This window comes from Alnus glutinosa, chromosome 9 (genome assembly GCF_958979055.1).
Source record: "Alnus glutinosa chromosome 9, dhAlnGlut1.1, whole genome shotgun sequence".
NCBI lineage: Eukaryota > Viridiplantae > Streptophyta > Magnoliopsida > Fagales > Betulaceae > Alnus > Alnus glutinosa.
The window spans coordinates 6,759,159-6,903,337 of NC_084894.1; the positions used below are offsets into that span (position 1 = coordinate 6,759,159).

Consider the following 144,179-nt stretch of genomic DNA (forward strand, 5'->3'; position numbering starts at 1 on the left):
GCATGTAACTCCCCGCTTTTTACAAGAAAAAAGAAAAAAGAAAAAAGAAAAGTATGTAATCCAGTCCTTGGAGAGATGCAGCGCTATAAATAAACAATTTTTCATACTCCATAGAAAGTGTAAGGATAGGTGCAAATACTGGACAATGATCCTCTCAATTTGAAATGGAGAGGATTCTCTCAAGTTAGTATATTTTTAGGGGCATAGTTGTCCTTTAACATTTTCATGGAATGTGAAAAGACAACTATGCCCCTAAAAATCCACTAACTGGAGAGGATCCAAGTGCGCCTTTGCTTGAGTTCTTGGAAACTTGGATGACAAAAAAAATGGCCTTTTGAGCCTTTTTGTTAGAGCTGTTTTAACAAAATGGCTCTAATTGGAGCTGTTTAAAAAAAAAAAAAAGCTTTAATTTGAGTCGTTTTAACAAAAATGACACTATCTAGAGCCGTTTTCCAATTATATTTTAAGCCATTTGAGCTAAAACGGCTCTAATTGGGGGTCATTTTAGCTAAAACGGCTTCAATTAAAGCCGTTTTAACGAAAATGGCTCTAGTTATAGCCATTTTAACGAAAACAGTTCTAATTATAGCAGTTTTTATTAAAACGGCTCCAATTATATTTTGAGACATTTTAGAGCCGTTTTTAGCTAAAATGGCTCTAATTAAACCCGTTCTAACGAAAACGGCTCTAATTATAGAAATTTTCCTCTCTCTCTCTTTTTTTTTTTTTTTTTAAAAAAAAAAACTCCATTTAAATAACTCTAACCTTATATGCTATAAATAACATTAATTAATATATATAGTACTAATTTTATTTTATATATATATATATATATATATATATATATATATATATATATATATATATATATAAAATAAAATTAGTACTATATATATTAATTAATGTTATTTATAGCATATAAGGTTAGAGTTATTATAAATGGAGTCGTTTTATTTTTTAAAACTTGGCACAGTGAAAGTTCGATCTAACATGCGATTGATTTGAATCATAAGTGCTAATCCGATCAATCATGATAGGATCATAGGATCGATAGAAGATCTTGTCGGTCCAAGTGTATTACTTTGATGGATCGAACATCCAATCAATCATAGTGCAGTAGTCTGATCGATCGTAATAGAGTTCAATCAATCAAACTTGACACAATGAAAGTTCGATCTAACGTGCAATTAATCTTAAGTACTAGTCCAATCGATCATGATAGGATTATATGATCGATAGAAGATCTAATCAATCCAAGTGTATTACTATGATGGATCGAACATCAAATCAATCCTAGTGCATTAGTCTGATCGATCATGGTAGAGTTCAATCAATCAAACTTGACACGGTGAAAGTTCAATCTAACGTGCAATTGATCCTAAGTACTAGTCCGATCGATCATGATAGGATCATAGGATCGATAGAAGATCTGATTGGTCGATGTGTACTACTTTGATGGATCGAACATCTAATCAATCCTAGTGCATTAGTCTGATCGATCATGATAGAGTTCAATCAATCAAACTTGACACGGTGAAAGTTCGATCTAACGTGCGATTGATCCTAAGTACTAGTCCGATCGATCATGATAGGATCATAGGATCGATAGAAGATCTGATCGGTCGATGTGTACTACTTTGATGGATCGAACATCTAATCAATCCTAGTGCATTAGTTGATCGATCATGATAGAGTTCGATCATCAAACCTGACACGGTGAAAGTCCGATCTAACGTGCGATTGATCCTAAGTACTAGTCCGATTGATCATAATAGGATCATAGGATCGATAAAAGATCTGATCAATCCAAGTGTATTACTTTGATGGATTAAACATCCAATCAATCCTAGTGCATTAGTCTGATCGATTGTGATAGGGTTCGATTAATCGAACTTGACACAGTGAAATTTCGATCTAACGTGCGATTGATCCTAAGTACTAGTCCGATCGATCATGATAGGATCATAGGATTGATAGAAGATCTGGTTGATCCAAGTGTATTACTTTGATGGATCGAACATCCAATCAATCCTACTGCATTAGTTTGATCGATCGTGATAGAGTTCGATCAATCAAACTTGACACGGTGAAAGTTTGATCTAATGTCATGCGATTGATCCTAAGTACTAGTTCGATTGATCATGATAGGATCATAGGATCGATAAAAGATCTGATTGATCCAAGTGTATTATTACTCAGATGGATCGAACATCCAATCAATTCTAGTGCATTAGTTTGATCAATGGTGATAGGGTTCAATCAATCAAACTTAACACAGTAAAAGTTTGATTTAACGTGCAATTGATCCTAAGTACTAGTCTGATCGATCACGATAGGATCATAGGATCGATAAAATATCTGATCGATCAAAGTGTATTACTCTGATGGATCGAACATCAAATCAATTATAGTGCATTAATCTAATCGATCGTGATAGGGTTCGATCAATCAAACTTGATATAGTGAAAGTTCGATCTAATGTGCGATTGATCATAAGTAATAGTTTGATTGATCATGACAAAATCATTGGATCGATAAAAGATCTGATCAATGCAAATTATTATTCAAATCGATCAATCATCCGATCAAATCTATTGCATTAGTTTGATTAATCATGATAGAGTTCGATTGAACGTCCGATCGGTCCTAATGTAGTAGTTTGATCGATCATGATAGAATAATATAATCGATAGATCATTCGATCGATCTTAGTACATTAGTCCAAACAATCATGATAGAGTTCCATCAATCAAACTTGACATAGTGAAAGTTCAATCTAATGTGTGATCAATTATAAATACTAGTCCGATCGATCATGATATGATCATAGGATCGATAGAATCATCCAATCGATCCTGGTATATTACTTTCATTGATTATAGTGCATTAGTCTAATCGATCGTGATACGATTAAATGATTGATCAAACTTGACATAATTGAAGGTTTGATCGAATATCTAATTCATCGTAGTGCATCGGTCCGATCTATTGTGATACGAATGTTCGATCAATCAAACTTGACACAGTTATCGGTTTGATCAAACGTGTGATAGATCATGATAGGATTATAGGATCGATAGAATTATCCAATCGATCCTAGTGTATTACTCCAATCTATCCTAGTGCATTACTCCGATCGATCCTAGTGCATTAATCTAATCGGTCGTAATACAATTAAATGATCGATTAAACTTGATACAATTGAAGGTTTGATTGAATATCTAATTGATCATAGTGTATCGGTCCGATCTATTGTGATACGAGTTCGATCAATCAAACTTGGCACAGTTATCGGTTCGATCTAACATGTGATTGATCCTAGTGTAGTAGACCAATCGATCATGATAGAATTCGATCAATCTAGCTTGACATAATGAATGTTCGATTTAACATGTGATTGATTCTAAGTACTAGTCCAATCGATCATGATCGGATCATAAGATCGATTTAATCATCCAATCGATCCCTAACCTTATATATATATATATAACACTAATTAATACATAAAAGCCAAGATCTATATCTTTTATTGAAATAAAAATATGAACTCATTTTAAAAAAATAAATATTAGATTTAATCATTTTAGAAAATCACTCTTTTTGTAATTTTTTTTTTTAAAAAAAAAAGATTAACAGATTTTTTGAGCCAAAAAGACTCCAACTGGAGTCGTTTTCTCCCAAAACGACTCCGGTTTTTTTGGGTTAGGGGTCCCGCGCTCCTTGTCCCGCGCAAGCGCCCCCTGTTTTTTTGTCAAAAATTTTCAAAGTTTTTCCCCTACCTCTTTTCTCTTTTTCTTTTTCTTTCTTCATCCTTTTCTATTTCTTCTTCCTACTTTCCTTTTTGTTCGTTGCAGAGATCGGGAGAGGGAGATCAAAGAGGGAGGGGGAGATCCAGGGAGTGGGAGAAGTTTCTGGTGGGTTGGCTGCTGCTGGAAGGACGCCTGGTCACGACTGACGCTAGAGAGGCGTTTTTCTGGAGCCCAAACAGTGGGTATCCGATTTTTAGGTAAGTAGCTTCTTAGATTTTGATTTCCGGTCGATGGGTACTGGAGCAATTGTTTGGTTCTATGGTCAGCTTTCGAATCTCCCTACAATTTTCAGCAAAGATATGAAGAAAAATTCGGATTTTGCATAAAGAATGTGTGAGTAATTTGATGGGTTTTTACAGTAGTTAGATTAGATGCTTTTGTCGTACATGTTTCGTTCTGACTCATGATTTTCTTCTTTCAAGAATCTCAATTGAAATGGTGCATTTCATTTTACAGGGAAGTCGGATTTCTTGACTAATTGTATTAAGAAGACAAATGGTATGATACTTTGCTCAATTTCATAATGGATTTACCTTATTTGCAGAAATGTTTCACCCATGGGCAACGGTACTTTAGAACTTTTTGTTAGGACTTGTATATCCAGAACATCTCTATCCTAACGAACAAGGGGCATTATTAGGAAAATAGAAAAAAGGGTGAAATTATTAATTACTATCAGGGTCTACGCAACAGATGTGTTGATGATTCCTAAAGTCATTATCATTTACTTGTATCAACTTGCTATTTTCTTTCCAGGAACTCAAGGGTGTGCTTCTTAATTTTCCGCTCTTTTTTGGCTTTAAAAGTAGGATTTTTCTTTGAGTGCGCTTATCCCGTAGAGTGATTTGATTGTTTTGCTTAGCCTCCGAGTAGATGCTCTTTTCCTTAGCTGCTGCTGTCTCATATTATTCAGATATCTTAACGTAATATAGCATCGAAGTATCTTTTGGAACAAGAGATTTTGTATGCTGGTTCAACTTAAATCATCAATAGTCATGCAAGTGAGCTAGAGTTTTTACATTTGTATCATATACCTAATTTAATTTCATGCAGCAATTCTTTTTATTTTTAAATTATAGGATGGCTTGAAGATGGGGAAGTCACTAGGAAATACACTTGTAAGCAGCTGTTGTAATGTGGAACATGAGACCAGTGATACTTGTCTCATGTATTGTTTCATTGAAGGATCAATTTGATGATCCTGGTTATGTTCATTATGATTTAGAAGAGTTTGGTAACAGAATTAGGCAGCATTTGAACCAATTGTCTGGGAAGATAAACTTTGTTGTTATCATTTAGTTGATGGTTCTTGAGGCAATTATTAACTGCTAATTTTTTATTTTTATTTTTTATTCATATATATTTTTATTTTTTAAATCTGCCATGTTGGTTTGGTTGAATTTCTCATGTTTCACATTTACTAAATTCTTTTTTCTGCTTAATGATTTTTCTGCAGGCGGCTTGAAAAATCCAATAGTTTGCATGTTTATGATTGTTTGGCCTGTTTGAATCCTAGCTGGGAGGAAGTTATTGAATTCTGCATTCACCAATCCTACATAGATTTTTTTTTTTCATCTGTAAACAGCTTATTGCTTTACTAAATTGATATGATCAGTTGTGAATTTGGAAAGATGAATTCTGCATGGTTTGACTTGGTTAGTATTCTAGAATCTGATTCAGACGATGACTTTAGTAGTACACATGAAGGTAATAAATCCACATTCATCAGAACAAAGTGATTTATTTTCCATTACGATTATATACTCTTATTTGTGACTTTGTTATTAGTCTTTTTGGCTGCCAGATTTTTTCCCCTCGGTAATGCAACACAATTGCTCTAGTATGAAAGTGCAACCGAATGGTGTTGTTGATTTTCTAATGGACATCATAGTGCTTAGTTGTGTACTTTTTTTTTTTGGTTGATTTTTTTTTTTCGTGGATTTGGATAGTTTTGTTGCTTCAATTTCTTTGCAATTTGGATTTTTTTTTTGGATAATTTTTTTTTTTTTTTTTTGTTCTTGTATCACTTGCAATTTGTCTATTGGTATGAGTTGATTTTTAGTCCTGGTAATTTTTCTAGGTTGATCACGTGTGTTTGAATGGTTATGTGTTCTAGTTCTCACATATATGTACTATTGAGTGACTCATTAGCAGCGACCATTGAGTCGCTGTCATTAGCAGCGACCCCATTGAGTCGCTGCTATTGATCATTAACGTCCGACTTTTAATGACCACCCCATTAGCGGCCACATGTCGCCGCTATTGATCAATAGTGGCGACAAAGTACTCATTTTGTCGCCGCTAATAAGCTTATTTTTTGGTGTTCTTCATACTATGGCCTCCAAATGGATTTTGAAGGAACTCAAGGGTAAATACAGAAATAATCTCTGGTGAGGTTCAACTGGCCCAAGCCGAGTGTGTATGGACACCTCAGCTTTTGTTTGTTTGTTTCTTTTTTTTTTTTTTTTTTTATTATTATTTTGAGCCATTTTAGGGTCCTTAAAACGAATTCAATTAGTTGGAGCCGTTTTGGACAAAACGGCTCCAACCTGCTCTGTCGAAGAACAGGATATATGTCTTTAGCTCCTCTATAAGTTCCTGAAAACCAAAAATATATTCACCAATTTACTATATTTTACAGCATATTAAACAGAACAGTGCAAAATGCATTCCAGTTTAATGAGCGTAAGAAAAAGAAATGCCCTTATAGCAATGATTCCATTGAAGATCAAAGTATAAATATCCAGGTAAATCCAATACCTAATAGTCTTACATCTTAACGTAATAGAAGGCAAAATGGAAGCTTGATTTTGATCATCTTTATTTATGGTATTAGCTATCAGCCATATAACCTCTTCATTGAAATAAAGACTTCATATATTGCAGTTAATTATCAAGAAAACAAGTAGGGCATTTTGATGTTTGGTGCAATGGTAAAAGTCTTGGGCTGTCAAGCGCAAGTGTAATAGCAAAGCTCAGGGCCATATTCAGATCTCCCCCAAGGATCCTACTTTGACAGAAGCAAGACTAGGTAATAGCCTTCTTTATATTATTTGCATCTGAACATACTTTACTACAATATATATTTAATGTGCATACATTAATGCTACATGGGCCATATTCACCACAGAATGGATGAGGTGGGAGTTCTCCCAGAGATCAACATAAATATTTAAAAAGTAAAATGGAACAAATCAGTGATTATAAGATCCCACTAAACAAATGGTAAGAAATGATAGTTTTTTACAAACATAAGACAATCAAAGAACAAAAACAAGGAGATAATTTGAGCAACCAGCGCACCGCTGTATGCTCTGTTTTCTCATTTGCGCTTAACGTCTTCACTGAAAACAAAAACCAAAAGGCAACACAAATACAAAATACACTTAGTATATACATATATTCTCTAACAAGAATGACTTTTTGCTGCATCTTCCTGACCAATCCCTCCCTCCATGTTTTTTCATTTAAGTTTATACGAGTCGAGCCGAGACTAAATTTATACAAGCTTGAATTTTTTGTTCAAGCTCTGTTAGTTTAATAAAAGAACCAATCCTGAGTAATGTTTACGAGTAGCTCTGCTCGCTTATAGCCCTAACTCTGATTGAGATAAATTAGGTGCTCTAATGAAGGAGGCCTTGTAATGGGCTTACATGTACATGTTGGATCAGCATGGACTGCGTCACTGCACAGTGGCACACGAAGGAAGGAAGGTTTCGGTTAGCAGAGGAGTGATTCTTTCAGCTTCTAGAAGAGTCCACCTCACCTATGTTATTTTACTGCAATAGCCTTTTACAGTTCTGTGTGTATAACAGATCAGGGTGCGTCTAGAAGCATCTTTCTATCCGGAATTTCAATTGTTTGTTAGTCGTTTTATAGAGAGGGAAAATCTGGAATTCGGTTAGAATCTATTCTAACCGAATTGCCTATTTAAGAGAATGGAAGGGTTGGTAGAGAATAGACTGAGAATTATTTGTAATTGACTGTTTGGAGAGATTGGGCCTCTCCAAGAGCCCTCCACTAATATTTCGTACTATTCAGCTCCTTTTCGACTTGCCATTTCCATTTTCCTGTATTCCTCTAGAAATTACCTTTACATGCATGTGGATATCATATTAACGCAATTGGTCATCATGTTATCTTGGAAGGGGCGAATGGATCAGTTACTATGCCAATGGATAGTCTTCATGTTATCTTGGAAGGGGCTGGAAATGCTGAGTCTTCTAAGACTGCTCAGAATAGGGATAAAGGTAGCATTGGGGAAAATGGTGCGGATAGCAATAAAAGGGGATTCTCTCCTACTTCTTTTCTTTTATGAAGATACTCATTTGGAATATAAGGGGTTTGAATAACCCTTCTAACATAAGAAAATTAGGCAGTATGTTAGGAGTTTCAAGATTTCTTTACTCTGCATTATTGAAACCAGAGTAAAGATTGAGAAGGCTGAAAAAATTAAAGAGAGAATTGTTCCGGGGTGGGGGTGGGGGTTCCATAATAATTATGGGAGTCATCGTTTAGGGAGGATTTGGGTGTGTTGGGATAAGGATTGTTTGGAAGTGAAGGTGGTGAGGAGTTCACATGATCAGATTATCACTTGTGATGTTAAGTCTGATAATGTGAAGTTTAGTTAATATTGGTGAGTTTCAAAGCTTTGGTCCCAAACCCTTTTAAGTCCTTTGGGTTTTGGGCAGAGCATGATTTGTTTTTGTCTTGGGTTGAAGAAGGTTGGAGTTGTATTGTGGATGGTATTCCTATTTTTCGGGTTTGCAAGAAACTTAAAGCTGTGAAGAAAAATTTTGAAAGCTAAAAATATTGAGATTTTTGGTGGTATTAAGCAGAGAGATTTACAAGCAAAGGCTAGGCTTGATTGTGCTCAAAGGGAGGTATTGCTGCAACATGGGAAGGCTGCCTGTGTGAAACGTGAGCATTAATGTCTTCGTGAATACTTGTCTCTTAACAAGGCAGAGGAAGCTTGGTGACCAAAACAACTCTTATTTTCATAGGGTTGTTAAGGTCAAGAATTCTAAGAACCTAATTTCTCACCTATGGGATGGGCAAGGAAGACGTGTGGATGATGTCCAGCAAATTAATGATGTGGCTATTGAATTCTAGAGGAAGCTGCTTGGGACTACTTGTCATGTGTTTGATTTTTTTCGAAGCTGATATAGTTGAGCAGCTATTGAAGAAGACTTTGTTTGCAAGCAGAATCTTGGAGATGCAAAAGGAAGTGACGGCTGATGAGATCAAGCAGACTATTTTCTCTATGAAGAGCAATAAGGCACCTGGCCCGGATGGATTCTCTGCAGGTTTTAACAAATCTGCTTGGCCTAATGTTGGGTAAGGATATTGTTGATGCTGTTAAAGCCCTTTTTTTTTCTTCAAGGAAGATGCTTAGAGAGGTGAATGCAGAATGCTACGATTATCATATTGGTGCCTAAGAAGCTCTCTCCTGCTGCTATGACTGACTGACTTCATACGGATATCTTCTTTTAATGTCATTTATAAATGCATTACCAAGATTCCTAAAAAAAGGTTATTAAATCAATTGAGAAGTTGTTTAATAGGTTTTTGTGGAATGGTAATGTGGATGGCCTGGCTAGGGCTAAAGTTGCTTGGGCAGAGATTTGTATTCCTAAAGATGAGGGTGGGTTGGGTATTAAGAGGCTCGAGGAGTGGAATATTGTGGCTGTCCCGAAGCATATTTGGTCTCCTTTCACTCGGGCTGCCTTTCTTTGGGTTGCTTGGGTGAGGATTAATCTTCTTAAAGGGAGGAGTTTTTGGCAACTGAAAATTCCTCAAGATTGCTCTTGGTGTTGGAAAAGATTACACAAATTGAGGTCTGTCGCAAGACAGTTTCTGAAATTTAGAGTGGGGGATGGTTGTAATATTCATTTGGTTCCCTTTCACTATCAAAAAACATGGTTGCAATATATATATATATATATATATATATATTTTCTTTGGTTGGCTGCTAGAAATAGCTTATCAACAACAGGCCAACAGAGGATAGATTGAGTTGGGGATACTTGGGTGAAACCAAATGTGTTTTCTGCAGGAATTATACCGAAAGTCTTGATCACCGCTTCTTTGAGTGCTTCTTTGAGTGCGGCTTGAGTAAGAGGGTTTGGAAATCTCTTACGGAAAAATGTCATATCTCTGAAATCACTTTTCTGTGGTCAGATGTGGTATGCTTACGACATTGGAAGTTTAGAAGTCTTCAGGCTACTGTTTGCAAGCTTGAAGACTGTTCTCAGCATCACCTTACTAAAAACAAACAAATAACCCATACCTATATGCTTTCTCCTACCTGGTGATAATTCAAAACTTCGTTAAGCTCCCTACGATTTGATATGAAAAATAACCTTGCTAAATTACTGTTTACCCAAAAGGCTTATTTTTTTTTTTTGAGACAAATGGTAATTTAACATTGTATCGTAGCCAAAGGTTCTGAGTTCAAACTTTGACTTCATCAATTCACCCCATTTAAATTTAACATTTCACGTATTGGGTCTCACCTATTAAAGGAAAGTTTGAGTCCACACGTGAGGGAGAATGTTAAAATATTTATTAAAGAACAGAAATTTCTTAGAAACCAGTTTGTAAGTGACATGTGTCTTTTAAACATGAGAGAATTACATTTTATTTTTTATTTTTTATTAATGCTATTAAAAAAACTTGTGATAAACACATGCTTTAAAATAACATGTGCTTTTTACATGTCAATAGATACATGTCGCTTTTATATGTAGATTGTAAAATATTGACTCATCATTTAAACATATTCTTCCAGTATAAATCACTATTTTGACAATCTTAGACCGTGAACCATATGGCACAAGCAGAAGCATGAGTAACACATAATAGAAAAGAAATAAATGCATAAGGGACTATGATGACAAGAGTTTTTTTAACATAATCCAATTTTCTCCGTTAATTATTTTTGGAAGTTCTAACATCTACATAGCTGAAGAGTGGATTGGCATGTTGGCAATAATTTTTTAATTTTTTTCAATATATGTACCACCCCGGTCACACTATGCAATGAAAAAGTATATATATATATATATATATATATATATATATATATATATATATATTTTTTTTTTTTCTCAAGTAGTATGCAACAAAAATATATATATATATATATATATAAATCTTATAGAACCATATATGATAGGGCTTTCCGGTAACAAGCTTTCAAAAAGAGGCCTAATTAAGCAACAAAGGAATGGCATCTTAAGACTCACCAAAGAGTGCCAGAACACCGCCAAATACTTCTTTTCTACTTTATTCACAATATATTTCCTTCAATCGGGCCTTGGACCGCCATATCGTTCAAAGGAGAAAAAAGATTCTCATAACTTTCTAAATCCAAACCACGTGGAGAAATGCTGTTCAGAACTTGGTATAACTCTGAAGCATCATGGTGACGTACTACTCGTGCCCCACACTCCTTCACCTCTACATTTAGGCTCCCTGTTGTAATTGAAGCCTCAAGGTTGCTCCATCTTTCCAAACTATTTCTCCCTCTACTCCTGAACCACTTAGCTGGTATATATACCCAAAATCCACTTGGCCCAACAGAAGGGACTCCACGGGCACAAAGGACTAAGGGTTTTCCAAGATCAACTTTGTTGGCTTGAAATTGACAAAGAAAGTAGGGAAAATGAGGATTACCACCCTCAAATATTCTAGAATTAGAATTCCCATGCTCATGGACCTTTTGTTTTCTTTTTTTTCTTGGGTAAGTGTCAGGCTCACAAAATTGATAAACGAATAAAAAGAGCATACCCCTTCCACTCATTTGAGCCCAAATCTGTGAGCATACCCCTTCCACTCATTTGAGCCCAAATCTGTATGCATTTGAATTGTTCCAAACGAATTAGTACTTTTATCATTGAACCACTCTGGGATACCTGATCCCACTAGTGTAGTAGGGCCACATGCTACCTCAGTATAAAAACGTTGAGTCTGTAAAATAAAGACCAAAAAGAGAAAGATGTTAAGTTGTTATGAAACAATATAACTTATATTTTGTATTTTACAAAAGAGACTCACAATAATATCGCTCTCGGTCCATAAAGGACTTCGTGGATGCAGATGTAGGATCTTGCAGGGTTTGCCATCATAATCAATATAAGCGACCACAAAAGAGCAATCATTTGAAGTCCACAGGTCCTTTTGGTTATAGAACAACTTCAGCGATGGGCAATTTCTTAGAAACAAGCCTGCTAATCCCAATGGAAGCTTCGGCAATACTTGAAGCCAAATACAATCTTCCAACTTAAGAAAATAAAGATGAGAAAGTTGACCCACACTATCTGATATTCTTGTAAATTTATTCCCGCTAAGTTTTAAAGAATAAAGTGAGGATAAGCAACTAAGATCATTTGGAATCGCTCCATCCAATAGGTTGCAATAACTCAAATCTAGGGTCATAAGACTGGAAAGTTGCCAGGCGCTATCTGGTATCCTCGTAAATTTGTTCCCGCTTAGGTCTAAAGAATAAAGTGAGGATAAGCAACTAAAATCACTAGGAATTGCTCCATCTGATAGATTGCAATAACTCAAATCTAGTTCTCTTAAAGAGCTTAAACCTGAGAAGGAATTAGGCATCAAAAGACTAATGAGATCTGATCCACTTCGAGCTGCACGAAAGTACTCTAGACATTTCATACCACTAATCATGTTCTTTGGGATTTTCTCTAGTCTTGAGCAATCAGATATATTAAGACATACAAGGGACGACAAACTCTTAAATGATAATAGTAACTTTTTTATGGCAGTCCCACCCAAATAAAGTTCATGCAAAGATGTCATATTACTCACACTATTTGGAAACTTGTTGAGTCTTGAACAACCAAAAAGATTAAGAAATTCAAGAGATTCCAAGTTGATCTCTTCTGGAAGTCCCTTAAGACATTTGCAACCTTGTAGATTCAACCGTCTAAGTTGTCTTAGAAATCCAATGGACAGGTGGACCTTAGACAATCTTGTACAACGTACAAGCTTTAGTTTCTCAAGATTTGGGACTCCGCTCAAGTCAGGTGTCTCAATCAAAATTTGAGAGTGACTCAGGTCAATGAATTTCATTTTTGTAAAAACTCTGTTATAGTCACCAATACTAGTTAGATAAAATAGATAAAATGAAGAAGAGTAAAAGGAAGAAGAATAAGAACAAGAACGAGAAGAAAATACATTTGCATATGCCAAAATATTACCTTCCTTCTATCAAATGGTTGTTTGATGCAGCTGTAAGGCATTATGAGCTCAACAAGATTGTCTGATTGGAAACTGGTTGGCAAAGATTCAAAAGGATACCCCCACCATTCCATAACACATAACTCATTGCTTAGGATGAAATTCGAAAGATCTCCATGCCATTCCACAGTGCGTAAATTATCACAAGCTTTAGAATGCCATGTTACAATATCAACGTCGTTGCTAATCTCAAGCATTAATATTTTCAACTTTTGCATCTTTGAGAAGGCTTCAACATTTAGTCGCTCCTGTTTCCGTAAAGGTAATTTTAAGATGATGCCTTTAACAGCATCAGTTCCCTAGTAACCAAGAAAAATAAAATTAGTATGGTGGAAAATAATCAATATATAAAAATTAAAATTAAAAAATTGTACATGTTTGCGTCTAGACTACTCAACTTACAGTATCATTTTTCAATACACGAATGACATCCTTATCATGGCACAGTCTACTGCGTCTTCCAGGTTCCTCAGACTCATCATGAACTATTTTTTGACCCATTTTTCGTAACAAATCACGCATCCATAATCTTCCCCATGAGATGTTTATAAGAGATTTGTCCGCAAGAACTTCGATATTGATGTTCGGATAGTAACCAAAACTTTCTAGTTTGTGTGTGATGTTATCTATATTTGCTCCATTGAAGAAACATGCAATATCTAAAAACAATTTTTGCTGCAAATCGTCCAATCCATCAAAACTTATTTTAAGTTTATCCAAGATTTCTGAGTTAGGATTTTCTTTTAATAGATCCCTGGCACTTATCCAAAAATCCATTCTTCTACCAAATAAGAAGGAACCAAAAACTTCAAGAGCTAAAGGAAGACCTTCAGCATAATTCACAACATCCTTAGACAATTGCACGTAATTTTCTTCAGGATAGGGTTTCTTGAAGGCTTTCCAACTAAAGAGTTGTAAAGCTTCAGCATCATTCAACACCTTAACCTCATAGGTATTATCCACAAATCTGTTCAACAAATGACGATCTCTGCTTGTTATAATGATTCTACTCCCTTGACCAAACCAATCATGGCTTTTTGCTATTGCTTCTAGTTGGTCTTCTCCATCCACATCGTCAAGAACAATAAAAACCTTTTTCTTACGTACTCTGTTCGCTATCACTCTGATTGCGTCATAGCTATTCCATATTTTTATTTTTCTTTCCATAAGGATCTTAGAAATAAGTTGTTTTTGTAGATAAACTAGAGCATCACTAGTTCTGCTTTCTTCTCTAATACCAGCAATAAAGCAACTAGCTTCAATTTGATGAGAAACTCTTTCATAGATGGCTTTTGACAGAGTTGTCTTCCCAATTCCACCCATCCCATAAATTCCTAAAAAGCGAACATCATCCAATCTTATACTAAGTAAGGTTTTTATTTCCTCCACACGGGATTCTATTCCAACAAAATCCTTGGAAACATTGGAGAAGTTACGACTCAATCCGCTAAGTATCCTTCTACTAATATCTTCGACAACTATTGATTCGTACCTGTAATAAAGATAGATCTGCTATAGCCATATAAATATATATATATATATATATATATATATATAGAGAGAGAGAGAGAGAGAGAGAGAGAGAGAGAGAGAGAGAGAGAAAATGCTTAATCATGTACAATGTTTAGCTTCATTCAGCACCATATATATTTAAGGTTTGATTTGCTACTTGCTAGGTTCATCATGCGGTCTAATAAAAAAACCATGTTTTTTCACTTGACTATAAAAAAACCATGTGTATATATTTTTTTTTTGATAAGTAAAATTTATTGAAAAGGCGCAAAACCATGTGTATATATTTTACTAGGTCCTTTAATTATTTGTATGCTTCTTGCAAGTATTCCCTTTTTTATTGTCATTTTTTTTTTTTCCATTATCTTCACAATAAGATAAAGATATCACAAATAAACCAATTAAATATATTTACTACATAATGCTGATTTTGTCCATCAAAGCAATTATGCACGAAATGTAAATATGTGAGAGAATTAATGATAGAGGCTAAAAAAATTATTCATTGTCAACAGGTATAAGGATTGGTATAACGGTCATGGTTGTTGATGGTTAAATAGAAATGGCTAGCATTTTAATCCAAAATTTATGGATTTCAACTCAATCCCCCAAATATTGTTTATTAGTAAGATGTTATTTTTTTTACCATGTCACAGTTTTGATGTGATTCTTGATTTGTTATGAGCACTATATAATTTTTTTTTTTTTTTTTTTTTTTTTTTTTTTTTTAAATTTCTTTATTAAGATAATTTATTTTAGCTACATCATATATCTAAATCGTGTGTATATATATATATATATATTTTATAACTTCTTCGGGTCATCGTTGTTTGTGGTACTTTTTTCTACAAAATCTCAGTTTTTATGATGATGCCAATATATGGTTTAGCTAGACCCCAAAAAATAAATAAATAAATAAAATGAAATGAAATGAAAAAAGGAAAAGAAAGATGCTTCTGTATACAAAAATACAAAAACTGAAAGTTGCAGTCATTCTGTTTGACTAGGAATGTAAATTATAAAATTTATCATGTTAATCCATGGGAGAGTTGGCCAAGTTTTAGTGTAGCAAATTTAGAACAAATTTTGATTATTTTGAATAAATTTCCAACTTATCCATGTTCACACTGAAAGAAAAAAAGAAGTGTGATGTTACCTGTCATGTACATGCCATCTGGAGATATTGCCCACTTCTCTCAAAGCAGCTCTCCACTTTTGTATCGTATCAATGTCAACTTTGAGATCTTTTTCATAGTTAGCAAAAGCTTCTGCAAAAGTCTCCGTCTGGTTTCGTACGTGGGAAGGATCCACATGGTAGAAAATGGGCAAAACTATGAGTCCCGTGTTTCTCATGCATTCGATGATCTGGGCAAGTGTGACGACCCGTTTTTTTTTTTTTTTTTTTTATACAAACATAAAACGAGTCATCGCAGTGGCACGACTACGTGTCGCTCAGCCAACATATGGCACATGCCCCATAACATGTACCTGATAATCAGAGTATAACATACATCTATCTATGCAGCGGAAACATAAATCTGAATAGCGGAAATTACAACTTATACATCTATCACAAGTTAATTACAACAAAGAGCCATTTAATATCTATCTGTTTGAGTCTTATTAACACTATAACAATAATGGCTTAACAAAGAATAAGTGACACAAACGTCACAAGCCATACCAAACCTATAAAATAGTGGACAACCCGTGGTCCGACCATTACAACTGTCGCGGCGAGCTTCAGTCATAATATCCCAAGCACACTGCTATCGACCCATCGACTATACTGAAGTACCTGCGGCCAAAGAAACATCATCTACACGGTTGTGGTGGTATCCACATCCGCATAGGTGAAATAGTGAGTTCACCGCCTTAGTATACCTCATACTAAGACCTCAGTGGTATAAGACTAACTGAGTTTTCACAAAGAACCAACCTTTATATTATTTTAGTCGTGCGAGTACTATATTAGCCACAATTTACCAACAGCTAATGCAGCAAACACCGACTATTCAGAAATCATTTAAAACATACTATATAGCTGTGAAAACATGTAGAAGTTCCAGACATCCCTCCTTGGAAGTTTCTACATATAGACCCATCTATAATAATACTTTTCACCGGTCGCTTGGACATATGTGCACACGATCACTCCATCACAGATATCACGTATACACATAAGTCTTCAGCAAAGAACATGGCATCTTACTTTTCCGTACTAGGATAACATCCTTCAACAAAACACTCGCAACACCATCTCTAATCGTATTCCAGCTTCGTGCCTTGACGTCAGTAGATCATGAGAGCACTAGAGTTAAACTCAATCATGCTAACACATCTTTCCTGAAGAACAAGAACAGTCAACCTTCCTACTCATAGACATGCCATTACTCGCACCTGGGTAGTCATGTATCCATGTACTTTCAAGTTCAATGTATGCTATTAACACATGACTATCCGATAGAAATATACATAAGCGCTTTTCATTTAAAGACACTTATGCATACCAACACGTCTAGTAAAATCTACTCATAACATAAAAACCTCTCTCACAAAACAATGCTATATATGCTATGCATGAACTGGGGCTGATACTGTTATGCTGCTGATACTGATACTGCTGATACTGATACTGTTGTGCTGCTGATATACTGATACTGCTGGTATGTATGCTCTATACTACATGCTCAATGTTCCGTGCTTGACCAGTATATATTTCCTACTGTGTCACGCTGAAATTATGCAGTTGTTAAATCACGTCCTCTCAAAACAAAACAAATCCAGCATTTTACCCAACACTTTGAAATCATTCAAAACTTAGTTTCTTTATCAAATCTACGCAGTTTCAACATTACATGTTCTCAAACAATTTGCATAATTTAAATCTCAACCGCAAAACATACTCAAACATTTTAAATCAATTAACACCTTTCCCTCATGCATCAATTCTTAAACATCATTGATAATATTTGAACATAATCGAAACTAAACAAATCATCTCAAAGCATATACATTTCATCATATGGTTGGTTCGGTTTCATAAACAATATATATTTTTATCAATCCAATACATATAAAAATATATATTTTCTCAGTGAGTGGAATACCCACCTTGGCTGCATTAGACTCCAACTCGAACACTCCTTGGACTCTAGTCACTTGGACTCTACATTGGAGAACCAATTAAAGTCTCCAATCCGAACATGATCCTGCAAACATTGGTAGCATTAGACTATGCTATTGAATCACATACTCAATGACATCCTAACTACCCGCGTGCTCACACGTCACATCACTCGCTTCTAAAGCTAGCTAGGTATCCTAAACTACTATTAGGCTAATCATTGGTTATAGGTTCTTATTATATCTTGCTTATTAATTAGGAGATGTATTTACTATTTTATTTGCCTACCTATTATTTATTACATCACATTACCATTGTGAATCCATTAATGGTTTGTTGCTTATTTACTAAGTTAACAATATATATATTTAACATATATATATATATATACCTTCAACATTTAAACCTAATCCAATAATACACTAAAACACTTAGTGTACATGGATAGATGGATTAGCTACTTAGTCACCCCATATTGGATTCATATTAATTTATGTGTTCCTATAAGCTTGTTAGATTATATTAGATTAGGTCGAGGCACAAACATAGTTTTTCTATAAAATTACCTAAACACATACATTCGCAACTTTAGCTTCTATCCCTTGTTGGTCGTTTAACAAAGGACCTATATGCATTAACTTAAACTCTTCTCTAACAACTATCATATCCAAGCAAAACACCCCCTTCAACATCACTATAGAAATCAAATGACTAAAAACACAAGCAATTAGCCCAATCGGTTTCCATCCAAAGGATTCCTAACCAAACACTTATGCAATTAGCACCATCATAACATAAAATCCACAACCTTATCCAACATATCATCAAAATCCTCATTTACATATCAAGACCAATTCTCATCAACTTACATGAAGACTAGAATTGTATTACACAATCTAACATAATTCCTTAAGATAAATTGCCACCAAGAGCTAAAGCTTCATCAAGGGAACACAGCTTAACTAGAAATCAAACTCATCCATGAAATCCAACAACAAAGACACACCCATCAAAGCTTCAACTCCCTTCCATAAGCATAATACTCAATTTACAATTCCCAAATCTAGATTTGAATTACCATCAAAATACCCTTCCATATCACCAAAAATTCCAAAACTTTCCCAATCCAAATAACTCAAACATTAATGGAAAATCAAAGGACTAAAATAACATTAATAAATACTATTAGAGCCAAGATCCATAGCACCTAGTTCCAACTTCAATTAACATCAACGCCTAAAATATTTAACATTATAAGCATATCATGGAATATATATATATTAGCTCTCCTCAACTAACTACACATCAAAACCCATACCAAATATCAATTCCACTATATTCTTACAATTCATCACACCATCATAATCACTACAAATCCCATCAAAACTCATCAATTGTTCTCCCTATAATCTTATAACAATAATCGTCCTCTAACCACCTAGAAAACCATTAAACCATTAATATTCCATATTCAACACTTTAAAGGAATACAACTAAAAACCACTCTAATTCATCAACAATTTATAGCAAAACATTAACTACAATTCAACACCAATAATCAACATTAAAATTCTAATTCAAAATCCAATATTAACCAAGCTCAAATCCACAACACTCAATTCAATACCTATAGCCATTGCCGACACAACCATAGAAAACCCCCCAAAAATTATCAAACCCTAATTCCATAATAATCAAACCAACCCACAAAAATTATAGAATATACACCTTGGGGATTTTCCTCAATAAATCCGCCGGAAAACGCCACTGGAAGTCGCCGGAAATTCACCGGAAAAACCAGCTTCACGCCGTCGGGTTCTAGGTTGCTCGGGTCACTGGGTCGCGGGTCTGAGCTCACGGTTTGCGGGTCTAGGCTACGGGTCTTCTAAGCTCACGGGTCTTCGCCGGAAACTGCTAAAGGGACAGCCGGATTTCAGCCCTGGCCGCCGATCATGGAGGATCGGGTTCAACGGGTTCTCGGGTCTCACGGGTTAGATGGGTTTCAACGCACGGGTTCGCCAGAAATTGGGTCTGGGTTCCGCCGGAAATCACTCTGCCACGCCGGAAATCGCGTCCTCCAGCTCCGCCGACGTCCCCTGCGACTCACCATGGTTGGCCGGAAAACCGGACCTCACGGAGGTCAGGTCTTCCTCACGGCATCTCTCTCTCGGTCTCATCTCTCTGTCTCTCCACTCTCTCAATCCCACGATCTCTCCCTCATTCTCTCACTGTCTCTCAACTCACTCATTCGGTGAAGAGAAAAGAAAGAAGAAGAAATGAAGAACAGAGAAGATGGCAGAAGAATAGAAGAAGAAAGAAGAAAGAAGAAGAATAAAGGGGGGGGGGGGGGGGGGGTAGTGCGTGAACCAAGGGAGAAGGGAAAATTACTAAAATGCCACTCACCTATATATATGTATATTTACTTATTTATTTTCTTTTACTTTTCTATTTATTAATTGCAACATTTCCTATTTAATTTTTTCTTGGTCTTTACAGCAAGTTCAATGAGGCACCATATAGAGGAAACGTAGTTTTCAGAGATGACGACGATCGCGTACGTGGATTCTTGTATTGCTTTTAAGAGCTCATCAGAAACATACTTTCCTCTCACGAGCTTTTCATCGTCTCTAAACACGAGAATGCCTTTCTGTTTTAAAGCAGCATGTAGATGATCTGTAAAACTCTTGCGGGTGTCTTCGCCGTAGAAACTGAGGAAAGCATCGAATCTCCATTGAGGTGTTGAAGAAGAAGATGAAGAGGCTCTATAAGTGCTTGTGGACGCCATCGGAGAGTTACAAGCTTGTTTAACTAATTTGCAGATTTTGAGAAAAGGATTTGGGTCTTGTTATATGCAAGGCTTTCCGCGTTGTGAAAAAAGCGCGCGGTCAACATGAGGAAACTTGCAGGTCACTACAACACGCCATTTGTTTTTGAAAATTGTTGACAAAAACCTCATAATAAGCTCATGGTTTTTGACTCTCATCAATGTCCAGCTCAGTCATTGACTCGTTCCTCCCTTTAGCATTTGACTTATATTGCAATTGTCTGGCTTAAGAAATATACCGCGTTATTGGTGGTCCTATTTGAGAGTAATGTTTATTTTGATGAGTTTTAATTGTGCTTGATTAAATTTAATGGAAAATCAAAATTTCTTCAGATTTAATTCAAAAAATTAAGATTTTAAGTTTGCCTCTGGTTTCAAATTGATTCTTTCGTTAATCTACGGTTCAATTAATTAATAATATGCCACGTCAAACTAATTGATTGATACCATGCGACTCTCGTTTGACACATCATGAGTTAACTATACATATCACATGGTACATTTATTTTAAATCACAAATATACAATTAATTTTTTTTTTTTTTAAAAAAAAAATATATAGAAGAGATGCCTTAACTGATGAGGTGAGGCTACTCCTCACATAGAGGACCCCCCACCCTTTGGTGAGGAGAGGCTGCCCCTCACAGGAAAGGGACCGTCATCCTTCATATGGCGAAGAGCAGCCCTCTTACCTGTTAGGAGTGGTCGACCATATCGGGATTTTTTTTTTTTTTTTTTTTAATTTTTTATTTAGGCTATATTTATAAGTAAATGTGTTTCGTGATGTATACGGTTGACACATAATGTGTCAAATAAGAATCATGTAACATTAATTAATTGGTCTAATCTAACATGATACTTTGTTAATTAATTAGATGATAAATGATATATTTAAAATCAGAAGAAAACCTAAGAACGTACTTAAGTCTTGCAATTAAAAATTAAAAATTGAGAGCCTAAATTGAAATAGTGCGAAAACTTAAAAAGAATAAATTTGATACAAAAAGATTTATCATTATTCTTCAATTTGCGGTGTATGTATTGAACGCTTTTGAACGTACCACCAGTTCTACCTACTACACGCCTATCACAAAGAGGGAAACAAGAACCTCCTTAATTTTCTCCAGTTAATGACTTAAGTATTTATACTAAAATCTTTGGGATCCAATTCTCTCTCTCTCTCCCTGGAAAACAATAAAGAAAAAAGACTATATTGATCTTTAATTCATTGATTTAAGATAATTGCATATCATTTGGAAATCCAGGAATTGTTAAAATTCATGATGTACGTGTTCAAGTAACAAATTACAATTATGTTAACATACTTTATATATAGATCTTCAATTCATTCTCAAAGACATGCAAGATCATTCCATCCACTATAGATATGAAAATTAAACTAATTTATTAAATAAAGCATCTAAAAGGAATTAACTATAAATATTCTCAAAGTATTATATAATTTTCTTGATAATTAGAGACTAGAAAATATCAACCACAACTCAATCTAAATTGATGATTGGGGTTGGCAACTGACAACCTAAGAGGCTTTACTTAAATTTCAGATACTTTATAATTTTAAACTATTTAATTTATTAAATATAACTTCTGAATTTAAATAATTATTTAAAATCAAATAATTAAAATTTTATTAATTACGTCAATATTCATAATTTTTACTAACTTAACATTGTTGGAGAAAATACAACAGGAATAAATAAATAACATTTATGAATTCTAGAAGATGTGATTTTGTTACTTTTGTAGTAAATTGATTTAGTGCCCCGCCAATCAGACGCAGGGCAGTTTCTTAGCATTTGCCTGGAAAGGCATTTGGGTTGTTTAAAATAAATTGCACCAACCAATCCCGTGCGTTTTTTAATTGTCTCATATTTCTTTTATATATGTATAAAATGTCTCAGATAGCATCTAAGCCCAAAGTAAAGGTCTATTTTATCCAGTCCCTTAGTTCTCTCTCGTGACCAGTTTTTTGCAATTGTTATGCTTAATTATATTATGTATTAAAAATGTAATATAATTAAACAAATCCCACGATTTTAAAAAGTATCGCAGATGGTACTTGCATGTGGATATCTTATATAAGCTCACGTTAAATCAAAATATTATCATTGTCTTAAATATAAGAAAACTTCAAATACTTTGGATTCTTCGGAACTTTGTCAGCAACGAAACAGAAAGAACACGAATCAACAAAGAGGAAAAATACCAACACAAACCCATGTCACCATAAACACCAAAACATGAACAAAATCACCGAATATCAAAATTAAGCCTAAAATCAAATACACAAAGAGAGAGAGAGAGAGAGAGAGAGAGAGAGAGGGTAAAATTGGAAACGCACCACCAGAAGTCTTCTACAGTGTTGAAGGTGTAGTACTGTTTGCAGCCATCGCTTCCTCGCTCGCCTTTCTTGTGCTTTGCTTCTTCTTTTCTTTAATTATCGCATTGCCCTATCCTTTGGGATGGAAAAGGGGACTCCGATAACGTCAACTTTTTCTTGTCTTTCTCTGAGTGCCGGTTAAGAAGTTGTTTCCCATTTAACTTTTGCTAATAGGGCCATTGACCAAGAGACTAACGTCTCCGAATAATTTATAATCACATCCCAAATCTAAAAAAGATTTCCAACCACTTTCTAAATCCAAACCACTTGGAGAAATGCTATTGAGAACTTGGTAGAACTCTGAAGCATCATGCTTATGTACTACACGCGCCCTACACTTCTTTACCTCTACATTCAAGCAGCTGCCTGTTGTAATTGAAGCCACAAGGTTGCAGCATTCACCATCCAAATGATTTCTCGCTCTTCTCTTGAAGAACCACCTAGGTCGTATATACACCCAAAATCCACTTGGCTCAACAGAAGGGACTCTATGGTCAAAAAGGACTAAGGGTTCTCCAATATCAACTTCATTGGCTTGAAATTGACAAACAAAGTAAGGAAAATTAGGATTGCCGCCATCAAATATTCTAGAATTAGAATTCCCATGCTCATGGACCTTTTGTTTTTTTCTGTTTCTGTCAGGCTCATGAAACTCATAAACAATAAAAAGAGCATACCCCTTCCACCCATATGAGCCCAAATCTATATGCATTTGAATTGTTCCAAACGAATTAGTGCTTTTATCGTTGAACCACTCTGGGATTCCTGATCCTAGCAGCGCAGGGCCACATGCTACCTTAGTAACAAAATATGGAATCCATAAGATATAGACCAAATATATATATATATATATATATATAAACAATATTATAACTTAATTTTGTGCATTAAAAAAGAGATGAGTAAGAGACTCACTGGCTTCTCAATCCATAAAGAACTTCTCTCAATCCATAAAGGACTTCGTGGATGCAGATATAGGATCATCCTGGGTTTGCCATCATAATCAATATAAGTGGCCACAAAAGAGCAATCAGTGCTCCTTAATATTTCATTTGAAGTCCACATGTCCATTTGGTTATAAAACGTCTCCAGCGATGGGCAATTTCTTATACTCAAGTGTCTTAATCTGAATGGAAGCTTAGGCAATACTTGAAGCCAACTACAATCTTCCAAGTAAAGTTCCTGAAGATGAGAAAGTTGAGCCACACTATCTGGTATTCCCGTAAATTTGTTCCCGCTTAGATTTAAAGAATAAAGCGAGGATAAGCAACTAAGATCATTGGGAATCGCTCCATCAAATAGGTTGCAATAACTTAGATTTAAATCACCAAGTGAGGATAAGTAGTTAAGATCATTGGGGATCGCTCCATCCAACATGTTGCAGTGACTCAGATCTAGCGTTACAAGATTAGAAAGCTGCCAGATGTCTGGTATCTTCGTAAATTTGTTTCCACACAAATCTAATTCAATAAGTGAGGATAAGCAGCAAAGATCTTTGGGGATCGCTCCATCTAATAGATTGCAATTACTAAAATCTAGCCATATTAAAGAGCTTAAAGCTGAGAATGAACTAGGCATCAAAAGACTAATGAGATCTGAGCCACTTCCAGCTACACAAAATTCCTCTAAACATTCCATACCATTGATTAGATTCTTTGGGATTTTCTCTAGTCTTGAGCAATGTGATATATTGAGACTTACAAGAGACGTCAAACTCTTAAATGATAATGGTAACTCTTTTATGGCAGTCCCATCCAAATGAAGATATTGCAAAGATGTCATATTATCCACAAAATCAGGAAACTTGTTGAGTCTTGAACAACCAGAAAGGTTGAGATATTTAAGAGATTCCAATATGATCTCGTCTGCAAGTCTCTCAAGACTTTTGCAATCTCGTAGATCCAACCGTTTAAGCTGTCTTAGAAATCCAATGGATGTGTGGACCTTAGACAAACTGGTACAATGTTTAAGGTCTAGTATCTCAAGATTTGGGATTTGGCTTAAGTCTGGTGTCTCGATCAAGTTTTGAGAGTAACTCAACCTAATGCGTTTCAATTTGTCAAAACTCTGTTATAGAAGACAAATAAATAGTTAGATAAAACATATAAAATGAAGAAGAGTAAAAGGAAGAAGAAAATATACATTTGCATAAGCCAAAATCTTACCTTCCTTCCATCCCACAGTTTTTTGATGCAACTGTGAGGCATAATGAGCTCAACAAGATTGTCTGGTTGGAAATTGATCGGCAAGGATTCAAAAGGATATTTCCACATACTCATAACAACTAACTCATTGCTTAACATGAAATTTGAAGGATCTCCATACCATTCCAGAGTGCCAAGAGCATAAGAAAGGCCTTCTCTATAATGATGGCTTCTAATCTCAAGAATTTTCAATTTTTTCATCTTTGAGAAGGCTTCAATATTTAGTTGCTCCTGTTCCTTTAAAGGTAATTCTAGGACAATGCCTTTGACCGCATCAGTTCCCTAGTATCCAAGAAAAGTGAAATTAGTGTGGTGGAAATGTTTGACAAATACTTAAAAGAATTGGTATCGATCAAAACATACTTCTCTATGTTTATGTCTAGACTAATACACTTACCGTATTGTTTTTCAATACGTGAAGGACTTCCTTGCAATGCCACAATCTACTGCGTCCACCAGGCTCCTTAGATTCATCATCCACAATTTTTTGACCCATTTTTCGTAACAAATCATGCATCCATAATCTTCTCTGTGAGATTGTTAAAAGAGATTTGTCCACAAGAACATCGATATCGTTGTCCGGATAGTAACCAATACTCTCTAGTATATGTCTGATGCTATCTCTATGTTTTCCATTGAAGAAACATGCAATATCTAAAAACAATTTTTTCTCCAAATCCTCCAATCCATCAAAACTTATTTTAAGTTTATCCAAGATTTTTTCATTTGGCTTTTCTTTTAGTCTATTCCTGGCACTTATCCAAAAATCCATTCTTCTATCATATAAGAAGGAACCAAAAACTTCAAGAGCTAAAGGAAGGCCTTGAGCGTAGCTTACAACATCCTTAGACAATTGCACATAATTTTCTTTGGGATAGGGTTTCTTGAAGGCTTTCCAACTAAAGAGCTGTAAAGCTTCAGCAACATTCAGCACCTCAACCTCATAGGTATCATCCACATATCTATTAAGCAAATGGCGATCTCTGCTTGTTATAATGATTCTACTCCCTTCACCAAACCAACCATGGCTCCCTGCTAGTGCTTCTAGATGGTCTTCTTCATCCACATCATCAAGAACAATCAAAACCTTTTTATTACGTAGTCTGGTCTCTATCACTCTGCTTACCCTATGGTCATTCCATATATTCATTTCCCTTTCTGCTAGGATATCAAAAGTAAGTTGTTTTTTAAAATCAACTAGACCATGATTACTTTTGGTTCCTTCTCTAATACCAGTCATAAAGCAACTAGCTTCAAATTGATGAGAAATTGTATCATAAATGGCTTTTGATAGAGTTGTCTTGCCAATTCCACCCATCCCACAAATTCCTAAAAATCTAACATCATCCAATCCTTTACTAAGTAAGGTCATCATTTCCTCAACACGGGATTCTATTCCAACAAAATTCTTGGAAACATTTGACAAGTTATGACTCAATCCACAAAGTATCCTTCTACTAATTTCTTCGACAACTATTGATTCGTGCCTGTAATAAAGATTGGTTAGCGATAGCCATATATAGTGAGAGAAACAAAACGCTTAATCATGTACAATGTTTAGCTTTATTCAGCACCATATATATTTAAGGTTTAATTTGATTTGCTAGGTTCATCATGCGGTCTAATAAAAAAACCATGTTTTTTTTTTACCTAACTATAAAAGTTCAATGGTTTGATAGCGTATATATTTTACTAGGTCCTTTAATTATTTGTATGCTTCTTGCATGTATTCTCTTTTTTTATAGTCTTTTTTTTTTTAATCTTCACGTACAATAAGAGAAAGATATCAGAAATACACCAATTAAATATATTTACTACATAATGCTATTTTTTTTTAATCAAAGTAATTATGCACGAGATTAATGTACATTTGTGAGAGAGAATGATAGAGGCTAAAAAAATTATTCATTAATTGTCAACAGGTGTAAGGATTGGTATGGTGTATGGGTCATGGTTGTTGATGGTTAAGTAGAAATGGCTAGCATTTTAATCCACAATTTATGGATTTCTACTACGGTCCCCTAAATATTATTATTTATTAGTAAGATGTAGATTTGTGACCATGTCACAGTTTTTATGTGATTCTTTATTTGTTATGAGTACTATACAAAGTTTTTGTTATAAATTTCTTTATTATGATAATTTATTTTAGCTACATGCCTACATATATCTAAATCATTTTTTTTTTTAATAACTTCTTCAGACTAGTCATCGTTGCTTGTGGTACTTTTTCTACAAACTGAGTTTTTATGATGATGATGATGCCAATATATATATATATATATATATAGACCCAAAAGAAAAAGCAAAACAAAAAAGGAACAAAAAAGAAAAAGAAAGACGCTTCTGTCACTACAAAAATACACAATGAAAGAATTAGACAAGAATAGTAATCTTACGTATCATGTACATGCCATCCAGAAATTTTACCCACTTTTCTTAAAGCAGCTCTCCACTTTTGCATCATCTTAATGTCAACTTTGGGATCTTTTTCATGGCTAGCAAAAGCTTCTGCAAAACTCCCCGTCTGTTTTCCTACGTGGGAAGGATCCACATGATAGAAAATGGGCAAAACTGTGAGTCTCGTACGGGTATCTTTCATGCATTTGACAATGCGGGCAAGTTCAATGAGGCACCATTTAGAAAAAGCGTAATTTTCAGAGATGACGACGATCGCGTACATGGATTCTTGAATTGCTTTTAAAAGCTCATCAGGAATATATTTTCCTCTCTCGAGTTTTTCATCGTCTCTAAACACGATAATACCTTTCTTTGTTAAAACAGCATGTAAATGATCTGTAAAATTATTGCGGGTGTCTTTGCCGTAGAAACTAAGAAAAGCTTCGTATCTCCATTGAGGTGTTGAAGAAGAAGATGAAGAGGCTCTCTGAGTGCTTAGGGACGCCATCGATCGGAGAGTTACAAGCTTGTTTAACTAATTTAATTTGCAGATTTCGAGAAAAGGCTTGACCATTTTCCCTAACAAGCCTTTGGCTGTTGTTATATGCAAAGGCTTTCCGGGTTGGAAACATGCGGTCAACATGAGGAGACTTGTGCAATACGCGTTTTGACCACTACACTGTCGCCATCTTTTCTGGCACAAAGAGTCAGTCAATATTTCATATTTTCATACTTTGAAATGAAAAAGTCCATGAAGAATATTGAAGCATGAAGCGATATATGATCATTGCATCCACCATGGTCCACAGATACGAAAATTAAACTAATTTATTAAATAAAGCATCTAAAATTAAAGAATTAACTATATATAAATATTCTCAAAGTATTATATAATTTTCTTGATAATTAGAGACTAAAAAATATTAACTACAACTCAATCTAAATTGATGATTGGGGTTTGCAATGATCGAGTAATTCTAAATGTCAATTTTGTGTCTATTCAAAAATAGGTAGCTTTTAAAATCATAATTATTTGATTAAAATTTAATAGTGATTAATCCCACGTCTTATTGTGATTTTAAAAGCCACCTTATATTTGGATGGACACAAAATAGAATACATCTAGCATTACTCGTTGGCAATTGACAACTTAAGAGGCTTTACTTAAATTTAAGATACTTTACAATTTTAAACTATTTTATTAAATATATATAACTTCTAAATTTTAATAATTATTTGAAAATCAAATAATTAAAAAATTTATTAATTATATCAGTATTCATCATTTTTACTAACTTAACATTGTTGGAGAAAGAAAATACAACATGAATAAATAAATAATAAATGTGAATTCTAGAAGACGTGATTTTGTAGTAAATTGACTTTAGTGCCCCGCCAATGAGTACGCAGGCAGGGCAGCTTCTTGGCATTTGCCTGGAAGGGCATTTTAGTTGTTTAAAATAAATTGCATTTACCAACCAATCCAGTGCGTTTTTTTAGTTGTTATCATTTAAGTTGATGGTTCTTGAGGCAATTATTAACTGCTAATTTTTTATTTTATATATATATATATATTTTTAAAATCTGCCATGTTGGTTTGGTTGAATTTCTCATGTTTCTCATTTACTAAATTCTTTTTTCTACTTAATGATTTTCTACAGACGGCTTGAAAAATCCAATAGTTTGCATGTTTATGATTGTCTGGCCTGTTTGAATCCTAACTGGGAGGAAGTTATTGAATTCTGCATTCACCTATCCTACATACATTTTTCTTTTCATCTGTAAACAGCTTATTGCTTTACTAAATTGATATGATCAGTTGTGAATTTGGAAAGATGAATTCTGCATGGTTTGACTCGGTTAGTATTCTAGAATCTGATTCAGATGATGACTTTAGTAGTATACATGACGGCGATAAATCTACATTCATCAGAACAAAGTGATTTATTTTTCATTACGATTATATACTCTTATTTGTGACTTTGTTATTGGTCTTTTTGGCTGCCAGATTTTTTCCCCTCAGTAGGTAATGCAACACAATTGCTCCAGTATGAAAGTGCAACCGAATGGTGTTGTTGATTTTCTAATGGACATCATAGTGCTTGGTTGTGTACATTTTTTTTTGGTTGATTTTTTTGTTTGTGGATTTGGATAGTTTTGTTGCTTCAATTTCTCTGCAATTTGGATTTTTTTTTTTGGATAATTTTAATTATTTTAATTTTGTTCTTGTATCACTTGCAATTTGTCTATTGGTATGAGTTGATTTTTAGTCCTGGTAATTTTTCTAGGTTCATCATGTGTGTTTGAATGGTTATGTGTTCTAGTTCTCGCATATATGTACTCGAGTGACTCATTAGCGGTGACCCATTGAGTCACCGCTATTGATCATTAGCGTTCGACTTTTAGTGACCATCCTATTAGCGGCCACATGTCGCTGCTATTGATCAATAGTGGCGACAAAGTACTCATTAGCGGCGACATTTTGTTGCCGCTAATAAGCTTATTTTTTATAGTGGTGTTCTTCAGACTATGGCGTCCAAATGGATCTTGAAGGAGTTCAAGGGTTTACAAAAATAATCTCTGGTGAGGTTCGTCTCGCCCAAGCCGAGTGTGTACGCACATCTCGATTAGTTTCCCAATGTCGCCGCTAATAAGCTTATTTTTTGTAGTGGTGTTCTTCAGACTATGGCGTCCAAACGGATCTTGAAGGAGTTCAAGGGTTTACAGAAATAATCTCCGGTGAGGTTCGTCTCGCCCAAGCCGAGTGTGTACGCACACCTCGATTAGTTCCCCCCCCCCCCCCCCCCCCCCCCCCCCCTTTTTATTTTGAGCTATTTTAGGGTCCTTCAAACCAATTCCATTAGTTGGAGCCGTTTTGGTTTAAAACGGCTCAAATCGTTAGAGTGGTTTTGGTTTAAAACGGCTCAAATAGATTAGAGTCGTTTTGGTTAAAACGGCTCAAGACGAGATTTACCAACCCTATGGTTTTTTTTTAAAAAAAAAAGGCTCAAACTGTTTTGAATCGTTTTTAGACCTTAAAACAGCTAAAAAAGCTTTTTTTTTTTTTTTTTTTTTCGTAGTGTTGCTTCGCATTTGTCACTCCAGGTAAATCAGACATTCTTCTTCTTCAATGCAGTCAAAAGGCCTGAAAGTTTAGAGAAACCTTCAACGAATCTTCTATAATAACTGGCCTGTCCTAAGAAACTCTGAATCTCTCGTATATTTGTCGGCCGCTCCCAATTCATTACTGCTTCAATCTGACTTGGGTCAATGGCTATACTGTCTTTTGAGATTACGTGGCCAAGAAATGAAACTTTCTCCAGCCAAAACTCATACTTCTTGAGTTTGGCGTAAAGCTTCTTCTCCCTTAGAATTCCTAGCACTGTTTTCAAGTGCTCTCCATGGTCTTGGTGATTGGTGGAATAAACTAATATATCATCTATAAACACAACCACGAACCAATCAAGGTACATGTGAAATACCCGGTTCATCAAGTCCATGAATACAGATGGTGCGTTAGTTACTCCAAATGGCATAACCAAAATTCATAATGGCCATATTGTGTACGTATCGCCGTCTTTTGGATGTCTTCTTCCTTCACCTTGAGTTGATGATATCCCGATTGAAGATCAATCTTAAAGAAAACCGTAGCTTCTTTAAGTTGGTCGAAGAGGTCGTCAATTCTTAGCAATGGATATTTGTTTTTAATTGTCACCCGATTCAGCTCACGATGGTCAATACATAGACGCATTGAACCATCATTCTTCTTTACAAATAACACTGCCACTCCCCAAGGTGAGACACTAGGGCAAATAAAACCCCGATCTAAAAGCTCCTGAAGTTGCTCCTGAAGTTCCTTTAATTTCGATGGTGCCATCCGGTAAGGCGCTTTGTGAATTGGTTGATTACTTGGTATTGAATCGATGGTGAACTCAATCTCTCGATCGGGGGGTAGTCCTTACGAGATTTCGGTGAAGACGTCGAGGTAGTCACATACTATGGGTATATCTTTCAGCTTTTTCTCCACTTCGGATTTGGCCTTCACATAAGCTAGGAATGTCGGTGCGCCTTCTCGAATGCTCCTTGCTTGAATTGCTGAAAGAAGGGGTGGTGTAGCTTGTATTCAGGATCCACCAAACTTCAATTCCACATCACTAGGGGGTCAGAAAACTTCTTTTTTTTCTACAATCAATACTTACATAAAATTTTGACAACTAATCCATTCCTAGAATGATGTCAAAACCAAGCATTTGGAATACTGCTAGGTTTGTTGGTAAGACTCTTCCTTCTATAATGAGTAGGCAGTCTTCTATAAATTTTCGACTTGTCACTACATCTCCAACAGGTGTTGCCACACTTATGTTTTGTTTTAAGGGTTGAGTGATCATACTACAAAGTTTAATATTATTATTATTATTTGTCTTTTGCCTTTGCTTTTATAGGTTGAGGGAATTAGATGATCTTAACATAAAGTGAAGTTAAAAAAGATCTTTGATAAATTAAATGGTTCTATTCTTCTTTTATTTTAATTTTATATCATGGATAATGTTTCTTTTATTTACAAATAATTTTTGTTATAAATGTTTGATAGAAATATGCATTTGAATATATAAAAAACTGTAAAAAAAATAGAAGAATAAACAAATTAACTGAAACTCAATACAAATTATATAAATTTGATACTAGCAATATAATATTGAATTTCAAAAGCTATAAAAACATAATATAAAAATTAAATTAAAATAAATTATATTTATATTTATATAAAAAAGGACTCATTTAAAATTATCTTCTTAAGCTTCAAAATATATAGAGCCGGCCCTTCCTAATGCCCCTAACAACAAATTATTTTGGTCCGTGACCCCTACCCATAAGAGTTTTCGTTCCTAAAAGGACCAAAAAAAAAAAAAAAATGACAATAATTACTCTAGTATTTCTCATTTAATAATGCAATTAATGCCATAATTTGCAGATTTTGAGAATAGGCTTCAGTTTCTTAACGAGGCTTTGGCTATTGTTATATGGATACGATATATAAATATCAGTCTTTTACTTATATATTTGCCTAATGCCTAATGATAAATTTTAGATTTGCCTAATGCTAATTTATTTATTATGTTTTGTTGTGAAGATGGCTGTACGAGAACTTGTTTTCGAGGTGCATTTTGGTGGTCATGTAGATAGGCGGCTTATGAATTCATATGTGGGGGGGGATGTTGATGTGTTCAAGGAAGTCGCTGCGGAGGATAAGATGTCATATTCAGTGGTTGAAAATATTGCTAAAACTTATTGATATAAATCAGGGGATTTATTGTACTACTTACTGCCGGGTAGTACTATTCGAAATGGTTTGACATTAATTACATCAAACCATGATGTAATTGAAATGGTTAAACTCCACCAAGGTCTGCCAATTGTGGAGTTGTACATTGTTTCATTTGATGAGCTAGCACCCGACAGTGAGTATGAATACGATGATGATGATGTTGATGATGGGGTGTATTCTAGGATCGAGAGAGATGATCCGTATTGGGATGAGGTGTGAAGACCAAGAAAAATTAATAGGAATTTAGCGTTTAATAAATTGTATTTATTAAATGGTGAGACTAATAATTATTTTAGGTGTTGATATTTATATTGCCAAAATAAAATGCCTAAGATAGAATAATAGGAATATAAATTGTAGTATCATAGTGGGTCCTAGTTGAGTGAGTAATTAATTATATTAACAAAGGTGTGGTTTAAATTATGTAGGGCCAAATGTTAATTTTTAAATGATAGAGTTTTTATAAAATGGGATTCTATTGTAATTTATATAAATGGGGGAATTTAAAATAAGAAAATCCCACCCACTGCCACGTGTTGGCTTGTGGTTGGATGAGAGAAGATAATTCTCTCCCTCACTTTTCAGCCACACACTCACTCACGCCGCTCTCCTCTTCTTCCTTTCCTTTTTCCTTTTTTCTTTCTCTTTTCTTCTCCTTTCTTCTCCTTTCTCACGCACCCACCAGCCTCCCTCTTCCTTTCTTTCTTCTACCCATTTCTCCTACTTCTTCTGTGCACCAGCCCATGAGAGATTGTGAGGGAAAGAGAGACTGAGAGACCGAGAGCGAGCCGGGAGCCGAAACCCGCGACCCGTCGTGCAGTGCACAGAGCCGACGAATGGCGGTTCCAATGGCGACTCCGGCGAACCAAAGCCGAAATCCGACGATTTGATGGTGATTTCCGACGATCCCATGGCGAAACCCATAACCCGAGCGACTCGATCCACGAAGACCCGTTGAACCCGAGAGAGAGACCCGTGACCCGAACGACCCAAAGACCCGATTCTCTATGGGCGTTTTCTGGCGGCTCAGTGAGGGATTTCCGGCAATTTTGGGATGATTTCCGGCATCTAGGCAGTGGATCCTTCCTTCTTGATTTCCGGTAGATTTTCTGTAATTTCTTGTTAATTTGTAGTTGTTATTTTGTTGATTATGTGTTGATTAAAGAGTGAATTAGTTTTGATGGTTTTTAGATGTGCCCCTAGTTTGCAGTGTTTTGATTGTTAGGCTAGGTGATGGAATGTTTTGGAGAAGTATGGGCTGAATATAGGTTTGTGATTCTTGATAATTTTGGGTGGAACCCGTGAGGTGTAGGGCTCAAAAGTGTCCTGTTTTAGGGGTTTATTAAAGTTAGTTTGTGATTTTAGTTATGGATGGCTATGATTATTCGATTGGCCGTTTGATATTGTATAGGATTATTAGTGATTTTTATTGAATGTTATGTTGATGGCTGAATAGGTGTGATTATTGTTTGTTGATGTGTTGGTTGATTTGATGATATTTCTTGAGCTTTGTTGATGGAACTTGGTGGTGAAAGGGGCTGATTTAAAGTGATTATGGATTGGTGTTCTTGAAGTTGGATTTTTATGGGTGTTTTAAGTGGAACCCAAATCTGGTTTTGGGTTAGTAATTTGAGGATGTTGGTTAGTTATGTGGTGGTTTTAGGAGGAAAAATATATCATTGCTATTATGTAAATAAATTGAGTTCAATGGTATATGGGGTTTTATTTTTATAAGACATATTTAGTGATTCCTCGTTGTGGTTGATTATAGGTAGTTTTAGTTGAGAGGATTTTAATTAGGTGTGTTTAATAAAAGAATGGATGTTATAAAATGCGATTATAAGTTAGTTCAATAAGAGTTATTAAATTAGTAAGTTATATAAGATTAAGGTCCTATAGTTTAAACTACCTATATGGTTAGTAGTTAATAAAGATTAAATACTTAGTATATTAGTAATTGTAAGTCTAAAGCCTAAGGTTAATATAAAAGGGGACATCAATTCTAGTAAGAATGTCAATGAGTTATAGATTACCCAAATAACCCTATGTTTGTAAAAATAAGCTAGTAAGCCTATAGAAGCACATAAATACACTATGGATCCATTATGTGACTAATTAGTAGCTAACTCACCTATCCCGGTACCCAAAGTATTTTGGTGTATCATTGGATTAGGTTTAAGCCTATTAAGTATGGTATGTATATATTTATATACATACATAAACATGTACATGGGTTCAATATACAATGTTTAATTTAGTAAATAAATAACAAGCCAATAATAGATTAAGAATAATAATTGGATTTAATAATAATGGTAGGCGAATAAAATAATAAGCGTGTCTTAAAGATAATAAGTGGAATATGATACAAACCTATAATTAATGTTAACCTAATAATAAATGACAAGTTATAAAAAGGATTAGGAGTAATAATGTGACACAACAAAAACAGATAAGCTAATGGAATAATAGATGTGTCTTTTAGTTAATAAATAAGATAAGACGCAAACCTGTAACGAACAACTAATCTAATAATAGCTTAAGGTGTTTAGCTAGCTTTAGAAGCGAGTGAGGTGACGTGTGAGTAAGTGGGTAGTTTCTGTGTCATAGAGTTTAGGTTCAATAGCATTGTCTAATGCTACCAATGTTTGCAGGATCATGTTCGGATTGGGGACTTTAATTGGTTCTCCAATGTAGAGTCCAAGTGACTAGAGTCCAAGGAGTGTTCGAGTTGGAGTCCAATGCAGCCAAGGTGGGTATTCCACTCACTGAGAAAATATATTTTTATATGTATTGGTTTGATAAAAATATATATATTGTTTATGAAACCGAACCAACCATATGATGAAATGTATGTTTTGAGATGATTTGATTAGTTTCGATTATGTTCAAATATTATCAATGATGTTTAAGAATTGATGCATGAGTGAAAGGTGTTAATTGATTTAAAGTGTTTGAGTATGTTTTGCGGTTGAGATTTAAATTATGCAAATTGTTTGAGAATATGTCATGTTGAAACTGTTCAGTTTTTTTGAAGAGAATATGATTTGAATGATTTCAAAGTGTTGGATAAAATGTTGGATTTGTTTAGTGTTAAGAGGACGTGATTTAACAACTGCATGATTTGAGCATGATACAGTAGTGAAATATATACTGGTCAAGCACGGAACATTGAGCATGTAGTATAGAGCATACATCAACAGTAGTACAGCAGTAAAGGAACAGGATACACAGTAAAACAGCAGTTATCAGCATCGTGGGGGACCGAAGCCCCAGTAGACCCAGTCATGCATATCATGTATAGCATTGTTTAATGAGTGATGTTTTTATGTTATGAGTAGATTTTACTAGACGTGTTGGTATGCATAAGTGTCTTAAATGAAAAGCGCTTATGTATATTTCTATCGGATAGTCATGTGTTAATAGCATACATTGAACTTGAAAGTACATGGATACATGATTGCCCAGGCACTAGTAATGGCATGTCTATGAGTAAGAAGGTTGACTGTTCTTGTTCTTCAGGAAAGACGTGTTAGCATGATTGAGTTTAACTCTAGTGCTCTCATGATCTACTGACGTTCAAGGCATGAAGCTGAAATACGATTAGGGATGGTGTTGCGAGTGTACCGTTGACGGATGTTGTCCTAGTATGGAAGAGTAAGATGCCATGTTCTTTGCTTAAGACTTATGTGTATACGTGATATCTGTGATGGAGTGATCGTGTGCACATATGTCCAAGCGACCGGTGAAAAGTATTATTATAGAGGAGTCTATATGTAGAATCTTCCAAGCGGTAGATTGGAACTTCTACATATGTTCACAGCTATATAGTATGTTTTAAATGTTTTCTAAATAGTCGGTGTTTGCTGCATTAGCTATTGGTAAATTGTGGCTAATATAGTGCTCGCACGACTAAAAATAAATAGAGGTTGGTTTTTTGTGAAAACTCAGTTAGTCTTATACCACTGAGGTCTTAGTATGAGGTATACTAAGGCGGTGAACTCATTATTTCACCTATGCGGATGTGGATACCACCACAACCGTGTAGATGATGTTTCTTTGGCTGCAGGTACTTCGGTATGGTCGATGGGTCGGTAGCAGTGTGCTTGGGATATTATGACTGAAGCTCGCCGCGACAGTCGTAATTGTCGGACCACGGGTTGTCCACTATTTTATAGGTTTGGTATGGCTTGTGACGTTTGTGTCACTTATTCTTTGTTAAGCCATTATTGTTATAGTGTTAATAAGACTCAAACAGATAGATGTTAAATGGCTCTTTGTTGTAATTAATTTGTGATAGATGTATAAGTTGTAATTTTCGCTATTCAGATTTATGTTTTCCGCTGCATAGATAGATGTATGTTATACTCTGATTATCAGGTACATGTTATGGGGCATGTGCCATATGTTGGCTGAGCGACACGTAGTCGTGCCACTGCGATGACTCGTTTATGTTTGTAAAAAAAAAAAAAAAACGGGTCGTCATATGAGGTATATGAACCGGATCTTTTTGCTGAAAATAATGATATTCCTGAGATTTCCATGGGGGGTGGCATGGGAGCTGGTCAACATGTTAGTGGGGGGGCATGAGAGAGGGTGAAGATGTCCGGGGGGAGGGCAGTGTAGACAATGAGGATGGTGAGGAGGGTGAGGAAGGCGAGGAGAGTGAGGAGAGTGAAGATGGTGTTGAGGATGATGATGATGATGATGACGATGACGCCAACTCAGATATGGCGCGCAGTGATATTCTAATATCTCATCCCAATAGTGATAAGGAGGAAGAGGTAGCATCTTAGAGTAAGTATGTTACAAAGTCATCTGAGTTCCAGATGGCTGACTTGGGGCACCTAAAATTGATAGGCACAAGTTGATGATGATGGTCAAAGCTCCCTCTGTCAAACATCTGATCTCCAGCCTACAATTGACGCTGAACCGGTGAGTTTCAAAACACAGTTTGACCCACCATTTACATTGCAATTTACACTAATGTTGAAAACATGTGCACATTTTGCAGCCATCAATTCCCCATAATACCCCACCTACTACTGTTGCTTCATCTAGAGGTATAGGGGTCAGAGTAGAGGTAGGTAGGAGTATTGGTAGGGGTAAGGGTAGTGGTAGGGGTCAACCTACCCCACAAGGGATGCCATCTGCACGAACAAGAAGTTAGTATGAGTCACAGAATCAGACTCGAACCAATATCATTGTGAGCACTCCTCTCTTATGTGTTGATTTCTAATTATTTCTTATTCAAAATACTGATTTTGTTTTGAAATAAATTACAGCCTGAAGGTAATGTGAAAAAAGTAAGATGGTGTGGACCCCAAACGATCGGTCAGCCTTGGTCACAGCCTCATCCTCAAACAAATGTGATTGTAAGCACTCAAAAACATACATCTACATTTTTTTTTTAGATGCTTTCTGTAATATTGGCCTACACCAATTAATGCGTCTTTACAGTCACAAGGTACTGCCAATACCGTAAGGTGGTATGGACCTCAACAACCAAGAAGTCAGTAACAACCTCAACCTCAGCCTGCTTTTATTTCAGTTTGTTACTGCATTTTAGATTATATAAATCAGTATCCTAATTAATGGTTTAAATTATAGTCTCAAGGGAATGTTAATACAGTAAGACTATATGGACCTCCGCAGACAAGGAGCCAATATCAGTCACAGCCTCTGCGTCATACTAATGCTATTGTGAGCCTTCAAAATCCCCATGTTATGTGTTGGATTTTGATTTATTTTTTACTCATTGTGAGCACTAATTTCCTTTTGAATTTACGGTTCCAGGGTACTGTCAATACAGTACAACTGTATGGACCTCCTCAGACAACAGGACATTCACAGCCACCTGGCTCTTCACAGCCACATGGCTCTTCTCAAACATTAGGTTGTTCTCAGGCATCGGGTTCTTCTCAGCCGGTGGGGTCTTCATCAAGGCCGGTGACTAGAGCTAGAAATATTGTTCCAACAGTAGATAAAGCAATGGAAATGATTGAGGCTAAGAAGAACAAGAGAAAGAGGCCAGATTGGAAGTGATTGAGCATCAATGTTGTTTCTTTTTAACTTATGTGGTGTTACATATGCAACTGTTAACTTATATGGAACAGTTTGTTGGGTTGCGGTGTGATTTATATGTTGTTGGATGACAGAACATGTTTTTTGTGTAAGTATGTTTTAGATATGTTTTGCTGACAAACAGCTATTTTAGGGATTGTAAGTGGAATGGCTATGCAACAACTATTTTCGGGATTGTAAGTGGAATGGCTATGGTGTAATGTAAGTATGTTTTGGATATGTTTTGTTGACAAACAACTATTTTCGGGATTGCAAGTGGAATGGCTATGGTATAGTATAAGTATGTTTTGGATATGTTTTGTTGACAAACCACTATTTTCGGGATTGCAAGTGGAATGGCTATGGTATTTGATGTCAACTATTTTTAGTATATGAATTGTTTGAGTTTGTGTTTGAATTGTAAATTTTATACATCCCTTACAAGTCCATATTTAAAATCACACTAAAATGTGCATAACTCCCAATTACAAGTGTGACCATCTTTAAAATCACACTAATGTCCACAACAAAATTACAAACATCAAATTCAACCACTTTTAGTTTAACATCAAGTAAGTACCTCTAGGTTGACCATAGCCACTAATGTCTACAACAGAATTACAAAACATCAAATTCAACCACTTTCAGTTTAACATCAAGTAAGTACCTCTAGGTTGACCATAAATGTCTACAACAAAATTACAAAACATCAAATTCAACCACTTTCAGTCTAACATCAAGTAAGTACCTCTAGGTTGACCATAGCTACTAAGGTAAAAAACTAAAAGCAAAATGACTATTACTATCGATGCCCGAAACATCTTCCAATTAGATTGATGTAGCTCCAACTCCAGCCTAAGTCTAACATATTGATCATTACATTTTATTTCAATCAACTGCTCAAGTCTATCAATATCTGCTTGGCGTCTATCCTCCATGCGTTTGAAATGTTCCATTACTTTCACCTCGTATGGCGACATCTCGATATTAACCCATGCGAAAAAAATCACAATCACCATCTCTCTACAAGAAAAAAGGAAGGCAAAAAATGATTGAGCATACGACAAGCGAACAAAGTATAACACAATCTTAATTTCAGAAATTACCTTGTAGTTTTCACACCCATACCACTTCCTAGCGCTATTAGACATAGTCCAAGCGTACCTTACACGTGCAGGTACTCCACAATAACATAATCGACGTACAGTTGCCGCATCAGTATTTGTCGACATTTTGTACCTCATAACATCGAATCCAACCAACCAACCGACAAAAGTAAAAATCTCATTTTGTGCCTCATCCAACCAACCACATAACATTTTGTACCGCATAACTAATCATCCAACCAACCAAGCATGTCAAACAAGCAAGCATCTCATAACATAATTATTTTGATCTAATCATAAATATCTATCTTCAATGTTTTCAAAACAATGATCAAAGTGATTCCAAGAAACCTTATTCAAAGAAACCTTGATGAAAATGTGAAACATATGTGACAAAGATTTCCTTAACATAATTCATGATGATTAGCTGTGGATTGTAATGCTCCAACAAAATTGACAATTGAGAATACATGTACTCACTGTCAAACCTGGAAATTAACCAGCAACAATAAGACCCGATTTGTACAAATGGAACAAAAAACAAAATTAATTGAAATAGATTACCACCCATCAACAATAACGACCCGGAGCCTATGACAATCAATCCAACAAGCAAAAATCAACCATAGATTACCGCCCATCAGCAACCATAAATTTCAATACCATAACAAGCCCGAAACATCTTCCAATTAATTCAAATGCAACCAGTCAACCATTCCTTAAAAATCAAAACTCAGCTCTCAAAAATGACATCCCTTAACAGACCATAAATGTGTTAAAAACCCTAAAAACAAAAACCACATTAATGTATGAAAAAACTGGTATAAAGCCACAATAGGACAATGGCGGCAACTTACAACGGTGGCGTTGATGTCAATGCAGCTGGGTGTTGGGGAAATTTTGAGAGTGGAAAAATGGCCGAATGACTTCGGGTCCTCGACGCCAGAGTTGTTGATGGCTGGGCAGAAAAGATTTTGGGGTAGGCGACGCCGAAGTTTTTTTCATCTCCAACAGTGCGACACGGAATCTCTCCCTGGCTTCCAACCGTGACCTGCGTGGAAGGTATACCCAATACTAGTAAAGTTGAAGTAAAGTAAAGAAGGGATGTCAGGCGATTTAAGTTTGGATTCAAACTCTGAGGACAGGGGCATTTTCGGAGGTTTGAGTCCTAAAATATCACGTGTCGTGCATGTGATGTGTTTACCATCCATTTTGACGGGAAGAGCTAACGGAGTGGCCATTTTGGGAGTCGTTGGCAGTTTAGGGGGCTATCCGCAAAACGGGTGGTAATTTGGAAGGCTAAACTGTAATTTACCCATAAAAATAATAATAATAATAATATAAACAGTTCATTAATTATCTCTCTCTCACAAAAAGTCAATTGCTAGGAACACAACAATTCAAAAATAAAATAGTCTATTATCACACCGGGAAACTCTAGAACTCGGGCATATAAAAACAAACCGTCATGTCAAGGAAGACATTTTACTTAAAAAAAAAAAGAAAAAAAAAAAGACACACATACACAAATCTTATTCTGTAAACAATCTTTCTCCAAAAAAGTACCAAAATCACTCATTGAAATGCTCTACAATCCTCCGACAGTCAATGGATAGGAGGCCAAGACCGCCGCTAGGATCTCACATATTGACCCTCAGCCTACCAAATCTGCACCAAGAGTCAAGAGATAAGTCATAAACCACATGTTTCTTTCTCTGCTTCGGTTTTTTTTTTTTTTTTTTAGTACTATAGACTTACCTTGAAGGCAGCACCACACTAATTAAGAGAGAAGGCAAGATGTGTGGCTTTGGAACACTTTTTTCAATTTTTTATTTTATTTTTTCATCAAGAACGTGTGGATGTAGAACAACCACATATTCCTTTCTTTTTTTTTTTTCTTTTTTTTTTTTTTTTTTTTTTTATGGTTTTATTTTTTAATTATGTGTTTGGTCATTGTGATGGTAATTTGGGCTTTACTTTATTTTTTCTTTTTTTCCTCTCTTATTTCGAGTTTCATTTTTGTCAAAAAAAAAAAAAAAAAAAAAAAAACTAAGTACTATTTATAAGACAAAATCAAAAACTTAAGTAGATCAATTGTGTTGTGCCTCTCAATGCAAGATAAGTCTGAAGAAATTCTCAACCATCAACAGGAAATTCTATAAATTTATTTTGAATAATAAAATTGTTTAACAAAAAAATATTATTATTATTATTTGTCTTTTGTCTTTGCTTTTATAGGTTGACGGAATTAGATGATCTCAACATAAAGTGAAGTTGAAAAAGATCTTTGATAAATTAAATCAGGTTCTATTCTTCTTTTATTTTAATTTTATATCATGGATAATGTTTAAATTTCTTTTATTTACAAATAATTTTTGTTATAAATGTTTGTTAGAAATACGCATTTGAATATATAAAAAACTGTAAAAAATAGAAGAATAAACAAATTAATTGAAACTCAAAATAAATTATATAGATTTAATACTAGCAATATAATATTGAATTTCAAAAGCTATAAAAACATAATATAAAAATTAAAATAAATTATATTTATATTTATATAAAAAATGACTTATTTAAAATTATCACCTTAGGCTTCAAAATATACGGCTCTGCCTAATGCCCCTAACAACAAATTGTTTTGGTCCTTGACCCCTGCCCACAATAGTTTCTGGCTCCGTCCCTAAAAGGCCAAAAAAAAAAAAAAAAAAAAAAAATCACAGTAATTGCTCTTGTATTTCTCGTTTAATAATGCAATTAATGCCATAATTTGCAGATTTTGAGAATAGGCTTCAGTTTCTTAACGAGGCTTTGGCTATTAATTGTTATATGGATGCAAGCGAAAGCAATTCTCCGGCTTTCTGAGTTGTGAAAAAGTGGTCAACATGTAGAAATAAAAAGAAAGTTATTTTCACGTACATTGCTTCAGTTGACGCGCTCTCCACGCATATTAGGTGCATAAAATAATGTGAGCTCATATAATTAATAAATTAATGTTTGAAATAATTAGCATAAAACATCATAAATGTACGTGTCACTTTGCCTGCCCTTTAAAATAAATTAGACTTTTTTTGGTAGCAGCTAACGCGTATTAGAATAACAAAATTTAGAGCATTTTCAATGGCTTAGTCATTTTTATCTTTATGCTAAAATGGCTATCAAATTCACAAAAAAGTCCATCCATCCCATTATGCAAATCAAATGCAAAATGCATTTATTATGCATTTGTTCATCTCTTTTTTTTTATTTGTTCCTCTTCCTTTCACACTCTCTCCTCCCATCTCTCTTACCAAAACTCATTTACGCCATATCAATATTGTAATATATCTCTGAATCTTGGAAATTATATTTCAGAGTATGCCTATATGACAAAATCTATGTTTACCATTTTAAGGTCACGCTCATGCGAACCACTTCAGATGAGAACAAAAATTTTCTTGACTTTATAACAAATAATTAACAAAAAAAAAAAAAAAAAAAATGATCATTGTTAAAAAAAAATTGACTTATCGTTGAAAAAATATCTTAGAATTAAAATAAAGAAAGCTAAAGAAAGAATAAAGAAAAAAATGTTTAAATAATATAGTAAAATAATAGATAATCGAATGTATGATACCTTTTGAAACTCATTAGCTAAAATAGATAAATTAGGTCTTGATAAACTATTTTAGATATATAAAAATGCATAAGATCGACATTGAGAATGTTCTTGGGAAGCTTCTCGTACGTACTAAAACGATACCCAAATCATTTTGCCTTTCACCTTCAACATATATATGTCAGAGCTAACATTAAAGCTTCTCGTACGTAGCTCCAATATTGTACCTTATCTCCGTACTCATACAAGCTATATAATGGTAGATTATGGAGCAGAACAAATACATTATTAAATAGTACTTTAAAATACATGAATAAATAATTTAAAATATATAAAATTATAAAAAATAAATAAAAACAGTTTTCAATTTTATATTACATAATTATATCTTTTCAAGCCAAGATAAATAAAAAAAAATAAAATAAAACGTCCGAGATCATACTACAGTACTGTTGATCAGTGCTGCGGGAAGAAGAGAAAAATCCTTATCTCGGCCATAATTGAAGTGTAAAGTTGTCTCAATCTTTGTCTTTTCATCGAGCTTCCAATTCATATATCAAAGTGAATATATTTAACTTAGCCCAAAAAAATAAAAGGAATATACTGAACTTAACATAAAAAAAACAAATAGATTTCAATCTCGTTTTGATAAGATGTAGACGTACTCTTTTATAAGAATATATGTTCTTTTAATTAGAAAAATCATAAAAAAATTGTCTAAAATTTGAAAGCTAAAGATTTTATATATAAAAGTTTGATGTTAATAACAATATAAAAAATTATTTAAAGGATAAAAATTGAGTAGGTATATATTCTGTCTACGTCAAGAGTACTCCGCTTTGGCATTTATCCAAATAATGCGGAGTATTTTAATAATTTTGATTAAATTTTAATTAAAGTATATGAGTTGTTATTAAACTAATTAAAGAGTATGAATAGCTATTCCATTCCACTCTCTTTTATTTATACTAATAACTATTTTATTTCTCAATAAAATACTCATTCGGTAAACTAAACGAGACCTTATTATATATATTAAAGAACACGAACGACCCCCACTGGCCTGTTTCAAGGAGAAACATTGTGAAAAAGTAAAAGAATAAGAAAAACATGCGTGTCCAGCTATATATATTTAATCCAAAATCAGTACAATTTAACTAGAAAATTGCTTTAATTAACAATAAGATTTTGAATGGAAATAAGTTAATTAATTGTCACAAACTAAAATACAAAAGAGTTTTGGTATTTAATTTATGGTCTAATCATCATAATTTGCTTTGTAATTTCTAAGACTTGTCGGTATAGTTACGGACATAATAGGAGATAATCTCTTCATCCCTTTTGATTAATCTAAATTTTTTAATACAAGTACATGTAATGGGAATTTGATTAATTGGAAATAAAAAACGCATTTCAATTAATCATCTCAATCATCCGAGTAAAAAGCTTATACTTCAGTTGATTGTTTAGTTTTTATATCCAAGATATACATAGTTTATGTGCAAAAACTAACTCCAATTTTTAGTCTCCGTTTCTTTATGTAAAATGTTTTCTGTATTTTTTGGTGTTTGGTGTGATCAAAAATTATAGTCAAATCTAAAATATTTTTGTTTTGACCAAAAAATCTTCTTTAGTTTCGAAAAATAGTTTTCGTTTTTACATTTTGTAAACCATTTTTTCGGATTTAAGCCTCTCCTTTTCAAACTGTCGAACCACTGTTGGACCACCATCGGAGGTTGTTAGAAGTCACCTACCGTTTTCCGATGTTGCTCATTTTCTGTACGAGCCAAACATCGAAAAGCATTTTCAACGAAATCATTTTTTCTGATTGAAAATATTTTTCGATGAAAAACATTTAAGGTTAAAACAAATAGAGTAGTTATAAATGATAATTGTCATGGATTTATTTTATTTTCCTAATTAAGGATACATGCTGAGGATTTATTTCTTTTACAATTATTTTACTCAATTTCTAAAACTAATCTTGGGCTAAGGTACTTAGGCTTTGAGGTAAAATGTAACAATTGGGTCTTGACATGACTGAGAAGGAAAAAAAAATGAAACTAGAATTGAAGAGAGTGCTTTGCCTGTCTGGTATGTATTTGAGACAACTCCATGTTGAGTATGATCCCATTGACACTCCAATCACATAAAACTTCGATCCTAACTGTAATTGATCAGTAAGTTCTTGAATATCTAGTGCTTCACTCTTTACTGTGCGCTTTGGGTCCGGATCACTTTCTCCGTACGTATCCAGCTCTATCAAATAGAAGAAAATATATGCCCAACTCATCTATTAGTTCCTGAAAACTAAAGCAGTGTGAAATTCACACCTCATTTGAAGTTTTACAAGATTATATCTTTTGATATAATGAACTGACACAGTATTGCTTACCTGATGCGGGTGCATATATACATGAATTGTGATGATGGAAAAATAAACCAAAATAAATAAAGGATCTTTAAAAGCATAGATTGTATGACACAATGCGCACGAGTGTGTGATTGAAATTGCTCCTAGCATCATAAATCACCCTATAGGAATATATATATTGTTCAAGCAAAATGCCATCCGGGTGCCACCAATCCAACCAAAGATAAAAATTTTCCTATCACCGACCAAGAATCTCAAACATTTCTTCGCAACATCACCAACGATCATCACAATTCATGTATATATGCACCCGTCAGGGAAGCAATACTGTATCAGTTCATTCTATCAAAAGATATAATCTTGTAAAACTTCAAGGATCTTTATGATGCTAGGAGCAAGATTGGTGCCAAACTAGCTACTGTTATTCATGACAGGGAGTGGAAATGGCCTGCAGCGAGATCTGAAGCTCTTGTTAATATACAAAGGAAACTTCCACTTGTGCAAATTGGAGAGGCGGATAAGGCTGTATGGGTGCCCTCTAAAAAAGAATGCTACTCAAGAAAGGATACTTGGGAAGCCATTAGAAGTAGGAAACCAATTGTGGAGTGGCGGAAGTTAGTTTGGTTTAGTCTTGCTATACCTAAGCAAGCCTTCATTCTTTGGCTTGCTATTTGTAATGGTTTGACAACTGGTGATAAGATGCTGAATTGGGGTTATAATGGGGAAGTGAAGTGCGTGTTTTGTAGAGGTTGCATTGAAACCAAAGAACGCCTATTTTTTGAGTGTGGTTATGGCCGTAGACTGTGGAGAGAGCTATTCAAGAAGTCACCCTGTTCTAATCCTCCTATTCACGGGTCTGACATAATGAGTTTGTGTGGAAATTGAAAGAGCAGAAAAATAAAAGCTTCAATTGTGACGACCCCCCTTTTTTTTTTTAAAAAAAAAAACATACATAAATGGATCTTCACAGTGGCAGACTACTTGTCGCTCAGCCAACGTAACGTACACATTCCATAACATGTACCTGATATTCAGAGTTACATCTACCACATTGGAATACAAATATCAATTTGCAGCGGAACATATATCAATAGCGGAAATACATCTAATACATAACTCTTATCAACAACAAGAGCCATTGACATGTTTAACTGATTAAAACTTATAGAACATTTTACTATAATTACATACCAAAATACAGGCTCAACAAATATTTATACCACGTAGGACATAAGCCATAAATAAAATACCCAAAATACGGACTACCCATGAGTCCGTATTTATGACTGTCGCGATATGCTCCAGTCATAGCATCCCATACACTAGGTGGACGAGTCAATATTTATATCCGCAAAACCTGCGACCAAAGCATCAAATGTCTGCATGGTTGAGGGGTGTTGCCGCATCCGCACAGGTTGAATTATGAGCCCATCGTCTTAGCATAAATAATTACACTAAGACCTCAGATGTATACTACTCACTGAGTTTTCGCAAAGAACCAACTTTTCCTTTTTAGTCTCGCATACACTATAACAGCTACCAATTTATAAACTTTTGTTTGAAAATCCCCATAGCTGATATAGCAAACACCGACTAATAGAAAACATTTAAAGCATACTATGTAGCTGCGAACATATATAGAAGTTCCAATCATCCCACTTTGGAAGCAACTATATACCTTCTCACCTACTATAATATTGATATTGAACTCACATTTAGCTCTTAAATTGCTTAAGAGTTAACCCATGGAAAACTCATAATATTTTAAGGGTTCCAAACGTCTACCTATAAATCCTAGACACTAACTAAAACTCAAACAATACTAACCCAAAGTATTTACTAAGGGTTAGATATTAAAATCACTATTTAATTATTTATTCATAATATTAATTACTAACCCTTGAATTATTTTCACTAACACTTTTATAATAATATTAGCCCTAAAATTATATTCACTAATCTCAAAATAATTTCTCACTAGCATTTTCTCAATATCATTAACTCTAAAATCATTTTCACTAATGTTTTACAATAATTACCAATTTATTAACATAATTTAACGATCTAGATTTTAATCACTTAAAAACCCCCAAATTAATTTAACCCATCAAATTAAGGTTTCTAACTTTAGATCATAATTTATAAAATACTATCACAAACACAATATTATTAACCCAATAGCTTTTACTAAGGGTTAATCACATAAAAACTCAATTAAAATTAAATACTCAAAATTAGGGTTTGAAGAAACTCACCAAAAATTCCACCAAATGTAAATCCAACACTTGGAGAGTGTTTAGCAAGCTCCTCAAAACAAATCCTATGTACACATAAAATCAAACTCATATATCTTTAGATTTAATCTAAAATCTCAAAGACGAAGAGTTTGCGAAAATACCTCAAACCAATCGGTAGAAACGTAGATCGGGCTTCGTAGATCACGTTTCTGAAATCGAATTTGAGTTTCAATGGTTGGATCATCATAAATGATGATTTTTGTATGAAAAATCTTGAAAGAAAAATCCTTTCATTCCATTTCTTTTTCTCTCGGGTCAGATGACCCCTTTTTCCATTTTTTTTCTTTTTCTTTTAACAGCAGAGGCGTACGGCCTCTGCTTTGGAAAGGCCATTTAGCCTTTCCATTTATTTGAGAAGGGAGGCGCACATGCACCTCTCTTCTATTTTTTTCTTTTTCTTTTTAATGGCCATTTGGCCATCATCTTTTAAATGGCCAAGTGGCCATTTTGTTTGAGTGTGGGGCGCAGACCCTCCTATATATATATATATATATATATATATATATATATATATATATATATATATATATATATATATATATATATATATATTATTTACTTTTATTTTGACTCTTTTTTTTTTTTCATTTTCATTTTCTCTTTCATTTTTTTTTATTTCTATTTTATTTTCTTCGGACCTAAAAATATTATCTTGCATTTTAATGACACTAAATTAATTATAGTCAATTATTTACTCAGTTTTCGTATTTTAATTACTACAAAATTTCTTGGACATTACATCCCTCCCTCCTTATAAAAATTCCGTCCTCGAAATTTGGATATTAAATCACTTTACGCACATATGAGCATGCATTCTATTTCAGAAACACTCATGCAAATATGCGTTTTACTTGGGATATTTACGCAAAAGTGGTATGATACGACAATCATACCCGGATTTCTTTGCTAAAATGGGGGATCACTCCCGCATGTAACGATTATACATCCATGGGGCTTTCTCAACATCGTGATTTCACCACAGAGTTCTATCTAACAGAATGATTTTAGTGTTTTCTTACAAACCATCACTCGCTTGAACCTCTTCATAATTCAATTTCAATTTCAATTGCATACAAAGAAGCGCATCACAAGTATAGGGTCGCAAACACGTTTGCAACGAAGAAATACATGAAATGTCATGAATGCCCGCTAAAACTAGGAGACACCATGACCGATTTCATGAAGAACTATCGTTTAACACTTTGGACAACTCAACATACCTAAAATTGAGCACATCCATATTGCCCAAAGCGTTACATGTTTCGCATTGGCGACACCTTGCTTTTTACAAGATCACCAATTTGAAACACAAATTTGCGGCGTTGTTTATCCACATAGCTTACCATCATTATGTAGTGAATATCCATTTTGAACAAGTGCAATCTTCCCTAGAATCATACACCACTTCAAAGCTCGCTGATCATTTCACTCCAACTTCATACCAAATGAAATGGCGTTCATCGTTTGCGTCCATACAATGTTACGTACGATACAGCGTCAATTGTGACGGCCCGTTTTCTTTTCTTTTCTTTTTTTGTACAAAACATTTGCATAAACATTAATCTCTTAAAATATAAACGGATCTTCACAGTGACACGACGATATGTCGCAAAGCCAACATATGGTACATACCCTATAATATATACCTGGTAAATTAAAGTATAACATCTATCTACTTTGCAGAGAAAAACATAAACCTAATAGCGGTAATCACATCTTAAACATCTATCATAAATTAATCATAATCAAGAGCCAATATTAAATCTATCTATTTAAGTCTTTTTTCATATTAAATACATAACATAAATGACTATATACAATAACAAGTGACACAGGCGTCACAAGCCAGAAACAAAACCCATAAAACAGAGGATGCCCATGGTCCCGCAATTATGACGGTCGCGGCGAGCTTCGGTCATAATATCCGAGGTGCACACCTACAACACCATCAGCTACGACCGGAGTACCTGTAACCAAAGGAACATCTATACGGTTGTGGGGGTTTGCCACATCCGTATAGGTGGAATTATGAGCCTACCATCTTAGCATAAAACATACTAGACTTCAGTGATATTAAACTAACTGAGTTTTTACAAAGAACCAACCTTTATTTTATTTTTAGTCATGCGAGCACTATATCAGCCACAATTTACCAATAGCTAATACAGCAAATACCGACTATCCAGAAAGCATTTAAAACATACTATATAGTTGTGAACATATGTAGAAGTTACAGTCATCTCACCTTGGAAGCTTCCACATATTGACCCATCTACAATATTACTTTGTGGTTTGTTTGCTTAGGTTTACCCAGGGCTGGTTCGACATATTTTGGAGCCTAAGGCGAGAATTTTAAACGATGCGTTTTTTCGTGGGCCCCACTCCTAGTGACGATTGTTTTTGTAAAGTTATGACTCGTATTTCAACAAGTCTTTTTTCCGTGGGCCCCACTCTCTTCATTAGCTTCTTTATAATCCACATCCTTTTAGTTGAGTCTCATAATAAGAGAGAAAATGTACTGTTTTTTTGTTGGTATTAATTGTTGTGTTCTTGGGCTTCTAACTATCTATTTTTCTATTGAAGTTAAAGAGTCTCCAAAGAAGAGATCATGCCTTTTCTTTTCTTTTTTTCAAACAAACCTATCTTTGGGAGCCTTATTCTATTGAGAAAAAAATCTTTTTCAGCTTATGATTAGGCTTTTTTTCTTTTTCTTTTTTCAAACAAACTTGTCTTTGGAGCTTTATTCCACTCCAAAAAACCTTTTTCAGATTATGATTAGGCTTTTTTTTTTTATATTTTTTTTTTTCCGAACAAACTTGTATTTGGGGGCCTTATTCCACTTGGGGGCCTTAGGCGACCGCCTAACTTGCCTTATGGTTGAGCCGACCCTGGGTTTACCTACACGCGAGGTCATTCTCATGCACATAACCCTTAGGCTTAAATAATGGCACTTACTCTGCTGCACCGAAATACAAGCATCCCATGCCTAAGAAGTACTAATACACAGTACATTGATGCGAGTCATCTTTATATAGAGCACTAGCATCCTTAGTTGATGAAACACCTGCCTCCCAATACATTGAGGCTTAATGCAATTTGGAAATACTAAAACAACATTTAGCTTAGCTATACAAAGACATTTGCATTCTCATTTATCGGTAACACTACACTTGAATACATTGAGACTCGTTGCCTTTGGACTCAGTGTGATCATACGAGCAAGTTTTGCTGAAGAACAAATGACAACTGCCTACTATACCAAGACATGACATTCCAATCTCTGAACAATGTGAACATCTAGGCACATCCAAACTCAATGCTTTTTAAATCATGCAACTATCCGATAGAAATATACATAAGCTCTTTTAATTTAAGACGCTTATGCATACCAACACGTCTAGTAGAAACTACTCATAGCATAAAAACATCTCTCATCAAAACCATGCTATACATGATCATGCAATGCACATGCTCATTGTTTTTCCTCATGGGAATTACTCCAAGAACATCATGGGAATTAACCTAAGTACATCATGGAATTTAATTCAAACATCATGGGAGTTACCCCAAGCATCATGGGTGTTACCCCAAGCATAGTTTTCCGTAGGCTATAAACCTCACTTCGATATACGTTTAGCGTTCATATGCATATGCCTCATACCTTAAAACAATATACATTTCATTTCATGAATCATGCCTTTAACACATGCTTTCTTCATAAAAACATAAACAATTCAACATGTCATTTCTTAAACAATTTGCATAACTTAACTCACTCTAAAATCATATTCATATTCCATTGCAATCACAGTTTTCAAAACTCCCAGCCATAACATACAGTGACTCCATTCATTTAAACTCCACATATCATATTCATACTTCAACATCATCATAATTTCAATATATTCAAAAGTACTCAAATCATCCAAAACAGTTCATAATCAACATCCAGTTGGTTCAAGTTTGTAAAACAATATATATTTTGCAATTCATCATATATGAAAATAATACTTCTCAGTGAATAGAATACTCACCTTCGCTGCATTTGACTCATGACTCGAATATTCCCTTAGATTCTAGTTACTCGAACTCTACATTGGAGAGCCAATTAAAGTCTCCAATCTGGACACGATCCTGCAAGCATTGGTAATATTAGACTATGCTATTGAATCTGTACTCTATGACACATAAACTACCAGCGTGCTCACTCGTCGCATCACTCACTTCTAAAGCTAGATAGATACCTTGGCTACCATTAAGTTAACCATTAATTATAGGCTCATATTTACTTCGCTTATTATCTTTAAGACACGTTCACTATTTTATTTGTCTACTTATTATTATTACACTGAATTATCGTTGTTAACCCATTAATTGCTTCTTACTTATTTACTAAGTCGACAATATATATTTAACCCATATACATGCATATGTATATATATATATATATATACAACGCTTAAACCTAATCCGATGATACACTTGAGTACTATGTGCACATGGATAGGAAAATTGGTTACGTAATTACCTTATTGTTATTATTAACTATTAAGTCTTATAATTTGTTTATCCATTTAAGCTAACTAAGTATATTCGGTCTTTATACATATATATAGACATATATGTATAGAATGCTTATTAAGCTAAGCACGACCTCATAATACACTTAGGTATTTCGTATTGCATAAGTAAATACATTAATCATCTAATTACATTACCGATTGACTTTGGAGCCTATTTATGTATTTCTATAATGTCACTATTTTATATTTGTTGTCTTAAGGTTATTTGGACAATTTACCACTCTTTGACATTCTTATCATAATCGTTGTCCCCTATGATATAAATATTAGGCTTTAGGTTTGTAGCTTATTTCGTTTCTTATCCTTAAATACAGTTACTAATATTTAATGTTTTATCCTTATTAACTACTAACCATGTAAGTAGTTGAGATTTAGGACTTTTGATCTTATTTAACATTATAATTTAATACTTTTATTAAACTAACTTACAATCGCATATCGTAATATATATTCATTTATTACACTTTACTTATTTAATTATTCGTTTTTCCTTCATTGTTTGTTTCATTTTCTCATTTAGTACCAAGACTAAAGTCCTTTGATCTCATTCGGTTCATATAAGCATAATAAAGGCCTAACTTTAATTCCTAACCATATTTGCCATCTATACAACAAGTCTAAATATATTAACTTCAAACCCTTCTCCAACAAGCCAACACTTACCCAACACTCAACAATTTAACAACACAAATCCACCATTCAGCCAACCACCTAAATAAGCGTCCATCAACTACCTTTCGCATATTAGGATTCAACCCATTTCTCAAATAGAAATGCCCACATTTCTCCCACTAAAATATCATAATAATAATCACCAATAATCGATTAACAAATTAAACTACATAACACTTCATCCCTAAATACCCAATGAATTCCTTATTCTCAAGTGGAGACACACTTAGATTTTCTACAAGATTACATAACAATGTCCATTAGGCTTCATACCAATTCATAATCAACCCGACACAAATAAACTCAATCTCTTCCATAGGCAACACAACTAACAATTTCTAACAAGCAAACATAACCAAAATTATATTTTCTATCACCCATCAATTATTGCAAATCAAATACCCAAACTTCACACACATGCACCAATTCAAATAGTAGTCCATGGAAACCCCTAAAATCACCAAACATTAAACCCTAATTTCGGACCCAATTAGAATTCCTACAAAAAACAATATGATTTCAAGCTATGAATTTAATGGGTATGATGAAACTACATAGAAAAGCTTCAAACCTAATTTTATAGCTTCCATGGACGAAATCTCCACACAATCAACTCAAAAATCACCTACAACTCTCAAAACCGAATCTCACTTCTCATTTTAACCTAAAATTTGAATATAGGAAAATCCCTAATGATCCACATAATTTTTGTGCTTAACACATAATGGGTAACACGAAATTACAAAGGAAAGCTAAAGATTTTACCTCTTAAAGACCTATGGCCGAAAAACCCATTTCTTCTTCTTCTCACTTTTTTTTTTTTTTTTTTTCTCCTTTTCTCCTTTTCTCCTCTTTTTCCTTCTCTTCGGTCTGCAGGTCTCTCTCTCTTAGCGTCATGTGTGTGAAGAAGAAAAGAGATAGGAAGAAATGAAGAGGGTGGTACGTGTGTGATGAGAAGGGAGGAATGGAAGAAGAAAAGAAAAGGAAAGAAAGGGAATAGGGGGGGCTATGCGTGATTGCCAAGGGAGAAGGGCGAAAAAGAAAGAAAAAGAAGAAAGAAAAGAAAGAGGAAAAAGGAGGGGGGGGGGGGGGGGGGGGGAGAAAGAGAGGGTGAGTGGAACACTTGTTCCATTGTGGATGGTTGGGAGAAGATGATGTTTATCTTCTCCTAACCAATCCGGTGGTGACATGTGGCAAAGTGAGATTTTCTTTTATTTAAATGCATAGACTTCCATAAATTACATTAAGACCCCATAATATTAAAATTCTATCTTTTAATAATTAACATATAACCCCACATTTAATTTTAACTACATTCTACCCATACAATTTATTATTTATCCAACTAGCTAGGACTTATTATTATTATTTATTATTTCCTAAAGACCCATTAGTAGTATTTTATTATTCCAATTATCATTATTTTATCTTAAACTCAGTTTATTTTCATAATATAAATATTGTCACTTCAAATCTAACTATTGGTCCCATCTAATTAATAAATATAATTTATTAATTTGCTAAGTTACCTATTTATTTTCTTGGTCTTTACATCAGTAGTTGTAAACTACCATAACTAGTAGTCACAACCAATGGCGGGTATCATAACCAACTCCATGGATTCCCACACGCATAAATTGGACGTATCCTCAAGTGTCTAAATAGATCTCTAGGATTAGCCATCCGCTTACAGAGGGTATGATGCGCTAACGCTCCGAATACACTTAGAGTCAATCTCGACAGCATAAGATTTCATACATAATGCTTTAGTCGTGACAGTGGCTTAAATCGCACGACATGACATCTTGCCGTCAAGATCTCATAGCACAACAAGCCATCAACGTTACCTCATGTCTCCCTCTCTCAACACCGGAGTGCATCAAGACTTGTGTGTTAAGGGTGCATTCCACACGCACATCACCATCGAGGCATTGTCTACAAGATGGTAGAGTATAGATAATAGCTACCATGTGACGACCCTTTTTTTTTTTTTTTTTGAAAACATACAAACGGATCTTCACAGTGGCACGACTACGTGTCGCTCAGCCAACATAACGTACACATTCCGTAACATGTACCTGATATTAAGAGTTTTATCTAACATAGCGGAATATAAATATCAATATGCAGCGGAACACATATCAATAGCGGAATTACATCTAATACATCATTGTTATCAACAACAAGAGCCATTTACAAGTCTATCTATTTAAGATTTATAAAACACATTACATTAACTACATACTAAAATATAGGCTCAACAAATACATACGCCACGTAGGACACGAGCCATAAATAAAATACCCAAACGCGGACTACCCATGAGTCCGTGACTTATGACTGTCGCTATGTGCTCCAATCATAGCATCCCATATGCTAGGTGGTTGAGTCAATATCTATATCCGCAGAACCTGCAACCAAAGCTTCAATGTCTGCACGGTTGCGGGGGTTGCCGTATCCGTACAGGTGGAATTATGAGCCTACCGTCTTAGCATAAATAAATACACTAAGACCTCAGAGGTATTCACTAAGTTTTTGCACAATACCAACTTTTATTCTCTAGTCATGCGCAGGGACGGAGCCAGGGGGGGCACATGCCCCCTCTCGACCCTCAAAATTTTTCCTTACCCCTAGCAAATTTTTTCTCAATACCTTGGTTGCCCACCCTCAACCACTCGCCAGGGGGATCTTCATTACGTGGACAAAGCATTTCTAACACTAAGAGGACTGAGATTCGGTCTTTTAAGCTTTCACCATTTTTAGGTTTTTAAGTTTCTGAAACTTTTAGGTTAACATTTGACTCTTTCAAGAAGATGAGCAAAACGCACCATTTCATTAATTTTTTTTTAACAAAACCTGTTGGGCTATTGGCGCTTTAGCGTGTTGCGTCTCCTTGAGGTATTGCCGTATTGGGAACTGTTGCATGCGTTGGCCGTTGGTATCAGCGTGGTAAACGTTTAGCCGACATACTTGGGAGTTGGGAAACTAAAAAAATTTACAGACTTACAGTTGTTCGTCACACATCAGAATTCTGTTTTTTTAAAAAAATTATTCAATGGGGAAAGATAACAAGTCAACAAATCAAATATCTCTCTTCAAACTTGCTTAAGAATTTAACAGATCAACAAATGACAAAAAGTAGCCTTTTTTTTTTTTTTTTTCTTGGCATACGGTAAAAGGAAAGAGTGAAAAGTTTACCTTTTTTTCTTTTTTCAAGATTTCTTTTCATAGAATAGTTTTAGGTATGTAGTGAGATTTACGGACTGATTTATTTTTAATTTTATTATTAAATAGTAATAGATTTTCTATATATATATATATATATATATATATATATATATATATAATATTTTAATTGTATGAAATATATAATTGTAGATACTTAAAATTATGGAGAACAACAATGATTTCATTGAGCTTCAATCAATTTTAAAGGAGCTCATGTTAAGGTAGATTTAACAAATTTGAAATATAAAAACTCGTGGAGAATAAGCGAGACAAAATAATATAATCATGATTAAAATCATCATCTAAAATAATTACCTATAACATCAAATATTAGTCCCAAATTATAATCACTAATCTATAAATTATTTTCACTAATATTTTCTTAATATTATTAACCCTAAAATTATTTTCATTAATCTTTTACAATAATTATTAACTTATTAACATAATTTATTAACACATTTAAAATAATATTAACGCATAAGAAAGTCTTAGGGTTAACCTCACAAATACTATTTAAACTAAATACCCATAATTATTTATTTTTACTAACATTAGAACCTATCCCCATAAATACCTATTTTTACAAAACTCATAATTAATTTGGGATTAATCATCACAATAACTACAATTAATCTACAAATTAATAATCTAAGTTTTAAACATTAAAAACCCCAAATTAATTTAACCCATCAAATTAGAGTTTCTAAACTTAAACCCAAAATTATAAAACACTACCCCAAACACAATATTATTAACCCAATAGCATTTACTAAGGGTTAATCACATAAAAATACCACTAAAATTAAATACCCGAAAGTTAGGTTTTAGGGAACTTACCAAAATTTCATCAAACCAAAACCCATGGTTTGGGTAGCTTCAAGGAAGTTCCAAGTAACCCATTACCTAAAGAAAACACTGGATTAAACTCACATTTTAAGATTTTAACTCAAAATCTCAAGAATACGAGTTTAGTATTTTACCTTAAAACGATCGGTGAAAACGTAGATCGGACTTCATAGATCACGTTACCGAAGACAGATTTAAGTTTGAACGGTTAGATCTCCGTAGATCATAGTTTTTGTATGAAAAACTTTTAGAGAAATAAGAAAAACCATCATTTTCTGAAACTAGAGTGAAAAATGGGTCACTGCCTCGTTATAAGAGGCATTGACCGGATTTTAATTAAAGAGGCCATGCGCCTCTTTGTTTTGAAAAGGCCATTTGGCCTTTCTTTTCTTTGTTTTTTTTTTCTTTCTCAGAATGGCCGTATGGCCTTGTTTTCATTTGATTTTATCCTTATTTAATTTTTTTCTTTTTATTTCTACTACATGCCTCAGGTTTCTCTTCTTTCAATTTGATTTTTTTGACTTTTCTTTTAACTTTTTCTTGATTCTTATTTCTTTTCCTTTTCTATTTTATTTTATTTTTATTTTTATTTTTATTTTATTTTATTTTCTTTTCTATTTTCTATTTTCTTTTTCTATTTCTTATTTTATTTTCTTTGGATTTTAAAAATATTCTCTTACATTTTCTTTTCTTGACTACCATTTATGAGCCCATAGGATAAAAATAAAACACTTCGTTTTATTTTACCACACTAAATAGACTTATTTTTATTTAATCCTAATAAGCCCATTTTATAAACTTTAGTCTTTAAAAATATTCTCTTGCATTTTAAATACATCTAATTAAGTTTAATCAATTATTTACTCAAATTTATACTTTAATTATTAAATAATGTCCCGGACATTACATCATTCCCTCCTTATAAAAATTTCGCCCTCGAAATTTGGACATTAATCGTTTTACGCACATACGAGCATGCATTCTATATTAGAAACACTCATGCAAGTATGAATTTTACTTGAGATATTTTCGCGGAAATGGTATGACATAATAATCATACCCGCATTTATTCGGTAAAATGAGGGATCACTCCCGCATTTAACGGTCAAGCACTCATTTGGCTTCTTCAACATTGTGATTTCACCAAGAGTTTTCACTAACGGGATGAGTTTAGTGTTTTCTTACAAACCATCACTCGCTTTGCACCTCTTCATAAGTCAATTTCCATTGAATATGAAAAAGTTCATCACAAGTGGAGGGTCGCAAACACGTTTGCATTGGAGAAGTACAAGGAAATGTCATGAACGCCCACAAAAACTAGGAGACATTATGACCGATTATATAACGGACTCACATTTAACATTAGGGACAACTCAATATAGCCTATATTGAGCACATCCATATTGCCAAAACGTTACATATTTCACATTAGCGACACATTGCGATACATAAGATCACCAATACAAACTCAAAATTTTGCGGCGCTGTTTATACGTATAGCTCATGTCATTACTACGCTTTGAGCATCCGCTTGAACAAGTGCAATCTTCTCTCGAGTCATGCTCCAATTCAAGACTTACCAATTGTTTCAAACCAACTTCACACCAAATGAAGCGGCGTTCAACGTTTGCGTCACGTGTGATACAACGTCAATAGTTGTAAACTACCATAACTAGTAGTCACAATCAATGGAAGGTATCATAACCAGCTCCATGGATTCTCACACACATAACTTAGGCGTATCCTCAAGTGTCTAAATAAATCTCTCGGATTTGTCGTCCGCTTGCAGAGGGTACATTGAACTAACACTCCCAATACACTTTGAGTCAATCTCGCCATCACGAGATTTTCACTTAGTGCTTTAGCCGTGACAGTGGCTTAAGTTGCCTAACAGGACATCTTCTTGTCAAGATCTCCTAACACAACAAGCTATCAACGTTACCTCATGTTTCCGTCTCTCAACACCGGAATGCATCAAGACTTGGGTGATAAGTGTGAATTCTACACACATCAATATAGAGACATTGCTTACAAATTAGTTGGGCATAAACCACTGCTACTAACTCTGATTCATAGTTGACAAGTAGCATAGACTACAACATTACTGCTGTTACGCAAGGGTGCATCCCCGCCCTATCGCAATCTATCTGTGCAAGCCACATACCCAACAATTTTCCTGGGTAGTTTAAGCACAAGTGCAATTGTGTGTTCACGTTCTATTGTGTTGACTACGTGTCCATTCTTGTTCATTACATAAACCAAGAAGGACACTTCTTCAAACCAAAACTCGCATCTCATGAGCTTGGCGAAGAAATATTTTACTAAGCACTTCCGACACCAATAACAAGTGTCATCAATGCATGACACAATTAGTCGTATAAACTAACTTGTCGACGTTACACTCAGCTACTCAGATGTCAAGGTACCCATGGAAGGCTTGATTCATCAAGTCCATAAATACCAACAGTGTATTTGTCAATCCAAATGGCATCACCAAATAATGGTCATACCATATATGGATGGTTGACTTTGGCACATTACCTTTCTCACCAAAAGTCAATTGCATCTCGGAAGAAAGTCAAATCCAAAGAATACCGAGGCTCCATAGAATTGACTAAACAAGTTGTCAGTTCTCAATAAGGAATACTCCCGATTGATTGTCACTCGGTTTAGTACACGATAATCTATGCACGACTACATAAACTCGTGACCATAGTGAAAACATTTGCACTATCCGGATGTTCCCAACTTGGAATCGACTTGAGCTTGGTTGAGGCATTAAGCCAGACACACAGGTGTACACTCTCGGACATTCATCATTATTGAACGTCGAAGAGAGATAGCGGAGTAACTTGCAAACGAGATCCTTAAAGTTTGGACTCTCTATACAATGGGGTAGGAATAAAACTACCCATTCGTGATTATCTATGTTCACTTCTACTCCTTGATCGTCAATCCATTCCAAATTAACACCAAAGCCTTAACGAGTTAACATCGTAGTTCAACATGGTAAGCTTTATTGTTTAGCATGTTGAACACCGAAATCATATATGCATGACATTAAAACTTAACGCATTACATGTTGAAGCTAAATATGCCAACATTGGAACTCTATGCTCATAGCACTGCTACTTTCGCTAGCAGAGTCTTTTCTCTTGCACCAATGGAACAATTGTCCACACATTTCTTGCAAGTGAATGCGTCACCAACAAGAGTGGCCACGCAAGTGTTTTAATTTAAGAGTTTGATGCTTAATTTGTATAACTTTCACATGCAAATGAGACATGGGTGGACCACTTAACATACCAACTAAATGAGTTAGACACTGTAGCTCATCATGTCAAACATTAGAGCTAGCAATGCCAATACCTATACATTGCTAAGGCGACGGCTTACATGTCCCCTGGCCATATGCGTCACCAATAGAAATGGTCACGCACGTGTTTTGGTTTTAAAGGTTTGGTGCCCATTATGTAACTATGCATAATGAGACATACAAAAAGGTATAATACCTGTGGCAGCATTGGCAGCATTTGCGATGGTTGGACGGACTTCAACATTGCTTGGTGTGAGTGGGCACACCATACTTGAGCAAACCGTATTGGCTGATAGTTGTCTGCTAAAGGTACTTGACTTTGGCAGCAACAAGTTGGTGACCTCTCATGGAATGGTTTCCTCAACCATATTTACAACGTGCCCTAGATCTTCTTCGACATACATCCAAGTGTAGCTCCCCACACACTACACTGGGCAACGATAGAGCTGCTTTGAGTCAAATCGGCTAACGAGGGGCATAGCTTTACGAGGTGGCCAAGTCTACCACATCGAAAGCATATCTGCGATTCTACACGACACATACACCAAAATGTGGCTTCCCACAAATGGTACACCACGTGACACTGAAGCGGCTCGCAAAGGCATCCTTCAATCCGAAGGGCCTGGAACCACTACTAAAGAATTGTTTCCTTGACAAAGAGGAATCTTCTTCCTCATTGCGTATCGACATTGCTTGTCTAGGTGGCGTGGCTTGTCTATACGATGAAATGTCACATACACAATACTGCGTAAAGAAGGTTACATGCATCACAATACCCATGCAATGCACCTAAGAAGCTTATTCTAAACCGTTCCTCATCTAAGTGATATACTCTACACTATCACATTGAAGATAACCTACAATGTGAAATTGAGAGGTAAGCTAACTATTTGTAAATCGAATGATATGCATCACAAAATCCATGTAATGCATATGGAGTATTACATTTTAATTTTCTATCTTTGTTGAAGTTTTTAAGATTTCCTACGGCTCTTTTGTTATTATTAGACTCTGACACAACCCTAAGTTTCCACTTTTCTAACAAACCCTAGGACTAACTGCTCTGATACCATAAGCTGTGACGACATGTTTTTTTTTTTGAAAACATACAAACGGATCTTTACAGTGGCACGACTACGTGTCGCTCAACCAACATAAAGTACACATTCCATAACATGTACCTGATATTCAAAGTTTCATCTAACACAGCGGAATATAAATATCAATGTGCAGCGGAACACATATCAATAACGAAATTACATCTAATACATCATTGTTATGAACAACAAGAGTCATTTACAAGTCTATCTATTTAAGGCTTATAAAAAAAAATTACATTAACTACATACTAAAATATAGGCTCAACAAATACATACGCCACGTAGAACACGAGGTATAAATAAAATACCCAAATGCGGACAACCCATGAGTCCGTGACTTATGATTGTCGCGATGTGCTCCAATCATAGCATCCCATACGCTAGGTGGTTGAGTCAATATCTATATTCGTAGAACCTGAAACCAAAACATCATTGTCTGCACGGTTGCGGGGGTTGCCGCATCCGTACAGGTGGAATTATGAGCCCACCGTCTTAGCATAAATAAATACACTAAGACCTCAGAGGTATACTATTCACTGAGTTTTCGCACAGAACCAACTTTTCGCATAGAACCAACTTTTCTTCTCTAGTCATGCGTACACTATAACAGCCACCAATTTTATAAACCTTTTTTTGAAAACCCTCATAACTGATATAGCAAACACTGACTAATAGAAAACATTCAAAGCATACTACGCAGCTGAGCTTATACGTAGAAGTTCCATTGTTGGAAACAACTACATACATCCTCACCTACTATATTACCTTTGATTTAGTAAGACTAAGAAAACAATGACATTTAAATCATGTAACCATCCGATAGAAATATACATAAGTTCTTTTCCATTGAGACTCTTATGTATACTGATAAGTGCAAAATATTGTATATTTGGACCCCTTAATTCATATTTGTTAAACCTTTAGCTTTGTTATTTTTTTAATGTTTTTGGTTAGTTTTTGTATTTTGGTATTTTTCAGATCATGGAGAAAAACGGTAGTTTTAAAGTGGAAAATGCAATTTTGGAAGTCAAAATCGGATTTGATTAAATTTCAGGTTCTGCACAAGTCATAGTATTTTGACCATAACGTTCAGCTCAAGTATTTGATTGAAGTGAAATTAGTGGCGTTGGAAAGCTGATTCAAAATGCCACAAATAATTGTGAAATAGAATTTTCCTAATTTGAATGTCTGCTATATCATAAATGCCCCGCAATATAAGAGCGCGAATTTTCTTGTTCCTGGCAACTGCAGACACTCCAAACCCTAGCATTCTTTTCTCTTATTAAGGTTTTTGAGGGGTAAAGGTGCCATTTTGAAAAATATGGCCCTAAACCCTAGCGTTATTTTCTCCTATTAGGGTTTAGAAGGGTAGATGTGTCATTTTGTAAAAATTGGGTTCAACCTAATTTTCTGCTATAAATACCCCATGCTATGCACCACTTAGAACACACATCCCAACATTGTACATAGCAGCAGCTGGGTTCTTTGGCTTCTATTATTTGTAAGTTTTTCTTTTTATGTTCTTAATAAAATTTAGTATTTTATTTTTATCTATGAGTAGCTAATTTTTCAACTAAGGTTGAGGATGAAACCTCACCTTTGAAGAGCAACAATATTTTCTTGAGAGTTTATGCTATCCGATTGGTGATTTTATTGGATTTAATATTTCCAATGTTCTACTTCTTTTCAATTATTGAGATGATTTATTGGATATCTATTGTGATTTCCGGATACATGTGATGATTTGAGAATAGTCTCATTTAATTGATTGCTTGAATTTTTCATTTATCAAAACATTGGATATTCATTGTGTTTCGTTCTACGAATACATTTGATGATTTGGTTTAAACCGGATATCTTTTGTGATTTGTGCAAAGAATGGATTCATTGAATGAGTTAATTAATTTTTGAAGCATAGTAGAACATACATATGATTTGTACGGTGAGAACTTCGGATATGTATTGACGAACGTGAGAATATGTTGCTGTATTTGGTGGGTGTGGATTCTAAAACCTTACTATAATTTATTTTGTTTTATTTCATTTTTTCTTTTATTCACAAAACCCCAAAATTTAGAACTAGGTTAAAATAGAATTAGTTTAAATAGAAATTAATTTTTGCAACACAATTCCCTGTGGATACGATCTTGCACTTGCACATACACTATATTGCAAACGATTCGTGCGCTTGCGAGTTAAATAAATTTGCACACCACATACTAATACGTCTAGCATAAAACTACTATATATCATAACGTGAAAATAATTCAATTATCATAAAACAAATGTTATGCATGCTTGTCATTTGCCTAGGGAATTGAACCCCAATCTTATTCGTTTGCCAAAGGGAATTGAACCCCGGTCTTGTTCGTTTGCCTAAGGGAATTGAACCCCGGTCTTGTTCGTGTCATGCTCAATGCTTATGCTCAAATACTATACATTTAATTTAATGGACATGCCTTTAACACATGCTTTATTCATAAGATATAAACCGTTCAACGTGTTATTTTTCTCAAACAATTTGCATAACTTAAATTTCCAACCGCAGTAGACTATAAAACACTTCAAATCATATCTCAATACGTCAAACATATTTCATACTTATATTTCAAATCATCTTAAATCACATAAACATTATTGTCATATTTCAACATAATTAAAACTACTTAAAACATCCAAAACATATAATTAACATATTGTCGGTTCGGTAAGAAAAACACATTATTTGCATTCCTATAAAATACATAAAAAATAACTTTTCTCAGTGAATCGAATACTCACCTTGGCTGCGCGGATATTAAGTGCTAGATCTCCTAGACACCACCTTGCAATGCGTCACTGTGAAAATACACATTGCACATTATTTGACATTTCTAACATTAGACCGACATTTAGCTCTTAAATTGCTCAAGAGCTAACTCTTGGAAAACCCATAATATTTTAAGGGTCCCAATTACACACCCATAAATCTAGACACTAACTAAACTCAATTAACATTAACCCAAAGTATTTACTTGGGGTTAGACATTAAAATCATCATCTAAAATAATTACCTATAACATCAAATATTAGTCTCAAATTATAATCACTAATCTATAAATTATTTTCACTAATATTTTCTCAATATTATTAACCCTAAAATTATTTTCATTAATCTTTTACAATAATTATTAACTTATTAACATAATTCATTAACACATTTAAAATAACATTAACCCATAAGAAAGTCTTAGGGTTAACCTCACAAATACTATTTAAACTAAATACCCATAATTATTTATTTTTACTAACATTAGAACCTATCTCCATAAATACCTATGTTTACAAAACCCATAACTAATTTGGGATTAATCGTCACAATAATTACAATTAATCAACAAATTAATAATCTAAGTTTTAAACATTAAAAACCTCAAATTAATTTAACCCAATAAATTAATCAGAGTTTCTAAACTTAAACCCAAAATTATAAAACACTACCCCAAGCACAATATTATTAACCCAATAGCATTTACTTAGGGTTAATCACATAAAAACACCACAAAAATTAAATACTCGAAAGTTAGGCTTTAGGAAACTTACCAAAATTTTACCAAACCAAAACCCATGGTTTGGGTAGCCTCAAGCAAGTTCCAAGTAACCCATTACCTAAAGAAAACACTAGATTAAACTCACATTTTAAGATTTTAACACAAAATCTCAAGAATACGAGTTTAGTGTTTTACTTCAAAACAATCGGTGAAGACATAGATCGGACTTCATAGATCACGTTACCGAAGACGGATTTGAGTTTGAACGGTTAGATCTTCGTGGATCATAATTTTTGCATGAAGAACTTTAAGAGAAATAAGAAAAACCACCATTTTCTGAAACTAGAGTGGAAAATGGGTCACTACCTCGTTATAAGAGGCATTGACCGGATTTTAATTAAAGACGCCGTGCGCCTCTTTGTTTTGAAAATGCCATTTAGCCTTTCTTTTCTTTGTTTTTTTTTTTCTTTCTCAGAATAGCCGTATGGCCTTGTTTTCATTTGATTTAATCCTTATTTATTTTTTTTTTCTTTTTATTTCTACTACACGCCTCAGGTTTCTCTTCTTTCAATTTGATTTTTTTGACTTTTCTTTTAACTTTTTCTGATTCTTCTTTCTTTTCCATTTCTATTTTATTTTCTTTTCTTTTCTATTTTCTATTTTTCTTTTCTTTTCTATTCTATTTTCTTTTTTGTATTTTTTATTTTATTTTCTTTTGAACTTTAAAAATATTCTCTTACATTTTCTTTTCTTGACTACCATTTACGAGCCCATAGGATAAAAATAAAACACTTTGTTTTATTTTACCACACTAAATAGACTTATTTTTATTTAATCCTAATAAACCTATTTTATAAACTTTAGTCTTTAAAAATATAATCTTACATTTTAAATACATCTAATTAAGTTTAATCAATTATTTACTCAAATTATACTTTAATTATTAAATAATGTCCCGGACATTACATACCAACTCCGAACCTTGAGGAGAACATCGCTACTCATGATCCACAATTGATAAGTAGCATAGGCTACATCCTTGCAGTTACACAAGGGTGCATTCCCGCCCTATCGTGATGTATCTGTGTAAGCCACATACCCAATAATCTCAATGGGTAGTTTAAGCACAAGTGTAATTGTGTGTTTACGTTCTATTGTGTTGACTACGTGTCCATTTTCGTTCATTACATAAACCAAGAATGACACTTCCTCAACCAAAGCTCACCTCTTATGAGCTTGGAGAAGAATCTCTTTTTACTAAGCACTTCCAATACTAATACTAAGTGTCTTCCATTCTTGACACAATTAGTCACATAAACTAACTTGTCGACGTCACACTCAACCAATCACCTATCAAGGTATTCATGGAACGCTTGACCCATTAAGTCCATAAATATCAATGGTGTACACGACAATCCGAATGGTATCACCAAAAACTCATAATGGTCATACAATATATGGATCGCTGACTTTGGCACATTATCTCACGTACCAAAAGTCAATGGTATCTCGGAAGAAAGTCAATCTCCGAGAATACTGAAGCTCCCTAGAGTTGACTGAACAAGTTGTCAATTTTCTTTATGGAACACACATCCTAGATCGTCACTAGGTTTAGCACACGGTAATCTATGCACGACTACATAGACACATGATTAAAGTGGAAACATCTGCACCATCCAGATGTTCCCCACTTGGACTCGATATGAGCTTGGCTTAGGCATAAGCCAAACACAAGTATACACTCTTGGACATTCATCATTGTTGAACGTCAAAGAGGAATTGCGAAGAATTCTCGCAAACGAGACCCGCAAGGTTCAGAGTCTCTATACTATAGGGTAGGAATACAACTACCCCCTCGTGATTATCTACGTTCACTTTTACTCTTTGATCGTCAATCCATTCCAAATTGACACCAAAGCCCTAATGAGTTAATATCGTAGTTCAACATGGTAAGCTTTATTGTTTAGCATGTTGAACACCGAAATCCTATATGCATGGCATTAAAACTCAACACATTACATGTTGAAGCTAAATATGCCAACATTGGAACTCTACATGTATAACACTGCTAGCTTCGCTGTCAGAGTCTTTTCTGTAATACCGATAGCACACTTGTCCACACGCTACTTATAAGCAAAGGCATCATCGACATGACTGGCCACGCATAAGTTCTAATCTAAGGGTTCAATGCTCAATTTGCATAGCTTACAATGCAAATGAGACAAGGGTGGACTACTTAACATACCGAACTAAATGAGTTAAACACTGTAGCTCATCATGTCAAACACTAGAGCTAGCAATGTCACCACCTATATAGTGCTAAGGCAATGACCTCCATGTTTACTGTGGACAAATGCGTCACCAATAGAAATGGTCATGCACATTCGATTTTTTTAAGGTTCGGTACTCATTATGTAATTATGCATTTGTCCACTCATTATGTGTGGACAAATGCGACACCAATAGAAATGGTCACGCACATTTGATTTTTTTAAGGTTCGGTACTCATTATGTAATTATGCATAATGAGACACATGAATGGATAACGCTCAAACACGCCAAATGTGCACAAATGCTACAACATAAAGGTATAATACCTGTGGCAGCATCGACAGCATTTGCGGTGGTTTGATGGACTTCAGCATTGCTCGGTGTGAGTGGGCACACCATACTTAAGAAAACTGTCTCGGCTGGTAGTTGCCCATTAAAGGTACTTGACTTTGGTGGCAGCAAGTTGGCGACCTTACGCGAAATGGCCTCCTCGACCATATTTATAATGTGCCATAGATCGACGACATATATCCAAGCGTAGCTCCCACACTCTACACTGGAAACACTAGAGCTACCTTGAGTCAAAGTGGCTAACGAGGGACATAGCTTTACGAGGTGGCCAAGTCTACCATATCAAAAGCATACTCGTGATTCAACATAACACATACACCAAAGTGTGGCTTCCCACAATTGGTGCACCGTGTGACATCGAAGCGGCTCGCAAAGGCATCCTCTTCTCCAAGGAACTTAGAGCTATAACCAATAGGTTGCTTCTTTAGCGGTGAGGAAGCATGAGCTCCCAATGACATTGATCATTTACTACTCAAATGAATCGTGGTTGAAGGTCCATTAATGATGAATGTCTAAAACCATTACTAACGAACAATTTCCTCGACAGAGGGGGAGGAGGAGGTAGAGGCGCCAAAAATCACTTCCACCTCAATCACTGACAAAGGAATCCTCTTCCTCATTGCGTATCGACATTGCTTGTCTAGGCGGCATGGCTTTGTCTGCACAATGAGATGCCACATAGACAACACTGCGCAAAGAAGATTACATGCATCACAATACCCATGCAATGCACCTAAGAAGCTTATTCTAAACCGTTCCCCGTCTATGCGATATACTCTATACAATCACATTAAAGTTAACCTACAGCGTGAAAGTGAGAGGAAAACTACCTAAACACATAAATCAAATAATATGCATCACAAAATCCATGTAATGCATATGGAGTATTACATTTTAATTTCATATCTTTGTTGAAGCTTTTAAGATTGCCTATGGCTCTTTTGTTACACTTAAACTCTAACATAACCCTAGGTTCCGCTTTTCGCTTTTCCTAACCAACCCTAGAGCTAACTGCTCTGATTCCATCTACTGTGACGACCCATTTTTTTTAAAAAAAAAACATACATAATTGGATCTTCACAGTAGCATGACTACTTGTCGCTCAGCCAACATAACGTACACATTCCATAACATGTACCTAATATTCAAAGTTACATCTAACACAGCGGAATAAAAATATCAATGTGCAGCAGAACACATATCAATAGCGGAAATATATCTAATACATAAATGTTATCAACAACAAGAGCCATTTACATGTGTAACTGATTAAAGCTTATAGAACATTTTACTATAATTACATACCAAAATACAGGCTCAACAAATATGTATACCACGTAAGACACGAGCCACAAATAAAATACCCAAAATACGGACTACCCATGAGTCCGTGATTTATGACTGTCACGATGTGCTCCAGTCATAGAATCCCATACGCTAGGTGGACAAGTCAATATCTATATCCGCAAAACCTGTAACCAAAGCATCAAATGTCTGCACGGTTGAGGGGTTTGCCGCATCCACACAGGTGGAATTATGAGCCCACTGTCTTAGCATAAATAATTACACTAAGACCTCAGAGGTAAACTATTCACTGAGTTTTCGCAAAGAACTAACTTTTCATTTTTAGTCTCGCACACAATATAACAGCTACCAATTTATAAACTTTTGTTTGAAAATCCCCATAGCTGATATAGCAAACACCGACTAATAGAAAACATTTAAAGCATACTATGTAGCTGCGAACATATATAGAAGTTCCAGTCATCCCACCTTGGAAGCAACAACATACCTTCTCACCTACTATAATACTTTTGTATTTGGTGGCTCAAATGTACAAAGAAACAGCATTGCCAGATGTAGGTAACTTCATGTCAAAAGACACTTACATTACCCAATCCAGTAGCGTACAATCTAGGTACATCAAGCATAAAATAATGGCGGCTCAAATGTACAAAGAAACAGCATTGCCAGATGTAGGTAACTTCATGTCAAAAAACACTTACATTACCCAATCCAGTAGCGTACAATCTAGGTACATCAAGCATAAAAAAATGGCGGCTCAAATGTACAAAGAAACAACATTGCCAGATGTAGGTAACTTCATGTCAAAAGACACTTACATTACCCAATCCAGTAGCGTACAATCTAGGTATATTATAGCTCGATGCCTTTAAATCATGCAAATATAAATATACATATTATAAAAACAGCACACACAAACACACCATGATATATGTATGCACATGCTTGTATAATGAGCCGTGGCTTGAGTAACATAAGAGTCCGTACACTCGCATTAACATAGGGTCCTTTCACCCACATCAACATAGAGTCCGTTCACTCACATTACATAGAGTCCGTTCACTCAAGATTGTGCAATTAAGCACGCAAGTAACCATGTTGTGCCGTTAGGCACGCAATGCATCATGTTCCCCAATTTATAACTTACACTAAAAATTCCAATTATTTATAATGCAACCATAGTCTACAAAATTCCCAACCACATCATATAGTCACACAATTCATTCCAACTCCATTTATCATATTCACACTTCAAAACATCATCATATTTTCAATATACTCAAAGGTACTCAAATCATCCAAAACAGTTATAATCAACATACAGTTGGTTCGAGTTTTGCAAAACAATATATCTTTTGCAATTTATCATATATAAAAATAATACTTCTTAGTGAGTAGAATACTCACCTTAGCTGCGCGGATATTAAGCACTAGGTCTCATAGACACCACCATACAATGTATTACTGTAAAAACAATACATTGCACATTATTGATAACTTCTGATATTAAACTCACATTTAGCTCTTAAATTGCTCAAGAGCTAACCCATGAAAAACCCATAATATTTTAAGGGTTTCAAACGCCTACCTATAAATCCTAGACACTAACTAAAACTCAAACAAAACTAACCCAAAGTATTTACTAAGGGTTAGATATTAAAATCACTATTTAATTATTTACTCATAATATTAATTACTAACCCGTGAATTATTTTCACTAACACTTTTATAATAATATTAGCCCTAAAATTAAATTCACTAATCTCAAAATAATTTCTCACTAACATTTTCTCAATATCATTAACTCTAAAATTATTTTCACTAATGTTTTACAATAATTACCAATTTATTAACATAATTTAACGATCTAGATTTTAATCACTTAAAAACCCCAAAATTAATTTAATCCATCAAATTAAGGTTTCTAACTTTAGATCATAATTTATAAAATACTACCCCAAACACAATATTATTAACCCAATAGCTTTTACTAAGGGTTAATCACATAAAAACTCAATTAAAATTAAATACCCAAAATTAGGGTTTGAAGAAACTCACCAAAAATTTCACCAAATGTAAATCCAACACTTGGAGAGTGTTTAGCAAGCTCCTCAAAACAAATCCTATGTACACATAAAATCAAACTCATATATCTTTAGATTTAATCTAAAATCTCAAAGACGAAGAGTTTGCGAAAATACCTCAAACCAATCGGTAGAAACGTAGATCTGGCTTCGTAGATCACGTTTCTGAAATCGGATTTGAGTTTCGACGGTTGGATCTTCGTAAATGATGATTTTTGTATGGAAAATCTTGAAAGAAAAATCATTTCCTTCTGTTTCTTTTTCTCTCGGGTCAGATGACCCTTTTTTCCATTTTTTTCTTTTTCTTTTAACAGTAGAGGCACACGGCCTCTTCTTTGGAAAGGCCATTTAGCCTTTCCATTTATTTGAGAAGGGAGGCGCACGTGTGCCTCTCTTCTATTTTTTCTTTTTCTTTTTAATGGCCATTTGGCCATCATCTTTTAAATGGCCAAGTGTCCATTTTGTTTGAGTGTGGGGCGCAGGTCTACGCCCCATGCTCCTAATATATATATATATATATATATATATATATATATATATATTATTTACTTTTATTTTGACTCTTTTGTTTTTTTATTTCATTTCCATTATGTTTTCCAATTTCTTTTTTATTTTTTTATTTTCTAATTTCTTTTCTATTTTATTTTATTCAGACCTAAAAATATTTTCTTGCATTTTAATGACACTAAATTAATCTTAGTCAATTATTTACTCAATTTTCGTATTTTAATTACTACAAAATGTCTTGGACATTACATCGAGTCTGTGATTTGCAAGTTTAATTTGAGCTCGGCAGTCTATTATTTGCGGTGGAAAAGGAATGATATAAGCCACGTTTCTCTTCCCAAATCTGAGGAGAAAATGGCCGGTCCATGAGATTATTTGGATTGTCGAAAACAGAGTTAAGGGGAAAGGTAAGTTTAAAATGACTGATGTGAACATAGATATTTGTAAAAAATTGGGGTACTGATTTAGATATCCTGATGTAATTCTTTGATTTGTATAGCTTTCCTGTTTGTCAGCTTGGTTTTGTTGGTTTTGCTGGTTGTTGTTGATTGTATGGGCTGCTTGTGGTAGCTGATCGAGGCATTCTGATTTGAGTTTTGGTGATCCAGTTCTATGCTGGAGTGTGGTGTATGTGTTGCTTTTGTGTTAAAGAAAAATTTACCCATCCAAAAGAAAAGAAGAATAGTAACTGGGCATGGCATATGTTTTGCGAACAATTTCCATCAGTCTACTGCCAGTATTCATTCAACAAGCATATTTGTATCTAATTTTCTACCTAGATGCAACCCAACTGAAAATGTTTTAAAGCGTGAAATTCTCATCTAAAGAAGGTTGAGAAGAGAGATTTATATATGTACTTGGGGTGCCAGAAAATTCATCTCTTTGGAGCTTCCAAGGCCGTGCACAAGAATGATCTTGTGTTTAGCTTTTTCCTTGGGAACACCTCTCTCTCTGTAAGCCAGGTACCTTCCATCTCTAAGTCTGATTCTTGAAGAGGTGACAGGAGAATGCTCCGCTGCCCCACTAGTTTCTGGAGGGAGCAGTTGCTTTGACTGATAAACCATTCCCAGAAGACCCATCAGCAAGACAACTGCCGCTTTTGAAACCTTTCCTGAAGGAATAAAAGGCAGATTTTGCTAATTAACATCTTTCAAACTCAATGATCCCAGCAACAAGAAAATGGTTGTTGTTGCGAGCTACATACCTGACACCGCTTGTGTTTTGAGTTTGAGGGGCCTCCAAATGTTATGATGAATTAATCTGATCCCCTTTTCTTTCTCCTTTGACTTGTAGATGGTTGCTTGTTTCTCTAAGCTATCGCATGAATTCTGACTATCTTGAACTCTCAGCCTGTAGTGTTTATTACATAAAATAATTTTTCTTACTTTTGTGGAAATCCTGTGAAGGCTCTGAGGTGTTAAGATTGACTTGAATTTAAGTCTCGGTAAAGCTTTCTTCTCGGAGAAGTTGTCCTCTTTGATATTTGTGGAGAAGATATTTACCGAAAAAGATATTTGTTTGGAGAGATATTTAGGAGCTAACTTCATTGAGAAGTTATGTAAATATCTCTTATCTTAAAGCATCTTAATCATGATTCATCAAGTAATGATTGTAAAGATAACTTTGAGAAGAAGCAACTTAAGATAAGATAAGATGCTTAGCCTTGAAGTAACCCAAGATAAGATAAGATATTTATCTTTGAAACATCTTTGTAATCATATCTTGTAAATATCTTGAAGCTTCTCTTTCCTATAAATAGAAGCACACGGCCATGGCAAATATATGGAGCTAAAAACCAAAGTGAAGAAGAAAAACAAAAGAAGGAAGTGTATTCTTTTTGATGTGCGGTACTGTAATGTCCTAGATATTATTTAATAATTAAAATATAAAAATTTGAGTAAATAATTGATTAAATTTAATTAGGCGTATTAAAAATGCAAGAGAATATTTTTAAAGTCCAAATAAATAGAAAAGAATAGAAAATAGATAAAATAGTTAGAAAAGAAATACAAATAATAAAATAGTAGATGAGATAGAATGAATAATAAAAGAGAAATAGAAAATAAGAAAAGAAAAGAAAGAAATTGAAAATAGAAAATAAAAAAGGAAATAAAAATAATTAAGAAAATATATATATAATAAAAGGAAGGACCTGCACCCCCACATTCAAAAAAAAAAAAAAAAAAAAGAGGTGAAGGGCATTTGCCCTTCACACAATATGGCCATATGGCCATTTAAAATGGTAAGGGCCGAATGGCCATTTTTTGCGAGCGGACAGCCATTAAAGAAAAAAAAAAAAGAGAAAGAAGAAGTTACATGTGCGTGATTTATGAAAAATAGGCAGCTCCTTCATTTCTTTTCTTAAGCTTTCCTCTCACTTTTCTCTTTGGTTTTTATACAAAAATTATGATCTACGAAGATCTAACTGTCCAAATTCAAATCCATCTTCGGTAACGTGATCTATGAAACCCGATCTACGTTTTTACCGATTATTTTGAGGTAAAACACTAAACTCATAATTTCGTAGTTTTGGGTTAAAATATTGAAATGTGAGTTTAATCTAGTGTTTTCTTTAGGTAATGAGTTACTTGGAACTTGCTCGAGACTACACAAACCATGGGTTTTGGTTTGGTGAATTTTCAGTGAGTTTCCTCAAACCCTAACTTTTGGGTTAAGTATTTTAATTGCGATTTCTTGTACCTAATCCTAAGTACACCTTATGAGTTAGTGTTATTAGTGTTCAATATAGCGATATTATGTTATGGATTAGTAAAATAAATTATGGTTTAAGTTTGAAAACCTTAATTTGATAGGTTAAATTAATTTGGGGTTTTTAAAGTGTTTAAAACCTAGATTGTTAATTTGTAGATTAATTGTGGTTATAGTGATGATTAATCCCAAATTAGCTATGAGTTTTGTAAAAATAAGTATTTATGGGGATAGGTTCTAATGTTAGTAAAAATAAATAATTAAGGGTATTTAATTTAAATAGTATTTGTAAGGTTAACCCTAAGATTTTCTTATGGGTTAATGTTATTTTAAATACGGTAGTGTTTTATGTAAAAGTTTAATGAATATAATTTGAGGGTTAATATTATGGAGAAAATGTTAGTGAGAAATAATTTAGAGATTTGTAAATATAATTTTAAGGATAATATTATTATAAGTGTTATTGAAAATAATTTATGGGTTAGTAAAATTAATTGCGGGTTAGTAATTAAAATTATGAGAAAATAGTTAAATAATGATTTTAATATCTAATCCTTAGTAAATACTTTGGGTTAGTATTGTTTGAGTTTTAGTTAGTGTCTAAGATTTATGGGTAGACGTTTGGAATCCTTAAAAATATTATGGGTTTTCTAACGGTTTATCCTTGAGCGATTTAAGTGCTAATTAGGGTGTTAATTATTTAAAGTGCTAAATAGTGCAATGTGCTAAATAGTACAATGTGCTAAATAGTGATACATTGCAAGGTGGTGTCTAGGAGACCTAGTGATTATATTCGCGCAGCCAAGGTGAGTATTCTACTCACTGAGAAGTATTATTTTCATATATGATGAATTGCAAAATATATATTGTTTTACAAACTTGAACCAACTGTATGTTAATTATGAACTGCTTTGGATGATTTGAGTACTTTTGAGTATATTGAAATTATGATGATGATTTGAAGTATGAATATGATATGTGGAGTTTAAATGAATTGAGTCACTCTATGTTATGGTTGGGAGTTTTGAAAACTGTTGCAATGGAACATGAATATGATTTTAGAGTGAGTTAAGTTATGCAAATTGTTTAAGAAATGACATGTTGAATTGTTTATGTTTTTATAAAGAAAGCATGTATTAAAGGCATGATTAATGAAATGAAATGTATATTGTTTTAAGGCATGAGGCATAAGCATATGAACACTAAACGGGCATTGAAGTGAGGTTCACAGTCCACGGGAAATTATACATGGGTTAGATTCCCATAAGGTGCCTACTTGGGTTAAATTTCCTTGAGGTATTCATGAGGTACTTATTTGGGTTAGATTTCCCTGAGGTCCTCGACCATGGGTTAGATTCCCATGAGGTGTCTACTTGGGTTAGATTTCCTTGAGGTACTAGTACTTACTTGTGTTAAATTCCCTTGAGACCCTCGACCATGGGTTAGATTCCCATGAGGTGCCTATTTGAGTTAGATTCCCTTGAAGCACTATACTTGGGTTAAATTCCCAAGGTATAAAACAATAAGCATTAGCATGTATAACATTGTTTTTATGAGTGATGTTTTTATGTTATGAGTAGTTTTGCTAGACGTATTAGTATGCATAAGAGTCTCAATGGAAAAGAACTTATGTATATTTCTATTAGATGGATGCATGATTTAATGCTATTGTTTTCTAAGTCTCATTGCATCAAAAGTATTATAGTAGGTGAGGATGTATGTAGTTGTTTCCAACAATGGAACTTCTACGTATAAGCTTAGCTGCGTAGTATGCTTTAAATGTTTTCTATTAGTCGGTGTTTGCTATATCAATTATGGGGGTTTTCAAACAAAAGTTTATAAAATTGGTGGCTGTTATAGTGTACACATGACTAAAAAGGGAAAAGTTGGTTCTTTGCGAAAACTCAGTGAATAGTATACCTCTGAAGTCTTAGTGTAATTATTTATGCTAAGGCGGTAGGCTCATAATTCCATCTATGCGGATGCCGCAACCCCCGCAACCGTGCAGACATTGATACTTTGGTTGCAGGTTCTGCGGATATAGGTAATGACTCGTCCACCTAGCGTATGGGATGCTATGATTGGAGCATATCGCGACAGTCATAAGTCACGGACTCATGGGTAGTCCGCATTTGGGTATTTTATTTATAGCTCGTGTCATACGTGGCATATGTATTTGTTGAGCCTGTATTTTAGTATATAGTCAGTGTAATATGTTTTATAAGCCTTAAATAGATAGACTTGTAAATGACTCTTCTTGTAATTAACTGTTATGTATTAGATGTATTTCCACTTATAATATGTGTTCCACTGCACATTGATTATTATATTCTGCCGTTAGATGTAACTCTGATTATCAGGTGCATGTTATGGGGCATGTGCCATATGTTGGCTAAGCGACATGTAGTCGTGCCACTATAAAGATCCGTTTGTATGTTTTATTTTTTCTTTTTTCTTTTAATAAAAAAGGGTCGTCACAGGTACAAAGTAGAAGAAAGAGAGGTTTTTCTCTTCTTGATGTGTCGTACAGCAATACACAAGTGAGTTAAATCTGGGTGTATTGGAGCTTTGGGCTTTGAGTGATTTTCTCCCTATAATTATTTTTAACAGTGAATTTTTTCTACGTCTCCTACAATGGATGCACCTCAGTTTGAGTAAACCACTTAAATCTTGATGTCATCTGTGGTTGATTTATTTTTCCATTTGTCTTCTTAATTTTTCGCATTTCACGGGTCCTGGGAAATAGGACTTATTTCCTAACATGAGGAATCGGCATTTTTGTTGGCCTTCTGTTTGTAGCTTGGATCCTCCTTTCAAAACCCTATTGAGCAGCAAAAAATATATAATATAATCCAACTCAATAAATAATTGAATTTTCAATGATTGTCACTACAAACTTTTCCACAGCCTAAACAGCCATTTTTCGCTCAAATTTCCAAAATTTGTAAAACATATAACTAGGAATTTCCCAGTAACCAAACAGATAAATAGATAGAATGCGAGAATCGGAGAGGGAAGAGTTGAAAAGCACCTGAGATTGAAGCGCAGATCAAACGCTCATCCAAGTTTCAGAGACAAGAAGAAGTGAAAATGTAAATGAAGCAGGCGGGAGAAGATGATAATGTGTTTTTGCGTTGCACGTGCTGTCGATGTGGCGTGTCCAGTGAGAGAAAGAAGAAAGAGAATGAAAATAAAAATTGCAGACGTTTAACATGAGGAATCTTTGAATGGAATATTTGTTTTGTTTAAGCTGAAAGTAGTGAATATCGGTGGCATCTAAGTTCGAAGTAGCATATCCCAATTCTTTTATGACACTACTCCATCTCCATCATCTCTCGATCACTAGAATATCCCAACCTAATATTCCTTAATTATTACTTTAAAATTCAACATGTACAATCGTACGATTAACTTTAATCGAGTCGGGTATTAAATGTTTAAAGTTAGTTTGTATAATTTTTTTTAGAAAACGAGTAAGCTTAAATTTATAACTAGACTGAATAATTTATTTAAATTCGGTTAATTTATTTTTTGAAAAAATTCAAACTGGCTTGCTTAATTAACTTATTTATTCTTTTGTTTATTTCATTTTTCCATAAATCCAAGTGAATTTTAGTTATTTAATTATCGTAAAACTTTTGTTATTTGAGTTAATTAGTTAAATTTATTTTTATTTATGAACTTATAAAAATTAACTTCACTATTTTGTATATGTAATAAATTATATACATATATATTTTTTTAATAATGAGATTGGACTATTTATTTTATATCATATAACCTTATCTAAAATTCTTAAGAACTTGAGATTAATAACATCCACAACAACACAAATACCCCATGTTTACCAACAAGAACAAATGCTTCATTTACAGACGAGAATGCTCAATACAAATTTTTAAATTCAAGGAGGGGGGACCATAGATCCAAATTTTTAAATTCAAGTAACTGTGATTACAAGATTGAAATGTTAAATCCTTGTCATCTTGTCTTGTCTGCTCATATTATGATGTTCCAGAAACCGAATCCAAGAATGAATTTGTCTATAAAAAAAAGAGAAGACAAAGCAAAATAACCATGAGTTAATAGTGGATAAACCAAACTATAATTACATAAAACACCTCTTAAATAAATTTTGGGATTTCCAAGTTAAACAGTAGCACTTAGTATCACAAAATTAACACTTAATATCACAAAATTAACAGATAATCCAAAGTTATTGCTATATAAACTACAACCAAAAGACAAATAATAATCCTAAAACTCTAAATCCAGCCCACACAATCGTTTCCCTTTAGTTCTTGAATCACATAAAGATGTAATGGGACAAGTACATCACTCATATAGAAAGCTTTCTTAGGATTACAAAGCAGTGAAACTCAATATTCAACATCTTCAAGAATCCAAAGTGAGGCAAGTTGGAAATACCAACCTTCCCCTCAAAATTCACACAGTATTCCATTCTCGATTTTCTTGTAAGGAAAGGAGTCTGAGAGAAGCTCACCACCTGATATTGATGAACAAAATTTATACAGTCAGTCAACTAACTTGCAAGCTCAGACCCCAAAATTCCTCATGCCTTGAGATAGGACTTTTCATCCTTTGTCTCTCTTGCTTATGTGAGTGTGTATACATTAAAGACGCCCTTCCATATATGATCACCTTAACTAGCAAATTCTTTGAGATGCCATTAAAAGCTCAAGATTTCTCTCAATGAAAAAACGAACTCATAAAAACCTCTGACATTGTAGTACTTAAGGTGACAAAACAAATCCTATATTCAGTATTCATCATGATTTACCAATATGGGAAATATTGGATTCCAATAAAAATATAGAAAAAAAATTAAAAACTTTTAAGATTTATAGAAACAAATTAAAGAGATATATCAATGATGTATCAGAAAATGAAATCTACGCCAAATAATGGTCTTTGGACCAAATGGAAACTCCTTTTCCCATCATTGATGTATATCAGCAAGCTTTCAAAAGCAGCCTAAGCAACTAAGGAATGGCATGTAAAGACTCACCAAAGAGTGCCCCGCGCCAAATACTTCTTTTCTGCTGTATTCACAACAAGATAACCAAAAAACCACCATAGAGACATTTTATCAAAACACCAAGTACTAATGCTGAATTTCACTCTTTGTAAAAGAAAACGAAGAAAATAAATAACATGGAACCAGAAAAGTTTATTGAGCTGATTCAAGAAATTTGTCATCAACGAAACAGAAACACACGAATCAACAAAGAGGAAAAATACCAACACAAACCCATATCACCTTAAACACCAAAACATGAACAAAATCACCGAATATCAAAATTAACCCTAAAATTAAATACACAATGAGAGAGAGAGAGAGAGAGAGAGAGAGAGAGAGAGAGTAAAATTGGAAATGCACCACCAGAACTCTTCTACGTACAGTGTTGAAGGTGTAGAGTTGTTGAGAGAGGTTCCTTTGTGTTTGTAGCCATCGCTTCCTCGCTCGCCATTCTTGCGCTTTGCTTTTCATTTTCTTTAATTATCTCTTCTCCCTATCCTCTGGGATGGAAAAGGGGACTATGATAACGTCAACTTTTTATTATCTTTCTCTAAATGCCCGTTAAGAAGTTGTTTCCTATGGGGCGAATTTTAGACTTTTGATTTTTTTTCAAAAGCTATATCTTATGGGACCAACGACTTCGAGAAAATTATTGCTGATCAAATCTAAAAAAGGTTTCCGACCACTTTTTAAATCTAAACCACTTGGAGAAATGCTGTTGAGAACTTGGTAGAACTCTGAAGCATCATGCTCATGTACTACACGCGCTCTGCACTCCTTTACCTCTACGTTCAGGCTGCTTGTTGTAATTGAAGCCTCAAGGTTGCTCCATCTACCAGCCAAACCATTCCTCCAGAACCACCAAGCTGGTATATACACCCAAAATCCATTTGGCTCAACAGAAGGGACTCTATGGTCAAAAAGGACTAAGGGTTCTCCAATATCAACTTCATTGGCTTGAAATTGACAAAGAAAGTAAGGAAAATTAGGATTGCCGCCATCAAATATTCTAGAATTAGAATTCCCATGCTCATGGACCTCTAGTTTTTCTCTATTTCTGTCAGGCTCATGAAATTCATAAACAATAAAAAGAGCATACCCCTTCCACTTTTTCCATTCATTCCAGTTCCACCCATCGAAGCCCAAATATGTATGCATTTGAATTGTTTCAGACGAATTAGTGCTTTTATCGTTGAACCACTCGGGGATTCCTGATCCCAGCAACGCAGGGCCACATGCTACCTCGGTATAAATAGTTTTCAACTGGAAAGAAAAGACCTAAAAGAGAAAGATATATATTATACTATTATCTACGAAACAATATTATAACTTAATTTTGTGCATTAAAAAAGAGAAGAGTAAGAGACTCACATCATTGCTCTCAATCCATAAAGGACTTAGTGGATGCAGATATAGGATCTTGCTGGGTTTGCCATCATAATAAATATCAATGGCCGCAAAAGAGCAATCAGTGCTCCTTAATATTTCATTTGAAGTCCACACGTCCAATTGGTCATAAAACATCTTAAGCAATGGACAAGCTTTTATACGCAAGTGTATTAATTTTAATGGAAGCTTCGGCAATACTTGAAGCCAACTACAATCTTCCAAGTAAAGACTCTCAAGATGAGAAAGTTGAGCCACACTATCTGGCAGTCTCGTAAAGTTGTTCCCGCTTAGATTTAAACTTAAAAGTGAGGATATGCCACTTAGATCATTGGGGATCGCTCCATCCAACAGGTTGCAGTGACTTAAATCTAGTGTGTCAAGCTTAGAAAGCTGCCAGATGTTTGGTATCCTCGTAAATTTGTTTCCAGACAAATTTAAATATTCAAGTGAAGATAAGCAGCAAAGATCATTGGGGATCGCTCCATCTGATAGATTGCAATTACTAAAATCTAGTTCTCTTAAAGAGCTTAAACTCGAGAACGAATTAGGCATCAAAAGACAGCCACTTCCAACAACACAAAGGTACTTTAGACATTCCATACCAGTGATGAGGTCTTTTGGGATTTTCTCTAGTCTCGAGCAATGGGATATATCAAGCCTTCGAAGATGAGACAAAGTCTTAAATGATAATGGTAACTCTTTTATGGCAGTCCCATCCAAACAAAGTTCTTGCAAAGATGTCATATTACCCACAAAATCTGGAAACTTGTTGAGTCTTGAACAACCAGAAAGATTAAGATATTCAAGAGATTCTGATATGATCTCGTCTACAAGTCTCTCAAGACTTTTGCAATCTCGTAGATTCAACCATTCAAGCTGTCTTAGAAATCCAATGGATGGGTGGACCTTAGACAAACTTGTACAATATCGAAGGTCTAGTTCCTTAAGATTCGGGATTCCGCTGAAATCTGGTATCTCGATCAAGTTTTGAGAGTAACTCAAGTTAATGAGTTTCAATTTGTCAAAACTCTGTTATAGAAGACCAATAAATAGTTAGATCAAATAGATAAAATGAAGAAGAGTAAAAGGAAGAAGAAAATATACATTTGCATAAGCCAAAATCTTACCTTCCTTCCATCCCACAGTTTTTTGATGCAGCTGTGATGCATAATGAGCTCAACAAGATTGTCTGGTTGGAAATTGATCGGTAAGGATTCAAAAGGATATCCCAACATGTTCATGACACATAACTCATTGCTTAACATGAAATTTGAAGGATCTCCATGCCATTTCGGAGCGCATATACTAATCTCAAGAATTTTCAATTTTTTCATCTTTGAGAAGGCTTCAACATTTAGTCGCTCATGTTTCTGTAAAGGAAATTTTAGGACGATGCTTTTAACCGCATCAGTTCCCTAATAACCAAGAAAAGTGAAATTAGTGTGGTGGAAATATTTGACAAATACTTGGAAGAATCGGTATTGATCAAAACATACTTGTCTATGTTTGTGTCTAGACTAATACACTTACTGTATTGTTTTTCAATACGTGAAGGACATCCTCGTAACGCCACAATCTACTGCGTCTGCCAGGCTCCTCAACAGACTCACAATGAACTATTTGCTGACCCATTTTCTGTAACAAATCATGCATCCATAAAATTCCGTGTGATGGGAGTGCTAAAAGAGATTTGTCCACAAGAACATCGATATCGATGTCCGGATAGTAACCAAGACTCTCTAGTATGTGTCTCATATTTTGTCTATATACTCCACTGAAGAAACATGCAATATCTAAAAACAATTGTTTCTGCAAATATTCCTCCAATCCATCAAAACTTATTTTAAGGTTATCCAAGATTTCTTCGTTTGGCTTTTCTTTTAGTCTATTCCTGGCACTTATCCAAGAATCCATTCTTCTACCATATAAGAAGGAACCAAAAACTTCAAGAGCTAAAGGAAGGCCTTGAGCGTACCTCACAACATCCTTAGACAATTGCACATAATTTTCTTCAGGATGGGGTTTCTTGAAGGCTTTCCAACTAAAGAGCTGTAAAGCTTCAGCATCATTCAGCACCTTAACCGTATAGGTATTATCCACAAATCTATTCAGCAAATGACGATCTCTGCTTGTTATAATGATTCTACTCCCTTCACCAAACCAACCATGGCTCCATGCTAATGCTTTTAGTTGTTTTTCTCCATCCACGTCGTCAAGAACAATAAAAACCTTTTTAGTACGTAGTCTATTCTCTATCACTCCACTTAACCTGTGGTCAGTCCATATATTTATTTCCCTTTCCGCGAGGATCTCGAAAATAAGTTGTTTTTTAAGATCAATTAGACCATGAGTACTTGTGCATTCTTCTCTAATACCAGAAATAAAGCAACTAGCTTCAAATTGATGAGAAACTCTTTCATAAATGGCTTTTGACAGAGTTGTCTTCCCAATTCCACCGATCCCACAAATCCCTATAAAGCGAACATCATCCAACCCAATACAAAGTAATCTCATCATTTCCTCCACACCAGATTCTATTCCAAACAAAACCTTGGAAACATTTGAGAAGTAACGACTCCTTCCACTTAATATCATTCTACTAATTTCTTCCACGACTATTGATTCGTGCCTGTATTAATAAAGATAGGTTAGCTATAGCCATAGAGAGACAAAACGCTTAATCATGTACAATGTTTAGCTTCATTCAGCACCGTATATATTTAAGGTTTGATTTGCTAGGTTCATCATGCGGTCTAATAAAAAAAAATTATGTTTTTTTTCACCTGACTATAAAAGTTCAATGGTTTGATAGTGTATATATTTTACTAAGTCCTTTAATTATCTGTATGTTTCTTGCATGTATTCCCTTTTTTATAGTCATGTTTTTTTCTTTTATCTTCACGTACAATAAGATAAAGATATCACAAATAAACCAATTAAATATATTTACTACATAATGCTAATTTTGTTAATCAAAGCAATTATGCACGAAATTAATGAAAATTTATGAGAGAATGATAGAGGCTAAAAAAATTATTCATTAATTGTCAACAGGTGTAAGGATATGTACGGTGTATGGGTCATGGTTGTTGATGGTTAAGTAGAAATTAATGGCTAGCATTTTAATCCACAATTTATGGATTTCAACTACGGTCCCCTAAATATTGTTATTTATTAGTAAGATGTAAATTTGTGACCATGTCACAGTTTTTATTTGATTCTTTATTTGTTATGAGTACTGTATAAAGTTTTTGTTATAAATTTCTTTATCATGATAATTTATTTTAGCTACATGCCTACATATATCTAAATCATTTTTTTTTTTTATAACTTCTTCTGGCTAGTCCTGGTTGCTTGTGGTACTTCTTCTACAAACTGATTTTTTTATGATGATGATGATGCCCCCGCGCGCTCGCACACACACGCACATATATATATATATATATATATATATATATATATATATATATATATATATATATGTGTGTGTGTGTGTGTGTGTGTGTGTGATTTAGCTAGACCCAAAAGAAAAAGCAAAACAAAAAAGGAAAAGAAAGACACTTCTGTCACTACAAAAATGCATACGGAAAGAATTAGACAAGAATAGTAATCTTACGTGTCATGTAGTACATGCCATCCAGAAATTTTACTCACTTTTGTCAAAGCAGCTCTCCACTTTTGCATCATCTCAATGTCAACTTTGGGATCTTTTTCATGGCTAGCAAAAGCTTCTGCAAAACTCTTCATCTGTTTTCCTACGTGGGAAGGATCCATATGGTAGAAAATAGGCAAAACTGTGAGCCCTGTATAGGTATCTCCCATGCATTCGACGATCTGGGCAAGTTCAATGAGGCACCATTTAGAATAAGCATAATTTTCAGAGATGACGACAATCACATACATGGATTGTTGAATTGCCTCTAAGAGCTCATCAGAAATTTGTTTTCCTCTCTTGAGCTTTTCATTGTCTCTAAACACGATAATGCCTTTCTTTATTAAAGCAGCATGTAGATGATCTGTAAAATTCTTGCGGGTGTCTTCGCCGTAGAAATTGAGAAAAACATCGTATCTCCATCGAGGTGTTGAAGAAGAAGATGAAGAGGCTCTCTGAGTGCTGAGGGACGCCATCGATCGGAGAGTTACAAGCTTGTTTAACTAATTTAATTTGCAGATTTTGTGAAAAGGCTCGATCATTTTCCCTAACCAGCCTTTGGCTGTTGTTATATGCAAAGGCTTTCGGCGTTGGAAACAAGCGGTCAACATGAGGAGACTTGTCATATGCAATACGCGTTTTGACCACAACAACACGCCATGTCGCCATGTTTTCTGGCACAAAGAGTCAGTCAATATATATCTAAATTTGAAAAGTAGCATATTAATTATTTTCTCCTATAATTGTATGAGGTATTTCATATTTTCATACTTTGAAATGTAAAAGTCCATGAAGCATATTGAAGCATGAAGCGATATTGTTGGCATGTAGCTTTCTCAGCCGTTGTTCTTCAATTCATTGATTTAAGATCATTGCATATCATTTGGAAATCGAGGACTTGCTAAAATTCATGATGCCGTTGTTCTTCAATATTATATATATATAAAGTGTGTGTATTTATAAAACTGATGTAGGAGCATCTAAGCCCAAAGTAAAGGAGGCCTATATATACTCTATTTTATGTGGTCCTTTAGGAGTAATTTTAGAAGTACTTAATGTGTTATTTTTGTGTCTCTCAAAAAATAGGTGGCTTTTAAAATTACGATTTGATCAAAATTTAATAATAAACCACAAGCCTAATAATAATTTTAAAAATCACCTTATATTTAGAGAGACATAAAAATACACCCAAAACACTTCTAACATTACCCGTCCTTTAGTTCTCTCTCATGACCAGTTTTTTTGCTATTGTTATGCTTAATTATATTATGTATTTAGTATGTAAAAAGGTCATGCGATTATATGCAAGGAGAAAAGCAGTCAACATGAGGAAACTTGCAGGTCACTACCAATAGGAAACTTGCAGGTCACTACCAATCAAGTAGAAGGAAATTTTGGCTTTCCGCGTTGTGGAAAAAGCACCCAACTTCCAATAGGAAACTTGCAGGTCACTACCAATCAAGTAGAAGGAAAAGAACTACCAATAGGAAACTTGCAGGTCACTACCAATCAAGTAGAAGGAAAAGAACTACCAATAGGAAACTTGCAGGTCACTACCAATCAAGTAGAAGGAAATTTTGGCTTTCCGCGTTGTGGAAAAAGCAGTCAACTACCAATAGGAAACTTGCAGGTCACTACCAATCAAGTGCAGGTCACTACCAATCAAGTAGAAGGAAATGTTGTAACTTGCAGGTTAGTAAGGTTACTACCGATAAAGACTATAAAGTAGAAGGAAATTTCGTGGAAAGTACCTTTCAAAATTCTAAAAAAAAAAAATAAAAAAAAAAGTGAAAATATTAAAGCAGTCACTACAAGAAATTTGCTTATTTGCGTCAACACCAAGTGGACGCTAAAAGTCCAAAAGTCGACGCTAATACTCATTAGCGTCGACTTTTGGACGCTAATAAGTTGACACTAAAAGCCCGACTCTGATAATATTCAGCCTATCATTAGCGTCGACTGAAGGGTCGACGCTAATAATAGACTTTTAGCGTCGACATATGTCGACGCTAATGATGTATGGGGTCGACCCTAAAACTTATACCACATATGGCATGAGTTGACGCTAATGATTGACTATTAGCGTCGACATCTAAGTCGACGCTAATAGTCTATTATTAGCGTCGACTTTTTGTGGATGCTGATACACTAAATTTTTTTTTTTTTTTTTAAAAAAAAAAGGTCATTAGCGTCAACTGAGTCGACGCTAATGCTCTAAAAAAATTAAAAAAAAAATAAATATTAATAGGTCATTAGTGTCCACTGTGTTGATGCTAATGACCTAAAAATAAAAAAAAAAATAAAAAGAAAAAATTTAATGGGCCATTAGCATCGACTAAGTCGACGCTAATACCCTAAAAAATTAGAAAAAAAAAATTATATATATATTTTTTAATACGCCATTAGTAATTTATACACATATTTCGTAATTTATACACAAGAAAAAAAATGATGAAACATACAAATAGATGGGAAACTTAATACAATTCTAACTTTTTACATATTACAAACAGGCTGAAAAGATGAAATTTGGAATTTGAAATGAATAGAAAAATGTCTAAGTTGATTATACTGCTTACATTTCGATATAAAACAAATGCATAGAGGTGTTACATCAAAATACCACTTGAAGCTCAATTACTAGAAGCACAAGATCCAATTTGAGTGCATTTACAGCAATTGCATTTGACTTTGACAATGTTATCTAGGCAATCGGCTCCAGGGGCAGTTGTAATATAGACACATATGAACAAACTATGTGTATGCACTTGCCCCTTTGTATTGAGCAGTCACCATATAAAGATCTTGTCAAACTCTAAAGAAATGTGATGTTAAGGGCTATGATGTGGTTTTAATAAGTAACTCTTAAGCAGGAATATTCAATCAGCAGCTGAGAAGCACAAGGGTTCAAATACAATTAGACAGAGGAAAATGTTGGTTATTTGCATCGGATTCACTTGCAAACGAACAGGGGTCTAATTGTTGTTTGATATACTCAACCAAATAATGAAAATTTTGAATAGATGGGATTGAATTCCATCAATTTTTTTCAAATGCTTTCAAAACACTGCATAAATTCAACTCGAGTATAACCTGCTGTATGTTCTGCAGTCATATGAATTAGGAGCATTCTTTAAGGTTTTCACATCTGCAGGGAAACCAATCTTTCTCTTTTTGAGTGACCAATCTCAAAATAGTAGGATATCTATAATTACAAGATAAACCCATAATTATGGTGGACATGCATGCTAAACAAGACCTCCAATTTAACATGCCTGTCAAGAATATAATACAGAAGAGTTATATCCATGTTACAACTAATTGCAACAAGTTTAATCCTAAGTATTCAATTCGAGTTCCAGATATATATATATATATATATATAAAAGCAGAATAGGACTCAAACCAAAGAAACATGTCAGTATTTAGGCCTGAAATCTGAAAAAATTTCATTTATTTGTTTTTCCAATAGGAGCCTCTATGACAACTCAAGCAGAGCTGAACCCAACAAACCATTTAAACACATAACAGAAAGGAACTTTAAAACAGTGATAAACATGTTGAAGATGGTATGTAGAGTCGTAGACAAGTGGATTGATGTAACTTTTGTATATGAAAAGTTGAAGAATTTATGTGAATCCGAAACTTGAATCATATTCCTGGATTCCAGTTTTACATTTATAGTATCACCCCAAAACTACCTTTGATAGTACAGGGTCAGGATATGAAACAGAGATGTTCAACAAATTGTGCCCCTCTGTTTTTCTCATTGGGGGAAGAACTGCTTTTCCAACATAAAATACAACAATTCAAACCTGACAATCAAATCAACAAATTTCAACAGACAGAAAAATCATTGGTATATTTGTTGGGTGGTCCCTCCTATGTGGGAACCAACCCACTTGCCTCTCTTGACTTGCAAGAGGCAAGAGAAAGAAAGAAAAAGAAAGTTAGGTGGCTGGCTTTACAGCTGTGAGAGGGAGAAAAGAAATCAGAGAGTTTTTAGTGGGGAGAGCTTCGTCCAAAAATCAGAGAGAGAGAGAGAGAGACAGAGGAGAAAATCAGAAAAAAGAAGAAGAGAAGAAGGCTGCCGTGAGTTTCTGGAAACTCTGTCCAGATTTCATCAAGTGCTCCGATCAACGAGCATTTGTGGTCCGATTGAGCTGAAATTTTGTGTGGATGTTCATGACACGTGAATCTTCGTTGTGAACGGTGGAGATCAGATTCTGAGCATCCGATCGTCGTTTTTCAGCCCGTGAACAGTAGCCTCCTTGTAGATTCACACAAAGAGGGAGTTTGGGCATTGTTGTTACTCCCAGAAATGAAGGGTATTTCCGACGGCTTCTCAACCACATCTCGATAAAAATCATATTCTGCCTCATAGTCATGCAGCCCAAAAGGATTTTGTAAAAGACATGGTTTTGCATCTACAAACCCAAAAGGATCCAACAGTACCCATTCGGTTTTACCGAAATCCACACAAAATAAAACCCAAAATCACGATACCCATATGATTTCTCTACTGAAAATCTTTCCAAAACAAACTAAAAAAAATGGAAATCAAAGCTTTACTTACCGAAAAATGAATTTCTCCATGTTTGGGTGCCGAGAAAATGCCGGAAAAAGACGTCCCCTGGCTTTACCGGCGTCGGGCCGTGACCCACCGGCCTCCGGCGTCGTTGTCCACCCCCAACGGTGGCTAGCCCACCTCGCGTCTATCTCAGGTTCTCTCTAGCTCTCTCTTCAGCTCTCTCGGCCTCCCTCTCCGATCTCCCTCTCTCGGTCTCTCGGTGGAAAAAAAGAAAAGAACGAAAAGAAGGAAGCCAGGGGAGAACACTAGTTGAGAGAGAGAGAATCAGGGCAAAAGGATGGATTGAGAAAGAGAGAATGGGAGGAAGAGGGGGCGGGATAATAAAAAAAATAAAATTGGTGCAGAAGCTAAAGGAAGAGGGGGCGGGTAAAAATATTTCGCGAAAATTTCAGAAATCCCGCCATTACATCTTGCATTATTTTTCAGGTAAAACGGCATCGTTTTCATATCAGCGTCGACGAAGTCGACGCTGATAATTACACTATCAGCGTCGACCTAAATAGTTGACGCTGATAATCAGACTATCAGCGTCAACTACTATAAGTCGACGCTAATAGTAAATAAAATTTATTAATTTATGTAATTTAAAAATTGATTGAACCAATTAATTTTTTAAAAAACAATTAATATATATTTATTAATAAAATCTAATTAGTAACATGCAAAATTCTTGCACGTTACTAAGTTGGTATGATTTTTTTAAAAAAAAAATAATATTTTAAAATTTTAAATTATTAATGACGTGTCAAATTTAACACCTCACTAAATAATAAGTTGATATAATTTTTTTAAAAAATAAATTAAATGATTAGTGACGTGCCAAAATATTAAGTTGATATAATGTTTTTTAAAAAAAAAAATTTGAATTTTAAATTATTAGTAACGTGTCAAATCATGATAGAATAATATGATCGATATACCATCTTATCGATCATAGTGCATTAGTCCAATTGATCGTGAATGAGTTCGATCAATAATACTTGAGACAGTGAATGTTCGATCTAGCTCACGTGCGATTGATCGTATTGCACTAATTAATCCGATAGATCGGATGATCTATCTATCCTATTGATATATCATGATCGATCGGATGATCTATCGATACTATTGATCTATCATGATCGATCAGATGATCTATCCATTCTATTGATCTATCCATCCAATTGATCTATCATGATCAATCGGATGATCTATCCATCCAGATGATCTATCGATCATATTGATATATCACGATCTATCGATCCTATTGATATAGCATGATCGATCAGACGATCTATCGAGTATCGATCCTATTGATATATCATGATCTATCGATCCTATTGATATAGCATAATCCATCGGATGATCCATCGTGATTGATTTGATGATCTATCGATCCTATTGATCGATCATGATCAATCAGATGATCTATAGATCCTATTGATATATCATTATCGATTGGATGATCTATCGATCCTATTGATATAGCATGATTGATCGGATGATCCATCATGATCGATTGGATGATCTATCGATCCTATTGATATATCATGATCAATCGGATCATCTATCGATCCTATTGATCTATCACGATCGATCGGATGATTTATCGATCCTATTGATCTATCACGATCGATCGGATGATCTATCGATCCTATTGATCTATCACGATCGATCGGATGATCTATCGATCCTATTGATCTATCACAATCGATCGGATGATCTATCGATCCTATTAATCTATCATGATCGATCGGATGATCTATCACGATCGATCGATCATATTGATATATCATGATCGATCGGATGATCTATCGATCCTTTTGATATATCATGATCGATCGGATGATCTACCATGATTGATCAGATGATCTATCGATTCTATTGATCTATCATAATTGATCGGATGATCTATCGATCCTATTGGTATATCGTGATCGATCAGATGATCGACCAGATGATCTATTGATCCTATGGATCTATCATCATCGATCGGCTGATTTATCGATCCTATTGATCTATCATGATTGATCGGATGATCTATTGATCATATTGATATATTATGATCGATCGGATGATCTATCATGATTGATTGGATGATCTATCGATCCTATTAATCTATCATGATCGATCGGATGATCTGTCGATCCTATTGATCTATCATGATCAATCGGTTGATCTATCGATTACATTGATCTATCATGATCAATCGGTTGATCTATCGATCACATTGATCTATCATGATTGATCAGATGATCTATCGATCGTGATAGAGTTTGATCGACTAGATTTGACACAGTGAAGGTTCGATCGAACGTCCGATCGATCCCAGTGTAGTAGATTGATCGATCATGATAGAACAATATGATTGATAGACCATCTAATCAACCATAGTGCATTAACTAGTCCGATCGATCATATAAAAAATTTAAAAAATAGAAAAACTTTACTAATAATATAAAAAGAAGTACTTTTTTTTTTTTCTACAGGTTTCAATTTTATTTTATTTTTTATTCTTTTAAAAAAGAAGTTTAAATAAGTTTATATGATTTTTTTTTTGTTATGCAGGATCATTAGCGTCGACCTAAAGTGGACGCTCATACTTTCAATTTTTCAAAAAAAAAAAACTATAATTTTTTTCATACATGGTCATTAGCGTCAACGCTGATACTTTTCAATTTTTTATTTATTTTTTTATTTTTTTATTTTTTTTATATATGGTCCCTAGCGTCGACCTGAAGTGGACGTTGATAACCTATTATCAGCGTCCACTTCAGGTCGACGCTGATGCTTTTCAATATATATATATATATATATATATATATATATATATATATATTTTAAAAAAATGTATACATGGTCATTAGCGTCTACCTAAAGTGGATGCTGATAAACTATTATCAGCGTCGACTTTTTCGTTGACGCTGATGCTTTTCAATGTTTTTTTTTTAAAATAATTTTTTACGCAGGATCATTAGCGTCGACCCCTGAGTTGACGCTAATAACCTATTATCAGCGTCGACACAAATTAGTCGACGCTGATAATAGGTTATCAGCGTCGACATTTACGTGGACGCTAATGTGGTTCTATAGATACCACATCAGCGTCGACTCTGTCGTCGACGCTGATAGTTTTTTATTAGCGTCGACGAAAGTGGACGCTAATACTAAAATGTCGTTGCTATTTCTCAACCCGCGCGAGGCAAAATTTCCCGCCAGGTTATTAGCAACGACACATTAGCGTCGACACCAAAGTCGACGCTAAAAGTGTGTTTTTTTGGATAATTAGCGTCGACTAAGTGGTGGACGCTAATAGTGTTATTAGTGGACGCTGATAGTTGACTATTAGCGTCGACAGTTAAAGTCGACGCTAATAGTCGACTATCAGCGTCGACTTTTTAGTCGACGCTGATAGTGTCGCCCCTAATGGGCAAATTTCTTGTAGTGAGTTATAGTTGAAATAACTGTCAATTTGCTACTGCAAAAGAGGATATCAATAATTAACAACCATAATGAATCAGAGATGGACACACAGAGAGGTGCATCTGTGCTTGTAAATGTAATATTCAGGATTTATAATTTGAAATAAATAATATAAAATAAGAACTAAAAGAATTAAAATTTAATTTTAAAATATTCAATAAATATTTAATTCAAGAAATTATATTTTTTAAGACAAAAAAACAACACTACAAAAAAACTGATTTTTAGTGACATGCATTTAGTGGCGTTTTTGGTGGTCTAACAGGTCACTAAGTGTTAGTGGCGTGTAATTAGTGACATTTTTGATAGGCCACTAATCAATTTGTCACTAATTCTCATTTAGTGGCGTGTCTGAACTGCCACGCCACTAATTAGTAGCATAGCAAATTTGGCCACGCCACAAACTTTAGTGGCGTGTCAGATATAGCCACGCCACTAAATTAGTGGCGTGGGTTAGGAACAGCCACGCCACAATCTGCAGCGTGGCAGTTAAAAAAAAAATGCACCCAGCACATGTACTGCGTGCATTTTTTTTTTTTTGAATATAATGATTACTTTCTTTTTTTTTATTACTTTTTGGAAAACGTAATGGTAGGTCTGCTTAAAGATCCATTGGATGCACTAACCAAATCACCTCTACGGCCCTGTGTTGAAATATCCGGCAAAATACATTCCACCACCGGAGCCTTCCCCCTTTGCCAAGGGACAGATCAGAGACAAAACCACTTGCGGAGAAGACCCAACTCGCACCTTTTGTTATTTTTGCAGAGAAACCTAGAGAGGACGAAGGAAAATCCAACAAAATACCTTCCACCGGCAAACTCCCCCTTTACTGAAAAACAAAACGCAGAGACGACTTGCCAACCACAAACGCAGAGACACCAAATGATTCGTGCTAAGAGGGAACCACACACACAGAAGCTCTGTAAACAGAGACACCAACTGATTCGCACTCAGAGAGAATCACCGAAGCTCTGTAACTCTTAACTGAAACCCGAAATTACCAGAGAAAAGCAGGGGAGTTGGGGAAAAAACCCAATAGAAAAACCTCACTAGGAGGTAGATAAGCCTCACTAGGAGGTGGGTAAGCCTCACAAAGAGGCTAGAAGGCCGTACAGGTTGGAAGAGGTGAAAGGGGGGAAAAACTAGGGTTTTTATTTCCTATAGGCTTTTTCGTTCTCTTTTGTTTGTGCTTATACTTGCTCATGAATCAAAACGAAATCTCACACTAATTAAACAGAGGACAGAAATGGAGTCCTCAAGCCAATCCTTCCATGTTCTTACCAACCATATATGCAATCTCAGGCCCCTAGATCAAGAAAAAGAAAAATTAAAAGAAAAAGAAACAAAGAAACAAAGAAACAAAAAAAGAAGACAAAAGAGAAGAAAGGAAAACAAGAAGGAAGAAAGGAAGAAAGAATCGTACCTGTGTAGGGGAGAAGACAGACGATCTTCTATAAGGAGAAAAAGGGGTAAAAACCAAAATAAATAAAGGGTGAGCGGGAGTGGAAAAAAAAACGAGGAAAAAAAGAGGGAAAACGAAAAAATTAGTGGCGTGTCAGTTTCAACACGCCACTAATTTCTGAGGTGGCATATTTAACACGCCACTAAATTATTTTGTGACGTTTCATTAAATGAAACCTCACTAATTAGTGGCGTGTCATAAAGTGAGTTACTGTAGCCACGCCACTAAATTGCTAATTTTTTGTAGTGCAACAAATAGATAATATTCTACAAATTGATAACTACAAGTAATGAAACTAAAACCCAAGATAACAATATAGTTATACAAGAAATTATTGAAACAACCGAAAAATGATGCTTTGTTCATAAATCTTATAGATAAGGCTCTCTTCCAAAAATGGTACCTAGAAATAACATTAAAAATCAATAGTGAATTTCAACTAATAACTATAGCTTTATTAGATTCGGGAATAGATATGAATTATATTCAAGAATGAATCGTATCCACAAAGTATTGTGAAAGCCAATTGGAAAATTACATCAAGCTAATGGAACAAGATTAGATATAAAATATAAAATATCTAATGCACATATTTGTAATGATAGAGTATGCTTTAAAACATTTATTTTAGTAAAAAATATCACCTCTAAAATAATATTAAGAAATTCATTTTTAGCATTACTTGATCCTTTTATAAAAGCAGAAAATGGTATTAGCACTGAAATTTTGAGAAAGAAAATATCATTCAAATTTGTTCTACTACCGATGACCAAAGATATCAATATGCTAAAGGATATTTAAATAAATTAATGTTATCTCAAAACAAATAAAACTAGGAAAGAAAAACAAATCATGTTTTTTAAAACAAGATTTAAAACATAAAAAATAGAAAAACAATTAAAGGAGTCATTTTTGCAACAAAAAAAAAAAATCATAATTTAAAAAAAAAAATAGAATTAGAAATTTGTGCAAATATCCCAAATGTTTTTTGGCATAGAAAAAATTATGTTGTCCAATTACTTTATAAATAAAATTTTAATGAAAAAATAATATCAATAAAAGTCAGACCTATTCAAATGAATCAAGAATTATTAAAATATTATAAAAAAATCATAATTTATTTTTTATTTTTAAAAAGAAGAGACAAATAAGGAAAAGCAAATTCCCTTTAAAAAGGGGGATTACTACATGCAGGCCTTGTTCGGTAAGGGAAGGGGAATTGATAATAGGAGTTGGAAGTTGGAAGTGATAGATGTGATATAAAATAAAAAGAATTTATATAGAAAAGTGAAAAAGTTTTGTATTGTAGTAAATTTTTTTTATTTAAATAATAATAAAAAATTATTGATATGATATAAAATTAAAATATTTTGAAATTGATTATTTTAAAAAAAAAAAAAAAAAAAGTGAAGAGGGGAAGGAAAAATTTTCTCACCCTTCCCAAACAAGTCCACAATTAAAATATTACAAAAGCTGAGGAAGGGGTAGACTCAGGTCAGCTCAACTCAACTCAACGATTAGGGCTGAGTAAATCCCCGCAAAACCCGCCCCTCCCCGCAATACCCGCCCCGCAGAGCTTAAAACCCGCACCCATGGTGCGGGCCACGGGGGTTTATTTGGGCTCCCCGCGCGGTGCGGGGCGGGTTGCGGGGGGGCCCTTGAAATTTCTAGGGTCCCCGCCCCGCCCTGCAGATTTTGAGAAAAAAAAAAAAAAAAACTGAAAAATGTAAAAAAAACAAGCAGGCAGCAGGCCAGGCCTGCAGGCTGCTTACAGCCCTTTGGGCTTTGGCCCCTTTCAATTTTTCTGACTTTTCCATCCTTTTAAGTTCTAACAATCTAACCTAACCCTAAGTTCTAACTTCTAAGTTCTATTCTTCATTTCGTCTAAGAGTCGCAGCCTGCAATCCCAGCATCACGCCATCACGCCCTCACGGCCTGCACGAGCACGGCCCTCGTCCACTTGTTTCTGATCCTCCATGGAAGCAAATCGTGTGTAAGGAAGGCCAAATGTTAACTGTATAATACCATGCAATATTCTATCTTTCACTCTCTGTCTGTTTGGTTGGTGAGAAACGGTTGGAAAAGGAAAGAAAACTAATCCCAACGAGCATGACCAAGACCCTTTACTTCGGTTTAGCTTGGTTCAACAATTTGGCCTTAGTAGAGGTGGGTTTTTCTTTTTTCTTTTTTAATGTAAATTTTATTGTTTTTGTGGATAGCATGGCAACATAAGTAGATAATTGTATGACTTTTTTTTTTCTTTTCTTTTCTTTCCCTTTTCTCAGCAAACAAACAGAAAGTTGGTATTTTCATGTTTTTCCATTTTCTGGCTTGAAATATGGATGAAACCTTAGCAATGAAACGCTGAAATATATATATATTTTTTTTCAATTTTTTATGAGGTAGAACCCACGGGGATCCCCACATACCCGCAGGGATCCCTGCCCCGCAACCCCGCCCCATCCCCACCCGCCCCGTGCAGGTGCATGGGTTTATCAGCGGGGTGCCCGCACCTCTGCGGGGTGGGGTCAAAAAATTTTCATCCCCGCTCCCGCCCTATGTTCAGCCCTATCAACGACAGAGGCAGAGCTTTCGGTGTAGGCATCAGCTATCAAGTGTCAAGTCAAGGCTATCTGAACTATTTAAGAAAGGTCAGCATTTTGTCACGCCATGTTATCCTATTGCGTCACCGCTGGCACCATTTAATTTATTTAATTTTTTCCTTCTAGAATCACACCCTTCTACACGCTAATCTACACGCTAATCTAATCCTATATATCCTCCGCCATCGCTTCCAGTTTTGTTCCACCAATTTGATTGTTAGATAATTTTTTATTTCAGAAATTTGTAATTAAATATTTAAGACCCATATGTAAAAAATAAATTCAATAATTGATCATAAATAAAAAATAATAATATAAATAAATAAATAGTTAGAATTATACAAAATTTGTGTGATTCTAAAAGTACCACGAACTGATCCCAATGCTTGCTGGCCCGATCCAATTTGTGCCCGCTGGCCAAACCCAGTCTGAGTTGGTGCTTAAACATTCGTCCCAACTTGCCATAGGAATCTTATCCCATTCTAGAAATATCATGAAGCTGTTTGGTAAGTTGTGGAAAATGAAATGTTTTATTTGAATAGTAGTAATAAATGATTGATGTGATATAGAATTTGAGAATGTTTTATAGAAAAGTGAAAAAGTTTTGTTTTGTAGTGAGTATTTTTATTTGAATAGTAATAAAAAATTATTGATGTGATGTAAAAAGTGTAAAAAAGTTGGAACGTTTTTTATTTGATTTTCATGGGACAATTTTCATGGAACAATTTTCCTGTAACCATAAACAAACAAGGGATCCTGTGACTTTTCTCTTTTTCTCTTTTTAAAAAAAATTAATTTTTAATTTTTTATATCAGATGGATACAAAAACATTAATCTATTCCTAATGAATACAGAAATTACAAGAATCCACCTCGAAACATAATAATATAGTTGTTTTTTTAATAAAATTGTAATATATGAATTATGTTGTTTACAAATAAACATTTATGTCGTAATTTTAACAAAAAAGAAAAAAAAAAAAAAAAAAAAAAAAAGAAGAAGAAGAAGAAGAAGCAGCAACTTCTGGTTCTGCAGTGTAGAAATTAATTAAATAATTCAAATAACCACAATAATAAAAACAAATTCCCAACAAATAATAGAAAAATTTAACTTGTCTACCTGTCAGTTGGAATGAATTATATAACCAATGAGATATATAAAAAATTTATAATATTGAAATTAATTAGAAATATATATCACTAGTATATAGCTTAACTGATGTATGAATATCTCGTTTCACACTAACTTGAGAGATCGAATACTAGCGTGTCAGTCTCAAAATACAAAGGCCCAACTATAGCCGACATAGGCTATATATATAGATCTTAACAATATCATAAAGTCATAATTCTTCCAAATAAAATCAATTTGAAAATCAACCATTAAATCGGCGCTTGTTAAAAAAAATAAATAAATAGTTTTTTATTGTAATTGTTTAATAGTTATCTTGCAATTTACTAAATATAATTACTCTAAAACACGTTAACAAGCTTACAACAATAATCAAACAGATAAGATCGGTCAACATATTCGGTCTTATACTTTCTATTTTTTTCTCAAAGGGCTTTGAGTTTTTTTTTCTTTTTTTTTTAATAAATATTTGAATAGCAATATTCATTAATAAGAAAATAGAACAAATTATTATAGTAAAATAATCTTTTAACTCTCTAACATTTAGTGAGTTTGTTATTTAATAACTTTAAAAAGTGACTAGTTAAATCAACAAAAACAAATTTATAGAATTAAATTTAAAAAATAAAAAAATAAAAAGCTCGTTATGAATGCTCTAAGAGAACAAGAGGCCACACCACGCCATGTTTTCTGGCACATAGTCAATATATATCTAAATTTAAAAAGTAGCATATATATTAATTTTCTCCTGTTAATGACCAAGTATTTATACTAAAATCTTTGGGCCTACTTGAATTAATACAGTTAATGATATGTTAATATTTAATTAACTGTATGTCATATCATAATATCAATTTCAATTGCGAGTAAATACACTATTTCAATACTCGACCAGCTAGACAGGTTGACCATGAGAATGAGGGCCTAGTGGAGGGAATATATGTAACCACCATGAGGCTACTCACCACCGGCAAAATTGCAGCCGGCCGCGTGATGATCTTCTCCACATGAAAAGTCATCAATCAACAAAGAAATAACATGCTGTTGACACCAATATTATCACATTGGACCAATGATCTTCTCCCATAAAAGAGTCTCACTACCCTAAAGCCAGGTACACACACCCTTCTCTCCTCCACTCTCTCTTTTCAATTTTGACTAAAACAATAATATACTCTACTAACTTAGGTATCAAAGGCTTCTCGGTGCCCTCAAAGACCGACGGTTTCCAATAACCATTTTCTCTATTTTATTGAGGCTTAACGCCGATTTGATTGTCTAAAAATATGCTTCAACATATTATATTATTATCGATCATTTTTAAGTTTGTTCAAATTAAAAGTATGAGGATTAAATTGATACTCCTATCACAAGTCTAAGAGTGATATTTGTATTTTTTTTTTTTAAAAAAAAAAAAATTATATATTGAGACGATAAAATCTGGATTATTAAATCATAAAAAATTATAAAAAAAATTAAAAATTTCCATCCTGAAAAGCTGAAACTAGTACCTGGGACCTGGAAAACAGTAACCGGATATTCCATATTCCTCTCTCCCCGCCTAAAATGTTAAAAGAAGAAAAAAAAAAGGAAAAAGAAAAGCGTGAAATTTATCCGCCAGGAGTTCCGAGACCGGAACGAAATCAGCGTTTCCTTCCAGTATTGTATTGAACTCTCTTTTGAATTGCGTCGAGTATAAGCGAGAGAGAGAGAGAGAGAGAGAGAGAGAGAGAGAGAGAGAGAGAGAGAGAGAGAGAGAGAGAGAGAGAGAGAGAGAGAGCAAGCCATGTTGGAGGAGACAACTTCGATTGACTACGTGATAAATTGATCGGTTAATGATATGACATAATTTGATAGGTACAAACTACTTTCTTCATTCTCAAAGAAAAGATCATTCCATCCACCATAGATATGAAAATTAAACTAATTTATTAAATAAAGCATCTAAAAAGAATTAAATATAAATATTCTCAAAGTATTAAATAATTTTCTTGATAATTAGAGACTAAAAAATATCAACCACAACTCAATCTAAATTGGTGATTGGGGTTGGCAATCGACAATCTAAGAGGCTTTACTTATGTTGGGATAATTAGACTATTGGTCCGTGGTATACCATAATTATAAATAACTTCTTATGGTTTAAAAAGTTTATGGGAGGTCCTTGTGGTAAACTTTAATTATAAATCGATCTATGGAGTCGAATTCCATTAAAATTTTTGACAGATTCTGTTAAATGCCACGTCAGCGCCACACCAAACCAATAAGATGGAGACACATGTCCATTTTAATAAAAAAATAGAAATTTATTAAAATAAATAAATAAATAAACTTATTCTTTTTTTAAAAAATAAAATTCAAAAAACAAAAAACAAAAAAGGAAGGGGTGGCTGGCGCTAGTGGCTGCCAGGGGTGGCGCACAACCACCCCCAACCTTTGGGGAGGCCGCAGCCACCCCCAGAGGTGGTCGGGGGTGGCGCGCGGCCACCCCTTTTTTAAATTTTTTTTTTTTTTAAAAAATAAGTTTATTTATTTATTTTTTAATAAATTTATATTTTTTTATTAAGATTGACACATGTAGCCATCTTATTGGTTTGATGTGACGCTGTAGTGACATTTGTGTGTGTATATATGAGTAAAGTTAGAAATCCCTCTTGTGTCACTTTTCTGTCCCTCCAAAAATGAGGTGGATTTTAAAATCACTATTGGGTTTGTGATTGATCACTATTAAATTTTGATCAACTTGTAATTTTAAAAGCCACCTTATTTTTTGAGGGATACAAGAGTGACACATGAGAGATTTGTAGAATTACTCGTATATATGTAACTGATGTAGGAGCATCTAAGCCCAAAGTAAAGAAGGCCAATATATAGTCTATTTTTTTTTTATTAGGATCCTCAACAGTTATTTGACTAAATTTGAGAGAATTCAAGCAAGTGATTGTGAGAGACCACTTATAGGACCCATCTGACCAAATAAAAATTGGTTGTTTAACCATTTATCCGGTCAGGTGGATCCTATAAATAGTCTCTCACAACCACCTGCCCGAATTGTAGAGGATCCTAATCCTTTAGGTCTCTCTCATGACCAGTTTTTTGCTACTGTTATGCTTAATTATATTATGTACGTATTTAGTACGTAAAAAGGTCATGCGAGTAGCATGTGACTTTTAATGAAGTTGTAGGTAGCTTTTTTTTCCCTCTAATATATGAAATTTTATATCTAAGTTCTTGACAGTGGTACAGTTAGGATTTTGTTTTTGGGGGACTAATAATTAATAAAAAGTAATTCACATATTGTAATCAAATTATTAATTGGGTTAGTTACCATTTTAGTATATGGTGTTTAATGCAAAATCAAACAGATCTTTCGATTTTAAAAAAGTATCACAGTTAGTACCTATGGATATCTTATTAACGCAGTTGGTCCTTCTGTCAATGTTCTATCCAATAATTTAACGGCGTGCCACGTCAAACCAATAAACGACTACCATGTGGCCCATATGCCACATTAATTTTATTTAAAAAAAAATGGAAAAGTACACATATCTCCTTCAAACTACCACTACATTGTTAATGTGCCCCCCAAACAACCAATTGTGTCAATGTCTCTCCTCCAAACTATCAAAAAATGTTAATGTTCCCCCTAAAGCCAATAAAAAGAAAAGAAAATTAGGGGGTAGCTATTAGCTTGTATCACGCCCCAACTTTTAATCCACAATAAAGAGTAAACCTAAGGGTGTGAACTAAACTTGTTTCAATTTCATTGTAGAAAAGTTTAGAATAAATATTCGAACAAGTTGACACTAAAACCTCAATCATATAATATATAGGTCTCAGTCATATTAAAATTTACCTTCTCTTCTGTTGATGTCTAGGACGTCAAGTTGAACCTTTCTCTTAGTAACTCTCTCTAATCATATGAGTTGACACTGCATGTAACGCCCCTCATTTTACAAAAAAAAACAAAAAAAGTATGCAACCCAGTCCTTGGAGAGATGCATCGCTATAAATAAACAATTTTTCAGACTCCATAGAAAGTATAAGGATAGGTGCAAATACTGGACAATGATCCTCTCAATTTGAAATGGAGAGGATGCTCTCCGGTTAGTATATTTTTAGGGGCATAGTTGTCCTTTAACATTGTTGGTACAGTTTCCGGTATGGTGACGTGTCACTTGGTGATTTGCTAAGTCAGGAAATTGATCTTATTTTCTGAGATCCGTTAGGAGTAGAAAAATTGAGAAGATAGGGTAGAAGATGACACAAAGATTTAAGTGGTTCCCTCTAACCGAGGTACGTCCACTGTAGGAGAGTCAGAGAAAATTCATTATCAAAAATAGTTACAAGGAGGAAATTACTCTAAGCCCAAGGCCCCGATACACTCTGATTTCCTTCACTCGTTTTCTTATCTATCTCACTTGTTTGCTCATATATCTTTCCCTTCTCTTCTTTTTTGCTTATTTTTTGCACCCCCCTGTGTCTGGTACCATGATCTCTATTTATAGGCTTGTAGTCTTGCTGCCTTCTTCCAATTCTTCATGTCCTGTTTTTCAGGGAGTTTGATTCCTCGCCCATCATCTCATGTCTGCTACTTTCCAGCACTTTAATACCTGTTTTTGTTGTGTCATCGAGTGGAGAGAGTGATTGGAGATTACTTTATGTTGAGTGGAGATGATAATGAGTGGAAAGAGGTTGGTAGAAAAGTGCATGGTCTTGGGAGGAGTGAGTGGACGGTTACTTTATGACTGAGTGGGATTATTTTATTGAGTGTATGCGCTGTCCAAGAGGCTTGGGGAAAGTGCCGCCTGGAATGGAGAAAGGTGTCGTCCATGCTGTCTTGATGTCGCTTTTCAGCAGAGTTTCGTCCTTTTGCAGGTGCTGCCAGCTACTTTGGAGGAGTGCAGCATATAGGCGGAGAAGCTTAAGCCCACATGTCTTTGGAACTGATTATTTCTTCAACACTCTATCCTTATCGTACTCTGATACATCCGCGGCAAACTTTCAACCAGACACCGAGATGATGATGTCTGAGACATGCTTGTTCTGGGTTGGAGATCTCGGGATATCGCCGCACCATAAAGGAGTTATAAAAAGCCGAGACGTTATTGTACCGAATCGATGTCACCTCCGAGATGATGTTACTCCGAGATATAAATACCCGAGACGTGCTCGCCGATTAGGAGATCTCGGGACGTACCGCATTCCGTGACCTGGAGTGTCAAGACCGAGACGTTGTTATGCCTCCGAGATGTATTTGTACCGAGACGTCATTATACCCCCGAGATGTATCTGTACCTAGGCAGTCTTTTCTTTGCTGGTTGGAATAAATGTCCGAGGCACAGCCCCGAGATGTTTCTGAAGCCACGTGTCTCTAGGGTTAATTTTATCCCTAACAAACATTTTCATGGAATGTGAAAAGACAACTATGCCCCCTAAAAATCCACTAATTGGAAAGGATCCTTTCCATTTCAAATGGAGAGGATCCAAATGCGCCTTCGCTTGAGTTCTTGGGAACTTGCACTACAAAAAAAATGGCCTTTTGAGCCGTTTTTGTTAGAGTTGTTTTAACAAAACGGCTCTAATTGGAGCCGTTTTAAAAAAAAGGGCTCTCATTTGAGTCGTTTTAACAAAAATGACACTAATTAAAGCTGTTTTCTAATTATATTTTAAGTCATTTGAACTAAAATGGCTCTAATTGGGGGCCATTTTAGCTAAAACAGCTTGAATTGAGCCGTTTTAACGAAAATGGCTCTAGTTATAGCCATTTTAACGAAAACGACTCCAATTATATTTTGAGACATCTTAGAGCCGTTTTTAGCTAAAATGGCTCTAATTAAACCCGTTCTAACGAAAACAGCTCTAATTATGGCCATTTTCCTCTCTCTTTTTTTTTTTTTTAAAAAAAAAAAAAAAAAAAAAAAAACAGCTCCATTTAAATAACTCTAACCCTATATGCTATAAATAACATTAATTAATATATATATAGCACTAATTATATATATATATATATATATATATATATATATATATATATATATATATATATATATATATATATATATATATATATATATATATATATATATATATATATATATATATAGTGTTATATATATATATTAATTAATGTTATTTATAGTATATAGGGTTAGAGTTATTATAAATGGAGGCGTTTTTATTTTTTAAAACTTGGCACAATGAAAATTCGATCTAACGTGCGATTGATCGGAATCCTAAGTACTAGTCCGATCAATCATGATAAGATCATAGGATCGATAGAAGATTTGATCGGCCCAAGTGTATTACTTTGATAGATCGAACATCCAATCAATCCTAGTGCATTAGTCTGATCGATCGTAATAGAATTCGATCAATCAAACTTGACACAATGAAAGTTCGATCTAACGTGTAATTAATCCTAAGTACTAGTCCAATCAATTATGATAGGATCATATGATCGATAGAAGATCTGATCAATCTAACTATCTAAGTGTATTACTATGATGGATCAAACATCCAATCAATCCTAGTGCATTAGTCTGATCGATCATGATAGAATTCAATCAATCAAACTTGACACGGTAAAAGTTCGATCTAACGTGCGATTGATTATAAGTACTAGTCCGATCGATCATGATAGGATCATAGGATCGATATAAGATCTGATCGGTCGAAGTGTGCTACTTTGATGGATCGAACATCCAATCAATCCTAGTGCATTAGTCTGATCGATCATGATAGAGTTCAATAATCAAACTTGACACAGTGAAAGTTCAATCTAACGTGCGATTGATCCTAAGTACTAGTCCGATTGATCATAATAGGATCATAGGATCGATAAAATATATGATCAATCCAAGTGTATTACTTTGTTGGATCAAACATCCAATCAATCCTAGTGCATTAGTCTAATCGATTGTGATAGGGTTCGATCAATCAAACTTGACATGGTGAAAGTTCAATCTAATGTGCGATTGATCCGAAGTACTAGTTCGATCGATCATGATAGGATCATAGGATCTGATCAATCCAAGTGTATTACTATGATGGATCGAACATCCAATCAATCCTAGTGCATTACTCTGATCGATCGTGATAGGGTTCGATCAATCAAACTTGACACAATAAAAGTTCGATCTAACGAGCAATTGATTCTAAGTACTAGTCCGGTCGATCATGATAGGATCATAGGATCGATAAAATATTTGATCGATCCAAGTGTATTACTTTGATGGATCGAACATCAAATCAATCCTAGTGCATTAGTCCGATCGATCGTGATAGGGTTCGATCAATCAAACTTGACACAGTGAAAGTTCGATCTAACGTGTGATTGATCATAAGTAATAGTCTGATCGATCATGACAAAATCATTGGATCGATAAAAGATCTGATCGATGCAAATTATTACTCCAATCGATCAATCATCCGATCGAATCTATTGCATTAGTCTGATTAATCATGATAGAGTTCGATTGAATGTCCAATCGATCCCAGTGTAGTAGTTTGATCGATCATGATAGAATAATATAATCGATAGATCATTCAATCGATCCTAATGCATTAGTCCAAACAATCGTGATAGAGTTCCATCAATCAAACTTGACACAGTGAAAGTTCAATCTAACGTGCGATTGATTATAAATACTAGTCCGATCGATCATGATATGATCATAGGATCGATAGAATCATCCAATCGATCCTGGTGTATTACTTTGATTGATTCTAGTGCATTAGTCTAATCGATCATGATACGATCAAATGATTGATCAAACTTGACATAATTGAAGGTTTGATCGAATATCTAATTCATCCTAGTGCATCGGTCCGATCTATTGTGATACGAATGTTCGATCAATCAAACTTGACACAGTTATCAGTTCAATCTAACGTGTGATAGATCATGATAGGATCATAGGATCGATAGAATCATCCAATCGATCTTGGTGTATTACTCCGATCGATCCTAGTGCATTAATCTAATTGATTGTGATACGATTAAATAATCAATCAAACTTGACACAATTGAAGGTTTGATTGAATATCTAATTGATCCTAGTGTATTGGTCCAATCCATTGTGATACGAATGTTTGATCAATCAAACTTAGCACAGTTATCGGTTCGATCTAACATGCGATTGATCCTAGAGTAGTAGACCGATCGATCATGATAGAGTTTGATCAATCTAACTTGACATAATGAATGTTCGATCTAACATGCGTTTGATCCTAAGTACTAGTCCAATCGATCATGATAGGATCATAGGATCGATTTAATCATTCAATCGATCCCTAACCTTATATATATAAAACACTAATTAATACATGAAAGACAAGATATATATCTTTTATCGAAATAAAAATATGAACTCATTTTAAAAAAAAAAAAAAAAAAAAAAATTAGATTTAATCATTTTAGAAAATCACTCTTTTTGTAATTTTTTTTTAAACAAAAAGATTAACAATTTTTTTTGTCATAGAGCAAAAAAAAAAAATTGTTTTTAATTTTTTTAAAAATAATGTTATATTCAATTGGAGTCTTTTGGGGCCAAAAAGACTCCAACTGGAGTCGTTTTCTCCCAAAACGACTCTGTTTTTTTTGGTTGGGGTTCCTGCGTGCCTTCGTGTCCCGCGCAAGCTCCCCTTGTTTTTTTGTCAAAAAATTTTGAAGTTTTTCCCCTTACCTCTTTTCTCTCTTTCTTTTTCTTTCTTCTTCCTGCTTCCCTTTTTGTTCGTTCCAGAGATTGGGAGAGGGAGATCAGAGAGGGAGAGGAAGAAGTTTTTGGTGGGTCGGCCGCATCTGCGAAGAGGCCAATACTGGCAGGTCACGGCCGACGCCGGCGACGGCTACGCTAGAGAGGCGTTTTTCCAAAGCCCAAACAGTGGGTATCTGATTTTTAGGTATGTAGCTTCTTAGATTTTGATTTCTGGTCGATGGGTATCGGAGCAATTGTTTGGTTCTGTGGTCGGCTTTCGAATCTCACTACAATTTTCAGCAAAGATATCGAAGAAAAATTCGGATTTTGCATAAAGAATGTGTGAGTAATTTGATGGGTTTTTACAGTAGTTAGATTAGATGCTTTTGTTGTACATGTTTCGTTCTGACCCATGATTTTCTTCTTTCAAGAATCTCGATTGGAATGGTGCATTTCATTTTATAGGGAAGTCGGATTTCTTGACTAATTGTATTAAGAAGACAAATGGTATGATACTTTGCTCAATTTCATAATGGATTTACCTTATTTGCATAAATGTTTCACCCATGGGCAACGATACTTTATAACTTTTTGTTAGGACTTGTTATCTAGAACATCTCTATCATAACGAACAAGGAGCATTATTAGGAAAATAGAAAAAAGGGGGAAATTATTAATTAATATTAGGGTCATTGCAGTAGATATGTTGATGATGCTAAAGTCATTATCATTTACTTGGAGCAACTTGCTATTTTCTTTCCAGGAACTCAAGGGTGTGCTTCTTAATTTTCCACTCTTTTTTGGCTTTAAAAGTAGGATTTTTCTTTGAGTGCTCTTATCCTGTAGACTGATTTGATTGTTTTGCTTAGCCTCTGAGCAGATGCTCTTTTCCTTAGCTATTGCTGTCTCATATAATTCAGATATCTTAATGTAAAATAGCATAGAAGTATCTCTTGGAACAAGAGATTTTGGATGCTTGTTCAACTTAAATCATCAATAGTCATGCAAGTGAACTAGAGTTTTTACATTTGTCTCATATACCTAATTTAATTTCATGCAGCAATTCTTTTTATTTTTAAAATTATAGGATGGCTTGAAGATGGGGAAGTCACTAGGAAATACACTTGTAAGCAGCTATTGTAATGTGGAACATCAGACCGGTGATACTTGTCTCATGTATTGTTTCATTGAAGGATCAATTTGATGATCCTGTTTATGTTCATTATGATTTAGAAGAGTTTGATTACAGAATTAGGCAGCATTTGAACTAATTGTTTGGGAAGATGAACTTTGTTGTTATCATTTAAGTTGATGGTTCTTGCAATTATTAACTGCTAATTTTTTTTTTATTTTTTTTATTTTCATATATAGATTTTTAAAGTCTACCATGTTGGTTTGGTTGAATTTCTCATGTTTCACATTTACTAAATTCTTTTTTCTGCTTAATGATTTTCTGCAGACGGCTTGAAAAATCCAATAGTTTGCATGTTTATGATTGTCTGGCCTGTTTGAACCCTAATTGGGAGGAAGTTATTGAATTCTGCATTCATCTATCCTACATACATTTTTTTTTTTCATCTGTAAACAGCTTATTGCTTTACTAAATTGATATGATCAGTTGTGAATTTGGAAAGATGAATTCTGCATGGTTTGACTCGGTTAGTATTCTAGAATCTAATTCAGATGAAGACTTTAGTAGTATACATGAAGGTAATAAATCCACATTCATCAGAACAAAGTGATTTATTTTCCATTACGATTATATACTCTTATTTGTGATTTTGTTATTGGTCTTTTTGGCTGCCAGATTTTTTCCCCTCAGTAGATAATGCAACACAATTGCTCCAGTATGAAAGTGCAACTGAATGGTGTTGTTGATTTTCTAATGGACATCATAGTGCTTGGTTGTGTACATTTTTTTTGGTTGATTTTTTCGTTCGTGGATTTGGATAGTTTTATTGCTTCAATTTCTCTACAATTTGGATTTTTCTTTTGGATAAATTTTTTTTTTTGTTCTTCTATCACTTGCAATTTGTCTATTGGTATGAGTTGATTTTTAGTCCTGGTAATTTTTCTAGGTTCATCACGTGTGTTTGAATGGTTATGTGTTCTAGTTCTCGCATATATGTACTATTGAGTGACTCATTAGCGACGACCCATTAAGTCGCCGATATTGATCATTAGCATCCGAATTTTAATGACCACCCCATTAGCGGCCCCATGTTGCTGCTATTGATCAATAGTGGCGACAAAGTACTCATTTTGTCGCCGCTAATAAGCTTATTTTTGGGTGGTCTTCAGACTATGGCCTCCAAACGGGTCTTGTTACAGAAATAATCTCCGGTGAGGTTCAGCTCGCCCAAGTCGAGTGTGTACAGACACCTCAGCTTTTTTTTTTTTTTTGAGTAGTTTTAGGGTCCTTAAAACGAATTCAATTAGTTGGAACCATTTTGGACAAAACGGCTCCAACCGATTTGAGCCGTTTTGGTTTAAAATGGCTCCAATCGATTTGAGCCATTTGGCTCCAAAACTGCTCAAACCCGTTTGAGCCATGGTTTGAGCAGGTTTTGAAAACGGCTAAAAAAAAAGGGCTCAAGCTGTTTTGAGCCGTTTTTAGGCCTTAAAACGGCTCAAAAAGATTTTATTTTATTTTTTGTTTGTTTGTTTGTAGTGTTGCTTCGCATTTGTCACTCCAGGTAAATCAGGCATTCTTCTTCATCAATGCGGCCAAAGGGCCTGAAAGTTTAGAGAAGCCTACAACGAATCTTCCATAATAACCGGCCAGTCCTAAGAAACTCTGAATCTCCCGTACATTTGTCAGCCGCTCCCAATTCATTGCTGCTTCAATCTTATTTGGGTCAGCAATTGTCTTCCAAGATTACGTGGCCAAGAAATGAAACTTTCTTCAGCCAAAACTCACACTTTTTGAGTTTGTCGTAAAGCTTCTTCTCCCTTGGAATTCCTAGCACTGTTTTCAAGTGCTCCCCATGGTCTTGGTGATTGGTGGAATAAACTAATATATCATCTATAAACACAACCACGAACCAATCAAGGTACATGTGAAATACCCAGTTCATTAAGTCCATGAATACGGATGGTGCGTTAGTTACTCCAAATGGCATAACCAAAAATTTATAATGGCCATATCGTGTACGTATCGTCGCCTTTTGGATGTCTTATTCCTACATGTTAGTATTTTGGCCTCATTCTTTGTTTGGACAAAATTACTTAAGTGTAAAGATGCTATAAACAGGGATTCCACTATATAGAGTCTGCAAGTCAGAAGAATCCAAGTTCCCTGTCAGCCGTCCGGACGATCGAGCCATCCTGTCCGGACGCCCATCTGTCCACTGCTCCATCCGTCCGGACCACGTGTCATCCCGTCCGGACGCTAGACAGACCAGCATCATCCATTCGGACGAAGTGTTCATTCCGTCCGGACCCCATACTGTATCGAGAAGTTTCTGTGCCAGCTTGCATCCGTCCGGACGTTTCAGCATCACATCCGGACGCCTCTTGGTACTCGATCAGCTTCTGATTTCTTTCCAAGTTCCAAGAAAGGGAAGATCAGTCAACCGTCCGGACGATGTGGTATCCCGTCCGGACGCGCGTCTCCTTAAGGCAAGAATCGCAATTCAAATATGACCGTCCGGACGTCTGACAGTTATGGTCCAGACGCGCGTGCATCAAAGAAGGAAATTGCCGATTCGACTTCAACCGTCCGGACGACTGCCTATCATGGTCCGGACGCGCGCATTACCGATATGGAAATTGCGTGTTGAAGAATAGCCGTCCAGACACTCATCCCCCATGGTTCGGACGCTCGAGAGCCTTATAAGGAAATTACTTGCAGCGGACGTGTGACCGTCCAGACGATGCCCTTAAACAGGAAAGATTTCCCCGCAAATTTTTCAAAAAATCTTGTCGCACAGTTGTCTGTCCGAACGGCCCATGTCCACTGTCTGGACGGTGCCCAGGTATATTTTGCCTGACGCTCATTTGAGCCCCCAGCCTATAAATAGAGGCCCCTGGGCACTGAGAACTGACAGAATTCGGTGGTGAATCCTCTACAGATTAGAGACGTGATATTTCCTCTAAAGCCTTGCCGCCAAGTGTGTGATTTGATCAGCTGTGAAGTCTATCTTAAGGGTTGGCCCTAAGGTAAAGGATTCTATTGAAGACCCCTTCAGGTAGGAGACCTGGTTGGAAAGCGTTCGTGTTGGGTTACACGTTAGAGAGCATGGTACGACCACTGAATCAGGGGTATGTGAGTGTTACTGCTTTGTATCTAGCTTTGTCTTCTGAATAGTGGATATCCTGGGTTTGGCTGCCCAAGAGTGGTTTTTCTCTTAATTGAGTTTCTACTTCGTCAACAAAATAATTGTCTCATTTAATTCCATTTTTAATATTTTGTTGCACACTGTTCACACACACTTGTTAAAATTAGAAGTCCATATTATTTTTCAATTGGTATCAGAGCAGGTACACTCTGTTTAGGGTTTATTTCCTGAGTGTGATCCTCATCTCTTTGTGACTTCTATTTTTTTATTACACATTTTATCATGAATTCTTCTCAGTTATCTAATGAGGATTCTGATATTAAGCTCTTTAAGGTTTTTAATAAATTGAAGAATGCTCAACATTCTAAAATTTCACATAAAGAGCTTAAAAAGGTGAAGCAAGAAAAAGAGTCATTAGTTATGCAATTGTTTGAATCACATGCTTTGATTGACTCTTTGAGATCTGAAAATACCATGCTGTTTAACATTATTGATACACTTGAGAATAAATTAAAAGAATCTGATGATCTCTTGAAAAAAATTCTCAAGTGATAATTTGAAGAGTATGTTTTGTATTCATTCAGATGTTCCTAACAAGCCTGGTTTAATTGTTAATAATTTGAGTGCTTCTACTTCACATGCTTCTAATTCTGAATTAGATGCCACTATTATTAAGCCTGTGATAGTAGACACTGCTTGTTTGGATAATTCTTGCTTGAATAATCATGTGATGCCAAAATCCAAAGACACAAGTACACAAGCTCATGGTAAGTTTGTCCCTACTTGTCATAATTGTGGGAAGATTGGTCATATTAGGCCAAATTGTTATTTGTTGAGATCCCACAGGCCTTGGATTAAGCAGGATGCTTTGAGGAAAAGTGAAGCTGAAGATTCTTCCTCATCTAAATATGTCCCTCCTCATAGGAGATATATAGAAGGTAAAGGCAATGTTATTTGTAAGAATGCTAATCATAATTTTGCATTGAATACAAAGAAGCATTCAAATAAAAGAAGCTTGCCTACCTGTCATCACTGCGGCATCACCGGTCACATCCGATCCAAATGCCCACAACTCTAGAAGTTGAAGGTTCAGAGGAAGCTGCCAACTAGAGCTACATCAGGCACTCTACCTCCTATGGCGCTTCACGCTCCACGGCATCAGCAGCAGTTTGTTCTTACCTATCAGAGTGACAAATCAAAGAAGAACAAATCAAGACGCTACAAGAGAAAGCCGCAGAAGCCCATTAGCTACCATGACTATGAAGGGTTTCTGAGCCTGATGCAAGGTAAGCTAAGGAGAATGGACAACATGGGCAAAAGCTGCAAGCTACCGCCACGGGTTAAGCAGGTATGGGTCAGGAAGGATGAGACCATTCACCCCTTGAGGGGGAGATGACTCACCTAGTAGGTGATGTTTCCTATGCCTAGGATTTTGGTTCCTAAATCCTAGTGCATGTTAGGTATGTTTGCATTGCATTGTTTATCCTGTCATATCTTATTCATGCCTTGTATTCTGTTTGAGGAACCGTTTATTTTGTTCCCATATTTTCTCTTGTTGTCTTGAGAAACATCTGCAGATATTTTTGGGGATGACAGTTAAAGCACGTCGGGTGGCTGCTTTTCTGTCTTGGTATTTCTAAACCTCTCTCCATGAGAACAGGTTTGGTTTTACCTTACATGCCGGGATTAGATGTCATTTCCTTTTTTGAGCATGTGTTTGTTGTTTTTCTGTTTATCGGTTTTCAACAAAAAAAACAAAAAAAAAAAAAAATTGGGGAGAAGATGCGGAACTTTATTTCTTTCTTTTGATAGCTTTTTAGATATTGTATGTGTTTTTGCCTGATAACTCAATTCATTGTGCATTTATTAAATATGCTTATATATGATTGAGAGTTTATGCATGATATCTGCTAAGTTTTCCTTTTGCATCTTGATGATAGATAGTTACTTTCCTCATGCGATGAAAATATGCACTTTCTAAGACTCCCCTAAGGTACATCTTTTCCTTCTCTGACTTCATTTCTAGAAATTCTGGATAAGAGAAGAGGTTTTCGATAAGATGGCCAAATTGACCAAATGCTAGTTGAATCTAGAACCTAAAAATTCTGGCATTCTCTCTAGGTTGCAGCATCAAAAGAATCAAGCAGTTACCTTTATGAATTATGCGCGATATATGTATATTTTCTGCTTATGTGCTAAAATATGTCTTGCCCTTCATGTGCAAGTAAAATTTTACCTTGTCCTTCATGGTACAAGTAAAACAATTAGATGCTGCATCTTAGTTGGAGTGTATCAGATGAGGGTGACTAGGCCCTAGTAAGATAAGGTTTGACTTTCGGCTGATTTTTCATTGATTTTCTCTCTTGTTTGGAAAATCTGGTTGCTTTTTGTCATATCAGTTGAATTCATATATTTTGGGAAAAGTCTTCACACACACACATGCATTGCATGAGTTGAGTAATCTATTTAAAATTTCTATATGCAGGGAAATTTGTGCTTATTGAATACTTAACTCTCATTTATATCTTTGTATATTTTTGCAATGCTATTTGACTGTTTTATCAGTTGATTATACATGCGTGTTCTGAAGCTAACTTTTGAGAGAAATATTTTTCAGCAAATTTTTCTCCAGTTTCAAATTTTCAGTGTGAAGCGTCCGGATGGACCTACTCTTACATCCGGACGAGCGCAGTCTTGCCATATGCTGACCTAGCAGTTGCCATCCGGATGGTTAAGTGACACATCCGGATATGATCTCTACTGGTTTAAGACTTGCGTCTCTTTTTTTTGCCATACACACATCTATGCATTTTTTTTTATTTATCATGGCATGTTGTGTGTTTTTCTCGTGGATTTCTCCCGAGATTTTGGCATTCTGTGCACATCTCTTCTCATCCTATGATCTTCATTGTGTCTTCCGTTATTCTTTTAAGTTTTGTGCTTTTAGAATATTGGAATATTTGTTGGGATATTTTATTGAGATATTGTGCACGAAAATCCTTTTCTGTCTGTGTGCTGGGATGATCTTTTATGCCTTATGAATAGCTGCATTGCTTATATTTCTCTTTGGCATCCATTTGACAGCCGTCTTAAATACCACAATATTTTTGGAACTAACAGGATCTAATGGTATTTTTGGAGATATTTCTGATTGGTTTTGACTCTGGAATACGACATCCAGCGGCTCCCAGCACAGTGATTGGCAGATGCATCCTTTGGAAAACTGACTATTGTTGAAGTCGGATGTTCAATTTCTAAAGGTCTTGGGATTTGATACTTGGAGAATTTATGTTCCTCTTTTTTGGACCATTTGCAGACTTCTCTCTAGTTTCCTATTGTTTTGGATTTTAGAAAGTTTTTTGTCTGTGGATATTATTACTCTATTTACATTTGTACTTCTGAGGCATTGAGGGAGAGTAATTGTTGTGTGGTTTTTCTCATTACTCTGTTTTACCCTTTGTCCCTTTGTGACAAAAAGGGAGAGTAATTTTTGATTTAGACAGGGATTGTATTTTTAATCGGTCAAGTGATTTTTGTCCCAAAATGGCCAAAGGGGGAGTTTGTTAGTTTTTGTGTTGGCTGCATTCTGTTGGACAAAGTCACTTTTATGTAATGTTGCTGCTTTTCACAGAGATGCTGCTTTATCCAGAGAGTTAGTTTTTATTACTCTGTTTTACCCTTTGTCCCTTTGTGACAAAAATGTGGAGTAATTTTTATTTTTGGACCGGGAATGTATTTCCAAAACCGGTTAAGTGATTTTTGTCCCAAAATGGCCAAATGGGGAGTTTTTTAGTATTTTGGCCTCATTCTGTGTTTGGACAAAATCACTTAAGTGTAAAGATGCTATAAACAGGGATTCCACTATTCAGAGTCTGCAAGTCAGAAGAATCCAAGTTCCCTGTCAGCCGTCCGGACGATCGAGCCATCCTGTCCGGACGCCCATTTGTCCACTGCTCCATCCGTCTGGACGACGTGTCATCCCGTCCGGACGCTAGACAGACCAGCATCATCCATCCGGACGAAGTGTTCATTCCTTCCGGACCCCATACTGTATCGAGAAGTTTCTGTGCCAGCTTGCATCCGTTTGGACGTTTCAGCATCACGTCTGGACGCTTCCCAGTACTGAATCAGCTTCTGATTTCTTTCCAAGTTCTAAGAAAGGGAAGATCAGTCAACCGTTCGGACGATGTGGTATCCCGTCCGGACGTCTGACAGCTATGGTCCGAACGCGCATGCATCAAAGAAGGAAATTGCCGATTCGACTTCAACCGTCCGGACGACTGCCTATCATGGTCCGGACGCGCGCATTACCAATATGGAAATTGCGTGTTGAAGAATAGCCGTCCGGACGCTCATCCCCCATGGTTCGGACGCTCGAGAGCCTTATAAGGAAATGACTTGCAGCGGACGTGCGACCGTTCGGACGATGTGCCATCCCGTCCGGACGATACCCTTAAACAGGAAAGATTTCCCCGCGAATTTTTCGGAAAATCTTGTCGTACATTTGTCCGTCCGGATGGCCCATGTCCACCGTCCGGACGGTGCCCAGGTATATTTTGCCTGACGCTCATTTGAGCCTCTAGCCTATAAATAGAGGCCCATGGGCACTGAGAACTGACAGAATTTGGTGGTGAATTCCCTACAGCTTAGAGACGTGATATTTCCTTTAAAGCCTTGCCAAGTGTGTGATTTGATCAGCTGTGAAGTCTATCTTAGGGGTTGGCCGTAAGGTAAAGGATTCCATTGAAGACCCCTTCAGGTAGGAGACCTGGTTGGGAAGCGTTCGTATTGGGTTACACGTTAGAGAGCATGGTACCACCACTGCATCAGGGGTATGTGAGTGTTACTGCTTTGTATCTAGCTTTGTCTTCTGAATGGTGGATATCCTGGGTTTGGCTGCCTCGGAGTGGTTTTTCTCTTAATTGAGTTTCCACTTCGTCAACAAAATATTTGTCTCCTTTAGTTCCGCATTTAATATTTTGTTGCACACTATACACGCACACTATTCACACACACTTGTTAAAATTAGAAGTCCATATTATTTTTCACTACACCTTGAGCTGATGATATCCCGATCGAAGATCAATCTTAGAGAAAACCGTAGTTTCTTTAAGTTGGTCGAAGAGGTTGTCGAGCCTTAGCAATGGATATTTGTTTTTAATCGTCACCCGATTCAGCTCACGATAGTCAATACATAGATGCATTGAACCATCCTTCTTCTTTACAAATAACACTGCCGCTCCCCAAGCTGAGACACTAGGGCAAATAAAACCCCGATCTAAAAGCTCCTGAAGCTGCTCCTTAAGTTCCTTTAATTCTGATGGTGCCATCCGGTAAGGCACTTTGTGAATTGGTTGATTACCTGGTATTAAATCGATCGTGAACTCAATCTCTCGATCGGAGGGTAGTCCTTATTTAATGTTTAAAGTATAAAAATTAAGTTATTAAGTGGTTAGGATTAATTAGATGTCAAGAAAATGCAAGAAAAACAACTAAAAAGTGCCAAAAAATGAGTTTCTGGTGCTGGTGTCCTGACGGCCACCGAACAAGCGACCGAATAGTAACCATAGAGAGCGAATTTTGCTCTCTGGGGTAGGTGTTTGGACAGGCCACCACACGGGCGAGTGAACGGGAGCCGCTGAGACCAATATTTTGCTCTCTGGTGTTAACATTTGGACAGTCATAACCACCATCCGAATGGCTGCAACAGTGAATCATGCGGCATAGAATGTGCGCACGTTCAGACCCTCACTTATCCCGTCTGGACAGCTCTGGGTTTAAATGCGAGAATGGGTTTTCTAGAAGCATTTTTTCAGAAATCCCACTTCTCCTCTCATTTTCCCTTAGGGTTTTTCATGGAAAACCTTTGATCCACGATTGCCTAAGCCCTATACCTCAAATCTAACCTAAAAAACATGATCTACGCAAGAGGATCTACGTTTTGACCGATCGTTTTAAGGTAAATCGTTAACCTCGTATTTTGGAGATTTTTGGTTAAATCTTGTAAAATGTGAGTTTAATCTTGATTATTCTCTAGGTTTTGTGCAATTTGGAGCTTGCTAGAGATTTCCCAAACTTCGAGTAGTGTGGATGAGCTTTAGGTAAGTTTCTTTGAACCCTATATTATAGGTATTTAGTTTAAATGGTATTTTGTTAAATTAACCCTAAGATTTTTTTTATGGGTTAATGTTATTATCGTTGGGTTGGTGATTATTGTTATTGGGTATGTGTTTGAAACCCTTGAAATTTTATTGGTATTCTAACGGTGTAGCTCTTGAGCGATTCAAGTGCTAATTAGAGTGTCTAGTTTAAAATGCTAAATGGGTTGCAATGTGTTATATTTTGAGTGATACATTGCAGTTTGAGATTTGGAGTTCATTGTGAGCCAATTGTCCAAGCAGTCACTGTGAGTATTCTACTTACTGAGAAAATGTTACTATGCTTTAAGTATTTTATAGAAATGAAATATTATGTTGTTTTTTTTATCGAACTGACAATATGTTGAATATGTGTTTTGGATGATTTAAATTACTTCAAGTATGTTGAGATATGACAATGATGGTCAAGTGTTTTGAGATTATGAATATGAAATTGTATGTTGAGATATGATTTGATGAGTTTTAATGCGTGCTGTGGTTGGGGATTTCGACTATATTTTTATGCCTGCTACAGTTGGGATTTAAATTATGCAAATTGTGTTTGAGAAATTGACATGTTGGATTGTTTATTGTTTTATGAGAACATTAAGTGTTGAGATGCATGGTCATAAAATTAATTGTATAGTATTTGAGCTTGAGCATTGAGTATGATCAGACAAGCCTTAAGTGGGAGAATCAAGCTCCACAGTACCTGGCAAATATTATTGGGGGAATCAAGCCCCATGGTATTTGACAGGGAGTCATGAATTAATTAGTTGGGGAATCAAGCCCCACAGTACCTGGCAAATATTATTGGGGGAATTAAGCCCTATGGTATTTGACAGTGAGTAACAGGGGAATCACGCCCCATGGTAATCAGATAACTGAACAAGAAACAAAAACAGAGAGAGAACGACAACAAGCATGCATAACATTGTTTAATGGAAGTGTTTAAGTTGTTTTCATGATATGTAGTAGTTTTCATGCTAGATGTATTTATATGCCTATGAGGCTGATGGGAGCAGTGCATATGTATATGTTTATGGCGAGATTGCATCATTGTTTTATGTGCATTGAGCTTCAATGTACATGAATGTTCACATTGCTCAGAATTGAAAATGTTAGTATCTTTGTATAGATAGGTGAACTGTCATTTGTTCTTCAGCAAAGACTTACTCGTATACTAGAGCTACGCTCGAGTGCGTGCATGATCAAACCGTTGTATCAAAGGCACTAAGCTTCAATGTACCTAGATACGTCATTAACCACTTTTGGAAATGCTAATGTCTTTGTATAGTTAAGCAAGATACCATTGTTTTCTTGTTTAAGGAGTGGGTGAGCTTGTAATGGAGTAATCGCGTACACATATGTTTGAGCCACTGATCATAAGGGTATTACTATAAATGGGTCTATCTGTGGATGCTTCCAAGGTGAGATGACTGTAACTTCTACATATTTTCTTAGCTGCGTAGTATGCTTTCAAGTATTTCTCCAATGTTGGTGTTTACTTTATCAGCTACGTTGTGTTTCTACAAAAACGGATGTTTATAAAAATGGGTAGCTATATTGTAAACGTAAGACTAAAAGAAAAGTCGATTCTTTGCGAAAATTTAATGGGTTTTATACTACTAATACTTCAGTAATTTATTGCTGAGGTGGTGAAATTATACTTTCACTTATACGGATGTAGATATCAACACAACCATATAGATGAAGTTGCTTTGGCTGCAGGTATACCTGAGATGGACGATGATTGAATAGCATTGTACTTGGGGTATTACGACTGAAGCCTGACGAGACAGTTGTGATGTGTTGGACCATGGGTGTCCACTCTTTTGTACATTTTGTATATGGCTTGTGACATGTGTGTCACCTATTCTTTTGTATAAGACATTCTTTTGTTATATATCTGTATTTTGTGAAGCTCTAAATAGATAGCCTGATGTATGACTCTTTTGTATAAACAGCATATATGTATTTATAGATGTGTTTCCACTATTGATATGTGTTCCACTGCACATTGATTATGTTATTCGCTGCATAGATGTTACTCTGATTATTAGGTACATATTATGGGATGTGCACCACATGTTGGCTGAGCAACAAATAGTCGTGTCACTGTGATAACTCATTTATGTTTGTATAAAAAAAAATATGGGTCGTCACAATCTCGATATACCCTATCATATTTTCACATTCCCCGGTAGTTACTCCTACTGTTAACAATTCTGGTAATACTGCTTTCATCTCGGTAGCTACTGCTATCATAAGAGGAATAAAACATTAATAAGATAACATAAAACCATGCATAGCTGAATGGTTTGAAGCTTTGTACTTTATGGACATGAAGGTCCCAAGTTCTAACCCCATATGAGCCTACTATTTTTAATTATTGATGGACTACTGAAATTTGGCTTGGCAATTCGGGTTGTCGTGTCAACCCGTCGGGTTAGTGTGTCAACCCGTTTAGTTAATTTGGTAAAAAAATGTGTCATTAACACGTCATAAATATGTCATAAACGGGTCATAAACAGGTTGACGGGTCATAAATGGGTCATAAACGTGTCCTAAAATGGGTTGGCGGGTCATAAACAGGTTATAGCCTAAACCCAAACTCTATATATTCGTGTCGTGTTCTTGTCAGATTCGCGGGTCGTGTCAAAATTTCCAAGCCTAACTGAAATGGGTTGTTGTATTGGGGGTCATGGGTCAGCCCACCTAATCGGGTCGGGTATCTATATTGGGCTGACCAAAATAAATCAGCCCACTTTATGGCCCCTTCGCTTCTTCTTCTCCTTTTTTTTTTTTTGTAAAAAAAAAAAAAATCTGGATCAGGCCTCTTGGGTCTCTGTAATGGGCTGACCCGAATGGGTCAACCCTCATAATAACCGGTTGGGCTACCTTATTGGACTGGCCCAAAATCGGGTCAGCCCACTTAGTGACCAAAAAACAAAACTTCAATGGGTTTGAAACCCTACCCGGATTAGACCCAATTCCTACTTGTAAACCTACATTCTTGACTCGGAAAAACTGAAGCCACTGCCGCCGTTTCCCTTTCTTCTTCCTCAAAATTTTCTTTTTCCCTTACCATGTCCGGCCGAGCTTCTTCATCCCACAACCACTTTATGCAGCGGCTACGGAGGGCCGCTGCTTAGCATCCACAGTGACCCATGTAGCCGTTCGGCCGCCTTTCTTCAACAGAAACGGCGACCCATGTCGCCGTTTGTCCAGCATCCAAGTGGCCCGCAAGGGCCGCCATTTCCGGTGACAGGGAGAGACCGCTTGGCCTCTCCTTACACCGAATGACACCGGCCTTCGAGTTGCTGCCGCCTTATGCAGCGGCCTTGATGGGCCACTGCTTAGCAGCAATGGAGACCCAGAGGGGTCGCCGTTGGTCTAGGAACCAAGCGACCCTTAAGGGCCGCCAGTCCTGGTGAAGGGGGGAGGCTGCTGGAAGCGGCCTCTCCTTCGACGAACGAAGCCGATCTAGACAGTTGTTGTCACAGGCGAGGAGAAGAGGCGCCGGCCATTAACAGCAGCGTGGTGCCTGGGTTTCACTGCATGGAACTTCTCCAATGGGTCTCACGGCAGTGCACAATGGATTTCACAAGGGCAAAACAATAAATATGAATAGAAAATACCCATCCCTAGGTTTTCTTGCTTTTCAAATATGTGAACAGTAAACAAAAAAAATTAACGTAGCTATGTTCTCAAAAATCAACTTGATTCAATGCAAATTAAGAATCAACAAAAATTTAATGCTGAGCAAAATAGCATAAAGGTGGCTCTGATACCACATGTTAGAACATATAAATATATGATGCTCAAACTAACATGCGCAGCGGAAATAAAAAAGACAGGATTCAAGCTTACCTTTAGCCATACTTGGTCAAGTGTTTCCAAGATCTATCTGAAGAACAAGAAAAAGTTATCTGAGGGATCTTCTAACCTATGCCTATGACCGAATTGTCGTACTGATGGTGTACACAGGCTATTAATTTATATGCTAGGTCAGGGACCCTCAAATATGGTAAATACCGTATTGTTCCTCCCATCAAGGAAACAATATTATTAATTGATTTTAAATCAATTAAACGATTTCATTACGGTAATCTAAATTGAAAGAAATTACCATAACCATAATACCGTATATTATATTTATAATAAATATAATAAACATTGTATATGTGGCATATAGGTCATATATGGAGATAATATCTTACATAGCCGACATAGGCTATATAGATCTTAACAATATCATAAAGTCATAGTTCTTCCAAATAAAATCAATTTGAAAATTAACCATTAAATCAGCGCTTGTTAAAAAAAAAATTAATAAATAGTTTTTTACTTCTACATTATTGTAATTGTATAGCAGTTATCTTGCAATTTACTAAATAGAATTACTCTAAAACACGTTAACAAGCTTACAACAATAATCAAACAGATAAGATCGGTCAACATATTTTGTCATGTACTTTCTATTTTTTTCTCAAAGGGCTTTGAGTTTTTTTTTTTAAATAAATATTTGAATAGCAATATTCATTAATAAGAAAATAGAACAATTATTATAGCGAAATAATCTTTTAACTCTCTAACATTTAGTGAGTTTGTTATTTTATAGCTTTAAAAAGTGACTAGTTAAATCAATAAAAACAAATTTATAGAATTAAATTTAAAAAAAAAAAATTAAAAAGCTCGTTAAGAATGCTTTAAGAGAACAAGAGGCCACAACACGCCATGTTTTCTGGCACATAGTCAATATATATCTAAATTTAAAAAGTAGCATATATGTTAATTTTCTCTGGTTAATGACCAAGTATTTACACTAAAATCTTTGGGATCCGATTCTCTCTCTTTCTCCCCTCTATTTTTACCTTGCTTCGCCGAAAACAATAAAAAAGAAAAGAGAATAAAATAAAAGACTATATTATTAAATTCATTGATTTAAGATCATTGCATATCATTTGGAAATCCAGGAATTGGTAAAATTCATGATGTTTTCAAGTAACAAATTACAATAATGTTAACATACTTTCTTCATTCTCAAAGAAAAGATCATTCCATCCACCATAGATATGAAAATTAAAATAATTTATTAAATAAAGCATCTAAAAAGAATTAAATATAAATATTCTCAAAGTATTAAATAATTTTCTTGATAATTAGAGACTAGAAAATATCAACCACAACTCAATCTAAATTGGTGATTGGGGTTGGCAATCGACAACCTAAGAGGCTTTACTTATATTGAGATAATTGTACCATTGGTCCCTATGGTATACCATAATTACAAATCACTTCTTATGGTTTAAAAAGTTCGTGAGAGATTCTTGTGGTAAACTACAATTACAAATCGATCCCTGGAGTCAAATTCTGTTAAATTTTTTGACAGATTCTATTAAATGCCACTTCAGCACCACATCAAACCAATAAGATGACGACACATGTCCATTTAATAAAAAAAAAAGATAAATTTATCAAAAAAATAAATAAATAAACTTATTTTTTCAAAAAAAAAAAACTTATTTTTTTTTTTAAAAAAAAAATCAAAAACAAAAAAGGAAGGGGTGGCTGGCGCCAGTGGCTATCGGGGGTGGCGCACAGCCACCCCAACCTCTGGGGAGGTCGCGGCCACCCCCAGAGGTGGTCGGGGGTGGCGCGTAGCCACCCCTTCCTTTTTTGTTTTTTTGTTTTTTTTTGTTTTAATTTTAATTTTTTTTAAAAAAATAATAAGTTTATTTATTTATTTTTTAATAAATTTATATATTTTTTTTTATTAAGATGGACATATGTCGCCATCTTATTGGTTTGATGTGGCGCTGACGTGACATTTGTGTGTCTCGGATATTTGTGTGTGTATATATTTGTGTCTAGAAATCCCTCTTGTGTCACTTTTATGTCCCTAAAAAAATGAGGTGGCTTTTAAAATTACTATTGGGTTTGTGATTGATCACTATTAAATTGTGATCAACTTATAATTTTAAAAGCCACCTTATTTTTGAAGGGATACAAGAGTGGCACATGAGAGACTTGTAGAATTACTCGTATATATGTAACTGATGTAGGAGCATCTAAGCCCAAAGTAAAGAAGGCCAATTTATAGTCTATTTTATGGATTAGGATCCTCTACAGTTATTTGACCAAATTTGAGAGAATTCAAGCAGGTGATTGTGAGAGACCACTTATAGGACCCATCTGACCAAATAAAAATTGAGCTATCCAACTACTTATTCGGTCAGGTGGATCCCATAAATAGTCTCTCACAACCACGTGCCCGAATTCTCACAAATTCCAACAAATAATTGTAGAGAATCCTAATCCTTTAGGTCTCTCTCATGACCAGTTTTTTGCTATTGTTATGCTTAATTATATTATGTACGTATTTAGTATGTAAAAAGGTCATGCGAGTAGCATGTGACTTTTAATGAAGTTGTAGGTAGCTTTTTTTCCCTCTAATATATGAAATTTCGTATCTAAGTTCTTGACAATGGTAGAGTTAGGATTTTGTTTTTTGGGGGACTAATAATTAATAAAAAGTAATTCACATATTCTAATCAAATTATTAATTGGGTTAGTTACCATTTTAGTATATGGTGTTTAATGCAAAATCAAACAGATCTCTCGATTTTAAAAAAGTATCACAGTTAGTACTAGTGGATATCTTATTAACGCAATTGGTCATTCTGTCAATGTTCTATCCAATAATTTAACAGCGTGTCACGTCAAACCAATAAACGACTACCATGTGTCCCATATGCCACATTAATTTTATTTTTTTAAAAAAAAATGGAAAAGTACACATATCTCCTTCAAACTACTACTACATTGTCAATGTGCCCCCCAAACAACCAATTGTGTCAATACCCCCCCTCCAAAATATAAAAAAATGTTAATGTCCTCCCTAAAGCCAACAAAAAGAAAAGAAAATTAGGGGGTAGCTACTAGCTTGTATCACGCCCCAACTTTTAATCCACAATAAAGAGTAAACCTAAGGGTGTGAACTAAACTTGTTTCAATTTCAATGTAGAAAAGTTTAAAATAAATATTCAAACAAGTTGGCACTAAAACCTGAATCATATAATATGTAGGTCTCAGTCATATTAAAATTTACCTTATCTTCTGTTGATGTCTAGGACGTCAAGTTGAAGCCTTTGTCTTAGTAACTCCTTCTAATCATATGAGTTGACACTGCATGTAACGCCCCACCTTTTGCAAAAAAAAAAAAAAAAAAAGTACGTAACCCAATCCTTGGAGAGATGCATCACTATTAAATAAACAATTTTTCAGACTCCATAGAAATTGTAAGGACAGGTGCAGATACTGGACAAGGATCCTCTCAATTTGAAATGGAGAGGATTCTCTCCGGTTAGTATATTTTTAGGGGCATAGTTGTCCTTTAACATTTTCATGGAATGTAAAAAGACAACTATGCCCCTAAAAATCCACTAACTTGAGAGGATCCTCTCCATTTCAAATGGAGAGGATCCAAATGCGCAGATACTAGACTATATTTTGATGCCTGCTATAGTTGGGATTTAAGTGTTGAGATGCATGATCAAGAAATTAATTGTATAGTATTTGAGCATAAGCATTGAGCATGAACATGAACAGACAAGCCTTAAGTGGAGGAATCAAGCTCCATAGTACCTGGCAAATATTATTGGGGGAATCAAGCCCCATGGTATTTGACAGGGAGTCATGAATTAATTAGTTGGGGTATCAAGCCCCACAGTACCTAGCAAATATTATTGGGGGAATCAAGCCCTATGATATTTGACAGGGAGTAACGGGGGAATCACGCCCCATCGTAATCAGATAACTGAACAAGAAATAGAAACAGAGAGAGAACAACAAGAAGTATGCATATCATTGTTTAATGTAAGTGTTTAAGTTGTTTTCATGCTAGATGTATCTATATGCCTATGAGGTTGACGGGAGCAGTGCATATGTATATGTTTATGGCTAGATTGCATCATTGTTTTATGTGCATTGAGTTTCAATGTACATGGATGTTCACATTGCTCAGAATTAGAAATGTTAGTATCTTTGTATAGATAGGTGAACTGTCATTTGTTCTTCAGTAGAGACTTGCTCGTATACTAGAGTTACGCTCCAGTGCGTGCATGATCAAACCGTTGTATCAAAGGCACTAAGCTTCAGTGTACCTAGATACGACTTTAACCACTTTTGGAAATGCTAATGTCTTTGTCTAGTTAAGCAAGATGCCATTGTTTTCATGTTTAAGGAATGCGTGAGCTTGTAATGGAGCAATCGAGTACACGTATGTTTGAGCCACTGATCATAAGGGTATTATTGTAGATGGGTCTATATGTGGATGCTTCCAAGGTGAGATGACTGTAACTTCTACATATTTTCTTAGCTGTGTAGTATGCTTTCAAGTATTTCTCCAATGTTGGTTTTTACTTTATCAGCTATGTTGTGTTTCTACAAAAATGGATGTTTATAAAAATGGGTTGCTCTTATTGTAAATGTAAGACTAAAAGAAAAGTCGGTTCTTTGCGAAAACTTAGTGGGTTTTATACTACTGATACCTCAGTAATTTATTGCTGAGGTGGTGAAATCATACTTTCACTTATATGGATGTGGATGCCAACACAACCATATAGATGAAGTTGCTTTGGCTGCAAGTATACCTGAGATGGACGATGATCCAATAGCATTTTGTACTTGGGGTATTACGATTGAAGCCTGACGCAATAGTTGTGATGTGTTGGACCATGGGTGTCCACTCTTTTGTACATTTTGTATATGGCTTGTGACATGTGAGTCACCTATTCTTTTGTATAAGCCATTCTTTTGTTATGTATCTGTATTTTGTGAAGCTCTAAACAAATAGCTTGATGTATGGCTCTTTTGTATAAACAACAGATATGTATTTATAGATGTGTTTCCACTATTGATATGTGTTCCACTGCACATTGATTATGTTATCCTTTGCATATATGTAACTTTGATTATCAGGTACATATTATGGGATGTGTACCACATGTTGGCTGAGCAACAAATAGTCGTGCCACTATAATGACTCATTTATGTTTGTATAAAAAAAAATGGGGTAATTACATTTTCCCCCCATGAACTACCAAAAAATGCGCGATGCCCCCATGAACTACCAACTCGACCAAAATAGAGCATTCAACTACCAAAGACAACCATTTTCCCCCCTTCCGTCAGTCAAAGGGGTTAAAACAAACGGTCAACATGGCACGTGACCGTCACATGCCGTTTTACCCTCATTTTCTTCCTCTTTTTCCCCCATGAACTACCACCATCTTCCTATTTTCCTCCCATGAACTACCACCATCTTCCAACATGCCCCCATGTAAAACGGCACATGACCCGTTGACTGTTTCTTTTAACCCCTCTAACTGACGGAAGGGGGAAAATTGTTGTTTTTGGTAATTGAATGCTTTATTTTGGTCGAGTTGGTAGTTCATGAGGGTATCGCGCATTTTTTGGTAGTTTATGGGGGGAAAAGGTAATTACCCCCAAAAAAATATGGGTCGTCACAATCTCGATATACCCTATCATATTTTCACATTCCTCGGTAGTTACTGCTACTGCTAACAATCCTGGTAATACTGCTTTTCATCCTGGTAGCTACTGCAATCATTCCCAGTAATACCGCTTTCATAGTTTTCACATTTACTTGGCTATCAATCTTGATAATATTGCTTTCATAATCAATCTAAAATCCTGAGTAGTTACCGCGATCGTTATCATTTTGGCGAACCCGATAACTATCACTATCATCTTTTTCATTGGTTTATAATTTGGAGTGAGGATAGCATCACGTAATAGTTTGCTTTTCTCTATTCTTTTTTATATTTTGAACTGTTGTTCTTCTTTTTCTCTTGATTAGGGAATCTCTTGTATACTTCATATGTACTAGGATTATGTCCTTCTGCGCTTGCCTAATGAGATTAAATTACTTATTAAAAATAAAAAAATATAAATCATTTTTATAAAAAAAGAAAAAATTAAGTACTTGAGAGGTAAAAATCTTTTACAACTTAATTGTTGACATTTGGCGAAATCTCGAAGTCTGAAGACAAATGTACCCTTGCAGCCTTGTGAACATGTCAAAATTAGACCACTGATAATTGTATGATTGAAGAACATCCAAGAGACCATTTGCTCTCTTATATGGGTAGGGTGCAGCTTGTCAAGTCAGTTTTGTGAGGGTTATTTTAATTTTGGAATAGTACTCTCATTTTTATTCATTTATTTTTTTTTGTGTTACTAATTAACCCATTTGTTGGAGTTGTGTCTCCAAAAGTCATTGAAAGTAACTTCTTACAAAAGGTTGAATACGACATAAAATTATTACGAGAAAATAAAGAAACAAACCATTTAACTTGAATTTTATTGGCCATATGGCATATATATATAGCAATACAAGTATATTTCTTGAAACACGCCTATATGATAGAGGGTTCTTCTCCAAGCAAGAGTTCCCTGAACATAGCCTCACACAAACCTGTCTCGTGAATCATTAGATGCCCACCATCAGCAACTTCATGATACCTGATCCATGGCAGCTTCTTCACCACATATCGCTGCCTTTCATATGGCACAAGTTTATCTTCATGACCATGCCACAGGTGAACAGAGGCTTCATTGTTAGGGTATGGATTCTTAAGCTCCATTGGGTCGAATTCCCAGTTCCCAAAATGCACTATTATGTCTCGATGCAGGGATTCGTAGACCCCTTGTTGTCGTACCTTATCCTGCAAACACCAAAACTCATCACCTTCGACCTTTAACTTGCTAATTTTGTGTTGAGATCTTATCAGGTTTGTGGGTTATGTCGAGATACGAATATAAGACTATATAGGTCAATCCTAACCCAACTGGCTATCCAACTAATTGCGTGTTGAGTTTGTCTAGAATTTACGGGTGGTGTCAAAAATTACTAACCCCAATAGAAGTATCAATTTGAGTTGGAAACAAAAGTGGACAACACTAGTTTTATGACAGTAAGGGAAGTTTACCTCGTTAGGCGCTGCTACTTGTGACATTTTCTGGATGGTTTCTACGTCGCGTTTGTTAAAAAGTATAGGGTGTCTTTGCGAGATAGAACAATAGGGGAACCACTTCTGGGTCATCCACCAGTAGACTAGTCCAGGGGCATAGTGCCCAATCCTGAGTTTCCATTGATCTCTCTTTAGTTGCTTCTTGTACACCTCATTCACCAGTTTGGGAGGAAAAGAAGGCCACCAAAAATTGATGACTGGAACCACTAGAGTCACACCAGCAAGCCTGCAACATTCAATACAATTTCATAAAACTGAAATTGGTGGATGAGAAAACCAAAATGGCCATGAAAATAGAAGTGGGAAATTAAAGAGTAGCCTGCCTGTGTGGAATGTATTTGAGGCAAGCCCAAACTGGGTAAGTTCCAAGTGACATTCCAAGTATATAAAACCTGGGTCCGAGCTGCAACTGATCAGCCAGTTCTTGAATATCAAATGCTTCACTCCTCACCGACCGCTTTGGGTTCGGATCACTTTCACCGTACCCGGCTCTGTCAAATGATACAATATACACACCCACCTCATCCATCAACTCCTGCAGCTCTCTCAAAAACAGATAGCCATGATCAAGATGTTTGATTTATAAGCAAAAAGGGTTGGTTTGGAGCAGAGTACATTCCTTACCTGAGAGAGTGGTAGATATATGTCTTTGGAGCTGTCAAAGCCATGAACAACGATGACTTTGTACTTGGCATTTTCTTTAGCAACACCCCTCTCTCTGTAAGCTAGATGCCTCCCATCGCCCAGCCTGATTCTTGGTGAAGTAACAGGAGGGCCATTTGGCGTCCCACATATCTTGGGAGGTGGAGGCTTAGTTGTCCTATAAGCATATATGATAACACCCACTACAAACACCGAAGCTGCCAATGTAAACATCTCACCGAAATGGAGGATGTGAAAATCTATGAGGGGCCAATCTGGAGAGGAGATAGACAAATGTGTAGGTAATTAGCGATAGTAGAGGTTGTTATAAAAATGTTGGTTGCTCGTTTTGGTAGCCTACTATATTGACTTTCAGTTCATGCCTAACATTCTTGTAAAACATACAAACAAACGAAAGGGAAGGAAATCTTCTGCATAATGGGATGCGAAGATTTTCTACAATTCAGTGCAGGAAAGCAGAGTCAGGTGCATTTTAGTTAGTTCAAAATGATATATAACTAATATGAGGCTTCATTGTTCAACTTTTGCTAGCGATTTCTGGAGGACTGGAGGTGAACTTTTCCTGCTTGGATTGGGTATTTGGTTTTCAAAGTCGGAACTTAGAGAGCCAAAGTCGTTCCTTTTCCTTCTTCTGTCGAGCACAATTTTTTTTTTGGTGAGGACTAGTAGCTACTAGCAGCACATCTTTGTCTTTGAAATATTAATTACATCATTAAATTTACTATTTCTATCCGTTCAAGTTTTAGACAATTAGTGATTAAAAATGATATTAGATCTGTTGGAATAGTTGACCGTATGGTGGGTCGAGGTAGTGATTCGAGGTACCTACAAAGAAGGAGAAGTATAGGTACAAGAGTTTCTTCGGAGCGGGCCGGCGGTAACAACTTTAATGCTTAAGTTAGTATAACCGCGGAGAATGGTTAGAAGAGAAGAAGATATATATAGTTCAACATAAAGCGACGAAAGTTCCCTTTTGTAGTCAATTTGTCATAGCCGCCAGCCATGTGCCACACTGATCGGAGGCTTTCAAGCTGTTGCATTCCCTAGGTTATGTAACTCCTGCAAACCATCATTTCTTGCTAGGATCACGGGGACCGATTAGAAGATGGTATCTGGTGCGGCGCTCTGTAGTTGTATATGGGTCTGGTGGGCAATGGGCTGGGTACTCTGTCATGATTCACTATGCACAATTCGGGTTACTAGGCACAAAAGGAGCTTATCTTTCACACACCACCAACAACAACAACCCCCCCCCCCCCCCCCCCCCCCAACGAAAAAAAAAAGAAAAAAAAAAAAGCAAGAAGAAGAAGAAAAGGAGGAGGAGGCAGGTAGTTGTGCGTATACCTTGCTCTACTTACCCAACCTGTCAGGAGTTCAGGTTTGGCGAAGTACAGGAAACCCAAACTGGAAGCTAGGAAGGACAAGTACCCAGAAATTAAGCTGCAAGTGAGATTTTTTGGTTTGGCAGCGACTAAATGGTGAATGTTGGAAACTGGGATGGACTCCGTTTTGGAAGCATAAATAAATATAGACAATAATACATGAAGATTTTGTGATCAAAATCACCATCACTTTAATAATTTATTCATTATTTTGAGTACTCATAGTCAAAATGTGACTATGCCTAGAAATTAGTGGCTAATTGTAGAGCATCTGCGCAATTTCTTCAACTTCAAATGCCTCACGTTTCTCGAGTGCTATGGTATAAGAAAAGGATAAGAGAAATTATTGTAAAGTTTAAATAAACAGAAAAGCAAAAAAATAATTTGGTTTTCCCACATTTAATATAAATCTAAAGAAGCTGCTGCTGATTAGAGTTAAGATCAAAGATAAGATGTTGCAGTTTCTTTTTTTATATAAATTAGCTCATAACCCGCGCTATGCGCGGGATTGTTCACTATAATTTAGTTTTAAAATTTAAACATATCTTAATCGTACTTTTTATTATTGGTTAAAAAATGCTTGTAAAAAAAAATAAAATTATCACACATCTTTCAATAAAAAGACAATAAAGGTTAAAATCCTTAATTTTATTTTAACCAAAAAAAAAAAAAACTTTTTAAAATAATTGTTCATGTAGGTATAGTTTATAACGAAAAGAAGTATAAAAAGAGAAATAGCAAAAAGAAAACCTAATTCTAAATATTACAGCATATGTGTTGTACTTTTTTCAATAATTAAGATAGTGTTGTAATTTTTTTTTTACAGCACCTAATCCAAATCCTACAAAATAAAATTTTTCACTCAACATATAATGAATCAAATAAATCCTCTCACATCACATTCAAAGCTTAATCAAATAATTTTTTGCCTTATTTTGCTTTCAAAAGCAAAAAATAAATTTCAAAAAAAAAAAAATTGAATGAATCATACCAAAAAAAAATATTAAAAAATTAAAAAATATTAAAAAATAAAGCCCTTTAATTTTATTTTAATCCATATAAAGATTATGATTATCAAAACATTAATAAAAAATATTAACAGGAGTCTCTAATATTATTGGTGTGATATATATTACATTTCGATACAAATGAAACTCATATAATTCTGAACATTCTAAAAAAAAATACACAGCAAACTAAACAAAATAGCTGAAAATTGAGTAAATCATACAACTGAAAACAAAAATATTCCTTAAAAAATTCAAAATAAACTAAAAAATAAGACACTTAATTTTAGTTTAATCCATATAAATTAAAACATATTAAAATATTTTTGTCCATATGAATAGTTTATAACAAAAAAGAAGTATAAAGAAAAAAAAAAAATAGCCAGAACAAAACATGATTTAATCTAATTACCAAAGCATTAATAAAAAAATTAGTAGGAATCTATGACATTGTTAGTGTGATACCTATTATACTTAAATACAAATAAAACCCAAGTAATTATAAACATTTAAAAAAATACTGAACAAACTAAACAAAATACTTTTTTACGAATACAAAATAAAACAAAATCTTTCATTAAACATTTAACGCAATCAAATAAATTCCCACATCATATTCAATGCTTAATATATCTTCGCTGTTTCAAAAGTATTTATATTTTTTTTATACACAACAATAAAATAAATTTTTGCATTGTTTTGCATTCACAAGTATAAAAACACTTTCAAAAAAAGGATAAAAATGGAATAAATCACATATACGAAAAAATTTAAATTCCGGAAAACATAAGTCTTTATCATAGTTTAATCCATATACATTAAAACATATTTAAATCTTCGCTCCCATATATATATATATATATATATCAAAAAGAATACATAGTTTAATCTAAATATCAAAGCATTAATACAAAATTAGTAGGAATCTTTGTGTGATACCTATTGTATTTCAATACAAATAAAACGCAAATAATTATAAACATTAGGAAAAAAAAAATACAGAGAAAATTTATTCGCATAGGTGGACATGGTTGAAAATGGAAAGTATAAAGAAAAAAATAGCAGAAGAATATCTATATTCTAATTATAAAAATGCATAAAATCTAAATTCCTTCAACCTCCACAAAACCAAAAATAAAAAAAAATAAAAAAAATAAAAAAATAAAAAAATAAAAAATAAAAAAAAAAAAAGAAGAAAGAAAAGTCCTTCAAAAAAACAAAACAAAATTATGTACCTCAACCCTCTGTTTTTCTCTTGAATGTCGCTGTTGGATGCTCTTAATTTTACAATTCAAGATGTTTCAAATCCTAAAGAGAGAGAGAAGTATAAATAACCAATCTAAGAGATTAATATGACCTTTCAGTTTACTTGTACGGTTTATTTAGAATTAATGCATGCAAGACTCACATGGTCAATTAAGGGTAGTTAATGTAGTACGTTCTTAATTTTAAATTTTGTCTCTCTATAATTTTGGAGAGTTGTAAATTTTGAAACCATAATATTGTACATTAAAATTTTAAACCTAATGAAATCTCATATAAGGAAAATGTTCGAAATAAAACTTTGGAAAAAAAAAAATCTGACCACTTATAATTAATGCATGATTTTAATTTTATTTTTTAAAAAAATTCTCACAACTTAATGCGGTTATAATGACACTTAATGAAAAAAAAAAAAAAAAAAAAAAAAAAAAAAAAAAAAAAAAAACCATTTTTTTGGTCTTATGAAGATTGACACACATGATCTTTTTTCATTAAAGCACAATAAATTTATTAAAATCATGACAAAATCGGTTCAACCTTTAAAATTCACAGGTTTTTTTTTACTTAAAAAACCGATTCAATGTTTAAAAATTATGGGTTCACGCCATGTGTCATAATTTTTCATTGTACAAAATATATATATATATATATATTTTTTTAACAGAATAATTGCTGCATATCATTGATAAACTAACCATGAGAAAAAAATTGATTCCAGAAAATGGAATCTAGGGACCAACACATTCCCTAAGAATGACACTACCAATGCAGTCAGGTGTCTCCTCTAGCCAGCACATCTCCTCGTATCGTTCAACCGCTTCCTCAGCCAACATATGTGCAGCATTGTTGCACTCTCTAGTAACGTGAACGAAACTTACCGACCGAAAACCATTAAGTTCTTGGACTATACTTTCAATTAGGTGGCCACTCGAAGACAGATAGGGAGGGTTGGAGAGGATCTCTCCCACAACTTGTGTTGAGTCTCCTTCGAACACTACCTCAAAAAATCCCACCTCTTTACAAAAAAGAACAACCCAAAGGGCAGCCATAGCTTCAGCTATCAATGGCTTGACAAGGATTGGTTTTTTGACACATTTGGCACCCAAGAACATCCCCTTGCAGTCCCTTGCCACTATCCCCAGTCCAATGCAATTACCCTTCGCATTTACAGATGCATCCCAGTTTACCTTGATTTTTCCTTCAGAGGGTGGAGACCACTTTTTTCCCTTGGCCTTGGTAACTTCCTGCTGTTTATCTTCCAGTTCTCGATCCAACTGCAAACAGTGTCTGTAATCCTCCAACGCCCCTACAGCCCCATCAAAAACTACATTTGGATGCCAGAATTCACCCTAAAAAACATACGTGTTTCTGCGAAGCCAAATCTGGCAGGCCAAAACCACCATAAGTTCCACAGTGTTCCTATCAAAACGGTGGATGAAATCTTCCAACAAATCCTCAAAACTACCAAAATCATTTATGCACTTTTGAAATCGTGATTTTCTCCCTCCCCAAACGTCCTGAGCGGCCGGACAATTCCAAAGAACATGAAGAGTTGTCTCGGGCTCACTCTTGCAACAAGGGCATAAGCTATCTTTAAACACTTTTCGCTGAACCAGATTGGAGCGTGTCGGTAAAATGTTATGACACGCACGCCATGTAAACATCTTAACCTGATTAGGCACCCTCATCGACCAAATGAACTTCCATACACCTCTTTCCAGATTTGACTCTGAGCATTGGCCCTTTGTGATAGCCATTAGTTCCTTGCCTAGATGATATGCACTCCTCACTATAAAAATCCCATTCTTGGTTGCTTTCCAAATTTGCCAGTCCTGTGGAAGGCAAGGACTCAGTGGAAAATTTGCAATAACCCGGGCCTCTTCATGCAAAAAAACTTCGTTGAGTAGATCCCTTTTTCAGCATCCTTGGTCATGATCTATCAATTCAGACACCAAAGCATTTTGCCCAAGCAAGTTTGTGGGGGATTGGACTGAATGTGTGATTGGTGTAGGCAACCACCTATCCCCCCAAATTTTAATCGAATACCCGTCTCCAACTCTCCACAGTAGCCCTTGTGAAAGTAGTTCCCTTGCATTGCAGATACTGCGCCAAACAAAAGAGACCCGTGCTCCTATAGGGACCTCCAAAAAAGAAGAGTTTGGAAAGTATTTTGCTTTAAGGAGCCTAGCAGAAAGCGATTCTGGGTTTTGAAGAATTCTCCACCCTTGCTTAGCAAGAAGGGCTTTGTTAAAAATAACCAAATCCCTGAAACCAAGGCCTTCTGCTGCTTTGGCCACACCCATCCTCTCCCAGCTCATCCAATGAATTTTCGAAGTTTTATTCATATGGCTCCACCAAAAGCTCTGCATCAGGGCATTTATCTCCTTGCATAAAGATATGGGTATTTGAAAAACCCCCCATTGAGTATGTAGGTATTGCCTGCACCACTGCCTTTAGTAAAACTTCTTTACCTGCTTGAGATAAAAAGTTTACCTTCCAATTCTGTAACCGATTCATTACTTTTTCCTTTATTTGCTAGAAGGCCTACATTCGAGATTTACCAACGAACGTAGGGAGCCCAAGATAAGCATTGATGCGATGCGTTTCTGTTAGCCCCAATTGTCTAAGAATGTCCTGCCTCCTCTCCAAGCTCGTGTTACGACTGAAGAAGACTGGTGTTTTATTAATATTGAGCTTCTGACCATATGCGTTTTCATATATACCCAGGATCTTCATAAGCCTCCTCCACTCCACAGTATTTGATTTGCAGAACAGTATGCTATCGTCCGCAAAGAACAAGTGGCTTATTTTAGGCTCGCTTGGGGATGACAGCACGCCTGAAATTGCACCGCTCCTTTCCGCTCTCATAATTAGAGCACTTAGGGCTTTCGCACAAATGATGAAAAGATATGGGGATATTGGATCCCCTAGACGAATCCCTCTTGATAGTCGAATCTTTCCCACTAGACTACCATTTATAATCACAGAGTATTGAACCGAGGTCACACATTGCATAATCAAATAAACCCACCTCACGTCAAACCCCATGCAAAGCATTAGAGCCTCCAAAAACGTCCATTCCACACGGTCGTAGGCTTTGCTCATGTCAAGCTTGACTCCCATGTAACCTACTTTGCTCCACATGCATGTTTGCATTGTATGCATTGTCTCAAAAGCTACAATAATGTTGTTCGAGATCAACCTGCCGGGTATGAATGCACTCTGCGGGCAAGAAATAATAGCTGGCAGTACTAATTTGAGCCTATTAGCCAAGACTTTTGAGATTAGTTTATACATCACATTACACAAACTTATAAGCCTAAATTCAGTTACACATTCAGGTTTGAGCACCTTTGGAATAAGAGCAATATAGGTTTTATTAAGCTGATTATCCAACTCCCCTGTATTAAGAAAATGAAGAACAACATGGCATACCTCTGTGTTGATTGTTCCCCAATTTGCTTGATAGAAGCATGCAGAGAAACCATCTGGCCTTGGAGCTTTCATAGGAGGCATTTGGTGCATAGCAGCCTCAATTTCCTCCACAGTAAATTCAGCTAGTAGCTGATGGTTCATCCTCCCAGTAACCTTCTGATCCATTGCACTTAGACATGATTCCATATCCATATTAGTACCGGCTCTGAAAAGCTCCGAGAAATAAGACACAAATGCTGCTTCTATATCCTCCTTAAAGGTACACCATCTTCCATTTATATCCTTGATACGTTGGATTTGGGACCTCTGCTATTTTTGTGATGCACAGGCGTGGAAATATTTTGTGTTACGGTCACCCAATTGGAGCCAAGATTCTTTCGCCCGCTGTCTCCACTTTAGGTCCTCTTGCTCTAGCAGCATATGCAACTCTTCGTTAATCAGATGTTCCTCCTCTTGAAAATCTTCATTATCAGCCATCTGAATGGTATTTAGCGCCTGCACCTTCTCCTGGATCCCCTGCTCCACAGTTGATTTTTGCTTCCGCACCCATTGCTTTAGAATTCTACGGCTACCGAATAGATTGTTCTGAAAAGTCTGCCACGGATCTTCAGAGATCTTTTTAGCCCTCCACACCCGTTTTATTAACACCCCCTGCTCCTTATTGCGCGCCCATGCAGCCTCATATTTGAATTGTTTACTCTTCTCCCAGACTCGTTCCCTAGAATTGGAACATCTCACTTGAAGCGGATGATGATCTGAGATGATACGGGTTAACACTTCCACCTCCGCCACATTAAATAACGCACCCCATTCCCCATTTGATACAGCCCTATCCAACCTCTCCTTCGTGAATTCACTTCCCTGTCTCCCATTGCACCAAGTAAATTTTGGGCCAATATAACCCATATCCATCAATCTACAATCTGTCAATACATTTTGGAAAGTCCCCATCTGAGCACGGGGTCGAGACGACTTGCTAGATTTTTCCAATGCTGTGGTTATTTCATTAAAATCACCTAGGCACAGCTAGGGATCTGGTGGAAGCTTGGCTAAGAAGCAAAGCAATTCCCAGGATTCTCCTTTTTTGTAACATCTGGGTGCCCATAGAAACCTGTTAATTTCCAGTTGGGTGCCTCTGAACTACACTGAACAACCGCATTTATATGCCGCCTAAGTTTTGGATTTCCACCATAATAGAATTCCTCCACTGCAGCATCAAACCACCACTTTTGCCTATGCAGTCCACTGCAAAACAGTTTTCAAAACCAAGTTTGATCCGAACCACTTCCGCCTTCCTCTGAGTCATCTTAGTTTCCATAAGGAAAACTAGATGGGGTCTATTTTCCCTCACCATTTGATGAAGGGCTCGAACTGTCCGGAGGTTCCCAAGCCCCCGGCAGTTCCAGCTTAGGATGATCATGGCTGTGGGTGGTGCTGACTAGCAGCCACCGCCTGAATTTTCCTGCCCTTCTTAGCATTTTCCTCCTGGTCGTCCTTCTCCCTGTCGGTCTGCTTCCTTTTCCCCTCCGATTCCCCCAAAATCGTCCGAATAACATCCAAATCATGTTGTGCACGGGCTAGTTTCTTCCAAGTTGGCTTGCTTCCAGCAGGTCTTCTCAAAGAGTTCTGCCCCTTATCGTCTAGATCCTTCAGGAGGCAAGTGGACTGGCTAGTCTCAGTTAACGTCAGGCCCTGCTGTGGTTGATAATTATCAGATGACTGGGTGGATACAACATTGACACGTGGAAAATAGGAGTTAGTCTTGCTATCCTTAACCAATTGGATATTTTCACCTTCCTTTAGACAGCTCCACGTCATTTGATTTAAGACTGAATCTCATTGGCCCACATACTTGCGGGGTGGAATCACCTCCTTAGCCTTAGTTGACTTGTCAAGATTCTGCTCTTTCACTGCACCAAAATAGAAAATATCCTTTCCTTTTTTGTTTTGTGATTCCTTGACAATCCCTTCATTCTTCCCTTCTTTAATTTCCTCCCCTAACTGGCATAGAGGAGCCGTTTCCTGAAAACCAGGACTTCCATTTTCGCCAGCCAGACAAACATTAAAGTCTCGCCGATCACGCTTCAAACAATCATTAAATTCTTCCGTTTCAACATTCCCATCTTGTAGAGAATCCTCCCCCGCAACGTACGCCCAATCAATATGATCATTTACCATATTTGCCATCTCTTCGTAACGGCTATGGTTTTGAAACCTGTATCTAGCACCACCGCCCCCCCAGACGCCTCCGCCATGGAGTTTCGCCCGGAATCGTTGCCCATCACTTGGTACTGCCTCCTTGACTTTCCGCTATCCTCCCCCATACGTTCTTTTGCCGAACGAGGAATTATTCGTCTCATCGGGACAGTAGCTTTTCAGCCAAGGCCCAAACGGTTGTTCATCATCTGGTATTGGACTACGCCTGCTTCCCGCACAATTGCAGACCTTCTGTCCATGGAGAACCACACCGCACTGATAGCAGTATTTGGGTAGCTTTTCATATTGGAAAGCTATCCAAATCGATCAATTCTGGACATGCAACATCCTTCCTCTCTCCAATGGTTTTGATAAATCCAACCTGGTCTTGACACAGAGATATTCTCCCCAACCCGGGTCATTGTCATGCACGTTAACTTCCTCCACCTCTCCAACAGACACCCCTATTTTCTGGCCCGTCTCTTTGCCCATGCAGGCTAATGGCAAATTATACATGCGGACCCAAAAGGATGCATGTTCAAAGTCCATTGCCTCCGGAGGAGTTAGCCCGTCAAACTCTGCCAGAGAAATTAAGTTTCCATCAAAAATCCACGGCCTTCCTTCCAATACCCGGATCTTATCACCAACCTCCTCAAACTCTGCAACAAACATATTACCACCGATAAACTGGAAATTAATCGAACCACAAGGGCGCCAAATTTTTATCAATGGAGCCCTGAAATACTCCTTTGGGACTATACGTTCCGCCATTATCTTCCCTACCAAGCAGACAGTCCCCCGATGAACCATTGGTGCAATTTCAGCTGCCTCCAGAGAAACACCATTATTCTCTGCCTCATTAAGCGAAAACTTTCCCCAACTTTTCGTTAACTCCTCCTCCATAATGATCTTTGCGTAGCAAGAACGAATAGCAGAGAAAACTCCACCACCAAAAAAACTCCAAGCCCTGATCGGACTGGAGGACAACAGCTTCACCCCTAGGTTTTCAGAATGAAAAAACGCTTAGAGGGAAGGACTCATTGCACAAAGAATATTGGATGAATATATAAATCACATAAAAATTTTCTATCAAAAGAACCTTAATTTTAGTTTTAATCCATATAAATTAAAACATTTAAAATATTCTCATATGTGTAATTTAAAATGGAAAAAAGTGTATAAAAAAAATAAAAAAATAAATAAAAAAAAAAAAAAAAAAAACCTTGAACTTTTGATTATCTAAGCATTAATATTAGGATTAATAGTAAGAATCTATGATATTGTTAGTGCGATACGTACCTATTATCTTTCAATAAAAATAAAATCCATATAATTTTGAACATTAAAAAAAAAAAATCAAATTTAATGCTTAATTAACTCTTTAGTGTTTTAAAAGCATTTATATTTCTTTTGTGCACAATAATCAAATTAAATTTTTACCTTTTTTGGCTTTCAAAAGCAGAATAACACTTTCAAAAAATAAGTGAAAATCGTGTAAATCACAAAAAAGAAAAACAAAAATCTCATAAAACATTCATAAATTAAAACATAAAACCCTTATTTTTAGTTTAATTCATATAAATTAAAACATGTTAAAATCTTTGTTCTCATAGGTGTAGTTTATAACGAAAATAAGTATGAAGAAGAAAAATAGCAAGAAGAAAACCATGATTTTGATTATCAAAGTATAAAATAGAAAATTAGCAGGAATTTCTTTTATTGTCAATGTGATACCTATTATATTTCAATTGTATATAATTCTGAACATTCGAAAAAGCAAATGAACGGAAAAAAAAAAAAAAAAAAAAAAAAAAAAAATCTCATAAACATCCAAATGAAGAATTGCTCAACCAAAAATTTCACAAACAAAATGGAAATATATTTAGATTTCAATAAAAAATATAAACTACTAAAGAAATACCTTTAATTGTATCATTAATTGATAGAGAGAGAGAGAGAGACTAATTGTATCATTAATATATATATATAGAGAGAGAGAGAGATATTAAAAAGACGGTTCAATTTTATTTAAAAGGCCGGTTCAGTACTTAAAGGACCGATTTAGTTACTAAAAAGTATGGGTTCATGCCACGTGTCATTATTCTATGCCATTCTAAGGAAGAACTCAGCTTTTATAAGGAAGAACTCAGCTTTTATATATATATATATGATATATGATTTGATTCCACAGGAAGAAAGTTTCACCATTTACATTACCACCATAGCAGTATAGAAGCAATACCTAAGCGGGAACATCAAAGAGTCTATTTTTGGTGAGATACCATCATAGTATGCCTCATAGAGAGAAGTTTATCCAAGCAAAAGTGCCCTTAAAATGGCTTCACATGTACTGCTTTTGAAGATCATCAAATGCCCTGCATCAGGAACCTCGTGATAACGAATCCATGGAAGCTTCTCTGAAATATAGCGGTTGAGCTTAAAAGGGATGATCCTGTCTGCATAGCCCTGCCAAATGTGAACTGCACCATCATTGTCAGGGAATGGATTGGTTATATCCATGAGATCAAATTCCCATTTGTCATAACCAGCCATTATATCTCGATGCAGTGATTCATAAACACCTTGCTGTTTTATCTTTTCCTGAATACAGAAACATAAACCAGTATTAACAGCTGAAGAATCTCCTGTTTTTCGCAGTTTGTGATGGACCATAGAAATTTCTGAATTCAAGATTTTACAAAGGCCAACATTTGAGTTTAATGCATAGATCTTTAGTAGCACATAGGTGATTCAACCAACAGTGAATTTGAAATTAAAAACAATGTGTCATCCTCATAAAAGTAAAGATTCATGTGGTGCGAAAAACCAAAAAACGCGTGGGATATGTGACTACCTGGCCGGCATTTAAAGGCACTGACAAACTCTTCAATATCTCTAAATCTTGGTCGCCGAACATTGCTCCTTGTTCTGTGCTCAAATTAGGGAACCATGTCTGAGTCATCCACCAATAGAATAACCAAGGAGCGTAATGTGCAATCTGAAATGACCGTTGGTACGATGGAGGCAGCTTTCTAAATTCCTCTCTTGATAGATTGGCAGGAAAAATAGGCCACCAGTAGTGCACAAAAGGAACAACAAGGGAAGCTCCTGACAACCTGCAAATAATGTCTCGGTACCACATGGAAAGCAACCAATTAGAACATCAAAAAAAAAAAGGGGGAAAGAAAAGAATGGTGGTAGTTGAAGTAAGGATCATGCCTATGTGGTATGTACTTCAGGCAACCCCAAATAGGGTAAGCTCCCATTGAGATTCCAATTACATAAAATTTAGACCCAATCTGCAATTGATCAGCTAGTTCTTGAATATCAAACGCTTCACTCTTCACTGAGCGCGAAGGATAGGGATCACTGTCTCCATAACCTGCTCTGTCGAAGAACAGGATATATATCTTTAGCTCCTCTATAAGTTCCTGAAAACCAAAAATATATTCACCAATTTACCATATTTCACAGCATATTAAACAGAACAGTGCAAAATGCATTCCAGTTTAATGAGCATAAGAAAAAGAAATGTCCTATTGAAAAGTATAAATATCCAGGTAAATCCAATAACTAATAGAGTCTTACATCTTAAGGTAATAGAAGGGCAAAATGGAGGCTTGATTTTGATCATCTTTATTTATGGTATTAGCTATCAGCCATATAACCTCTTCATTGCAATAAAGACTTCATATATTGCAGTTAATAATCAAGAAAACAAGTAGAGCATTTTGATGTTTGGTGCAAAGCTCAGGGCCATATCGAGATCTCCCCCAAGGATCCTACTTTGACAGAAGCAAGACTAGGTAATAGCCTTCTTTATATTATTTGCATCTGAACATACTTTACTACAATACATATTTAATGTGCATACATTAATGCCATATTCACCACAGAATGGATGAGGTGGGAGTTCTCCCAGAGATCAACAATAAATATATAAAAAGTAAAATAGAACAAATCAGTGATTATAAGATCCCACTAAACAAATGGTAAGAAATGATAGTTTTTTACAAACTCAAGACAATCAAAGAACAAAAACGAGATAATTCGAGCAACCAGCACACCACTGTATGCTCGGTTTTCTCATTTGCGCTTAACGTCTGTACTGAAAACAAAACAATATAATAGACCAAAAGGCAACACAAAGACAAAATACCCTTCGTATATACATATATTCTCTAACAAGAATGACTTTTTGCTGCATCTTCCAGACCAATCCCTCCCTCCCTCCCTCCCTATTTTCTCATTTACGCTTAACGTCTGTACTGAATACAAAACAATATAATAGACCAAAAGGCAACACAAAGACAAAATACCCTTAGTATATACATATATTCTCTAACAAGAATGACTTTTTCCTCCCTTCCTCCCTCCCTCCCTCCCTAGTCGTTTCATTCAAGGATCTTGAATGACAGGAGGACCATCTTAGATAACATGATTTTCTTTTTATTTCCCCATATTTCCTGAAAATCAGATGTGAGTGCTAATTCTTCTATCCAGCCAGTCCTTGAAATAGGAAATTCAACCACAATTTTGGACAAGTTAAAAAAGTCTGCAAGAATTAAAGAAGCAGAGTTAGTTCATACTTGTGGGACAGGTAGACCTAGATCTTTTGAGCTGTCATAGCCATGAACGACAATGATCTTGTACTTAGCCTCTTCCTTTCGAACTCCAGACTCCCTGTAGGCCAAATGCCTTCCATCACTGAGTTTCACCCTAGTTGAAGTGACAGGAGGACCATCTGGTGATCCACATATTCTTGGAGGTGGGGGCTTCAATGCCTTATAAGCCCACCCCAGAAGACCTACTGCCAATGCCACTGCAATTGGTGCAATCATAGCTGGGAATGTGATATCATAGTTAGTACCATGTCAGCAACAAGATAAAAGAACCAACTATGAAGAAGGAAAAATCACAGGGCATGACAGCCCTATCATAAATGCTTGGGTGGCATAATGATTGATAAATGAGTCTCACATGTATAAACTCAGTGACTTCGACAGTGTAATAGATCAAGGATAGCCATATGTTTTTATTACCTAACCTTCTGTCTAAAAAAGAAAATGGAAGAGGCAGTCTGATTGGGATAGATTAGACAATTCATACTGAAACGAAAACACAATGAAACTATGCAGAACCACAGACTGGAGTAGTCCTTTAATGTTTGATACCAAGTAATAATATAAATAATTCAGTTTTTTTATCAGCAACTTCTTTTTTTGGATGAATGAGAAACGGCCAAGATCCTTGGATGCAAAAAACACAAACTTAAATGTATACATAATTGAAATGAGGCATAAATTTTTGTATAATGAAGAAGAGATTATTTTCACAAAAAAAGGAGTTAGTGCAGTAGGCAAACATTCAAATGAGAAGGACAAATAAAATTATAAAGGCTTTGAGGACTCATGGTTTTGACTTGAAAAGCAAATATGACGGCAGATAAAATAATTTCAGATAACTTTTTTTTATTAAAGTATTTTTGTGGGGGATTAATTTCAAAGAAACTACGTGCCCTGCCAACCCCAATTAGCTGATGTGCAAAGCTTTCTTGAATTTGGTTGAATTTATTAATTACAGTGAGTATGAACTTAATAACACCATTAAGTTACTGACTATTGTCACAGATTAATAATCCGTAAAATTATAAATACAACTTTCTAATTGGGATAAAATAAGATTATTTCATTTCACAATTTTCACAAGTACTCAACAAAAAGGTTAAGCAAGTAGATCACAAATCATCTCCAAGAGTACGCATGAATCTAAAACCCAAACTAATTTCACTTACTGTCATCTTTCGGATTCATCAAAAGTCAAAGAGCTACCTCCAAACTAAGACCATAACAGTCTAAAAATCAATGCAATTAACAAGGCAACACAACGTTTCCCTTAGAAACTATGAAAATAGACT

The 144,179-nt window shown here is 35.2% G+C and overlaps 9 protein-coding genes, 5 long non-coding RNA genes and 1 pseudogene across 18 annotated transcripts in view; 3 read left to right on the forward strand and 12 right to left on the reverse strand.

Annotated features, from left to right (window-relative positions):
• The first annotated feature begins 6,310 nt into the window (after positions 1-6,310).
• On the forward strand, positions 6,311-9,729 carry LOC133877522 (uncharacterized). The gene is made up of 3 exons (XR_009901760.1): positions 6,311-6,556; positions 6,696-6,840; positions 7,428-9,729. It is a non-coding gene; the product is annotated as an uncharacterized LOC133877522 (long non-coding RNA).
• Positions 9,730-11,100: 1,371 nt separating this feature from the next.
• Positions 11,101-12,902, reverse strand: LOC133876708 (disease resistance protein RUN1-like). Its single transcript, XM_062314962.1, has 3 exons — positions 11,868-12,902; positions 11,638-11,780; positions 11,101-11,500 (listed from the first exon to the last, which is right to left on the reverse strand). Exons 1-3 carry the CDS (start codon positions 12,900-12,902, stop codon positions 11,101-11,103), a joined length of 1,578 nt encoding a protein of 525 aa, XP_062170946.1.
• Positions 11,635-15,935, reverse strand: LOC133876709 (TMV resistance protein N-like). The gene is made up of 3 exons (XM_062314963.1): positions 15,739-15,935; positions 13,473-14,562; positions 11,635-13,369 (listed from the first exon to the last, which is right to left on the reverse strand). The coding sequence occupies exons 1-3, from the start codon at positions 15,933-15,935 to the stop codon at positions 12,938-12,940; spliced, it is 1,719 nt and encodes a 572-aa protein (XP_062170947.1). The 3' UTR covers positions 11,635-12,937.
• Positions 15,936-16,115: 180 nt separating this feature from the next.
• On the reverse strand, positions 16,116-20,029 carry LOC133877519 (uncharacterized). The gene is made up of 3 exons (XR_009901757.1): positions 19,438-20,029; positions 17,697-17,794; positions 16,116-16,401 (listed from the first exon to the last, which is right to left on the reverse strand). It is a non-coding gene; the product is annotated as an uncharacterized LOC133877519 (long non-coding RNA).
• A 4,025-nt stretch (positions 20,030-24,054) lies between these two features.
• Positions 24,055-26,862, reverse strand: LOC133876710 (TMV resistance protein N-like). The gene is made up of 4 exons (XM_062314964.1): positions 25,535-26,862; positions 25,099-25,419; positions 24,262-25,000; positions 24,055-24,170 (listed from the first exon to the last, which is right to left on the reverse strand). Exons 1-4 carry the CDS (start codon positions 26,510-26,512, stop codon positions 24,055-24,057), a joined length of 2,154 nt encoding a protein of 717 aa, XP_062170948.1. The 5' UTR covers positions 26,513-26,862.
• A 670-nt stretch (positions 26,863-27,532) lies between these two features.
• On the reverse strand, positions 27,533-28,045 carry LOC133876711 (TMV resistance protein N-like). Its single transcript, XM_062314965.1, has one exon. It carries the CDS (start codon positions 28,043-28,045, stop codon positions 27,533-27,535), a length of 513 nt encoding a protein of 170 aa, XP_062170949.1.
• A 5,458-nt stretch (positions 28,046-33,503) lies between these two features.
• On the forward strand, positions 33,504-37,197 carry LOC133877520 (uncharacterized). Its single transcript, XR_009901758.1, has 3 exons — positions 33,504-33,963; positions 35,518-35,615; positions 36,912-37,197. It is a non-coding gene; the product is annotated as an uncharacterized LOC133877520 (long non-coding RNA).
• Positions 37,198-37,464: 267 nt separating this feature from the next.
• LOC133877517 (uncharacterized) lies at positions 37,465-39,256 on the forward strand. 2 transcript variants are annotated; one of them, XR_009901756.1, is made up of 6 exons: positions 37,465-37,798; positions 37,878-38,069; positions 38,149-38,238; positions 38,324-38,375; positions 38,474-38,566; positions 38,660-39,256. XR_009901756.1 is itself a non-coding variant. In XM_062315856.1 (5 exons), exons 3-5 carry the CDS (start codon positions 38,355-38,357, stop codon positions 38,906-38,908), a joined length of 363 nt encoding a protein of 120 aa, XP_062171840.1. In that variant the 5' UTR covers positions 37,829-38,069; positions 38,149-38,238; positions 38,324-38,354; the 3' UTR covers positions 38,909-39,256. The 2 variants fall into 2 exon arrangements, 1 of the variants encoding a protein (XP_062171840.1); XM_062315856.1 differs by lacking the exon at positions 37,465-37,798 and having other exon boundaries at positions 37,829-38,069.
• Positions 39,257-45,570: 6,314 nt separating this feature from the next.
• LOC133877516 (uncharacterized) lies at positions 45,571-77,709 on the reverse strand (annotated as a pseudogene).
• On the reverse strand, positions 50,017-71,980 carry LOC133877521 (uncharacterized). Its single transcript, XR_009901759.1, has 5 exons — positions 71,708-71,980; positions 71,565-71,629; positions 70,914-70,970; positions 52,336-52,435; positions 50,017-50,286 (listed from the first exon to the last, which is right to left on the reverse strand). It is a non-coding gene; the product is annotated as an uncharacterized LOC133877521 (long non-coding RNA).
• Positions 77,710-78,651: 942 nt separating the features above from the next.
• LOC133877515 (disease resistance protein RPV1-like) lies at positions 78,652-85,779 on the reverse strand. 4 transcript variants are annotated; one of them, XR_009901754.1, is made up of 7 exons: positions 84,853-85,779; positions 82,767-83,865; positions 82,364-82,651; positions 81,219-82,265; positions 80,229-81,125; positions 79,239-79,313; positions 78,652-78,849 (listed from the first exon to the last, which is right to left on the reverse strand). XR_009901754.1 is itself a non-coding variant. In XM_062315854.1 (5 exons), exons 1-5 carry the CDS (start codon positions 85,362-85,364, stop codon positions 80,457-80,459), a joined length of 3,615 nt encoding a protein of 1,204 aa, XP_062171838.1. In that variant the 5' UTR covers positions 85,365-85,779; the 3' UTR covers positions 78,869-80,456. The 4 variants fall into 4 exon arrangements, 2 of the variants coding, with proteins under 2 accessions (XP_062171838.1, XP_062171839.1); XR_009901755.1 differs by lacking the exon at positions 79,239-79,313; XM_062315854.1 differs by lacking the exon at positions 78,652-78,849 and having other exon boundaries at positions 78,869-81,125.
• Positions 85,780-88,462: 2,683 nt separating this feature from the next.
• LOC133878163 (uncharacterized) lies at positions 88,463-89,907 on the reverse strand. The gene is made up of 2 exons (XR_009901845.1): positions 89,465-89,907; positions 88,463-89,315 (listed from the first exon to the last, which is right to left on the reverse strand). It is a non-coding gene; the product is annotated as an uncharacterized LOC133878163 (long non-coding RNA).
• A 37,710-nt stretch (positions 89,908-127,617) lies between these two features.
• Positions 127,618-129,575, reverse strand: LOC133878566 (uncharacterized). The gene is made up of 4 exons (XM_062317124.1): positions 128,941-129,575; positions 128,640-128,851; positions 128,275-128,542; positions 127,618-128,010 (listed from the first exon to the last, which is right to left on the reverse strand). The coding sequence occupies exons 1-4, from the start codon at positions 129,190-129,192 to the stop codon at positions 127,702-127,704; spliced, it is 1,041 nt and encodes a 346-aa protein (XP_062173108.1). The 5' UTR covers positions 129,193-129,575; the 3' UTR covers positions 127,618-127,701.
• Positions 129,576-136,375: 6,800 nt separating this feature from the next.
• LOC133876712 (uncharacterized) lies at positions 136,376-137,017 on the reverse strand. The gene has a single exon (XM_062314966.1). The coding sequence runs from the start codon at positions 137,015-137,017 to the stop codon at positions 136,376-136,378; it is 642 nt and encodes a 213-aa protein (XP_062170950.1).
• Positions 137,018-140,392: 3,375 nt separating this feature from the next.
• The window catches only part of LOC133878252 (uncharacterized), a 4,137-nt gene continuing 350 nt past the window's right edge, over positions 140,393-144,179 (reverse strand). The window contains exons 2-5 of the mRNA XM_062316782.1: positions 142,852-143,105; positions 141,482-141,693; positions 141,117-141,378; positions 140,393-140,863 (exon numbers count right to left, since the gene is read on the reverse strand). Of these exons, the coding sequence (XP_062172766.1) occupies positions 140,573-140,863; positions 141,117-141,378; positions 141,482-141,693; positions 142,852-143,103 (1,017 nt within the window). The 5' untranslated portion in view covers positions 143,104-143,105 and the 3' untranslated portion in view covers positions 140,393-140,572. The remainder of the gene's footprint in view (positions 140,864-141,116; positions 141,379-141,481; positions 141,694-142,851; positions 143,106-144,179) is intronic.

Bases quoted from the DNA above. Each gene is read 5' to 3' on its own strand.
- LOC133876708 (XM_062314962.1), bottom strand. From the start codon at position 12,902: ATGAAATTCATTGACCTGAGTCACTCTCAAATTTTGATTGAGACACCT. The intron at 11,781-11,867 runs GTGAGTCTCTTT...TTTATTTTACAG, and splicing joins GGACCGAGAGCGATATTATT to ACTCAACGTTTTTATACTGA. The intron at 11,501-11,637 runs GTATGCTCACAG...TTCTAATTCTAG, and splicing joins GGCTCAAATGAGTGGAAGGG to AATATTTGAGGGTGGTAATC.
- LOC133876709 (XM_062314963.1), bottom strand. From the start codon at position 15,935: ATGAGAAACACGGGACTCATAGTTTTGCCCATTTTCTACCATGTGGAT. The intron at 14,563-15,738 runs GTAACATCACAC...TCTTTATTACAG, and splicing joins AGATGGCATGTACATGACAG to GTACGAATCAATAGTTGTCG. The intron at 13,370-13,472 runs GTAAGTTGAGTA...CTTGGTTACTAG, and splicing joins GTGTATTGAAAAATGATACT to GGAACTGATGCTGTTAAAGG.
- LOC133876710 (XM_062314964.1), bottom strand. From the start codon at position 26,512: ATGATGACCTTACTTAGTAAAGGATTGGATGATGTTAGATTTTTAGGA. The intron at 25,420-25,534 runs GTAAGTGTATTA...CTTGGATACTAG, and splicing joins ACGTATTGAAAAACAATACG to GGAACTGATGCGGTCAAAGG. The intron at 25,001-25,098 runs GTAAGATTTTGG...CTTCTATAACAG, and splicing joins AACTGTGGGATGGAAGGAAG to AGTTTTGACAAATTGAAACG.
- LOC133876711 (XM_062314965.1), bottom strand. From the start codon at position 28,045: ATGGCGTCCCTAAGCACTCAGAGAGCCTCTTCATCTTCTTCTTCAACA.
- LOC133877517 (XM_062315856.1), top strand. From the start codon at position 38,355: ATGGACCTCAACAACCAAGAA. The intron at 38,376-38,473 runs GTCAGTAACAAC...TTTAAATTATAG, and splicing joins TGGACCTCAACAACCAAGAA to TCTCAAGGGAATGTTAATAC. The intron at 38,567-38,659 runs GTGAGCCTTCAA...TTACGGTTCCAG, and splicing joins TGCGTCATACTAATGCTATT to GGTACTGTCAATACAGTACA.
- LOC133877515 (XM_062315854.1), bottom strand. From the start codon at position 85,364: ATGGCGTCCCTCAGCACTCAGAGAGCCTCTTCATCTTCTTCTTCAACA. The intron at 82,652-82,766 runs GTAAGTGTATTA...CTTGGTTATTAG, and splicing joins ACGTATTGAAAAACAATACA to GGAACTGATGCGGTTAAAAG. The intron at 82,266-82,363 runs GTAAGATTTTGG...CTTCTATAACAG, and splicing joins AACTGTGGGATGGAAGGAAG to AGTTTTGACAAATTGAAACT.
- LOC133878566 (XM_062317124.1), bottom strand. From the start codon at position 129,192: ATGTTTACATTGGCAGCTTCGGTGTTTGTAGTGGGTGTTATCATATAT. The intron at 128,543-128,639 runs GCAGGCTACTCT...TGAATGTTGCAG, and splicing joins CTCAAATACATTCCACACAG to GCTTGCTGGTGTGACTCTAG. The intron at 128,011-128,274 runs GTAAACTTCCCT...TGGTGTTTGCAG, and splicing joins AAGTAGCAGCGCCTAACGAG to GATAAGGTACGACAACAAGG.
- LOC133876712 (XM_062314966.1), bottom strand. From the start codon at position 137,017: ATGGGGACTTTCCAAAATGTATTGACAGATTGTAGATTGATGGATATG.